Consider the following 144179-nt stretch of genomic DNA (forward strand, 5'->3'; position numbering starts at 1 on the left):
AGGCCTACTTGGACTGTATTTTCTAAGCCCACACATTTGATCTACAGTAGTGAAAAACTGGCCTCAACATAAATAGTTGCAAACCATTGAAATAAAAATACAAAATTTTTATTTTGTATTTACAAAATTTACCAAAGTACTAAAAATTAAAGTTGTCCACTTAGTAATGAAGTACATGCCAGTTTACATAGGAAATTCCACTGAATTTATTTTACAATGAGTTTTATTTTTCTAGGATTCATTATTAAGCATCCATCCATCTTTACTTTCTACATTTAAAACCAAGTAAGAGATAAAAGTATTAAACAGGTACCAATAAAATTAGGAGTTTTAGCATTGATCTATTGACGAAAAGATCAAGAACTTGGCTTACTTTAATTTTTGGCCACAATGCCCTTCCTAATAATTCCACCTGAATAAAAAACAATCACTCAAAACTTCAAGTCTGTTCTTTGCAAGGAGCAGAGTTTGCCACTGTTACCTTACATTGTGGGGCAAGAGCACACTTGATCACCTTCAAGTGTCCACCATGAACATCTGAGTGGAAAAGACATGTGTTACGTTTCTAAAGGAGACCTTAATCATGAAGTATTGAAAACACTGTATTGGACCACAGAATAAAATGTATTAATTCATATAAATAATATTGTTGGGGCACTCAATGTACCAATTACTTTTTTTGTGTGCTTGAGAAGCAGCAAACTGGACAAAATCCCTACACTCATTCAATTTATATTCTACTGACAGAAAGGTATATATTGCATACATAAAATAGAAAGCTTGAGCATAGCAAGTGTCAAAGAGAAAAAAATGAAGTTTTGTATGATGATATGTGATGTCTCCAAGGAATGACTGAAATTATTGATAGCATAGCTAAGGAAGCTCTCACTGCGAAAATTATCTTTGAGTTTAAGAATTTAAGGTAGTGAAGGAATAAGCCTTACTGATATCTGGAAATAGCAAATGCAAAGGGTCTTCCAGAGATTGGGAGGATGCAAATGTGGAAGAATAAGGTGTTAGGAGATATGTCCAAGGAAACAGTAGAACTAAGCAGCACCTTAAAGGACAGAATAACTGAATCTTCTCTGAATAAGAAAGGAAGCAACTAAAGTGTAAGCAGGGAAATAACAGTCTAACTTGCATTTTTATAGAATTCATAGAGTTCAACTTCTATGTTGACAATAGACCAAAGAAACATAAGGATGGAAGCATAGAGACACTGAGGAGCCGACTAAAAAGATCATGAGCGACATATTGGAGCTTGAAACCGAGAGGGAGCAATAGAGCAGTTGAAAAGTAAATTATGTTCTTTACATAAGTCCAACAGTATTAACTGCAGGACATTTTTGAGGGGAAAAGAGGGAAGAATGCAAGAAAAACAGAATTGGTTGGAAATTAATGGATTAACTGTATATTAGAAAAGGAAACTTCAGAAGCCTACTAGAAACTTGTAAAATTTTCAAGTAGTCCGTTGGGTATGTAACTCTAGAGATTCTAAGATGCCTGGCTCAGAGATATAAATTTAGGAATTATCAATACACAGATGCATGTAAAGACTGCTATCAGATGACATAATTTAGGGAATTAGCATAGACATCAATATTAAAAGGCCAAAAATAGAAGTCTGGAGAACTCCAGTGTTAAAGAATGTGTAAATAAAAGTAACTCTGCAAAGGAGACTAAGAAAATGCAACCCAAAGAAATGATGCATATTTAGAGTCCTGGAAGCCATGTGAAGAATATGTTTTGATAAGAGAAAATTATACTATTTTCATGTAGCTTGTATTTCAAGCAAGATAAGTATTGAAATTGAATGCTGTATATAATAAAAGAAGATAGTGTTAAGAGCCATTTTGGTTGCAAAAGTGATTTAAACAAGTTCAATGAGAAAAAGACCAGATGAATTTGAAGCATAATCAAAACAAGTCGTCTTCTCCCCACAAGCCTAACTGCCAAGCTAAGTTGGATAACAAAGAATACATTTAAAGGTCAATATCCTGTGCACTAAAACTATATCATTGATGAAATAAATTGAAGATGACACAGAGAAATGGAAAGATATTCCATGCACATGAACTGGAAGATTATTAAAATGTCCATATTACCCAAAGCAATATATAGACTCAATGCAACCTCTTCAAAAATTTACAGAAAGAGAACACTCTGAAAATTTATGTGGAACCACAAAAGATCCTGAATAGCCAAACCAATACTGAAAAAATACCTCAGATTTGAAGGCATTATATTCACTAATTTCAAACTATACTACAAAGCTCTAATAATCAAAGCCATATAGAACTGACATATAAAAACAGACATAGAGATCGATGGTACAGAATAGAGAGCCCAGAAATAAACACAAGCATAAATGTCAATTTATGACCCACCAAAAAGTCAAGAATCTATAATGGGGAAAGGATGGTCTCTTCACTTCCAAAGGATGGAAAATTGGACTGCTATCTTATACCATTCACACAGGTTAATTCAAAATGGATTAAAGACTTGAATGTAAAAACTGAAACCATAAAAATTTAAAAGAAAACATAGATGGTCAGCTACTTCACACTGGTCCCATCAGTGAATGTCTGGATTTCACTTTAAAAGCAAAGATAACTGGGTGCCTGGGCGGCTCAATTGGTTGAGCATACCACTTTGGCTCAGGTCATGATCTCATGGTCAGTGGGTCTGAACCCACATTGGGCTCTGTGCTGACAGCTCGGAGCCTGGAGCCTACTTCGGATTCTGTGTCTTCCTCTCTCTCTGTCCCTCCCCCACTCGTGCTCTGTCTCTGTCACAAAAATAAATGTTAATTTTTTTTTTAAAAAAAACAAAGACAAAAAGAAAAACAAGTGGGACATCAATTGAAAAGTTTCTGTACAGCAAAGAAAACCATCAACAAAATAAAAAAGCAAACCACTAAATGGAGAACTCATAAAACACAATAGCAAAAAATCTGATTTAAAAAATGGACAGAGGACCCAAATAGATATTTTTCCAAAGAAGATATTCAAATGGACACTAGGTATAAGAAAAGCTGTTGAACATCACAAATCATCAGAGAAGTGCAAATCAAAACCACATTGAGATATCACCTCAAACTTGTTAGAATGGCTGTTATAAGAAAGACAAGAAAAATTAAGTTTTGGCAGGATGTAGAGAAAAGGGAACTCTTGTGCACTATTGGTGGGAATATAAATGGTGGAGTCACTGTAGAAAAAGTATGAATTTTTCTCAAAAAATTAAAAATAGAACTGTCATATGATCCATTCATCCCACTTCTATGTACTTAGCTGGAGAAAAGTAAAACATTAATTCAAAAAGATATGGATGCCCATTGCAGCATTTATAGTAGGCAAGATAGGGAAACAACAGTGTATCAGCAGGTTAATGGATTAAAAAGTACGATACACACAAAATGGAATATTATCCAGCCATAGGAAAATGAAATTTTGCTGTTTGTGATAACATATATGGAACTTAAGGGAATTGTGCAAAGCTAAATAAGTCAAAAACAAATACCATATGATGATATTTATATGTAGAATATAAACAACAAAACAAATGAACAAAACAAAAATCATAGATACAGAGGATGGAATGGTGGTTGCCAGAAGAGAGGGGGCAAAATATGTGAAGGGGGTCAAAAAGTACTTCCAGTTATAAAATAGGACATGGGGACTACTATACAGCATGCTGACTATAGTCAATAATATTGTAAAACGTAGTAGGACGCTGCCAAGAGTAAATCCTAAAAGTTAAGGTAATATGATGGCAGATGGTAACTAGACTTACTATAGCGATTATTTTGTAATGTGTACAAATATTATGTTGCACAACCTGAAACCAGTGTTATATGTCAATTACACCTCAATTAAAAAACGTTTATAAAGAAATGCTTCAGTATTTCTGTGACAGAAGAGCACACATGTGCAAGGGAAATTTCCCAGAAGATAGAATTAGTTAATTTGAAAACAGGTCAACAGGAATACAGACTAAACCTCTCTAGAGGAGGGGGAAATGATTACAAACCTAGAAAAGAGTATACAAGAAAAGCAGGACACAATGAAAATATTTATCATGTGTACAATTAGAGCCCTAGGGGTACCTCGGGGGGTGGTTCTCAGTCGGTTGAGAGCCCTACTCTTGATTTAGGCTCAGATCATGATCCCAGGGTCATGAGATTGAGACTATGAGAGAGATTCTCTCTCTGTCTCTCTGGCCCTTTTCCCCACTTGCGCTCTAAAATAAGGAAAAATAAAATAATTGGAGTCCTATATGGATATGAGATAGGATTGAGGTGTACAATATATCAAGAAATAGAGCTAAAAATCTTCAAAACAAATAAAAGGCATCACCCTAAACAGAGAGAAAGAAAGGAAGAAAGGAAAGAAATATATGACTCAGTAAAATTGTCAAACATACACAAAAAGAAAATCTCTAAAAGCAACCAAAGAAAAATATTCAACAGTAGATCAACAAATTTTAGTGATTCATTCAATAGAATACTTATAAGTAGCAAACTCAAAAGAATCTCACAAACATAATGTTGAATCTAAGAAACCAGACAGGAAGTAGCATATACTCTCATTTCACTTACATAAAGTATAAAGACAAACTAATCCATGATTTTTGAGTTCAGAGTAGTATCTACCTCTGGATAATGTAATGATAGAATGGATCTCAAAAGGAGTTTCTGGGGTAATATTCCAGATTATATTTATTACTTTGTGGTTATATCTATGTGTTAACTTTGTGAAGCTTGATTTTGTACCATATTTATGGTTTACGTATGTATACATATATAGTTTTACCTCATAAATATTTTAAAACATTCAGTGGAGAGGGATAGAAAGTGGCAAAATTAATTTTTTTCTTCATAACTCTCCTATCCTACAATTTTTTGCCCCAGGAGTACTTGACAATCTGAGTGTACACATTTGGGATAGTATTGCAAGTGATGCAGTTAAGATGAAATTGAAAGCCTCTTTTGGAGTTTCTACTAATTTAGGTCATAGATATAACAGGTAGGGCTAGATGTATTTGGCATTCTAAGCAGGCTGAAAAAACTTTGTACAAATCAAGAAATATAGAACAGCTTCAAAGTTCAAGCAAGAAGACTAGTAGGATGGTCATCTATATTGTCAGAGACATTATGACAACTGTAGTGATGGTAAGAAATTACCTAAACTTGTATATAAAATTACAGCTTATGAGAAATAAAAATATAGATGTGGTAGATGGAATTCTAAAATGCTCCCCCAAGATTCCTGTCTCCTGGCATGTATGCTCTGTATAACCACTACCCCTTGAGTTTGGGTGGACTCTGTGAATCTGAAGCTTATTTACATCCTTGTTTATGTTACATTATTTGATAAAGGTAGTGGGATAAACACCTTTATAAATATGTTATGACATACAAGACTCTGTCATACTAGAGTTAGAAGGAATTATTTTGTTGGTCTTTTTTTTTTTTTCAACGTTTATTTATTTTTGGGGGACAGAGAGAAAAAGAGCATGAACGGAGGAGGGGCAGAGAGAGAGGGAGACACAGAATCGGAAACAGGCTCCAGGCTCTGAGCCATCAGCCCAGAGCCCCACGCGGGGCTCGAACTCACGGACCGCGAGATCGTGACCTGGCTGAAGTCGGACACTTAACCGACTGTGCCACCCAGGCGCCCCAATGTTGGTCTTAATGATGTAAGCTACAATGTTAGGACCTGTGGTGGTGGGTGGGGGAGGGGGCATGTGGCAAAGAAAGGGTAGTGCTTTGCCAACAGTTTGCAAGAAAATACTAAATACTAAGTACTGAAACTACAAAAAAATGAATTCTACTGGCATTTAGTGAGCTTGGAAGAGGACCTAAAGTCTAAGATGAAAATGCGGCCAACTTTTTTATTTAATATTGACAAGACCCTTAGCAGAGGACCCAACTAACCAATACTCAGACTCTTGACCCACAGACAAGAGATGGGATGATAATAGTTGTTTTTATGCAACTGTGGTAATTTTTTATTCACCTAAAGAACATGAATACAATATATAGGAGTATACATTTTAGTGTGTGCATGTATATATTCTCAAGCAAATGAAGTATTTCATTAGATGTCCTATGAAAGAGTCAATATTCTAAAAACTACTAGTTTATCATTTTGCTCACTACTCACATTTGGCAATTTCCTCTTTTACAACCTGACTTTACCATATTGACTTAACAAAAACCAGTTAAAGGGACACATTAACAAATCCAGCTGTCTATAATGGCCAATGATTTATGAAGTGGGCAAGTATGAAAGCTTTATGCAACTGACAGCATTTATAATGGGTTGTTATAATCTTATCCAATTAAAAAAATGTTTCTTGGTGTGTTTGAGTATCAACTAAATGGAATAAATAAACAATTGCAGAGAGTGACACAAAATGAATGAAAAGTAAACAATAGAATCCGTGAGGAAGCAGAAGCCTTGAAGTGTAAGAGTGCAATAGAGATTAACAGAACACAAAGAAGAAAAAAAATATGATTATAGTAATAACCAGTGAAAGAACTAGGTCATGAATAGAGCAACATCCTGCTATTGGGGTATTAGACCAGCTTTCATATTCAAAGATCCTCCATAATATACCAAATAGTACATAAAATTCAAGTTTTTCACAAGTCTAGTTTGAAGTTTCATAAACATTCCTCTGTGTAGTCATTCAGTGAATCCCCTTTAACTAACAGTGTTTGTAATTTGCTTTTACAATACAATAGAACTAAACACAAAATAAACTATGGGGGGAAAGGGAAAATTAGATGAGTAAGCAATTAACACAAGCAGAAGTACATATTAGAAATTAACACAGGAAATCCAATCTTCCTTGTAAAAAATGCAAATTTAAGCAAGCATGAGAGCATTTTAAAGTTCAAATTAGCAAAGATGTAAAAATAATATAGTATTAAATTTCAGTCTGTGTGTGATAGATGGTGACCTTTATACTTCTTTCAGTGACAAATTACCAAAATAATAATTCCATATTTGACCTAGAAATTCAACACACATGAATTGACATAAAGGGCTACACACTCAAATCCTCATAGGAAGATTGGACAGTGCCCGGCCTATGACAGTGGGAATAGTGAAATGTTCATTAATGAATCCTGAGTAAAGGCATTTAAATTCAATTATAATAATATTTTTGGAATGATGTCAGTGAATATGGCAAAGTAAAGACCTCAAAAATTCTTGTCATTTGTAAAAGCAACAAGAATACTGGGAAGAAATTTGTCAGAGTCAACTTTTTCAGAACTCTAGAAATTAACGGAAGACTCGCCAGCATCTGAGGCTTGCTTATGCAAGGAGAACTGATGAATCTCATTTTCAAGGGAAAATTATGTCATTCAAAGAAACAGGATATTATTTCCCATAGGAAGCCCAGATGTTGTCTTTAATAGAAAAAAGATTTAAACCAACAATTTTAATATACAAAAAACGGAAGGAAACGGTCTAAAGACTTAAGGAGGATATTATAGTAATGTTTTAGCAAATAGAGAATATCACAGAAAATAGAAATTATAAAAAAAGAACCAAAAAAATTCTAAAGTTGAAAACTATAATAACTGGAATTTAAAATTTCATTAGACGGCACAGTAGCAGTTCTGCATAGATAGAGGAAAGAGTAAGCCAACTTGAAGAGGAGTCAATTGAAATTATTCAGTCTGAGGAACCAATTTATTTTATGAAGAAAAATTAATAAAGTCCCAGAGTCCTGTGAAAATTAAGTGTACTGATAGGTGCACAATGGGAGTTCCAGAAATAGAATATAGAAAGGGAGGAACAAAAAAAAATGAAAAAAATAGCTATGAAAATTTACAAAATTTAGTGATAAATATTAATCGATGCATCTATAGTATTCAGTGACCTATGATTTCAATAAATTCAAAGAAGTCCATAACCAGACACTTTATAATCAAACTGTCAAAAGATAAGACATAGAATCCTGAAAGCACAAAAAGAGAAGTGAGTCACCACATTCAAGGGCTCCTCAATAAGATTTACAACTAATTTCTCATCAGAAATTATGGAAGCCAGAGGCAGTGAAATGATATATTCAAAATGTTGAAAGAAAGAAAAAAAACCTGTCAACTAAGAATTCTATAGTCAAACAAATATTTTTTTTAAACAGTAAGAGAGTAATTAAGGCAATCAAGACAAAAAAAAAAAAAAAAACAAAAAACAAAACCAATCTTTAAATCTCCTGATATAATATAGGAGCTTCTTTGGGCTCAAACAAAAAGACACTAGAGAGTATCTGAAATTCATTTAAATAAAGAAAATACAAGGAACTACATAGGTTAATCAACAACAGTGATATTGATTTTTTGTTTATAAATTATTTCCCTTTTATCAGATTTAAAAGACAACTGCATAAAGCAATAATCAGAGATATGCTAATGGAAACACAATGTATAAAGACATTATATATATGAACATAAAAGTATAAAGGAAAGAAGAGGGAATTAAACTGTATTAGAATAGATTTTTGGGTGCTGTTGAAATTTAGTTACTATTAATCTAAATTAGATTATAATAATTTTAGGCAATCACTAAGAACACACAAAATATATAGTAAAAGAAATGACAACTGTGTTAAATTTGTATGCTAGAAAATAACAATTTATCAAAAAGGACAGTAATGGAGAAATAAAGAAACAGAAAAATATATAAGGCATATAAAAGCCAATAACAAAATGATGGACATAAATTCTACCTTTGTCCTGCGAATGGATTAAACAGTGTGATTAAAAGACAGTTGGCACACCATCCAGCAACAATAGAATACATATTCATTTCAAGTGCACTTGGAACATTCACCGGGATAGACATTATGTTACTCCATAAAACAAATTTCAATAAATTTAAAAGGATATAAATCATACAGAATATGTTCTCTCACCACCATGGAATGTGGTTGGAAGGAAATTTGAAAAAGTCAAAATAATGTGGAATTTAAGCAACAATTTAACTAATGCATCAAAGAATAAATCACAAGGAAAATTAGAAATAAGTGTAGATGTATGAAAACAAAAACATATCAAAATTTATAAGATGCAGTTAAACTTCTGCTTGCAGAAAAAAATACAGTTGTAAACACATATATAAGAATGCCTTCAAATAATGTAGTTTCTACATAAAGAAACTAAAAAAAAGATAAGTATTTGAACAGAAATAAATGTATCATTAGAGAACAGAAATAATAATATAGAATAGCAACAAAATCAAAATTAGCTTTCAGAAATTAAAGTCACCAGTGACAAAATTGACAACCAAGCAAAGACATGAGAAGACACAATTTCCTAAATACAAAAATTAAATAGTTACTGAAATAAAAAGGATCGTTGGAGAATACTATGAACACTCGTATGCTAACAAATTATATTACCTGGATGAAAGGGGCAAATTCTTAGAGACAAAAACTACTGAAACTGATTCAAAAGAAATAGAACACCTGAATAGGACTCCAGGAAGTACAGAAATTGAATTAGTAATCAAAATACTTCCCACAAAGAAAATCTCATGCCCCAATTGCTTCTCTAGTGAATTTCACCAAATATTTAAGAATAATTAATATTGATTCTTCACAGACTCTTTCAAAACATCAAGAAAAGAGAACTCATGGCATGAGTGGTGGCTCAATCGGTTAAGGGTCTGACTTTGGCCTACATCATGATCTCGCAATGCTTCAGATTCTGTGTCTCCCTCGCTCTCTGCCCCTCCACTGCTCATGCTAGGTCTCCCTCTGTCTCTCAAAAATAAATAAAAATGTTAAAAAAAAATGTACAAAAGAGAACTCCTACCATGGTGTAAATATCACTCTATTACTAAAACTGGATGAAGACATTATAAAGAAAACTACAGACAAATAACTCTTGTGAGTATAAACCCCCAAATCCTCAAAGTAACAAACCATATTTGAAAACACATAAAAGGGTTATGCAACATGACTTACTGGGATTTATCCCAGGAATACTAAGGTAGTCCAACACACAAAAAATAATTAATGTACTAGACCTACTAATATATTAAAGACAAAAAAAATATGATCATCTCAATTGGTATAGAAAAAACATTTAACAAAATTCAGCAATCTTTGATGATTAAGCACGCACACACACACACACACACACACACACACACACACACCAAACTAGATATATAAGGGAACGTTCTCAACAGGATAGAGGTCATCCACACACACACACACACACACACACACACACACACACACACACACAAACAAACAAAAACCCACAAAAAAAAATGCAGTTAACATCATAATGATGAAAAATTGTAGGCTTTCCCTCTAAAATTTGAAACAAGCAAAGATATCTGCTGTCTCTAACCATATTCAAAATTGTACTGAAGATTCTAGCCAGGGAAACTGGGAAGGAAAAAAAAAAAGGCATTCAAATAGAAAAGGAAAAAGTAGAACTATGTCTTTTTGCAGATTTCATGATATTGTATACTGAAATTGCTAAGAAATTCACAAACATGGAAATGTACATACATACATACATACATACACACAGAGATAGTAAACAAGCTCTGCAAAGTTGAAAGACACAAGATGTAAAGTTAATTGTGTTTCTAGGGGCACATGGGCAGCTCAGTCAGCTAAACGTCAGAGTCTTGGTTTCAGCTCTTGTCATGATCTCCAGGTTTGTGAGTTCAAGCCCCACATGAGGCTTTGCCCTGAGAGTGCAGAGCCTGCTTGGAATTCTTTCTCCCTCTCTCTGTCTGCCCTTTCCATTGCTCACTCTCTCAACATAAATAAGCTTAAAAAAATAAAAGTTAATTGTATTTCTATAAACTAGCAATGAACAATCCACTGAAAATAAAATTAATTCAATTTACCATAGCATCAAAAACAAAAAATTATTTATGAATAAATTTAACAAATGTATAACATGTATGCTGGAAACTACAAAACAGAAAAAGTTAAGATCTAAATCAGTAGAAAAATATTACATATTCATTGATTGGAAGAGTTACTACTCTTGAGAGGGCTATACTCCCAAATTGATGTATAGATTCAATGCAGTCTCTATCCGAATTTCATTTGGCCTCTGTAAAAATTGGCAGGGTGATCCAAAAGTTCATATGAAAATGCACAAAACTTAGAATAGCTAAAGAACTTGATAAAGAACAACCACGTTAGAGGACTAAAAGTTCCTTATTTCAAAACTTACTACTATAGTAAGCTATGGTAATTAAGATTTTGTTCTACTGGAATAAAGATAAACATACAGTTCAATGAAATAGAATTGAGAATCTAAAAATAAAGTTGTATACATCTATGATCATTTGATTTTCAACAAAAGTGCTGAGAAGATTCAGATTTTTTTTTTCAACAAACAAATGATGTTGGGATAACTGTATATCTGTATTCAAAAGATGTAATTTGGATGCCTACTTTACACCATATGCAAATTTTAATTAAACATTGAATGAAAGCCCTAAATCCAAGAACAAATTATACAATTCTTAGAAGAAAAAATAGGTGTAAATCTTTGTGATTTTGGATTAAGCAGTGGTTTCTCAGACATGACATAAAAAGCACAAGCCAACAAAAACAGATAAAAATGACTTTTTTGCTTCAAAGGACACTATCAAGAAGGTGAAAAGACAATCCTCAAAACGCAAGAAAATTTTGCAAATTCCTACTTCTTTTCAGCAACTGAACTTTCTGTACAGGACAGTTTTCCTTTTCTCTGACTGAATATATCATAAAGGTATAATATTTAACTCAATACTTTTATTATAAGCTCAGGAAAATTAAAGTAGCATGACTTAGTGCCAACATAATTGGCTACACAGACACATGTGCTCGTTGAGAGATTTTTTCCATTATTGATTAAAAGGTAATGACACAGATAATTTTACTTCATTTTTTTTCTTCCAGTTATATTAAAAACCACAATTTTTAATCATAGTGATATCAGAGAAAATTTCAATAATATGACTTTGGACCCCCAGTTTAAATGAATACAACTTTTAGTCATGTAGTTTTAGATATATATTTAATTAGTTATATGAACAATAAAATTGCTAAGAACATATATTTTTCTAAACCATGAAAGATTCTAATCCTGTCCAAATTTAGGAAATAAGAAAAAAGATGGAAAGAAAAAAATTGATAAATCTAGTACTAGGTATTTTGATATATTAATAAAATATTAAAATGGAGATGTTCATATAGGTAGGAAATATAAGGAGCCAATTGTTGAAACAATGGCAATATATTTTCTTGCTACATTTACTCTATTTCTAAAGCACGTGTGAATATCTCCTTTTTAATATAACAGCCAAGTGTTACCCTAATATAAATCCCCTATATTTTCTTATATCTTTATACAACAAATAACAGAGAATCGTTTCTGCTTCCATTGATTCCTCTCATCCTATACTTGAATCATCTTTCAACAACCTGAGATTTACATGTCTTTTGTCAATTTTCTATTTTCTTTCCCCCAAAATTACTAAAGTAAAATGTTAGCACTAATGAAGAATTACCAAAAGGTAGGAGTACAACAAATAAAGGACCTTTCTAGAAACAACCGTAAATCTCAATCAATTTTATAAAATGTACAGCCCTGATAGTATTCTGTAATGAAAATCACTTGCCCTAATTTATTTGTATCCTTTGTTTTATCCTGGTGGTGACACTTGGCAACACTCCCTTACCCTTCAATTCCTTACCACATGAAAAAGTAATCACATTTCTCGCTTCCTTAATGAAGGCTTCATAAAGGCCTGAGAAGATCTTTAGCATAGAACAGTAAGAGTCTGCTCAGATCTCATGGGTAAGAAGCCCTGAAAGAAATCCCAACTGATACCTAGGGGTACATTCTAATTCTGAACTAGCAACACATTTTACAACATTGAACTATGCTAAAAATTCACTTGAAATGTAAGTCAGTGCTCACAAAATATTAGCAAATCATATTGAACGATACATAAAAAGGATCACTCACTATGATGAAGTGTAATTTATTCTAGAGATACAATTTAATATCTGTAAATCAATGTGATACATCACATGAACAAAATGAAAAGTAAAAATCATATGATTATCTCAATATGTAGAAAAAACACTTGACAAAATTCAACATCCATTCCTGATAAAAACTCTCAGTGAAGGGGTATGATCCCTCTAAACCCACAACTTAATGAAGGCCATATAGAAATAACTCACAGCTAACATGATGTTCAATGGTGAAAAACTGAGAACTTTTCCTTTAAGATCAAGAACAAAACAACAATGTCCACTCTCATCACTTTCATTCAACATAGTACTGAAAGTCCTATCTATAGGAATCAGACAAGAAAAAATAAAAGGCATCCAAATTGATAAGTTAAACTGTCTCTATTGGCTGAAAGCATGCTACTATAAATAGAAAGCCCTCAAGACTCCAAGAAACCATTAGAATAAATGAAATCAGTTAAATTATAGGTCCAAAATTAACATAGCAGAAATGTGTTGTACTTCTATACACAAATAATGAAATAGCAGAAAAAGTTAAGAAAATAATTCATTTATAATTGTACCAAAAATAATAAAATGCCAAAAAATAAACTTAACCAAGGAGGTAAAAGACCTATACTGTGAAAACAATAAAACACTGATGAAAGAAATTGAAGATAACATAAACAAATGGAAAGATATTCCATGCTTATGGATTAGAAGAATATAATTAAAAGATTCATACTACCCAAAGCAATCTACAGATTCAATGCAATCCCTAGCTAAATGCCTATAGCATTTTTCATAGAACTAAAACAAAAAATCATAAAATCTGTATGGAATTACAAAAGACCCCAAATAGCCTAAACAATCGAGAGAGAACAAAACTGGAGGTATCACAATCTCAGATTTCAGCATATATTATAAAGGTATAGTAACCAAAGCAGGATGGTATTGACACAAAAATAGGCCTATAGATCAACAGAAGTAAACCCAAGTGTACATAAATAGATAACAAAGATGTGGTATATATATATATATATACATATATATATATATGTATATATATATACATATACACATATATATGTATATATATACACACACACCATATATATCATATAATATAAATATGTACATATATATTATATAATATATAATATACATAATATTATATATATAGTAATAGCACTGTAGGTTGACAGATGGTAGCTACACTTGTGAACATAATGTATAGAGATGTTAACTCACATTATATACATATATTATGTGTATATACATATATATGTGTGTATATAATGCGAGTTAACACATTATATACATATACATATATACATAATGGAATATTACCCAGCCATAAAAAATGAGAGCTTGATATTTGCAACAACATGGATAGACCTATTAGGCTAAGTGTATTATGCTAAGTGAAATAAGCCAGGGAAAGACAAACACCATATGATTTCACTGAAATGTGGAATCTAAAAACAAAACAAACAAAACAAAAAGGGAGGGGAAAAAACCCCATAAATACAGAGAACTGGTGTTGCCAGAGGGGAAGGAACTGGGGGGATGGGCAAATGGGTGAAGGGGAGTGGGAGGTACAGGCTTCCAGTCATGGCATAAATAAGTCTCAGAGATGAAAAGTATAAGCACAGGGAGTATAGTCAATGATATTACAATAACACTCTAGGCTGACAGATGGTAGCTACACTTGTGAACATAACAAAATGTATAGAGATGTCAAGTCACTGTGTTGTACACCTGAAATAAATGTAACATGTGTATCAACTGTAGTTCAATACACAATTTGGAACACCAAAACAAAATACAATTCAAGTAAGAATATAAAATAAGCACTCCTGAGCCTTTTTTAAGTAATTACTTTTTCTGTGTTATCGGTGTCATACAAATACTTTGGGAACAAACACAGTTTTTTGTATATTCTATGTGTCTCATAAGTTATGAATAAATGGTGAATTTTAAGTAAGAACAGTAAGAGCATAGTTAATATTTACAAGGTTAAAAATTAAATGATATTGTCCTGGTGATGTTGTTTCTAGCTGTCCCTTTTACAAAAATATGGGAATCTTTCTAATTTAATAGACTGAATCAAATAAGCATTATGTTGCTATCCATACAAAACATTTTCTCTATTGAGATTTTCAATTTCATTTTTCATGTGAATAGCTTTGATAGGGGTTTTCAAACATTTCTGACAACTACAATTGGTCCTTAAACTCTTGTCATCAAAGTGTCACCAATACTCAAATTTGCATATAAATTCCTATTCTCCATCATATACCATGTGAATGAAGAAAATAACTGTTTGCTTTTCAGTTGGATAAAAGCATTTCAGAGGAACTACATGTGTTATGTTGATAGCAAGATCTGGAAGACAGCTGCTGGGGATGATCACCATAAAAGCACCTCTGGGAAAGATTTAAAGACGTGTGTTTCAAGGGTGACTGTTCCACGTAGCTGAGACACCACCAGCCATGGTAAGATCCACACATTCCAGTAAACAAATTTTCTAAATCACCTCTTTACCTCATGCATCTCCCATTAGCACAGCCACCTCCTTGTCATTCACACCGATGTAATGATCACTTCTGCAGCATTTACACTCTGAGCCTGACTGGCTGGTTGCCTCTTACTCAGTGGCAAGATTATTGATTGCAGATGCTTATTAAGCAAGTATGAGGCAATAAGCCATGAAAGCTGTTGATAATTCAAGAGGCAAAGCTAGTAATTATATAGGGATCAGGAGGATTATTACATACGTGGCCTTGGTAAATATGACCGATTGCTATCGCAGTGCCATTATGACTTTTTGAATTTAAAGGTATTATTATTGATTTTTTTTGTTTTTATTGCATTTTAAATTGGCAGATTTTTATTTTTTTTAATTTTTTTTTCAACGTTTATTTATTTTTGGGACAGAGAGAGACAGAGCATGAACGGGGGAGGAGCAGAGAGAGAGGGAGACACAGAATCGGAAACAGGCTCCAGGCTCTGAGCCATCAGCCCAGAGCCCGACGCGGGGCTCGAACTCACGGACCACGAGATCGTGACCTGGCTGAAGTCAGACGCTTAACCGACTGCGCCACCCAGGCGCCCCTAAATTGACAGATTTTTAATGCAAAAGTCCATTCCATCTAACTGCCAGATCCTGCTACTGTAACTTGATGATTAATGGACACGTGCAGCAGTTAGAGTTTCTACTGCTCAGTCCAAGACAAAGTCATTATCTTTTTTCCTCCAGATGTACTTTTCTTTCATTGCTTTCTGAATGTAACACATATTGTGCAGGAGAATTTTGGGTCATTTTACTTTTTATCTATTGGCACTGTTGTGCTGCTTATAAAGATGCCACTTAAAATCATTAAATATATTACAGTGTCTTCTAGTCTGCACTCAGATAGGACTATGTCTTCCTGACTTTTTCTTTTGTAAGTTAAATTGGTCAAAGAGACACAATTTTCAAAAGGTAAAATGTGACAAAATTATGAGGAAAACTGGATAATGCCAAAAGTCTGAAATTTGAATTTAGCAAAGCAAACCCATATAGTAATTCATTATTATAAATGGTCAATATTGTGATTCTTTGAGGCATTTTAAACTGAAGAGGTAGAGAAATGTCAATTTTCTAAAATACTGATCAAATATATTGAATAGGAGGAAGTATATATTTTATTGTATGTTTATATTCAGCACAATTTTAGTTTATCTGAAATATGCACTAAAGAAGGAATTCATATTCAGAATTGTGGAAGTTTGCAAGTTCTAAAACCAGAGATTATAACATCCAACTACACCATGGAGCAGATAAATAAACAGATCCAAGAAAAAAGTAGGCTGATTTATCTCAAAGTTAAATCTGAAATAACAATATTATTACTATTCTTATGATGATCAACATTTTTTGACTATATGCCATACACAAACTTGATATTATCCTGACGCTCAAGTAACTTTATAAAGTGGGTATTATAATCTATTTGTACATAAAAGGAAACTGAGTCTAAATTAGTCATTTTCCTGAGGATAGATTACTCATAAAAGGAAGAACCAATACAATTAATGTCTAGCTACAAACTTCTTGGCTTAGTTTCAGCATTATTGGTCTATGACTCTAGTATAGTGATTTTTCTCTCAAACATGTATTAATTCATTCATACATTCATGAGATATCGAAGGACTATTATATGATAACATTCTGTAGAATATATGGAGAGGGTGATGATAAAGATGGGTAAGATCCCTTCTTCATGTCTCTCACATTATAATCAAACAGGGAAAATACATAATCTACTGGAGTATAAAATAGAATGATAGTGCTATCAAGTTTTAATGATGTAAAGAGACAAAGAATGGTAATGACAAATTTTATAAGGGAAAATTAAAGGGAACGAGTTACACATATGTAACTGTGCCTGCAAAAACAAGAGCCCGGAGTCCAGTGGATATTAAATTTAAGTTTGGGGCACCTGAGTGGCTCAGTCAGTTAAGCATAAGACTCTTGATTTTGGCTCAGGTCATGATCTTGTGGTTCATGAGATCGAGCCCCATGTAAGGCTCTGCACTGACAGCACAGAGCCTGCTTGGGATTCTCTTTCTCTCCCCCTATCTCTCTACCCCTCTCCTGCTCATGCTCTCTCAAAATTAATAAACTTAAAAAATTTAAGGCTCTTGTAATATGTCTAAAATTAGATATAAATTAGTTGGCTATATATGTCTAAAGCTGTACTGTCCAATATGGTCACCACTAACCACATATGGCTATTTAAATTTAAATTAATTTAAATACAATTAAAATTCAGTTTATCATTAAGACTAGCTAGATTTCAAGAGCTAAATAGGACATGGGACTACTGCCTACCATATTGGATGCTACAGATATGGAAGGAACATCTCTCATTGCAGAAGTTTCAATTGGACAACACTGGTTTAGAGTTCAGAGAATAGTTCATATGTGGAGACATGAATTTGGGAATCAAAAAATGACTCAATATTTTTTCTTATTTGAGCAACTTGTTAGTGATATGTGTTTCTGAGATAAGTTAGAGAAAAGGTTAGTATGTAAGTTGTGGACTGAAAGTTTTCCATCTAAGGAATATAAAATCGAATAATAGAATATTTAAAACAAGATAAAATATAACAGAATATAAGGAAATTTATAAGAATGTCAATATCAAACTTTAAATACTATTTTCCTTTGTGAAGAAACTAAATCCCTACAGCCTCCTGAATATATGTTATAATTTTTGAATATCTATTCAGGACTTTTTTTAGTATTATCTCCAATTCATATAGTTCTGTTCCTATAGATCCAAAATATCCTATGGATACTAAAATATAACCATAAACATCCTAATTCCTTTCCCAGGATACTGGTAGAGTCACCCATTCCACTTTCACATATGCACAAGAACCAACATATTTGCTGAAAATTAAGATTAGAAAAGTTTAGCTCAAACCATGCAAATAACTCCATTTTAGGACAAATGGACTGCATAACCAATATCCTTATGTATCACATATGTAGATTTTTTTTTTTAATTTTTTTTTTCAACGTTTATTTATTTTTGGGACAGAGAGAGACAGAGCATGAACGGGGGAGGGGCAGAGAGAGAGGGAGACACAGAATCGGAAACAGGCTCCAGGCTCTGAGCCATCAGCCCAGAGCCTGATGCGGGGCTCGAACTCACGGACCGCGAGATCGTGACCTGGCTGAAGTCGGAGGCTCAACCGACTGCGCCACCCAGGCGCCCCTAGATTTTCTTTGATCTTATCCATCTTTCAATATGTTTTATTCTTCCACCCAAATCTCAAATCCCTGCTGTTACCAAGTTTAAGATTCAAATTCTCAGACCTTACTATGATTTACATATGCTTCTATATTTAAATTGCATTATTAAAAATGTAAAAAGTAAATGAAAGCTGTACCCTATTCCTACCATAAAATTAATTTTAGCTTTCTTTCTCTTTTGGTTTACTTTTTTTTTTTTTTTTTTTTTGCTAATTGTATTTGGAATAGTACATCTGCTATTATTTTAACTTGTTTTAAATGTTTATTTTTGAGAGAGACAGCGCGTGAGTTGGGGAGGATCAGAGAGAGAGAGAGAGAGAGAGAGAGAGAGAGGGAGACAGAGAATCCAAAGCAGGCTCCAAGCTCTGAGCCATCAGCACAGAGCCCAACGTGGGGCTCAAACCCAGGAACTGTGAGATATGACCTGAGCCAGTCATACACTTAACAGACTAAGCCACCCAGGCACCCCCATCTGCTATTATTAGAATACTGAAAACGTTTTAAAATAGGGATGGTTTGTTTCTTTAAAGATCCTCTGAAGGTGAGAGCTACCCTGTATGTGTGTGCGATCACTAAATCACTAAAAACAGTGCAAACATATGGCAAAAAAGCAAAGGTTGTCTAGGTCAGAAAAGGACTTGACAGACTCCTATAGAAAATGAAATAAGCATGAGCAAAATCTATTTCTAAATAAAATATTTGGTAAATATTCTTTCAACTGATAAAAGTATTTTAATAATTGGATTTTTCTTTCCCAGAATAATATTCTTTATTCTTTGTAAATATTAAGATATTATAAATTTAATTCATTGTTGTAAATCATGTAGGCCACTAGCCTCTTCCATGCTAGAACATCCAATAAGTACCATTCAATTTACTGATAGATGAGAGGTATGAATAATTATTACATATTCTTTGGACTTATCAAATTCAAGGCAATTTCAATCCAACACTGAATGCAGGCATTTGTATTTAGATCAGATCAGCAATGTTAATTACTAATGAATTTTATAATTATTCTTCCTGAATATTAGTGACAAAGATAAGACATAAAACAAACAAATTTAATTGTTCTCAGATTTATTCATGAACAATTATTTTGATCAAAACAATCCAACATGCTTTTCAAAGTCACCTGGTAGAAGATTCATAATTTCTGGCTAAGTGGCTGAGCAATTATACGTGTTCTTAAGACTTCAGTACCTTTGAAAGAAATCGTGTTGCCAGTCCATGTTACACTTCACCTTTGGTTTAAGATCTAACAGAACACATAACTTTTTCATGAGTTTTAGGTATTCTGTAATATTTTTTTTAATTTATCATTGAAGGATCCAGGCTTTTCTAGATATTTTCATGTTTTGTCACTTCCACTTTCCTATTTGAATAAATCAGCCTGATAACCAAAATTATATAGATTTTATTTATCATCAGAGGAGAGGTGCAGTATATTAGGACAAAGGAGTAGAGGTTTAATTAACTTTTTTTTTTTTTTACAATTCATCTCCAGGTATTTTTGTTTTGTTTCGAATTTTCATTTAAATTCTAGTTAGTTAACATAAAGTGTAATGCTGGTTTCAGTAGAATTTAGTGATTTATCATTTAAATATAACACCTTGTGCTCATTACAAGTGTCCTCCTTAATACCCATCATACGTTTAGCCCATTCCCCATCTACCTCCCTCCATAAAGCCTTAGTTTATTCTCTATAGTTGAGTCTCTTATGGTTTGCTTTCCTCTTTTTTCCCTTCCCCAATATTCATTTCTTTCTTCAATTCCATATATAAGCGAAATAATATGGTATTTTTCTTTCTCTGACTTATTTTGCTTAGCATAATACACTCTAGCTCCATCCACATCATTGCAAATGGCAAGATTTCATTATTTTTTGATGGCTGAGTAATATTCCATTGTGTATATATACACGGACTCTTCTGTATCCAGTCATCAATGACAGACATTTAGGCTCTTCCCATAATTTGGCTATTGTCCATAATGCTGCTATGAACATCGGGGTGAATATGCCCCTTCAAATCTGCATTTTTGTATCCTTAGGATAAACACCTAGTAATACAATTGCTGGGTTTTATGGTAGTTCTGTTTTTAACTTTCTGAGAAACCTCCACACTGTTTTCCGTGAAGCTACCCCAGTTTGCATCCCCACCCACAGTGTAAGAGGGTTCCCCTTTCTCTATATCCTCGCCAACACATGTTGTTTCCTGTATTGTTAATTTTAGCCATTCTGACAGGTATGAGGGAGTATCTCATCAGTTTTTATTTGTATTTCCCTGATGATGTGATGTTGAGCATCTTTTCATGTTTCATCATCTTTTTATGATGTTGAGCATCTGGATATCTTCTTTGGAAAGATGTTCATGTCTTCTGCCCATTTCTTAACTGGATTGTTTGCTTTCTGGGTGTCAAGTTTGATAAATTCTTTATAGATTTTGGATACTAACCCTTTATCAGATATCTCATTTGCAAATACATTTTCCCATTCCAATAGATTGCCTTTTAGTTTGGTTGATTGTTTCCTTCACTGTTCAGAAGCGCTTTATCTTGATGAAGTCCCAATAATTCATTTTTGCTTTTGTTTCCCTTGTCTCTGGAGATAAGTCCTATAAGAAGTTGCTATAGCCAAGGTTAAAGAAGTTGTTCCCTGTATTCTTCTCTAGGATTTTGATGATTTCCTGTCTCACACTTAGGTCTTTCATCCACTTGAATTTATTTTTGTGTATGATGTAAGAAAGTGATCCAGTATCATTCTTTTGCATGTAGCTGTCCAGTTTTCCTGACACAATTTAAAGAGATTATGTTTCTTCCACTGGATATTCTTTCCTGATTTGCCCGAGATTAATTGGCCATATAGTTGTGGATAGGAATGAAGGTTCTAATAAGATGTCACATTTTAGGAAGGGACCCAGATACATATTATGGCCAAATGTTAAGTGTTTGAGAATTAAGGTCAATTATCTATCATTGTCATTATACCAACAGGGTAGACTGAATTGGTGGGATACTAGATACCTCTAAAATTTGAGATAGTTATTATAATTGTATTACTAAAGCTTTGGTAGACAGGTTTTTAAAAATGTCAACTTGTTGCATGGGTATAATAGTTTCTGAGCACAAGAATCTTCTAGATTCTTTTATAGTGAAGTCATTATACTTCAAGTTCATGCTATAAACAGTCAATTCATATTCATTTGCTATTGTAAAAGAGTACAAGTCTTACTTTTGGCTTCCTTTTTTCATGTAAAAGATATTGTTGAAAGGATGCTGATGACAAGTTATTACATTTATCTTCTTTAATAGCAGGTAAGATAAAGACTAGTTTTCTCTTCAGTCTTTCAATTTAAAGATTTGATGGTGGTGATGGTGGTAGCAGTGATGCTGCTGCTGCTGAAGATGTTATTTAAGTTCCTGAAGCACAAACTAAAGAGTTATGCAATGCCCAAAGAACATAAATTTGGCCATTTCTGAAGCCAACCAAGATGTTTATCCTAACCCATATTTTTGTCATATTTTTACTTACATTCACTTCTTTACATAATCACTTGTAGAAAAATATGCTGTTACACCTTAGATTTAGAAATGTGGCAGCAATGTAATTAATACTCAAAATAATGAAATAATTTCTGAAGTTTTTCTGTATCATCTTCTGGTAGAAGAACAAATCGGATTTTTTATAGCAAGCAGGAAGTAAGAATTATTTTTCCTTTTGAGGCTCAGAACTTCAACTATTTCCTTCAAGAGTTTCTGGCAAACTATTTGGTTTAATCTCAAAAAATCTCTTTACTGAAAATGTTGATAGCTATTAAGAATAACTTAGAGAATTAGTTATTGGTATAATCTTGCTATTTAGTATTGATCTCCTTACCTTACACTATAAAGATTCTTTGAGTCAAGCATCCTTTTACACATTTATTTGTTACTTCTCCATTTTTTTTTTAATTTTTTTAACGTTTATTTATTTTTGAGACAGAGAGAGAGCATGAACGGGGGAGGGTCAGAGAGAGGGAGACACAGAATCTGAAACAGGCTCCAGGCTCTGAGTGGTCAGCACAGACCCCGATGTGGGGCTTGAACTCACCTACCCGGAGATCATGACCTGAGACGAAGTCGGACGCTTAACCAACTGAGCCACCCAGGCGCCCCATTTCTCCATTTTTAAAAAATAACTTTTACTTCGTAGAAAACTTCAAAATCAGTTGAAGAAAAATGACAAGTGGCCCAGTATTTTTTGCATATGGTCTATAATTCTCTTATATTACACTATAATTCCATACTGAATATTCAATTAAAGTATATTAGGGGAATTATCCTTATCATTTCTTAACAAATTTTAATTACAACACTGTTTGTCCCATTGCTATTGAAACTCACACACATATTTTCTTCAGTGATTTTTTTCCTATAAATATTTATTCTATTGGATTCACCATGATTTTGCTGTGTTATGCCTAGACATCTTGTGGCAAGCAAGTAAAAAAAAAGCAATGATTCATCATGCTGTCAGACTTGATAGAATTCTGATGCTTTATCTAGGTCTAGATATCTGATGAATAAAGCAAAAAAATAAGACATTTAATGATTTCAGTTGCCCTTTGCTGCATAGCAACATATAATTAAAGAAAATGTTCTAGTAATGTGTTTTTTTTTTCCTTACAGTAAATTTCTGAGCCACCATAACTTTAAACAGATAGTGCAAATTCTTCTTCTACAAATGTGAAAATGGTGACAGTTTCTAGCAAATTACTTTAAATTTTTTATTTAAATTTTGAGCTTCCAAAATGACAAAATTATGAAGAAATATCTTTTTGAGCAGTTTTTAAAAATTTGTTTGAAATTTAATTAGTGAGAATAAAGTGTGTTTTGGAAAAAACACTTTTTCATATTACTGTTATTTTATGTGTGTGATTGGTATTATAAATAATATCAAGGATTTGTCAACTTATGAATATGTCAAAAAGTTAACATTCTTAAAAGATGTGAAGTTTCAAAATAGAATTTTTCTTGAAATACTTATAGCTTATGTGGAAATATGTAATTTAAAGAACTGTTCAAATGCTACTTTGACATTTTTTTATTTTTGGGAGGCAGAGAGAGTCAGAGTGTGAGCCAGGGAGGGACAGAGAGAGAGAGAGGGAGACACAGAATCCAAAGCAGGCTCCAGGCTCTGAGCTGTCAGCACAGAGCCTGACACGAACCCATGACCTGAGGTGAAGTCGGACAGTTAACCAACTGAACCACCCAGGTGCCCCAAGTGCTATTTTGATATTATAAAAGCTAATATCCCAAACAGTAAAAATTAGAGTTAGCTATATTATAATCACTGTAATCTTACTTGGCATTAGTAGTTAATCGTCAAAGAGATTTGTGGACTCAAGGATATTTTTCTAATAGAAATACGTTGTTAATAATACTGTTTTAATATTTTATCTATTTCTCTATTTTTAAAATATTTAACATTATTTATATCCAATTACATACTATATACATATTTATAAATGTGTATACAACCAATAGAAATTGAATGTGTAAAGAGTACAAAGGGATTTTTCAATATAAGTTATGTCTAGAATATAAATATGTTTTAAAATTAAGGTAATATTGGGGCACCTGGGTGGCTCAGTCAGTTAAGCCTCTGCCTTCAGCTCAGGTCATGATCTTGCACTCTTTGAGTTCGAGCCCCACGTTGGGCTCTGTGCTGACAGCTCAGAGCCTGGTGCCTGCTTCAGATTCTGTGTCTTCCTCTCTCTCTGCCCCTCTACCTCTCATGCTCTCTCTCGCTCTCTCTCAAAAATAAATAAACATTTAAAAATTAAAAAATAAAAATAAAAAAATAAAATCAAGGCAATCACTTTAACTCAAAATATTTTTTTCATAGTACTGGGATTACACTGACTAAACAGGATGTACCTTATGAGATCACTTTGTAATTGATCACACACAATAGTTCCATAAATGTGACTGACATACACACTTATATAGAATTTTAAAGGGAAAAACTAAATCTGACACAAGTGATAGATTGTATCTGAATACAAAGAACAAAGCTCAACTCTGGTATACCAATAGCTAATCAAATACTAATAATCAAGTGCAGGATGAAAACTCTTATTTTACTCAATCCTAGAGCAGGTATCTCATGCTTAAATCAGAAATCCAGTTTACTATTCTGATTCTATTGAAGATTTAGACACACACAAAATCTATTGACTGCATTACTGATTAAGCACTAAATCTGAAACTGTATATGCTTTATTGTGTAAACTTTTTATAAGTCTTAAAAATTTAGCATTATTAATTTTAGATATGAGAAAAATTGGTTACCAGACTAATCACTAGCCAACCTAGGATTGGTACACAAACCAATATGGCTGCAACATCCCTGTTATTATATCTTATTTTATAATGTCTATATTATAATTTAAGTGATGAATAAACATATGAGTAGTTAAATGTATTTATATGATAAGTTCACAAAATGTGTAATCTCTGATTCAGTGATCTAAACATGATCACTAATGCAGAGGAACTTGAAGAAGCAGATCAGAGAATACATAATATCACTTTCTCATGAGTGGTCAAAATTGCATCCCAAGTAGAAACAGCATCCTGCATGGGAGACATAACTTGTTTGTAAACTGTCAATTATTGAATCATGTTAATATGCTTGCAAATAGTCTTGTGTGTATAACCAACAGAAGACTTGAGAGGAGACATATTTTGTTATAAATAAACAAAACGTATGAAGAGAAGACAGAAAAATTTACATATAGATTCAAAGGTTAGTGGAATAGTAATACATCTAATACAGTTACATTTACAAATGTAATGACAAATGCCACTGAAAGTAAACTTTACAGACCATAGCAAACACTCACAAAAACACGTGCAGTGCAGTTTACTGAATGTAAACTGTAATACAGTTACATTTACAAATGTAATGACAAATGCCACTGAAAGTAAACTTTACAGACCATAGCAAACACTCACAAAAACACGTGCAGTGCAGTTTACTGAAAGTAAACTGTAATACAGTTACATTTACAAATGTAATGACAAATGTCACTGAAAGTAAACTTTACAGACCATAGCAAACACTCACAAAAACCTGTGCAGTGCAGGGGATTTCCCTGGAAAACACAGACCATACTCAGGATATTTTGAATACTACCATGAGCCATGAACTTTGGTTTTGGAATGAACTTTTGTCAACAAAACCTGCCTTGACTTCTAACTTTCTATTAAGAGTGCTGCTGCTAATCTAGTGATTAACATACTCAAAATTGTCACAAGGGTGCTGTCTGAAGCAAATCTGCTTTGTGAGAAAAACAAAATTCCTGGAGGTCAAGACTCAAGTATATGTATCTTTTCATAGTCTTGTCCTTATCCTAATTTACATAATATGCTTAGATCTCTACCATTAGGGTCCTCAGGATCCACAGCTGTTATCTGCTACACGTTTTATTTTTTTTCTAATTTAGGAAAATCCAGAGGCATTTATATATATTTTTATGTTTAGGTGACTCAGAATCAAGCCAAACTGATGGTAATTCCAGTTCTTATATCTCAGCCCAACTCTAACATCTGAGCTTGTTGTCTTGCCCTTATGACGAAGATTACATCTGCTACCATAACTACTGTATCCTTTTATTGGTTCTGAATCTAAATTGTAGTGATAATCTTTCCAGTATTTAGTTCCATCATAACTGGCTCCTTGTACTTATTCTCTTCTCTTCCTAAGTCTTTAATAAATTCTTATATTTTCTAGGCATACCTTTCATTGATATTTTACTTCTCATGTTACTATGAAGTATTTTATGTTATTTTACAGATAGAAAAAAGAAAATTAACAACTTATTCAGAGTTGCACTGACATTACTTGCACATGGAAACCAAATGAAAGCTGGTGTAGCTATGCTTATATCCAAAATAGACTTTAAAATGATAACTTAATTATGAAAGACACAGAAGGGCAATATAAAAGGATAAAGGAGTCAATTAAACAAGAAGATCTGTACATATATACGCACCCAACATAAGAGCACCTAAATACATAAAGAAAATATTAGAAACCAAGAGGGAAAGGTAGACAAATATAATAATAGAAGACCTTAACGCCCCGTATCAATGGATAGATAATTCAGACAGAAAATCAATAAAGAAATATAGGCCTTAAGAAAAAGAAAATTAGACCAGATGAATGTAACATATATACAGAACATTCCATCCAAAAGCAATAGAATACACAATCTTTTCAAATGTACATGGAACATTCTCCAGAATAGATCACGTTGGGCCACAAAATGAGTCTTAATAAATTTAAGGAGATTGAATTTATAGCAAGCATCTTTTCTGAATACTATAGTATAAAATCAGAAATCAATAAGAAAACTGTAAAATTCACAAATGTGTGAAAATTAATGTTACTAAATAACCAATGGATAAACAAAGATAGCAAAAGAGAAATTAAAAAAATAGATAAACAAGGATGGAAATACAATGTACCAAAATTTATGGGATACAGAAAAAAAATAGTTTTAAAAGAAAGTTTATAGAGATAATTGCCTAGCACAAGAAACAAGAAAAATCTCAACCTAACTTTGTATTTCAAGAAACAAAAAAATTAAAAAAAAAATAGAAAAAAACTCCCCTATCTCCCCCAAACACACACACACACACACACACACACACACACACACACACACACCACAAAAAAATGAAGCTCAAAATACATGGTAGAAAATAAGGATCAGAATGCAAATAAATAAAGACTAAAAAGTCAATATAAAATATCAATGAAACTAAGAGCTGGTTATTTGAAAAGACAAAATTGATAAATCTTTAGGTAGAATCATTAAGAATGAAAGAGAAAGGACTCAAAATCATAAGTGAAAGACAGTTTACAACTGATACCATAAAAATACAAGTTTTACATAAGAAACCATGAACTATATTCCAATAAATCTGAAAATCTACAAGAAATGGATGAACTACTAGAAATATATAGCCTACAAGAGTGAATCATAAATAGAAAATCTTAACAAAGCTATTATAAGTCAGAAGATTGAATCCATAATTGAAACCTCTTAACAAATAAAAGTCCAGGGCTAGATTGCTTCACTGGTAAATCTACCAAATATTCAAAGAATAATTATCAATTCTTCTCAAACTCTTTGAAAAATGGAAGAGGAAACACCTCCAATCTCATATTACAAAGCCAGCATTACTTTGATACCAAAACCAGATAAGGATACCACAAGAAAACTCCAGGTCAATATCCCTGATTAACATAGATGAAATAACCCTCAACAAAATATCAGCAAACCAAATTCAACAATACATTAAAAGGATAATACACTGTGATCAACTGGAATTTACTCCAGGGATGCAAGGATGGTTTAACATTGACAAATCAATGTGATATAACCACATTAACATAATACAAAATAAAACTCATATGATCATTTCAATATTTGTCAGAATCATCTGACACAATTCAACATCCCTTTATGGAAAAAAAAAATACTTCTCCACAAAGTGGGTATAGAAAGAACATACCTCAACATAATAAAGGCCATATATGACAAGCCCATAGCTAACATTATATTCAATGGTAGAAATATGAAAGCTTTTCTGCTAAGATAAGGAACAAAGCAAGAATGCCCAATTTTACCACTTTGATTCAAAATAGTATTGGAAGTTCTAGCCAGAGAAATTAGACAAGAAAAAGAAACGGCCTCCAAATTGGAAAGTAGAAGTAAACTGTCACAATTTGCTGATGTTACTTTTACATAACCCTAAAGACTCTCCCCAAAAAACTGTTAGAAGTAAAATAATAAATAAATTCAGTAAAATTCCAGATGGAATATCAATACAGAAATATGTTGTGTTTCTATTCACTAATAATGAACAGAAAGAATTATTTAAAAATCTCATTTATAATTGCATCAAATATAAAAACAAACAATCCTAAAAGGATTTTTAGATTTCTGTAAAACCCTAAGAGACTCCAGAAGTAGCCAAAGCAATCTTGAGAAATGAGAACAAATTGGGACATGTCATACTCCCAGATTTCAAACTTTGTTACAAATCTGTTAATCAAAACAGAATGGTACTGGCACAAAAACAGACACATTAAATATAATATTTCATATATTATAATATAATTGTATTTATTACTTTATATATGTATATATATGTATATATGTAATAATAAATATATAATGTAACATAATATATAATTTAATAATATATAATGTAATATATATTATATAATGTATACTTATATATATGTGTGTATATATATATATATATATATATATATATATATATATATATATATATAAAATCAATGAAACAAAATAGAAAGCCCAGAAATAAACCCATGCGTGTATGATCAGTTGATTTACCACAAAGGAGCCAAGAATATACAATTGGGAAAGGACGGTCTGTTTAATAAATGGTGTTGAGACAACTCAACAGACACATGCAAAAGAATAAACTGGACCACTATCTTGCACCATACACAAAAGTTAACCCAAATGGATTAAAGCCTTGAAAATAAGACCCCAAAACCTAAAACTCCTAGACCAAAACAGGGAGTAAACTCCTTGATATCAACATCATAATATTTTTGGATTTGACACCAAAACAAAGGGAATACAAGCAAAAAGTAAACAAGTGGGACTATATCAAATTAAAATTTTCTGTACAGCAAAGGAAACCACCAACAAAATGAAAAGGCAACTGACTGAATAAAAGATACTTGCAAATTGTATATCTGGATAAGGGGTTAATATCCAAAATATATAAAAAACACATATAACTCAATAGCAGAAAAACAAACAATCGGATTTAAAAATGGGCACATGATCTGTATAGCCATTTTCCCAAAGACATACATTGCCAACAGTGATATGAAAAGATGCTCAACATCAGTAATCATCAGGAGAATGAAAATCAAAACCGCAAAGAAATCACCTCACACTTGTTAGAATGTCTCTTGTCAAAAATACAAGAAATAACAAGTTTTGGTGAGACTGTAGAAAAAAGGAAAGCCTTATGGACTGTTGGTGGGGATGTAAACTGATGGATCTACTACGGAAAACAGTGTGAAGTTTCATGAAAAAATTAAAAATAGAACTACCATATCCAGAAATTCCACTGGTGGGTGTCAATTTCCAAAGAAATTGACACTATTAGCTCAAAAAGATATATGCACCCCCACGTTCATTGCAGCATCATTTATAGTAGTCAAGATATGAAAAAAAGTATGGTATATACAGTGGGTATTAATCAGCCATAAAAAGGAATTAAATTTCACCATTTGCAACAACACAGATGAACCTTAAGGGCATTATGCTAAATAAAACAAACCAAGTGGAGAAAAAAGGCTCATAGCTACAGAGAACAGATTGGTGGTTACCAGAAGCAGTGGATGGGGGTGAGGGTGTGCAAAATGGGTGAATAAATGAAGTCAAAAGGTACAAACTTCCTGTTGTAAAGTAAGTAAATTATGTGGATATAATGCATAGCATGATGACTAGTTAATAATAACTATTGCATATATAAAAGTTGCTAAGAGAGTAGATCTGAACAGTTCTCATTTCAAGACAAAATTCTATAAATATGTATGGTGATAGATGTTAATTAGACATACTGTGATGATCATTTCACAATTACACAAATATCAAATTTTTATGTTGTACACTTGAAACTAATGTAATGTATGCCAATTACCCTTTTTAAACAAAAAGAAGAAAAAAGAAATAGGCTCTGGAAAACCTGGAAAAGTAATTTTAAATGAAAAGGTATATACAATAAGTATATTTCATATTTATATAAAATGAATGAATATAGAATGGAAAATGCCAGGTCTTTAATGACCAACAAACCTCTCAATTTTATCACTATCAGTTTTAATTGCCCCTTAACTCTAACATTTGACATCTCTTCTTCCATGGAGTTCACTTTAATAAATTAGAACTTAGAATCATGGGATTAATGGGGGCGCCTGGGTGGCGCAGTCGGTTAAGCGTCCGACTTCAGCCAGGTCACGATCTCGCGGTCCGTGAGTTCGAGCCCCACGTCAGGCTCTGGGCTGATGGTTCAGAGCCTGGAGCCTGTTTCCGATTCTGTGTCTCCCTCTCTCTCTGCCCCTCCCCCGTTCATGCTGTGTCTCTCTCTGTCCCAAAAAAAATAAATAAACATTGAAAAAAAAATATTTTAGAATCATGGGATTAATGGACATAAAGTTGATTCTTGAGCTGTTAATGAGATAAGTGGAAAATTGCATATTTTAGGAGTCTAAGACCACTAATTGTGTGTTTGCATATTTCTTTAGACTCACAGTTGTCCCACGTTTCAAAGGCATAGGGTTCCGATTTTTTTATTATAGTTATAAAATTTAGGATTGAAAATCTACTAAAATGACATAGATAACTTCATCGACAACAAGAACATGGGTCAGCATATAAAATCTAATGTACTTATTGACCATACCTCTGAAATTTTATTTAAATACCCCAAAATATAAATATGGCCAGAAATGCTTTGATTCTCTTCTTTATATCTATTTTGATATGTCGAGCTATTGCAAATTTAAAGAGAACTGTACTTACTAAACATAATAGTTTCTTTAATGTTTCTTTATTCTGAAAGAGAGCGTGCACAGGCACAACTAGGGGAGAGGCAGAAAGAGAGAGAGTTGGGCAGAGAATACCAACCAGGATCCACACTGTCAGTGCAAAGCCTAAAGCTGTGTTCCATCTCAGGAACCATGTGCCAAAATCAAGAGTTGGACACTTGATTGAGCCACCCAGGTGCCCCTAAACATAATAGTTTCTAGAAATTTATTTCAGTGGGTGTTTATATTTCTGATAGTTTACGCTTACCCTATTCCTTACATTATCTAATAAAAGCCATTCTTCACACTCTACCCCTCAGGGAGAAAAACATTTCATGAACCCAAGTGCTACTTGGCTATTGTCTACACCACTAGTCTACTCCAATATCTGGCATATAAAACCAGGACACTTCATTGTAGCATTGGAGTCTTGCTCTCACTTGGCCTAAATCTATAATCCATTCATCTAATTTTTTTTTTATTTCTTCTTACAGAAACTGATCACAGCTGATTTCAACTTTATCACCAGGAACAAAATATATTCTAGATACTAAACTCCACTCCCTTAGAGACCTATCTGGAGTTTTTATAAAAGCATACACATTTATGAAAAGGTACACCTAATGTTTTCTATTTTTTCTTCCTATTGTTATTGATGCATCTCGACTTGAAAACACTCAGGGTGATGTTTTGTTTTAGAAGCACGAGTTTCCCAATTCATCAAAAACTCCCCCCTCTGAAAGACGTAAACAATAAAACCAAACATAACCCAACTATTAGCCCACCATAAAATGGATCCAGTCCCCTTACTCAGCAATTTCAAATGGCTCCAACATTCTACATGGTCACTGTTACATAAACCACTGAGTCCTTGCACCAAGAAAATGAAACTACACCTTCATTCATACTTGAATTTTTGGCACTATAAAATATAACCAAGAGTAAGTTTCTGTTTCCTAACAGTGAGTCTCTTATTAAATTACAGATTTGAAGAACTCCTAAACTTCGACAGCCACAATTCTTACATAAAATGACAACCCGTGTGCATTTGGTTAATAAGTACATAATAAGCATGAGGATGAGAACTTCCCACTAAATCTATAGCTAAGCAATGAAAGGAGATGGCACCAAACGTCTGCCGAGGCAAAACCAGGAGATATACAATATATATAAAAAATAAAAGTAAAAAGAGATGTGGCTCACAGATCTGATTCACTTTCCTTGAAATGTAGCTTTTGCTCTATTATCTCCTGAAATAATTGGCTTTATACCTTCTTGATGTTGGCTTTGCCTGATTCTTGATAACAGCTTGCTTTTTCCCTTGGTTCACTTTTTTTTTTTTTTTTTTTTCTCTTTGCAACTCCAGTGTTCTCATGACTATGTTTCAGTTTGCCTTTCCCGGCATCGTCCTCCATATGAATTTAAACCCGCTTCTTTGAATTCTTTGCTCTGCAAAATACTATCACATGGCTCTTAAGCTCTTTGTCCTAAATACTTAAACATTCCAAGTGTCAATTAATTTGAGTCAAAGCCCTACTGGCAAATACTTTCTTCTGTTCAACAATGCCAGGTTTTTGTTTTATTTTTACAAATTTAAAAATAATCAGGGAAAGTCTGTTTCGTGTCTTAGCTGTTAAACGTTTAAGAAAAGGGGCACCTGGGAGCACCTGAGTGGCTCAGTCCATTGGGCATCTGACTTTGGCTCAGGCCATGATCTCACGGTTCATGGGTTTGAGCCCCGCGTCAGGCTCTGTGCAGACAGCTCAGAGCCTGGAGCCTGCTTCAGATTCTGTCTCCCTCTCTCTGTCCACACTTCCCCTAGTCTGACCGTCTGTCTGTCTGTCTCTCTCTCAAAATAAATAAATATTAAATAATCAATAAATAAATGATTTAAGAACACATATTTGCCTTCTCAATATAGCAGAGTAACACTGAAGTAACATGCACATTGTGATTAAGCAATTGTTGATATAATGTCCAGATTCAATAATACAAGTTTGCATAAGTTTCATCAGATAGTTCCTGAAATCTTCTAGAGAGGACATGTTGAACTTCCGTAAAAAAGTGAATCATGAACATTAGTATTTAAAAGTTTATAATATGAACAATCATTAATCCTTTGGCTGAATAAATCAAATCAAAGATAGTTAATGAAAAATAATTTTAAAATTTAAAATATTTATTAGCTTATATGCCTTTGAATGCAAAGTATTAACATTTTCACAGAAAGATCTCAAAATTGCTCAATATTTTAAAGAGCACTAATAAGTGTCTTAATCTATGGAATTATTATTCTTGGAACTATTTTTATGATAGGGTTTGAGTTGCAAACATGCTATAAAAATGCAGTATTTGGCATCCATTCTTATTTTTGTAAACATATATTTGTCTCTCATTTAATTCAATCTATAGTCTCTCTGGGATCTTTCCCACTACTTCCCACTACTTTCCCACTACTGAAGATACTGAAGATACTGAAGATGATTGCTATAAAATAACATAATATTTGAATTATCTGCTTTACGCCTCTAATTAAAACCCTGAAAGTTAGCAGTTTATGAAACACTGCATTGTGTATTATGTTTATATTTTATTTCATGCTTTCAAAATGCAGAAAGACTGCTGTTAGGTGTTCCACTGACAGACGATCTGTGAGCGTCCAATTATAATTTAACACTTGAATATTTGTCAAATTTGATTGTTACTTTAGATTGTGTTAATTGAGAAGAGGATACAGTGTTCCATTTAAATAAATCAAGTTGAACTTTGGTTTTTTTCTTAAGCATTGCAGTTACTGAAAACTAGCAAAGACCTAATAGGAAAGAAATATTTCTCATGCATTCATGTTGTTGCTGACATAGAGAAATAACTGAAAATACAGGAAACTCATTGGATGATCTTGGCCAGCCATCTCTCTTAATAGAATACATTCAACCCTCTTCTACAGGTGCTCAAATGCAATTGTATGAATTAATGGTGAAACCAAGTACATGGGAAGACAGACCCAAAACTTCTTTAACAAAAACAGTTTTGCTTTTTACCTGTTTGTTAGAGGCATAATTACACATATATATTCAATGGCAAAAGATCTTTCCAGTTATAAACTAGTAAATTTCCAGTCTGTCCTCAATCCTAACACAATGAATATTTGCTTATATAACATATAGCATTCAATTTTCATAAAGGAAATACCCACAATAATATTCCACTTTTTAAAAAAAAAGTTTTACTTCAGGTATTTCATGCTATATCTACTTGATTAATTTACTATCACCTTGAATTCTATTTCCTGTCACACCCCTTCCTCCATTCAAACCCACTATTTTCATATTCATTCTTCTCTTTAATACATAGATATGTTTTTTACATTTATTTATTTTTGAGAGACAGAGACAGAGCACAAGTGGGGGAGGGGCTACAGAATCCCAAGCAGGCTCCAGGCTCCAAGCTGCCAGCACAGAGCCCAACGCAGGGCTGGAACTCATGAACCGCGAAATCATGACCCCAGCAGAAGTCAGATGCTCAACCAACTGAGCCACCCTGGTGCCCCAATACATACATATGTTTTAAGACTGGGAGATAGGATTCAAAATCATTTGTATTCTTTTTTGGGCATCTCCTAATGTTGTTTCATACTGGAACATAAAATTCATATTGAGATTGTGGGCTATCAAATAGCTATGTCCTGGTTAAGGAGATTGTAGGGAAGCATCACACTGCTTTCTGGCCCTGCTGAAAACATTTGACCTGTATCTATTTAATGTATATTTAGGGGATGGGTCCTGTTTGTGGTCATGAATTCCTTAGACCATGTTATCTATGGAATATCTTAACTTGTTCTCAATCCTGCCTTTTGGCATCTGCTCTTTTGTAGTCTTGGGAACACCTTATGCTTTACATGCTGTCTATACTTTCTTGTTGGCACATAGCCATTGACATATTGTACAGTGTTTTCTTTATAATGTGTGCCTAGTAAATACAGGAGCTTGAGAGCAGTTCAGGGAGACTTCCCTGAGCCTCCCTCTCACCTCTCTTGATTTGGGGGTCTTAAATAAACCTTTCTGTGGTCCTTGGCTTTGTTGGACAAAGCTGAAAGCCGAACCCACAATTGGTGACCTCTATGTGATGAGCCAGACCCACAATTGGCGACCCTGACTTGATAAACTGAACCTGCATGAGATTATTAATTTTGGTGATGAGGCGGCATTCTTTTCCTCTCAAATATTATGTAATAAAATCTTAGACACTATTTCAATGCAGGGCCTGCTCAGTACATGGTTGTTAAATGAACAAACACTGGAATAGGAAAACAAGACAAAAAACAGAATTCAGCTTTTCACTGAGACCTGATCATTAGTGGAAATAAATCTTGAGACTGCTTATTAATCAAATTCAAAAGGTGTAATGTTCCTGGATTAGGGGTATGTAAAAGTATTCTGAATTGTGTTATTCTGACAATATGATACACGCTTTGGGTTACCCTATAATTTAATTAGGCATTTATTCTATTTTTCTTGTTTTTATTCCTTTGGGATAACTAAGAGCTGCCACTTTTTAATTGAAAATTATTTTTTTTCTTAAACTCTGTGTTTCACTTATCTATTCCATCCATCTTGATGCTATGTAGACCTAAATTAAATACATCAAGCACAGGGAATTCATTCTACTTTAATTAGTGATCAAGCATAACCAAGGAATAGGCAGTTTTTAGAAAGCAACTGAATTAAATAAAGGGCAAGCTGATTCATGTATTCATTTGAACACTATAGTTGCTTAATATAAATACTGCCAATAAACTTTCTATGAATTTTTTCCTACTTAATATTTAAGAAATTTTAAATAGCACATGTCTTTGATCATATAAATTTAATGCAGAGACAAACTGGAAAATGTCTAGCTAAATTTCAGTAAGTTATACACATATGTATTTATAAACATATGAAACATTTTTATAACTCTATTCATTTCTTGATTTGTTATATATTTCCTATTCTTAGGATATTTGTAGAGCATACAGCCAGATGGTTTATTTTAAAAACAACATCTAAACAGCTAATGTTTTTGTGTAACTATTTATCATAATCATTGATTATGTAAAACTTTACCACTTTATCAATGAAGAGGTCATAGTTCAAATATTAAATAGAAATTTCCCTTAAAGTTCTACAAACATAATGTGACTATAATACTAGCTCCTGTGGCGCCTGGGTGGCTCAGTCAGTTAAACATCCGACTTCGGCTCAGGTCATGATCTCATGGTTCGTGGATTTGAGCCCCGCATTGGGCTCTGTGCTGACAGCTCAGAGCCCGGAGCCTGCTTCTGATCCTGTGTCTCACATTCTCTACATTCGCGTGCCCTCCCCCACTCACGCTCTGTCTCAAAAATAAACAAACATTAAAAAAAATTATAATACTAGCTCCTTACAGCATATCTATCCACAGTCTTTAGATTTTTTTATTTGATTATGTGTAAGCTAAAATGCTACCGTCAAAATTATTGATTGGCAAAGAAATCCCAAATAAAAACAAGTCAAAGTAGAATGCAGGAAGGCATGAGACGTCCTATACAACTCATTTATCAAGCTGACACATAACTATCATTATATGTGTATACATATAATACACACATGTGTATACAGTAGTATATTATTTTAAAATAAATACCATATCAATCCAGCCACTACATTAGTGTAATGTGAATGCAACTATTTGCCTTTAATCAAACTTGACAATTATTTTTTGTTGTTTGCTTCTACCTTCAAGTCATGGGAGTATCATTTTGATAGTGAAGCCTGAGAAAATAACATTAAAGCTAAAAAGAAAAGGGAGATGTACACTGAGATACCCTGGAAATAAAACATTTTTTTTTTTAACTTTGAAAACCAGTACGTGTATACATCTAGAAACCAAAACGCACTAAAATCCTAATTCACATTTCATCCTTATTTTTAAATGAAAATGAAAACACAGAAGATTTTAAAGATTCAAGTTGTTCCTAAAAGGAGCATATCAAAACATTTATTCCTCTCCATAAATTTGGCCACCAAAGTTTCTGGAGTATTGTGTATATGAGTATATTTATTCAAATACTTATGTTTTGTTGCTTATATAATTTTTATCTATCACATCATGCAAATCGCACCTCCCCCTGAACACTGACATACACATGCACATGAATTTCTTTTAAGCATTTGCTTTTTTAATATTTTAGGGACTTTAAAGAGTATCAAAATATGAAAGTGCTATTTAGTTAATGGTATCATTCTTGATATTTTGGCTAATGAGAATTTCTTTATGAGAATTAATTCAAACCCCAAGTATATGTTACTCTCTCAACTATAAGACTAGACTGTCAGGAATTTTTAGAGTAAAATGTTCAGCTGAATCAAATTTTCTGGGGTTTTTTTTGTTTGTTTGTTTGTTTTTTTAAGTTAATCATTACTTTTATCCTTTATTGCCCTGGAAAGAATGTGTCTAGCATAGGTTTCAAAATCCCACTACTTTAAAGTCTTTAGAATAATCTATTTGTCCCTGTTGCACTGTTTCAGCTCCTAAAAGTTAATGTTATTACTTGTTAATATTTCACCTGATAATTAGTATATTATCAAGAGAAGATAAAAATATGAAAAATAATGCCACCAGAATGTTTCTCATTTATATATTCTGTGCTTCTTTGTCTGTCTGATTTACCCATCTTATGAGTTCTATACCTCATAATATGATGCAATGTCTCAAAGTTTTCCTCATCAAATAGTTATTAAACTATTATTTGGCCAAATTGACTTGTGCTCCTTTTTAGCAAGATCCAGGCTTAAATTTGCTAGTTTGAGGCCTAATCAATACTGTGATAACTGTTTCATTAATCCTCTCTCACTGCTTTTCTCTCTCATCTTTCCAGAAAGCTGTTCACTGTTGTTACCTCACAGTAGACCATTGATTTCCTGAGTAATAACTTTGGAAGCTTATCACTATTTTTTTCCTTTTTCTCAACTGCAGAACCCAATCAAGTTTTGAGACATACTACTCATTTTTGATTATGTAAAATGGAATATTCTGTAGTCCAACGTAATTAACAAAGAAGCAAAAAAAAAAAAAAGCAAAAAAAGGAAATAAAGAAAAAAAAGACTTAGTCAATTATTCCAAATGGAATAATTAATAGGGTTTATAATATTTGGTTCCATGGATTGAAACAATTTGTCAATTCCCAAACACAAGCCCTCTGGAGAAATTTAAATAATTTTCTTGTTCAACAACATGGAACATGATGAAAATGTATTTAGACATCAAACATGCTCAAAATTACAGTAATAGATAAAATTTTTATAAGCTGAAGGTTATGGATTCTACATGAAAATATCAGAATTTTAAAACTCTAGCTATTGTCCAGTAGCCTAAGCCTTAGCTTTTGTTCTGACTTGAAATTCATATGTACAAAATGACAACTTATTTCTAATGCTTTTCATAGACATAGGAAGGACATGCTATTGATTGGTTTATTTTACTCATGTCTGATTTCTAATGATGTTTTACAAATTAGTTCTTTGAGATTTATCTGCTTAATCACACTCATATATATTATTTTAAGCTAATACCCCTCATATCACCTGACGTACTTTGTAATAGCAACTGCTGTGGCTTATGGATATAAAAGCTCCCAGTTATTTGACAGTTTTACAATGCCAATTCTGTCCATTGGCAGGAGAATACAAATTATGCTTTAAGGGAAAGAGTGTGAGAAGTCTGGATCCTTGAGCATATTTCACATGCTCAAATTTTAGCCCACTACTGCCAGAGGCTTGCAGGGTACTTTTGGTCTACATAGAAGGGCAAGGCAAGAAGTAAATATTAAAATTTGTCAGTTGCAGTATGACCACTGAGTAATTCCTCTTGACTATACCTTTATCAAGAGGCAGAGAAAGGAGTTTTCAGTTGGTAGTTACCTGGTTGTTTAATGAAAGAGGCAAAGGAAAAGAATGTGTAGTGGTATACTTGTAAGCTGGCATTCTGGAGGGAGAAAGTCCCAATGTATAGTGTTTGCTGATTTCTGTGGTGAAAATCCTCCCCATAATGGTCAATTTCAAACTACCAACAGTTTAGCTACTGGTTTACAAATTCTTGAAAACTTAACAATCAGATATTGTGAGCCTGTTAACAGCCAGTTCTAGCACACCCATAGGGGATCACACAATCAACATTCTTTAAAATACAAACATTAAATTTTAATTTATTTTAAATCTTATGTGTTAATAATGTAATTCGCCACAGTACTTTTTGGGTATCTGCATGTGCATGCATACATACACTTATGCACACATTCATACACATCGACAAGTTGCCTTGACTGATTCTCTTTAACTACATTGCTAAAATAGTAAATTCTAAAATTTCTGGAATGTGCTTACTCTACCCTAAAGAAAGATCAAATATATAATAACAGCCTTTACCAGTCCATCATCAAGCCATCAATCAGCTAAGTAATAAAAATATGTTTGTTGGTCTTGCTCATATGTGCATATTAGATGCTTATTAGCTGCCCTGAAGTTCCTAATTATGTAGGTCATCCTTTTTATATAGACTAAATTATTAGTAGTAATATAATAAATGATCAGACATTTTAAACTATTTAGGAAACTGGGTATATTCATGGTTATATGACTTATTGTCAACTATCACCAGTCAATATGATAAGCAATTCAATCAATAACAAACCATCTGGATAAATTTAAAAATATATTTCTTATCCTTCAGTTATTTTAAATTCTAACATTTTATTTCATATGAATAGATAATTGTTCTTGTATGCAGGACCTAGCTTTAACTCCTCAGGAGTGTTCAGGACAAAGAGTTCCTATGGAGAGAGCAAATCTGAATCGACTTCCCAATACAAACATAGATGCTTCTGCCACCACAAAATAAAGAGAAAATTGAAAAAACTATCTGTGTAACCCAATGAAAATTTTAAAAAACAACACAGCTTTTATTCCAGTCCATACCATAATACTGTCCCTTCTGCTACTCAACACTGGTGAATACAAATGCATAAATGAATTTTCCCTTCCTCCTTATGTTATAATTTTAAGTAGAATAACATAAGGATGTTAACATTTAAAGTGTGTAGAAATGTAAAACTAATGGGTCAAAATTTAACTTTAAAAAAATAGATTTGCATACATTTACACTTTATACGAATATTATGGTAGTCATTTATTTCTTGAAGGACTTAGCTGAATGGTAACAACACTTAATAATCCACTCTAAACATGGAAACTGTGTGGACTGATAGATTTTTTTTTTAATTTTAATTTGCTGATTAGGTTTTCTTTTAACTAAACCAGCCAATCTTTCAAAATTACTATATAATAAGAATGATTCCATTTTCAATGTTGCAAATCTATTTCTCTTCCAGTTCATAAGTATTTATAATCCTTCTTTCACCACTATTTTCTAAATATAATTCTAAGTAAGCTACCTTTTATATTTTGTGGATTGACACTGTAATTTCTTCTATAGGAAATAATTGAACACACTTCTGGTTTTATTTCTGACATGTAAATATCTTGGGAGTTGTTACTCCTATTTTTAAAACAAGAAAAAAATGTAATAACTTATATCAATAATGTTTTTGCATCTTTCAGACAAACAGAAGTTTTGGGGCAACTGATACTCCCCAAATCTAGGCAGTCAGACATAGATTCAAAGACATACAAAAATTACAAGGCATGTCAAAAGGCAATAATCAAACAAACAAAACAAAAAACCAAAAAGATACAGACCAAAAGAACAAAGCAGTCAGAAGAACCAGACTTAGATATGATCCCAATGTTTGAAATCATTGGCCAAGTAATTTATAATAACTCTATGTATAGAAAAAAGATAAAGTTCCTCAGGTCTGGATTATTGAAACTCTGCACATTTCCATGGCCTGCTTTATAGCTGGTCCCTGACTGGCTCCTGCCCTTGGAATATTCTGCCTGATAAGAATGCTTTTATATGTCTGAGGCATTGGGCCACGCACTACCAGGTTAAGCAGATAGTTATTATGGCAAATGCCAGTTTCTGCTTGGGAAGAATAGAGTCTAAATACCGAGATCAGTTATAGAGGTACTGCATGTTGATGTGACCAGTCCTCAATAAACAACCCTGAACACCAAACAGGGAGCTTGGGTGAGCTCCCTGGTTAGCAATAGAGACATACTTCAGATATTATGGGTTCAGTTTCAGACCACTACAATAAGGTGAATATTGCAATAAAGTGAATCAAATGAATTTTTCAGTTTCTTAGTGCATATAAGTGTTTACAGTATACTGTGGTCTATAAAGTGTGCAATAGCATTATGTCTAAAAAACACTGAATACCAAAATTTTACAATACTTCATTGGACTATGGGGAAGATAGAGTAGGAAAAGGATCATGAGCTCACCTCTTCCCATAGACACATCAAGGCGGCAACTACATATAACGAAACTCTGAAAATGACCTGAAGACTGGCTGAACAGCTCTTCCACAGCTAGAAATATAAAGAAAAAGACACTTTGAGGGGGTAGGAGGAGCAGAGTCATGGTTGGCAATCCACAAGTGGAAGAGATATAACAGGCACGGAGATCCTCCGTGAGGAGGGTTCCAAGCCCCATATTGGGCACCCCAGACCCTAGGGACCTACACTGGGAAGAGTCAGTGGGTTTCTCTGTAGGAGGGCTGGACAGCTATAGGAAACTGAAACTATGCTCTTAAAGGGCCAGTGCACTATATCACTCAGCTCAAGGCCCAAGATAAAAGCAGTTGGGAAAGCACCTAGATTATACCACAAAAAAAAAAAAAAAAAAAAAAAAAAAAAAAAATTATTGACTCATTTTAGGAAATGTACCAAGCAGCTGAGGAACAATAGGAACTTTCTCCGGGATCGGAATTACTAGCAGGCATGATTTTTTTTTTTTTTTTTAATTTTTTGCCCTCCTTTAGCCTACCTGGTCAAACACTGATGGGAGCCAGTTTTGACACTCTCCATTTGCCTTGAAACCACTGCTTGCGCAGCCCCAGCATTCCACTGCAGACCTGCCCATCTGAACCTCTCCCTTCAACAGGAGCCTCTTCAGGGAAGCTCCCAAACTGCCACACCTGGTGGGCAGCCCTGGCTAGCACTGGTGCCCCTTCAAAGCAACTCCTGCCTTCTAGAGGTGGGGGGCCAGCCCTGTCCGCCAACAAGCCCGCAACAGCTATAGCTGGGCCACTCAGCCAGCTACCCCAGAGGTTAGTCCTGCTCACTAGTGCAGCTGCAGTAGTCACAGCCTAGCCCCAACAGTAGGGTACAGGCAGCTCACACAGGGGACATATGAGGAATAAGTTTAGGAATCCCCTGAGCTTGTACCAATAGGTTAACAAAGCTTAGGACAAGAGCGTCCAGAATAGGTAAACAGGGCGAAAGTTCCCCCAGCATAGAACAAAAGCAGAAAGCTGCTTCCACAGACAAAAGCGTCCAGAATAGGTAAATAGGGCAAAAGCCCACCTCAAGAGGATAAAACTGCCTGGAGCTAATTAGCAAAAGAAAGGTGCCTTGGTGACCCGGAGGTAGCATGTTCTATCTGTCTTACCCCCTAGGCAAGTTAAGATAAACAGACACAGCTCCTGGTGCCTGCTATAACAGCTATCTGTTTAGCACCACAATTCTGTTTTGTATTGACCCAAACCCCTAGCACTGAGTATCTTTGAAACCCCCTTTCTCTCACACACTTGAATTAATGATCGTTGTTTCGTTGTCTCTTTCTGCACGTCCATCACGTTTGTAAATCTTCTGATCCTAATAAATATGGAGCAAGGACCCTTACTCAGGGCTCTTGTGTCCTTCCAGACATTAACCTCTCTTGCATTCAATTCTGCATCTGCTCTCTTGCTGGACAAGAGAGAACTCCAGACTCAAAGTCTGCAACAGGGACATACCTGGAGCGCTTGGCTCTGATGAACAGAGAGATTACACCACTGGGTCCCACAGGATGCCTTCCACATAAGGCCACTACCTTCAAGACCACGAGAAATAGCTTACCTACCTAATACTTAGAAACATTATGTCCACAGAGAGTTGGACAAAATGAGACACAGGAATATGTTCTAAATAAAAGAATAAAACATAAGCCTCAGAAAAAGAACTAAATAAAATGGACATAAAAAATCTACCTAATAAAGAGTTTGAAGTTTGTAAAGATGCTCAATGGACTTAAAAAAAATAGTAATAACCTTAGTAAGAACTTTAAGAAAGAGATAAAAAAAATATAAATAACTAATCAGTGCTGAACTTTTTAATAACTAAATGAGAAATACACTAGAGGGAATCAACGGTAGATTAGACAGCGCAGAACAAATCAGTGATTTGGAAGACAGGGTAATGGAAACCACCCAGGTTGAATAACAAAAAACAAAAGACTTAAAATATGAGGATAGGTTAAGAGACCTCTGAGACAACTAAACTTTGCATCAAAGCGGTCCCAGAAAGAGAAGAGAGGGGAAAAAAGGGAGCAGAAAACATACTTGAAAAGATAATAGTTGAAAATTTCCCTAATCAGGGATAGGAAATAGACAACCAAGTCCAGAAAGCCCTGAGAGTCTCAAACGAGATGAACTCAAGGAGATCCACAAAACACACATAATGATTAAAATGTTAGAAATTAATAATAAGGGCATAATCTTAAAAGTAGCAAGATAGGGGCGCCTGGGTGGCGCAGTCGGTTAAGCGTCTGACTTCAGCCAGGTCACGATCTCGCGGTCCGTGAGTTCGAGCCCCGCGTCAGGCTCTGGGCTGATGGCTCAGAGCCTGGAGCCTGTTTCCGATTCTGTGTCTCCCTCTCTCTCTGCCCCTCCCCCGTTCATGCTCTGTCTCTCTCTGTCCCAAAAATAAATAAACGTTGAAAAAAAAAAAAAGTAGCAAGATAAAAGTAAATAGTTACATGCCAGTGAAACCCCGTAAGACTATCATTTGAATTCACAGCAGACACTGTGCAGGCACAAGGAAGTGACATGATATATTGCAAATGCTGGGGAGGGGCACCTGGGTGGCTCAGTGGATTAAGCCTCCAATTCTTGATTTCAGCTCAGGTCATGATCTCATGTTTTGTGAGACTGAGTACCTCATCTGGCTTTCCCCTGACAGTGCAGAGCCTGCTTGGGATTCTCTCTCTCCCTCTCTCTGCCCCTTCCCTGATCACACATGCACGTTTGCATTCTCTAAATAAATAAATCAAATAAATAAATCAAGAAATAAATAAACCAAGAAATCAAGAAATCGCTGAGAAACACATAAATAAATAAACCTATAACCAATAATACTCTGCCCAGCAAGATTATCATTGAGAATTGAAAGAGAGATAAAGTTTCCCAGACAAACAAAAGTTAAAGAAGTTCATCATCACTAAACTGATTTTGTAAGTAATGTTAAAGGGACTTCTTTAAGAGGAAAAGAAATGGCCATAACTACAAATAATAAAATTATGAAAGGAAAACTATTCACTGTTAAGAACAAAAATATAATAAAGGTAGTAGCTCAATCACTTAGAAAAAAGTATAAAGGTTAAAAGATAAAAGTAGTAAAATCAATTATATCCACAAAAATTTATTAAGGATTACACAAAATAAGATGTAAAATATGATGTCATATAAATAAAATGTGGAGGGGGAGAGTAAAAATGCAGTGCTTTTAGAGTGTAAACTTAGGCATCCATCAAATTAATATAGACTTCTATATACATAAGATTTTCCATGAGTCTCATGGCATTCACAAACCATAAACCCATAAGAGAATCACAGAAAAATAAAGAGAAAGGAATCTAAACATGACACTAAATAAAGTCATCATGTCATAAGGGAAGAGAATAAGAGAATAAGAAACAGAACTATAAAAATAACCAGAAAGCAATTAACAAAGTGGCAATACGTTCATAATGATGAATATTTACTTTAAATGTAAATAGACGAAATGCTCCAATCAAAAGACATAGCATGACTGAATGGATTCAAAAATAAGACCCATCAAAAGCAAAGACAAAAACCAGACCCATCTATATGCTCCCTACAAGAGACTCACTTCAGACCTAAAGACACATACATGCTGAAAGTGAGGGATGGGGAAAAATATATCATATAAATGAGAAGAAAAAGCTGGGGTAGCAACGTTTATATCAGACAAAATGGACTTTAAAACCGACTATAAGAAGAGACAAGAGAGCTAAGTTGCATAATGATAAAGGGAGGCTTCCAATAAGAGAACAACAATTGTAAATATCTATGCACACAATGTAGGAGCACCTCAAAACATAAAGCCAATATTAACAGACATAAAATGAAAAATTTACAGTAATACTGTAATAGTAGGGAAGCTTAATACCCTACTTCAATGGATAAATCATTCAGACAGAAAATCAATAAGAAAACAGCAGCTTTGAATGACACATTACACAAAATGGAAATAATACATATATATATGTACATATATATAATATTCCACTCAAAAACAATAGGATACACATTCTTTTCAAGTGCATATAGAACATTTTCCAGAATAGATCACATGATAGGCCACAAACCAAGTCTCAATAAATTTAAAATATTAAAATGGCATCTAGCATGTTTTCAAAACACAATGATATGAAACTAGAAATCAGTATGGTATAGAAAGAGAAATTAAGAAAACAATCCCATTTACTATTGCATAAAAAAGAGTAAAATACCTAGGAATAAATTTAACCAAGGAGGTAAAAGACCTGTATGTTGAAAACTATAAGAAACTAAAAACAATACAAATAAAAGGAAAGACATACCATGATCATGTATTGGAAGAATTATTATTGTCTAAATATCCATACTACCCAAAGCAATATGCAATTCAATGCAATCCCGATCAAAATACCACTAGGTTTTTTCACAGAACTACAATAAACAATCCTAAAATTTGTATGGAGCCACAAAAGACCCCGAATAGCCAAAGCAATCTTAAGAAAAAACAGAGCTGGAGGTATCATGATCCCAGATTTAAAATTATACTTCAAAGGTATAGAAATAAAAACAGTATAGTACATAAAAAGACATGTAGATCAATAGAATAAAATATCCCAGGGCGCCTGGAAGGCTCAGTCGGTTAAATGTCTGATTTTGGCTCAGGTCATGATCTCATAGTCTGTGAGTTCGAGTCCTGCGTGGCGCTGTGTGCTGAGAGGTCGGAGCCAGGAGCCTGCTTCAGATTCTGTGTCTCCCTCTCTCTCTCTCTCTGCCCCTCCCCTGCTCACACTCTCTCTATCAAAAATAAACAAACATTAAAAAAAATATAAAAAATAAAATAGCCCAGAAATAACCTTACATTTGTATGGTCAATTAATCTATAACAAAAGATACAAGAATATACAATGGGGAAAAGACAATTTCTTTAATAAATGGTGTTGGGAAACTGGACACTACATGCAAAAGAATAAAACTGGACACTTCTATACACCATATAAAAAATAAACTCAAAGTGGATTAAAGACCTAAATGTAGGACCTGAAAGCATAAAACTAATGGAATAAAATATAGGCAGTGAACTCTTGGACATAGGCTTCAGTAATATTTTTCTGACTCTTTCTCTTTAGCCAAAGGGGAAAAAAAAGCAAAAGTAACAATTAGGAACACATTAAACTAAAAAGCTTTTGCACAGTGAAGAAAACCATCAACATAATGAAAATGTAATCTAGTTAATGGGAGAATATATGTGAAAATTATATATCCAATAAGGTGTTAATATCCAAAATATATGAAGAACTCACAAGTCAACACCAAACTATCAAATTATCTTACATACCCCAAAAATTGCACAGAAGCCTGGCAGCACAAACTCCACAACTAAAGGTAGAGAAGAGACTATATCAAAGGTAGAAACTGCAGAGACACAGGTTGGGAGAGAAATAGATGATGGCCACTGAGGTGGGTAAGGAGCCATGGTCACAGAGAAGGGAAAAAGACAGACTAACACACATGAGGAAAACAAGTCCCCATTGCAGTTGACTCAGAAAGTGAAGGGTGGGGGGATAATTTCATATGTACTTGCAACCTGCAGTGCTTAAGCCTGGGTTTTAAAAGTCAGCATTCTTGGCTGGAATAGAGCCTGCAGGGTATTGTGCTGCTCTTGGAAAGGAGACGGGCTAACAACCCATGGACATATAGTATGGAGACAGATATCTGAAGAGCACCTGGGGCACACAGTGGGGAGGTTAATTTCTCATGTTGGAACTCACAGAGAGACCCCTCCAGAAACAAAGGAACTGGCGGGTGCCATTTCCCTTCCTGGTCCCGCAGCATAAGCACAGGGCTACCTGCAGGAACCAGCACAGTGCCAACATACTAACTTGTTTATACCAACCCCCACCTTTGACTCTAGTTGAACCACCCCTCCTGGTCAAGGTTGCCTCAGGTCCAGTGCGGCAGTCTCATCCCCCAGAACACCAGCCTATACCGTACAAACACTACATCTTCTGATCTGGGAGTTTTGTAAGCCTTCGGTTCCAGTGATGGTGGTGCCAGGTCTCATTGCACAAGCAGAGCACACCTAGTTAAAATTCACCACATCCAGTCCAGGAACCAAACACTGCCCACCAGAGGCAAAGAGGCTCTGCAGATAACTGGCCTGAAGGATAAAGTGGCCAGGACACAAGAGCAGAGCACACACAGCAACGCTGGAGACACTCCCAGAAGTGTTAGGTCTTGGGGAACAGGAGACATTACACTGCTGGGTAATACAGGACCTCTTCATCATAACGCTATTACTCTCAAGAACAGGAGACAATTTGACTTTCCTAACACAGAGAAATAGGTACAGAGACTTAGACAAAGTGAGAACACAGAGTAATTTGTCCCACATGAAACAACAGGACAAGGCTATGGCCAGAGATCTAAGCAAAACATATATAAGTAACATGCCTGATAGATAATGTAATAATAATAAAGATACTCATTGGACTTGAGAAAAGAGTGGAAGGCATCAGTGAGACACAACACAAAGATAAGGAATAACATAGCAGAGATAAAGGGCTCAATAAACGAAATGAGAAATTCACTTGATGGAATGAACAGAAGGATGGAAGAAGCAGAGGAATGAATTGATTACCCAGAACACAGAATAATGGAAAGTAATCAAGCTGAACAAAAGAGAGAAAAAGTAACTACACAAAATGAGAACTGACTTAGGAAACTCAGCAGTTCTATCAAACATATTAACATTCATATTATAGGGATCCCATAAGAAAAAGAGAAAAGGGGGGCAGAAAACTTATTTGAAGAAATAAAACATCCAGATCCAGGAGGCACAGAGAACCCCCAATAAAATTCACAAAAGCAGATCCATATCAAGACTTATTGTAATTAAAATGGCAAAATGTAGTGATAAAGAAAAAAGTTTAAAGCAGTAAGACAAAAGAAGATACTTACATACAAAGGAAACCCCATAAGGCTATCAGAAAAGGCTATCTATTTTCAACAGAAACTTTGCAAGCCAGAAGAAAGTGCATAATATATTCAAAGTGTTGATTAGGAAAAATCTGCAGCCAAGAATATTCTATCCGGTAAGGCTATCATTCAGAATTGAAGAAAAAATGAAGTTTCCCAGACAAATAAAAGCTAAAGGAGTTCATGACCTCTAAACCAGCCTTGCAAGAAATGTTAAGAGGGACTCTTTCAGTGGAAAGGAAACTCAAAAGTGACAGTATAAGAATAAAAATTAATATTTCTGTAAAAATCAGTCAAGGACTCACAAAATAAAAGGATGTAAAATAGGACACCATATACCTAAAACATGGGATGGGGGGGAAGAGGAGGATTCAAACTGTCCTCTCCAAACCCATTGAAAAAAATTGGTTCAAACTTTAATGACCATCAACTTAATATAGATTGCTAAATGCAAAAGATATTATATACAAACCTAATGGTAACCACAAATCAAAAACCACTAATAAGCCCCTGTCACTGAGCCGCCCCTCATGGTAGCTACACTTATCCTGGTGAGCATTTTGTAATATACATAATTGTCAAATCACTGTGTTGTATACCTGAAATTAATATCTTATGTCCACTGTCTTATTTTTAAGGAGTACAGTTAGAAAGTTACTTTTCCAGATTATTCAGAGTAACACCTAAACACTACTTTGATCTTTCCAAAAAAAAAAGGTAGATTTTTAAAATACGAAAATTACTTTATAAATTATTTGGACAATGATGACCAAAAAAATGCTTTATTGATTTAAAAAAAAATGCTAACCTGGAGTACCTGGATGGCTCAGTCGGTTAAGCATCCAACTTTGGCTCAGGTCGTGATCTCACAGTTCGTGAGTTCAAGCCCCGCATCAGGCTCTGTGCTGACAGCTCAGAGCCTGACACCTACTTCTTGCTTCTGATTCTGTATCTCCCTTCCTCTCTGCCCTTCCCCCTGTCTCTCTCTCTCAAAAAATAAACAAACATTACCAAAAAAAAATGCTAACCTTCATCTGAGCTTTCAGCCAGTTGTAATCTTATGGCTGGTGAAGGGTCTTGCCTTGAAGTTAGGCTTCTGACTAATCAGGTGGTAGTTGCTGAAGGTTGGGATGACTGTGGAAATTTCTTAAAATGAGTCAACAATGAAGTTTGTTGCATTGATTTTTCTTTCATGAAATATTTGTCACATTGGATGCTGTTTGATTGCATTTTACCCAAAGTAGAACTTCTTTCAAAATCAGGCAATTCTATCAAACTCTGCCACTGCTTTATCAACTAAGTTTATGTAATATTTTAAGTTCTTTGCTGTTATTTCAACAACTTTCACAACAATTTCACCGGAAGTAGATGTTATCTAACCACTTTCCTTGCTCATCCATAACCAGAAACTGTTATCTACTCGAGTTTTATCATGAGATTGCAGAAATTAAGTGATAACTTCTAATTCTCTTGCTATTTCCACATCTCTGGTGATTCCCCCACTGAAGTCTTGAACTTCTCAAAGTCATCCATGAAGTTGAAACTGACTTCTTCTCAACTCTTGTTCATGTTGATCTTTTGGCCTCTTCCCATGATTCACAAACGTTCCTAATGGCATCTAGAAGGATGAATACTTTCTGGACGTTTTCAATTCACTTTGCCCAGATTCACTAGAATAATCACTATCATGGCAGCTATAGCCTCACGAAATGTATTTCTTAAATAATAAGATTTAAAAGCCAAAATTATTCCTTGATCTATGAGCTGTAAAATGAGTGTTGTGATAGCAGACAATGTTGAAAACATTAATCTCAGTGTAAATTCCCATCAGGGCTCTTGGGTGACCAGGTGCATTGTCAATGAGCAGTCATATTTCAAAAGGAATCCCTTCATTTTTTTCCTGAACACTAGTCTCAACAGTGTACTTAAAATATTCAGCAAACCATGTTGTAAACAGATGTGCTGTCATCCAGGCTTTGTTGTTCCATTTATAGAGAACAGGTAGATTTAGCACAAATCTTAAGGATCCTAGGATTTTTGGAATAGTTAATGAGCATTGGCATCAACTGGAAGTCACCAAATGCATTAGCCCCCAATAAGATTAGCCTGCTCTTTGAATCCAGGCATTGACTTCTCCTCTCTGGCTATGAAAGTCCTAGATGGAATCTTCTTCCAATAGAAGGCTATTTCATCCACATTGAAAATATGTTGTGTAGTGTATCCACTTCACTAATTACCTTAGCTAGATCTTCTTGGTAACTTGCTGCTTCACCTTGCACTTTGAGGTTAGCAAGATGGCTTATTTCCTTAAACCTTGTGGACTGACCTCTGTTAGCTTCAAAGTTTTCTTACATAGCTTCCTTACCTCTCAGCATTCACAGAATTGAACAGAGTTAGGGTCTTGCTCTGGATATGGCTTTGGCTATAAGGGAATGTTGTGGCTGGTTTGATCTTCTATCCAGACCACTCACACTTACTCCATGTTAAGCAAGAAGGCTGTTTCACTTTTAGCATTCATGTGCTCACTGTTGAAGCACTTTTAATTTCCTTTAAGAACTTTTCCTTTGTATTCACAACCTGGCTAATTGTTTGGCACAGGAGGCTCAGCTTTCAGCCTATTTCAACGTCGATGTGCCGTTTTCAGTAAGTTTAATCATTTCTACCTTTTTTATTTTTCATTTTTATTTTTTTTTTACAAAAAGGAGTTCTATTAAAAGAAAGAGAAATCTGCTTGATGGATCAAATGAGAAATAGATACACAAGAACTTTATATCCCATTTCTCAGAGGAGGAAGGACCCTTTACTGGGATGGGTCACCTGCCATCCCAGGGGCCCAGCTGGCACCCAGGGCTATTCTCAGCTCCACACATGCATACATATGCCTCCCAGAATCCTTCCCCACTCAGGCAGCCCTAGATGCCATGCCCCATGTCCTGCTGGTCCCCATCCCACAAGATGCACTGCAGAGCCTAGGGACCCCTTCCATGTGGCCAAACTGTGCTGCACAGGGCTCAGTAACATCTTTGGCACACTGTCTCCTGGGACACTATCCCTTACAAAAGTAGACTTTCTATAGTAAAACCTCTAAAAACACCTATCTCTGAAAAATTTAAAGTGAGAGTTGTGCAACTTTTCTTTTGACTTACAACTTAAAGGCCACTAAAGGTTATTCATTTGTTTAAGTTCAATATTGTTGTGTCTCAAGGTCTCAAGGTATAGGGTGGCCCAAGGAGAGGGAGAGAGATGTGGGGATGGTGGGTTGGTGAAGAAGTCTGAACACACACAATATTGGTAGATTAAGTTTGCCATTTTATATGGGCACGGTTCAAGCCACCTCAAACCAATTATAAGTGACATCAAAGTTTACTGATCATAGATCACCATGACAAATATAATAAAGCTTGAAACATCATGACAATTACGAAAATGTGAGACAGACACAAAAATGATTAAATGCTGTTGGAAAAAATGGTGCCAATAGACTTGGTCCATACAGAATTGCCACAAAACTTCAGTTTATAAAAATGCAATATCTTAAAGGCATAATAAAATGAAGTACAATAAAATAAGCTATGCCTGTCCTCTGGATGTGTTGTTCTACATTATTGCAGAAGCATCAAGCATGATTGTGCCACTCCACTGAGAGAGGATGCCTGAAAGCACGTTCCTTGTTTCTCCTGGATTTTCTCCTTTAGTTTTTATCTGTATTCTTTGAATGTAACAAGTCATGTGTGTATAAGTTTTTCTATATCTTCTATGTTCTTCTAGTCAATCACCAAGGTGAGGTAGTCTAAGGGATCCCAACACAGACTCAAATAGAAATAAGTAGGAAACATGCAAAATCAGATGGGTATAACATCAGCATAGAAAGAAAATCTACAAGTCAGAATCAAAAAGAAGAATGGCTAAAAGTGAGAAGAAAAGAGAAAAGAGAAGAAAAGAAAAAAATAGTAAGGGAAATGAGTAGTTTTGACAGGTTCATCAGTAGACTCAACACAATTGAGGGAAAATATTAGGTAACTTTATGATAGGTCAATGGCAATGTCTCAGACTGAAGCTCAAAGATGAAAAAAAAGAAATATAGAACAGTTCAGCCAAAAAATCTGGGACAATATCAAAAGTTTTAAGATTTGCATAATCAGAATACCAAGAGAGAAATATTTGACGAAATAAAGGAACGAGGTGAAATTGAACTTTCAAAGATGAAACAGACAGGAAATGCCTCCAAGTTTCTTATATTTCAGAAATAATGTTAAAAAAGGCAATAAGAGACATGGAAGGGACATACAGATAAGTGGGTATGGCTGCTTTAGATATGTGTTTGCATATATGAAATGAACTTCAACATGCACAATATATCTTTTAATGCATATAAGCTTTCTCTCTTGTGTTCTAACAAATACTACCTTTGATGCTAATTATCCTACAATTTGAAAACTTAGCAGATTTAGCTCATATTAAAATTAGGACGTGGACTATCTTGGGAATACAAAACAAAAACAGAGACTAAGTGGTTCCAACCAGACACAGTTTCTTGATTTTAAGATCTGTATCTTACAGACTTTTATATTTCAAGTGCTTGGTGCAGAGTTCACAGAGTGACTGAGAATTTCAAGTCTATTAGGAAAAATAATGAAATGTCTTTTTAAGTCAAAGATTTTAGAGGAAATAAGTGTTAGGTGTCAGAAGCATGTTTCCAGTTCATCTAATTTTCAAGTCACCTGTCTTAAGTGTGCAGATAAATTTTAGGTGTAAGTATAATACATATTGTGCCTGAATTATTTCTGATGAGAATTTGGTGACCAGAAAAAATTTGATTAGATGTTGGTAATCTGCTTCAAACAAAAATTTCCTTCTCATGTAATGTCTCTATGCATATTAGTTCAATAGAATTCAGAGGTTAAGAAGGGTGATACAAACATGGCATTAGATAACTCTTTTATCGGATCAGTGTAATAGTTCAAGTCCAAATATTATCAATGTATAGGTCACTAATTATAATGTAATATAATTATTCTTCTTTAGTTTTATGTTCTTTTGATAGATGGAATTTCTGGATCTTTCTCTATAATTCTAAACTATAACACAGTTTAAGAATGAAATGTATATGAGGGTGACTACAGTTAATACCGTAGTGAATATTTGAAAGTTGCTAAGAGGGTAGGACTTAAAAGTTCTTATCACGAGAGAAGACACTATGTATGGTGATGGGTGTTGGCACTTATTGTGGTTATTGTTTTGTACTGTATATAAATATTGAATCATTACATTATATACCTAATATGTTATACCTCAATGAAAACATTGAGAGTTTGAGTAATAGTAGACACAGAAAAGATAACTTGTTTGAAATAACTGCAGAAAGGATAAGTATTCATAAAGGAGCAAAGAGGCACGTGTAGAAGAGAAAAGAATATGGAATTGAGTGATGTAAATAAAGTTTTACTACTGATCTATGTAGGCATGGAAAATAGGATGAAGAGGTCGATACTATTTTAAGATAATACCAATACACAAATAAAGCATGAAAAGCCTACAATAATTTTCTAGATATTAGGTATTAAGATATAGTGTGGAAACACTAACAAAGCAGGCTGAAAACAGTTCTGATTTAATCTATGGGACTCGAAAATCATCACAATGTTTCATAGATTAGGATCCTAATTCTGTGTGTGTGTGTGTGTGTGTGTGTGTGTGTGTGTGTGTGTGAGAGAGAGAGAGAGAGAGAGAGAGAGAGAGAGAGAGAGAGAGAGATTTTATATAAAAATGTGTGTGTTTATGTATTGGATTTTTAAATTTTTTTTTTCAACGTTTATTTATTTTTGGGACAGAGAGAGACAGAGCATGAACGGGGGAGGGGCAGAGAGAGAGGGAGACACAGAATCGGAAACAGGCTCCAGGCTCTGAGCCATCAGCCCAGAGCCCGACGCGGGGCTCGAACTCACGGACCGCGAGATCGTGACCTGGCTGAAGTCGGACGCTTAACCGACTGCGCCACCCAGGCGCCCCTGAATTGTATTGGATTTTTAAAATAGCAATATGTATAAAGTAAAATTACCATACACAGCTTTTGTAATATTTTTTAACTTAATGCTATATTTGGTTAAAATTATTTTTTTAAATTTTTTAATGTTTATTTTTGAGACAGAGAGAGAGAGAGCAAACAGAGGGCAAGTGGGGGAGGGCAGAGAGAGAGGGAGACACAGAATCCAAAGCAGGCTCCAGGCTCCAAACGGTCAGCACAGAGCCTGACACGGGGCTCGAACTCACGGACCGTGAGATCATGACTTTAGTCAAAACTGAGCCACCCAGGTGCCCCTCATTAAAATTACTTTAAATCTTTACCTTTAAAAATTACCTTACAGTCCATCATACAGATGCATACTACAATATTGAATGATTCCTTACTTTGGAATATTGATTTAGTCTCCTTTTACCTTTTATTCATAACTGTGCAACAAACATCACTGCACATACCAATAAAACATTTTGTTTACTTTATTTTAGGAAAAAAAATCCTAGAAATAGAAATACTGGGTCAAGCATAAAGAACCATCACATTATAATGAAAAGTTGCTTTCTAAACATGGGGTGCCTGGGTGGCTTAGTTGGTTAAGCGGCCAACTTCAGCTCAGGTCATGATCTTGCGGTCTGTGAGTTCGAGACCCGTGTCGGGCTCTGTGCTGACAGCTCAGAGCCTGGAGCCTGTTTCGAATTCTGTGTCTCTCTCTCTCTGACCCTCCCCTGTTCATGCTCTGTCTCTCTCTGTCTCAAAAATAAAATAAACGTTAAAAAAAATATTAAAAAAAAAAGAAAAGTTGCTTTCTAAATGTATTGCTATTTATGGAATGGTACTTTGAAACCAAAGTAATAGGAGTTTCTAAGGAAGAGCATCATGCAATGTTTTTTAAAATAGTAGATATAGGAACCAGATAAAGGTAATGTCATGATGGAAAGTCAGTAGTTCTTTTCAGTCCATTTCATATGTGCATAAGTACAGAAGCATCCTAGAGCCTGCTATTTGGATAACAAAAACAAGAGAATGATTCTTTCCATTTTACACAATTTTGAGGTCTTGAGCTTTCTTTATAAAACTTCTCCCTAATTTACACACATTACAAATATGCACTGAATCATTTCTTGGCTCCTTACAGTGATTATAGTGTTTGCTACTTTCTTCTCTTTTTTCCCCTCTATGTATTATTTTGAACTTTTCTTCTGCTTCTTGGTAAATGCCGTTATATGTGCATTCCTTTCTGAATGGTATTGGAGAATAATTTCACTTGTTGAAAAGAATTCAAGAGAAACCTCCATTTTGGAAACAGAATATCTGTGTACAACAATTACATATGGTAAACTTTAAGTTCAGCATAAAAGGTGCTTTCTAAATTTTCAAATTGCCCTTCATTTTAGTTAAGTATTCATATTATCCAACTTTGAATAGAATTTATTAATATAAAATATGAACTTTTTGTATTGCATATACATAAAAAGACTTTACCAGAAATATTCTTTGTTCAAGAAATATTTTTTTACAGGGTGCTTCAGCATTTATTTGAATGTGTCCTCTGTTGGTAGGATACTTTCAATGGAATAGTCAAAAAAGAGGTTGCTGAATGCAAACATCTTTACTTCTCACTTTTTGTGTTCATTTTGTCCTTTTTTCAATGAATTCTCCACATTTCAGGGGGAGTAATCTTTTAAAAATTATATTTCATTATGTGATAATTCTGATTAAAACTATGGCTTTACGGAGCACCTGGGCAAAGAACAATGATGTTAACACGGTTTACAAGCCCTGGGAAATCAGGACTCTTCCTATTATCCAAGCTTCTTTTCTCTTATATTATTCTTTGTCTCTACTCACACAACTTATTCTACCACCACTACACACCATATACTACATGCTATTTTTCATCCAGACATAATTATCCATTCTTATGAGACACTGGTTTACTGGATTTCCTGTTTTGCCAAGTTATTTGTTTATAGTGCGATTTTCTTCAAGTTATTCATGTCAAGTGCCTACCCCTTTGTCTGCATTTGGATAAGTTCTACTCAACTTTTAGGATTTAACTTAGATTTCGATTCTACTGGAAAGAAAATTTGATCATACACATTTGGAATAAAACACTTTCTTATGAAGGCAAAACTATCTATTCCATCAGAGTATTGATCACATTATATTGAAATTGCAGCTTGCTGTGTATAAACCCTTAGACTAAAAACCTGTTGATGGCAGAGGAAACATCTACAACTACTCACTAGTTTACCATATGTCCAAACACTATCTGGCATATATTTGCACACTACAAATATTTCTTTAATGGACAGTAAAGCAATGAGAGAATGAATGGTTTGTATTCTATGATTTGCAAGTTTATAAGAACAGTTGAGACAGGAAAATTCAAATTATAATATGAGGAATAACACTCATTTTTCTGTAGAGTTAACATTAAGATATAAGGAGTGAAATTCTGATATAAATGATTATTTCTGACAGAGAAAATGAATAAAACCCTTAGCTTCTGCCAAGAGAATTCTATTTTTCTCAGCTCACATCTTGATTTTACTTTTATTTCCCCAAATTCTACTGATTCCTCTGGTGTTTGTTCCAACTTATTCTTGATATCTGCATATGCACATGGCTTTCCTGTATCTAAGCACTATTGATGAGGGAGTGTGGGGCAAGCTGAGGGCAAACTATAGGCTAACAGCACCACCACCACCACCACCACCAACCTGCCCCCCCCAGGGGAATGTGTGTAATATTCCTTGGACACTCCTGGCTACCCAAGAACAAATGGAAAGGGTTTAAGTGCTTGCCATGGTAATATAGGAAACTAAGGCAAATGAAAAGTTAAATTTGCTTACTGCCTATAGCCCATTGACAAGTCCTTGAAACCAGCAGACTGACCTCCCTCTAAGAAGTGCAGCTGCCTCTATGATGACACTTTGCTAGGGGCAAAGAGAATCTTAGCTTAACATTACCCAACCTCAAGTATCCTGTAAGTCTACTTCTTTTTATCTCAATTGCCCCAAGATATATGCTGGCAATCATACTCCAAGCTTATGACCCCCGATATACATCTGAAGGGTCTCATGACTGAGGTTTTACTAAACGGTAATAAATGGCATTTTCCTAGCAACAGCTAGCCCCTCAAGGTCCTGGAAACCTTGCTTCCAAAATTCCTTAGAGACTTACTCTATCCCTGACCCCTTCCAGCCTGAGGGTATATAATGAGTTACCCCTCACAACCCCAGTGCAGCTCATCCTGCCCATGGGTCCTTTTCTTACGCCTTAATAAAATCACCCTTTTGCACCAAAGATGCCTTCAAAAATTCTTGGCCATCAGCTCCAGACCCCACCACATCCCACCATCACTCTAAAACTTCATCACTACCAGATTATGTTATGAGATGAAGGTAGACATTAGGTTGGGCACAAACATGGAGACTATTCCTCTTACTGCTTCAAAAGTTAAGAGCTGTCTTCATTTGCTCATTTGAAATTGCTTTCGATAGCAATGAGAATAATAAAACTTATCGGAAGTATTTCCTGGCCAGATGACTATTTGCTCTTTGTTCTCTGTGTCAATCTTTAAGTTACTGTGCAATTCTCAATGTAGAACATATAGCAAGTGTTTGGAGCACATTGACCAAATAATATGATCAAAATTGTAGTTGGAACATTGCTTCTGGGGAAGCTCAATGTTCTGTTTCAATCCACTATTATTATGTCGATTCATAAACAAATTTATTTATTCAATAGATGTGTATTGAGCTTATCAGCATTAAATATCATAATGGGTGCTAATCTCCTTGATTCTGTCAATTGTTTTTATAGAAACCTCCAAAATATTTAGTATTGTGTAAATGCCTTGAGTGTTCTGAGGTCTGCAAATCTCTCCAACATGTTCACATAATTATTCTTCCCCTTACTCAGCATGCTCTAGCAATACTGCCCTCTTTTTTGTTTCTCAAAACAAGGCAAGATTTTCCCCTTTCTTGATGATAGACCATGCTATTTTATTTACCCAGAATAATTTGCTCCATATTTTTAAATGTTTGGCCATTTTTTACCCTTCACATTTCTACTAAAATTGTACCTCTTAAACTATCCTTGACCACTTAAACTAGAAATTTCCAACCGAACTTATTATTACCTATGCATTTTCGTCATAGCACTTATTTATACTCTATTTTACTTTTAATCTATCTCTGATCTATGTAAATTCTACAATGTCAAGATACTTCTCTGTATCTCCAGAGACTAAAACAATGATGAATAAATTAATAAATGAATAAGTAGATAATGAAGGAATTACACTAATATACAATATGCTTCTTCCCCTGAAATATCCCCAGAAATGCTTGCACTGAGACAATTCCAAACCGAAACAGATTATCGTCAGTTCCATTTCAAGGTTGTGATGTAGACCAACATCATGCCTCCCTCCAGAGCAATGTGACTAGAGTCAAGGATCTAGGTATTTATTCTAAGGAATATCACAGCCTAGGCATTCCTAAGCATCATTTGCACAATCTTATTTAAAATCCTTCCTTCACACATGCCTTTAAATATCCTAAGAAAAGAAAAACACCAAGGATACTCCTATAGCCAGAATTTTCAGGTTATGTTTTCATCTTTGTGTTTTCTTTAGGTCAGTTTTTAACTTCATAGTATGTCAAATGATTACTTCTCTGCTTCCATGAAATGATTGTGTACATTATCATTGAAAAACCAGTTGAGAAGTAGATGTTGAAGATGAGAATTTCTACTCACCAACAAATTTCCCCCTAAGAAAACCCAAATCCCAAATACCACAGTTTCTAGAGAAATCTATTTTGCTGGTGACAGGACTAGCCTTTGAGTATTCCATTCATCACTTCCTTAGCACAAAACTTCTCAGCACTATAGCCTTTTTTCTTCCACAGTGACAAAATAGATGTTGCTGGAATCTATGGAAAATTGGGTCAGTAAATCAGGAGACACTGATCTGTTTTAAACAAAGATCAAGTTTGGAGTTCTTTTAGTCCTTTTAACTCCTCAGACCAAAAAGTGTGAATCATAGTTGATGGGAAATCTGACTTTTTTCCCCTCATTTTTGATACCATTATGCCCTCCTAGATTTTTATCAAATCTATCATCTAATGAACTGTTTACTGAGACCAAAAGGAGAACTTTCCACCAAATGGTATAGTTCATTGACTGAAAGAATATTAGAGTTCTCCAGACTAACAAAATCAATAGGATCTCTTTCTCCAGTTAGATTCTATCAATAGATAGAAGAATAGAGTATATATATTCACCAAAAGCCATATAAATATATAGAAAGGGAGATATTATACAAATTGGCTCACATGATTCTGGAAGCAGAGAAGTCCCATGGTCTGCCATCAACAAGAAGACTTAGAAGAATCAATGATATAGTTATAGTCTAAGTATGAAAGTATGGGAAACAAGAGAGCTGATAGTCTAAGTTCTAGTCCAAGTCCAAAAGGTAGAAGACTGATGTCTTAGATTGAAGACAGTCAGTAAGGAAGAGAAAATTCTCCCTTCCTTCATATTTTTGCTTCATTTAGGTCTTTAACAGATTGAATGAGACCTACCCACACTGGTGAGGGCAATCTTCTTTACTCAGTCTACCAATTCACATGTCAATCTCATCCAGAATATCCTCACAGACACACTCAAATAATGTGTAATCAAGTATCTGGGTGCTCTGTGGCTCAAGCAAGATGACTCATAAAACTAATAATCACAGAAAGGATTTGAAAAATGGGTTTGTACAGAAAGACCAATTATTATATATGTCATTATCTATGTTCATAGACAATTCACAGAGTTAAGGAACAGAGATGAGGCTCTCCAGAAAAGCTTCTTGGTGTCAGAAAATTATTTGCAGTATAAACATAAAAGTATTGGGATTGTAATGGGCCAATACAGGAGAGAAAGGGTGAAGACTTTATTTTTTTAATGTTTATTTTGAGAGAAAGTGTGAGTGGGGGAGGGGCAGAGAGATAGAGGGAGAGAAAGAATTGCAAGCAGCCTCCATGAAGCTTGTCAGCATGGAGCATGAGGTGGGACTTGATCTCATGATCTTCATGAGATCATGAGATCACGACCTGAACTGAAATCAAGAGTTAGACTCTTAATGTACTGAGCCACCCAGGAGCCCCAGGGTAAAGACGTTCAATAAGAAAAGACCATGGCTGACTCCAGCAAGATTTTTAAATTTTTGCTAGCCACAGAAATAAAGTTTGTTGTCTGAGATTGAATAGATTTTCTAGTTTTATTCTGTTTATAGCCCTAAATCTTATTCTTCTCAGTGAAGCATGCATTGAGTTAACTGCTAAGTTAACTGAGACTTCAGGAAACAGGCAAAGAAATTTACATATATATGTATATATATTTAATATATAAATTCGCTCATGAAATCAACTTTTATTTAGTTACAAACCAAACATATTGTTTTTGCCTGAAGTTTTGAAATACATGTATTTTTTTTTTTCCTTTAGCTTTCTCTCTGCTGACTGAGAGCAGAGTGCAAATAGTGGCAAGAGTGATTTTTTTTTAAATGACTGTATTTGAAATTTTCTCTGGAGGCTATTACAGATTTTCCTGAAATCTCACAGGAAGCATTCTTATAAGACATCCAGGTCACACTTATAAGCAGAAGTCAACAGAGAATTTCATGGAGGTTCTTTAAGCCAAACAGTGCAGGAAATTTTTCAATTCAGCCTAATGAGTTATTTTGCAGGTTGATACATGAGTACATATTTAGGGAAACTTAGTTTCACCATATGATATCTGGCTTGATATCCTACACAATTATGTCTTTCCGAGGTCAAGGGTTCTTAACATTTTTTTTCAAACGTGGACCCTTTGACAGTTGTCAGGAAAAGCCTATGGAAATCTCAGAATAATGCATTTAAGTGTAAAAAAGCAACACACAGGGACTATAAGAAAAAATCTATTGCACTACTAGGTATTTATCCAAGGGATACAGGTATGCTGTTTTGAAGTGATATGTGAACCCCACTGTTTATAGCAGCACTATCAACAATAGCCAAAGTATGGAAAGAGCCCAAAGCCCAAATGTCCATCAATGGATGAATGGATAAAGAAGGTGGTATATACATACAATGGAGTATTACTCAGCAATCAAAAGAATGAAATCTTGCCATTTGCAACTATGTGGATGGAACTAGAAGGTATTATGCTAAGGAAAATTAGTCAGAGAAAAACAAATATCATATGACTTTACTCATATGAGGACTTGAAGACAGAATAGATGAACATAAGGGAAGGTAAGCAAACATTAATATAAAGACAGGGACGGGGACAAAACATAAGAGACTCTTAAATATGGAGAACAAACAGAGGGTTACTGGAGGGGTTCTGAGAGGGTGGATGGGCTAAATGGGTAAAGGGCAATAAGGAATCTACTCCTGAAATCATTGTTGCACTATATGCTAACTAATTTGGATGTAAATTAAAAAAATAATATTAAAAAAATTTTTAATAAATAAACATGGTTATCAAAATAGGGGGAAAACATGTGCTATATTTACTGGGGAAGCCAGTGTAATATACCACTCAGATCTCTCCATTCAGGATAGAACGTGCTGTAAGAAGCACAATGGTCTCAGTCCCCAGTTGTCTTACTTGCAGGCTCCAGTGGGCTGAACCCAGCAATGACACCATGACTAGGCACAGTAGAGTTATAAACTCCGGGCACTCCCATTCAACATGGACTTCTTTCAGCAGTGATCCTTGCACTGTGACTTCTCATGGTTCTGTCTAGGACTTTCTTGGAGATGCCTATAGTCTGAGCCTCTGCCTACCATTTCTTTTTCCTTCTCTGTTTCCTTTCCTAGGTTTTGGATCAACATCACAGTTTAACACCACATCCCTTACTTGCTCTCTCTGCTCTTCACCTTCACAGGCATTTCCTCCAATAGTATTTTTGTACTCTTAGTTCTCTTTCAATATCTGTCTCCCAGAGAGCCCAGTCTGACACATCAATTAAGCAACCATTAACTAATAACCCACTATGTAATTAACTCATTCAACAAAATAATCTAGGAGAGTATCAAATAAGTGCAAGAATTAAATGATTATGAGCCTACATTTATTTCAAAGTATCTTCAACAACTATAATATGGTGAAAAAAATCTGTAAATTTTTTGGTAAAAAATTTACCTTGGTAAAATTCCAGGTACTGTTATATTATATTCCAGGTGTATTATGTTATAGCACACACACATAATTGATGGAAATGTTAAATTTTAGCACGAGAAAAGTTAAAGGTATAGCTGACCCATCTATTTATAAAGATATGCTGAATACCATTCAGGGTGTTCAAGGATTCTAGAAAAACTATGTTAAGCAAGGTGCCTAGAATGTTGGTACAAAGTCACGGGTTAGTCTTACGTAAAGCTTATTTTACTTGACTTGTTAGACCACAAAATATTACCTACAACTACAAAAATCTATGTGTGACTTTTTCTTATTTCTTTACTCCAGTTTCTTTTCTTTTGCTTTTTTGGGGGGTATTAGATATATTTATCTACAACTATCCATAATTTTTAGCAGAACTGCTATTGTTCTTCTTTTGCAATTTATAAATTGGTTTTCTTCAAAAACTAATTTATAAATTGCATCTAAATACATACTGTTTACTAAATTTCTATTTTTGTACTTGAGTTCAACTCTGTTGCTCACTCTTCTAAGACATACATAAATGAACACACACATACTTCGTTATCTCCTTAATTTCTGGGATTATAGCCACTTTTGCCACTTTTTAGATAGGAGCCCAAAGATTAGTATATATTCAGTAATTTTCCAAAGAACAGTCACAACAATAGCAATTTCTTTTAAAAAGAATGGAGAGATTAAAAGCAGCTGTAATTTGCTTTTTGTAAGAGAAAGGATAATTAACACACATACTTACTAAAGTTTTCATATTTGATTATGTACAACTTGAGTGATGTTTGAGATGTGACCTCAGATCAAAAAAACTAGGCATTCATATGAGAAGTCAAAATTAGATTGCATGAAAAAAAATAGATTGCTTGGAACTTTTATTTGTCACTTCTACTTCATTCCTTCTATCAACTTCAGACTTACGGGTTCATTCTTATTGTTCATGTTTAATATATTAAGTTTGAATCACATCTTTCTTAGTAGAATCTACATTTTCTTTGCGGATCATTACATCACCTTAGCTACTTGACAATTTAAAAGCAATAAGCTTTACCTATTTTCATTCAGTTTTTCACAAAATTATAGCATGTATACAGTCACCATTAGTAACTGACATGTTGAAAACATCAGCTCGTGAATGGTCCCCTCTGAGTACAAAATCTTTTTTATCTTTATGCATCTCTCTGTTATGGAAACATCAAGTCATTTTCATTGTAAGCTTCAGTCGCTGGACTTTTTCCTTACTTTTTAGTCAATCTCATTCTCCTGACTTCTCTTACTATTCCAATCTACTCAAATCCTGGCTCTGTATCATTAAACTTTTTAAATGTTTCATCAGCTGGTACTAAATTGGCTTATACCATGGGACCCAAACGTGCTTCTGTACAGGTTCTATAAAAATCATGCTACCCAATATTCACAAAGAGTGTGCTGCTGGAAGTGCCTTGACTAACAAACTAAGGACATCTAAATATCATTGGCAATGATGCTTAATGGGGATCGGTAATACTTTTGAGCAGGATGAAGCTATGCTAGAAGCACTATCTTGTCATATGTACGTTAAAGTCTGAAACTGATAGAAGAGGAGTTATAGTCAAGAAAATCAATTTTGTATCTTCCATAACAGTCTAGAAATCCTGATTATTTTTATTATCATCTAGGTATAGAAAGCCATAACTTTATGCTTCTATCTTCTAGAGAAGAGGTCATTAACTGTCCTAGAAGTTTAAAATTATGGAATGTCGTGACCTTAACTCTTAGAGATCATTCACTGAGTTATATTTACAGGGACAATAAATTTGTTAGAGAGAAGGCAAAGGAGAGCCAAAAAGTCCACCCTATGTTTTACTGGAGTAGAGAGAGAAAACATAGCAGAATATCCGTTAATACTCTGAGGAGTCTGGCTTAATTTAGTAAAGATGTAAATGTTCTACTTTTCATCCCTGTTGGTAGTTCATCCCTACCAAAAATCATAACAGAAAAATCTCAATCTTAAAAGTTAAGGAATATTGAATGATGTAAAACCAGAAGTCATTTCTGTCAATAAATCTATTCCGCATTATAGATATTGAATCTTACAGTGTTTTCTGATTAAAATATTTCCATTAACACCACAATTCAGATTTCACCCCCAAGAAGATGAAGAATGGAATCATGCCTTTGTGTAGCAGACATTGAAAGAACTTTATTGAAGAGAGGAAATTTTCTAGAATCACAGCCTGACATGAATTTTTTGTACATCAGATAAATGTGGCTATAGATTTTGATATACAAATAACCAAGCTTATATTTAAAGCCTGAACTTTACGAGATCATAGCAAAAGAGTTTCTATAATTATTATAAAAACTGAGTTAATGTCCCTTCTAGCTGAGGTGGACAAGGAATATGGGGCAATGTTATTCCCTTGCAAGGGTCAGTCACAGAGAAATACAATAATATATAAAATTTCAAATATGGGACTTGGGAAAACATTTTACTTATTGAATTTATGAATGAAGCAACCCTTTGGTGAGAAGTATTAGGACTCCCTCATTTTGCTATGTACCCAACAATATTGGTTACTTTTGGAGGGCAAGCAGTATTCAACTCCTATCATACAGTTTATTATATTTCACTAATACCTATATGCATTATTACAAAAACTTCTAAAATAGGGGTCCATACAGGCTAAACACTCCAAAATAATCAAGAGTACATACATGGAGGCTGGGTTATACACACACTTTTACTGTAACATGTTTATCTTATGAATACTTCATTGCAGCTTAAGAAAACTATATGTGTATGTGTATTTGTACTTCTACTACACTTTAAAACATATACAAAACGTTTAGAATTTTACTATTTATTTCCAAAATGCTATAAATAATGACTACTCCTCATTTGGCATGCCACGTTTAAAATACTTTTGCATATCCATTCAAAGGTCACTTTAATTAAAAGAAAAAAAATGTGCCAACTAATCTTTGACAAAGCAGGGCAGAGTATCGAGTGGAAAAAAGACAGTCTTTTCAGCAAATGGTGCTGGGAGAACTGGACAGCAACATGCAGAAGAATGAAACTAGACCACTTTCTTATACCATTCACAAAAATAAACTCAAAATGGATGAAAGACCTATGTGAGACAGGAAACCATCAAAACCCTAGAGGAGAAACTAGGCAACAACCTCTTTGACCTCAGCCGCAGCAGTTTCTTGCTCAACACATCTCCAAAAGCAAGGGAGTTAAAAGCAAAAATGAACTATTGGGACCTCATCAAGATAAAAAGCTTTTGCACTGCAAAGGAAACAATCAACAAAACTAAAAGGCAACCGACAGAATGGGAAAAGATATTTGCAAATGATATATCAGATAAAGGGTTAGTATGCAAAATCTATACAGAACTTACTAAACACCTGAAAAACAAATAATCCAGTTCAAGAAATGAGCAGAATACACAAATAGACACTTTTCCAAAGAAAACATCCAGTTGGCCAACAGACACATGAAAAGATGCTCAGCATCACTCATCATCAGGGAAATACAAATCAAAACCACACTGAGATAGCACCTCACACTGGTCAGAGTGGCTAAAATGAACAAATCAGGAAATTACAGATGCTGGCGAAGAAGTAGAAGAATGGGAACCCTCTTGCACTGTTGGTGGGAATGCAAACTGGTACAGCTGCTCTGGAAAGCAGTGTGGGGATTCCTCAAAAAATTAAAAATACAACTACCCTACAACACAGCAATAGCACTACTGAGAATTTATCCAAAGGATACAGGAGTGCTGATACATAGGGGCACATGTACCCCAATGTTTATAGCAGCACTTTCAACAATAGCCAAATTATGGAAAGAGCCTAAATGTCCATTGACTGATCAATGGATAAAGAAGATGTGGTTTATATATACAACAGAATACTACTTGGCAATGAGAAAGAATGAAATCATGCCATTTGTAGCAACATGAATGGAACTGGAAGGTATTATGCTAAGTGAAATAAGTCTATCAGAGAAAGACAGATATCATATGTTTTCACTTATATGTAGATCTTGAGAAACTTAACAAAAGACCATGAGGGAGGGGAAAGGGAAAAATTAGTTACAAACAGAGAGGGAGGGAGGGAAACCATAGACTCTTAAATACAGAGAACAAACTGAGGGTTGATGGGGGGTTTGAGGAGAGGGAAAAATGGGTGATGGGCATAGAGGAGCAACCCTCTCCTATGCTCCTCCATAGAGGAGCATCCCAACAAGGGCACTTGTTGGGATGAGCACTGGGTGTTGAATGAAGCAATGAACCGTGGAAATCTACCCCAAAAACCAAGAGCACATTTTACACACTGTATGTTAGCCAATTTGACAATAAATTACATTTAAAAAATAGCAAACTCCATAATATATAAATAATAATAATATTGCAATAACTTTGTACAGAAACAGATGGTAACTAGACTTCTCATGGGATCACTTTGTAATGTACAAAAATACTGAATCACTAAGATGTACACCTGAAACTAATAGGATACTGTATGTTAATTATACTTCAATTAAAAAGTTTATCATTGCTCATAATCAAAAAAGAATGTGTTTTGTTAATTTTAATTCCCAGTTTCTTTCCTGAAATAACAGATATCCAGATAGGAAACATCTTAATGATAAGGATGACTTTGACAGTTTCATAAAATATCTATTTCACAATAAATTACAGAAATTGTCATATTTAAAAAAAAAAAACCATTGTGATTAATGAGAGATACAGAACAATTCTAAACTTGGCTAGAAGACCATACATGTAGTATAGGGTTTTGCATTTTAAGTCATGTACAAATTTTACTTAGCAAAATAAAAATTCTAGGAGCCAACTTAATTTGGTTAGGGTCATGTTAATTACTTGGACAAAAATGACTTCAGTGGTTAAGAAAGGGATCATAATAATCCTTTCTTGTGAAGTCTTGTGTGTCGGGAACACAGTTAACATGTACTCATTAAATGACTTCCTTTAATAAATGGCACTATTAGTTTGAGATGTTTAGCATTTGACTATAAATAGTTCTAATTGCATGCAGAGAAATTCATCAACAAAGAGGTATAAGCAACTTTTGATAGTCTTGTGTCTAGTAATTAGCAGTAAAAATTTCATTGTTTATTAACAAAGTTTCTATTAGTGGTCAAGTTATCATCCTATTTAACTCACTAGGTAAATTCTAGCTACATAATAAATGCAGCTAATAATCAAGGGCCTGTTAATCCAAAGAAAGAAAAAAACCTCATTTATATGTGATTAGATGGGAAAAAAACGGTTATGATTTAGGAGTTCAATCAAGGTATGTATAATGAAATCTGAAAAATTCTCCAATCTCAGGAAAGTCTTCAACTTGGCCCAACAGAAAATAAGACTTTAATCCTACAATGTATGGAAGGAAACCACTTTAGTGTTTTTTTTTTTAAGTTTTTATTTATTTTTGAGAGAGAGACAGATGCCTAAGAGTCAGAGAGAAAGAGACAGAGAAAATATCCCAAGCAGGCTCCGCACTGTCAGCACAGAACCTGATGCGGGGCTCGAACTCATGAACCAGGAGATCATAACCTGAGCTGAAACCAAGAGTGAGATGCTTAACTGATTGAGCCACCCAGGCACCCCAGGACTTTAGTGTTTTTATCATAGTGTATCGTGACTTTTCATTCTATTTTTATTTCTTATACTCTGAGAAAATTTGATGCATTGTAGAAATATGGAATCTCTCTGGGTTTAACCTGATCATTTCTTTCCAAGGCTCTTGGAGATATGGTTGCTTTGAGGTTTGTTCCTGTCGCAAAGAGAATTAGACTAGATACCCTGAAAGAGTTTTGAATTTTATTGTTTTGGGGTTGTGAACAATGCTTAGTCACTATCCCAATTGAAGAAGAACGGTCTCAGATTTAGAAAAAAAAAATGGATGAAAGACAATGTTTTGGTTTTCGCGCTTAGGCTTCAAGAGAGGACTGTAGTTCCAATAAATTAATTTTAAAGAAATGAAGATTAAAAACACATGGGAGAGTATTTACATATGCATATCTTTAAACATCTGATTAGAGAAGAAGGCTTAAAAAAAGTGTGAAACACATGATACCCTTCCTACTTCTCCCTATGGTTTTTGTCAGCTACAGTGGCCTCATCCATTATGGAATAGTTTATACTTACTATCCTCCCTTAGTCCTGTCCTTTTTTCTCATCTGCTACTATGTTGGACAGAAGTTCCAGTGGTTTCGACACTTAGCTTTTGCATAGAATATCTAGTCAAAGAATTTCTAAACAGAAGAGAATTTGGAAAATAACCTTTATTGATTGAGAAAAAAGTAGGCAAGGGAGAAAGCTGTATAGCTGTGGTATGGCTTAGGATCTGGGGTCATGCCTAACTAACCCTTACCTAGTCTTCTAGACACATCTAATGCCACCCACCCTCCCACCCAAACATGCTCTTTCATTTGGGTGATTTATCCTTGGATTTCAGCATGAATGTCCATTTCTCAGAGAAATATCCTTGATCTTCATTAATTAGACTTCCTTTATTATTTATCATTATACAGTAGTTTTCCAGTCTTCAAATATAATCATCATTTGGAATCCAAACTATGCTAATGTTTGTTGATGTATTATTTGTTGACCATCGCTTCCAACTTGACAGAAAACTTATGGGTGAAGGAATGCACTTAGTGTTTTCCTAACATCCAGTACCTACTAAAATCTTTCTAATTGAAATATCCAGGAATGAGACACGTGTGTGTGTGTGTGTGTGTGTGTGATTTCTAACTTGAAGTAACCTTTAACCTTTTGTAGCCCAATTTAAAAAATGAGATCTAATTTAAACACTGTATCTTCTCTCTGGCCCCACAACCAGCAACAACATACATATCATTATTTTTCTCAGTCCAGTGCCAAGAGTGCTTTCCTCAATTTAACCTATTTATGTGGTTATTTGATAACAATTTGCCATGGTCAGCCGTAGCTAAACTATTCAACATCTGGCTGCAAAGTGGTCATGCTAAACATGATAGGATGATCAAACTGTCATCAAGGCATTTCTGTGGCTTCCCATATTTGACCCTTTTCTCCATTCTAGCCACCACTAACCTGTAGGTATAATTTCCAGAAAAGTGTTTTATCTTATTATTCCTGAAAACATTGTACAATGTCTGAAGCATTTTCAAAACACCTTTAGCAACTGATTCAGCTTCTCCAGAATCTGGAGTTTGTCTCAGCCCCAGTCCGAGTTTCTCTTTTACCTGTAACATTTACGTGTATTGCCTGTAATCTACACACTATTTATTATGGTCACTTGCTACATCATCAATTAATAAATTCAATAAATAGATAACACTTGGATCATGCTGGACACTTTTGCTACATGCTTGGTACAGAAAATTGATATTCTCAGTGCCCCAGTACAGTAGAGAAGGGCATATAAGTAGATAAATTATATAATCCCATCATGTCTAAGGTTCAATTAGAAACTGATGTCTAATTAAAAAGGTGAGAGGAACTCAGTGTGATGCAAGCTTAATCTGAAAAATTCAGAATTTTAATTTTTCAACAGTCAGGGGTCATGGGAATATATGTAAGGCAGAGGTTAAAAGGCACAAGGAAAAGCACGGATAGTACAAAAGTGCAGATAGATGTAATAAAGGAACTAAAGTATTACAATATGAAAATATGGGGTAAATTATGGGCAGTCGGAGATGCATCATGAAAAGACCATTGAGTGACTGAAGAATTTTACACAGGAGAATGCAAATAAACCTCTCTATTAGAAATACCCTATCAATGAAAGCACAGAGGAGAGTTTTATGTTGGGCTTGGAAAAAGACTCCAGCAAAAGAGAGAAAGACAAAGGGCTGCAATAATACTGGTGGAAATGTTAGGTTCTAAGAAATATCTGTAGGTGTGAGAATGAAGAAGATGGCATGCATTTAGAAATATAAAAGGTATTGAATCTTAAAATTTGTTGAAAATTAGACATTGAGAATGGAAGTAGGTTGATCCAGACAGAGCAGATCTGTTATCTTAAATGGAAAAGAAGGTGGGCTATAATAATGCCAATAATAAGGAGAAAAGACAAAGATTTTACTTCTACCAATATGTATGTTAATGGTTTTTTTTTCCCTTAAATATGTTAAATTTGAGGTGTCAGAAATAATCAGGTGATAAACCCAATAGCCAATTAGACCCATACATCTGTGTTCTGAGCATAAATGAGAATTCCAAGGGCAGTGGCTTCTAATAATTGGATATAAACACCCTCAAAGTTCATTCAAAGCCTGCAAATGAAATATGAAAATATGGGTGAAAATCAAGCATTCAGAAAACATACATATTAAAGGCCCAACATAGGAGAGGGACACCTACCAGAGCTAAAGGGCCCTATGATATCTGAGGACACCAGACAGAAGTTCTAGAATCCACTGGAGAAACTAATTTCTAAGAGGGAACCGTTTATTCAGGACTACAACAGAGAAGTGAGTACTTTCCAAAACTCCTCTTCATTCTTAAAATATCTAGCTCAGATTCCCTTTTTCTATAGATAGTATTCACAGACGGAGTGAAATGTTTGTTTTCCAAGCTCCAAGGGTCCAACTGTAGTATCATTGTCTTTAAAAAAAATCCATGTGTAAGAGTTTATTTTATGCTTTCCCAAATTAGGTAAGAACACTGGAAGCAGGGGTCATCTTCCTTTTTTGTATCTACAATATTGATAGCTTGTCATCATTAGTCTTTCATAAATATTTGTTCATAGGTTTTGATTTTACAAGTCCATTTGTATCAGAAACATGGAAACAAAATTGATAGCTCAATAGCTCCTTTCCTACAGTGAAACTGGGATAAATATGCATGTCTGTATACATAGAAGGTATTCCCTTTTTGTGACACTATATTCTTTACTGATTATCTTAGTGTAATAAGAAGGTATAATTTTGGACTTCTGCAACCATGTACTCCCTTAAGTGAAATGGTTCCTATGTAGAAAAATGGGTGCATATTTGTGGTCAGATGAATATGAGCAAAGGGGAAAGTCTAGTATGTAGTAATTTTCTTCATGTAGACCAAGGCCAGTCCCAAATCTGTGTCACCACCCAAACTCACATGGAGTAAATAGCAGTATAACAAGAGACCAGAGAATATCTGGAACCATGTCATAAGTGGTTTTGATGGCCAATGATAATTTCTAAACCCATGTAGGAAATGATTTAAGACATGGGTGTACAAATGATTTTCTCTTCCAAAATCTGAACACTCATGAGAGTAGGATTTCTGAGTCTTGCTTGGGGATCCTTAGAACATAGGCAAACCATCTCCAATGAAAGTAAACTGTGGTAATTTTGATCCAAGTATTGGAAACTTTGTTATTCCACCAAAAGAATAGGAAAAGGATTCTGCCACTGACCAGTGACAGAATTAAAATGAAAACCATAGAAGGGGAAAGGCAAAAGGAAAGGGCCCAGTGACTTGATAGAAGCAGTTTATCTCAATTAACCATTACATACATTTAAAACACATCCTTTAATCCTAAGATTATTTGAGATTAAAAATTTAATTAGTTTTTATCCTTAATAAGATAGTACTTAAACTTTTAATCCTAGGATCTCAAAGCCAATTAACAAATAAATCCCCAATATTCCTATGAAAGAGTGTACACATATTTGCTTCCTAATTTACAGTTTGGACCACTGTGGTACAGAGAAATTCATCCTAAATCATATTCTGAAAAATTCTTTCAAAAACACACATGGTCATTGTTTCTCATGTCAGATGTATATAAGTGCTTTATTGATTAAAATGTATTATTAAAACTCATAACATACTATGCTTATGTATTTGATTTTTGGCCAATAGTACACTGAGTTTAACTTTTAGCACTGAAAATCATGTAATATGGGATCTTTCTGGTTTTTTAACATCCTAAAACTTCTGTTCCTTCATATAAAGATAGACCTTATAATAGTATCCTCTTCAAATAATTGTTTTGAATTGAAAAAGAATTGAGATAATGAATGATAATCATTAATACACTATGATATTGAATTAGATAATATATTTAAAGGCTGAGAATCAAGCAAGAACATAGTAGGCAGTCACTAAGTATTACCTGCTATAGTATTAGTAATAAATATTAAAAGATATAACAGCTGAAAATGAAGATGAAATTTTAAATACAAGTGCTTATATATTTAAAAATAAAGTATTTCTGTATATATGTATATATCTATATCTAGATTCATGTTGGTATGTCTATAGAGGAAGGTCAATATAAATATGCAAACAGGTATGGATACAATTATACCCATTGTTAGACTTCTGCAAATGTAAACAATCTGCCAAGAATCTAAAATGAGTGAAATGGATTCCTGCCCAGTAGAAAATGTCAAAACCAACCTAAACACATTGCACATTTCTGCTGAACTCTGGGCAGCTGCATTAGACAAGGGAAGTACTAGATAAAAACGGAAGCATACTAACGTTAGAGGATCCCCCCGTAATCATGAGAGTTCAAGTTTACATAGCTGTCCACGTATGTATTTTATTAAGAAATAAACCTTCTGGGAGGACCTGAGGAAGATGGCGGCGTAGGAGGACGCTGGGCTCACCGCGCGTCCTGCTGATCACTTAGATTCCACCTACACCTGCCTAAATAACCCAGAAAACCACCAGAGGATTAGCAGAACGGAGTCGCCGGAGCCAAGCGCAGACGAGAGGCCCACGGAAGAGGGTAGGAAGGGCGGCGAGGCGGTGCGCGCTCCACGGACTGGCGGGAGGGAGCCGGGGCGGAGGGGCGGCTCGCTGGCCGAGCAGAGCCCCCGAGTCTGGCTTGCAAAAAGCGGAGGGGCCTGACGGACTGTGTTCCGACAGCAAGCGCGACTTAGCGTCTGGGAGGTCATAAGTTAACAGCTCTGCTCAGAAAGCGGGAAGGCTGGAGGACAAAGGGAAGGAGAGCTGCTGAGCCCCCGGACGACAGAGCTCAGTTTGGTGGGGAACAAAGGCGCTCGCCAGCGCCATCTCCCCCGCCCATCCCCCAGCCAAAATCCCAAAGAGAACCAGTTCCTGCCAGGGAACTTGCTCGCTCCGCACGCAAACACCCAACTCTGCGCTTCTGCGGAGCCAAACCTCCAGCAGTGGATCTGACTCCCTCCTGCTGCCACAGGGCCCCTCCTGAAGAGGATCACCTAAGGAGAAGCAAGCTAAGCCTGCCCCTCCTGCCCCTGTGCACCTTGCCTACCCACCCCAGCTAAGACGCCAGATCCCCAGCATCACAAGCCTGGCAGTGTGCAAATAGCCCAGACAGGCCACCCCACCCCACAGTGAATCCCGCCAATAGGAGAGGGGAAGAGAAGGCACGCACCAGTCTGACTGTGGCCCCAGCGGTGGGCTGGGGGCAGACATCAGGTCTGACTGCGGCTCCGCCCACCAACTCCAGTTATACACCACAGCACAGGGGAAGTGCCCTGCAGGTCCTCACCACGCCAGGGACTATCCAAAATGACCAAGCGGAAGAATTCCCCTCAGAAGAATCTCCAGGAAATAACAACAGCTAATGAGCTGATCAAAAAGGATTTAAATAATATAACAGAAAGTGAATTTAGAATAATAGTCATAAAATTAATCGCTGGGCTTGAAAACAGTATAGCGGACAGCAGAGAATCTCTTGCTACAGAGATCAAGGGACTAAGGAACAGTCACGAGGACCTGAAAAACGCTTTAAACGAAATGCATAACAAAATGGAAACCACCACGGCTCGGATTGAAGAGGCAGAGGAGAGAATAGGTGAACTAGAAGATAAAGTTATGGAAAAAGAGGAAGCTGAGAAAAAGAGGGATAAAAAAATCCAGGAATATGAGGGGAAAATTAGAGAACTAAGTGATACACTAAAAAGAAATAATATACGCATCATTGGTATCCCAGAGGAGGAAGAGAGAGGGAAAGGTGCTGAAGGGGTACTTGAAGAAATAATAGCTGAGAACTTCCCTGAACTGGGGAAGGAAAAAGGCATTGAAATCCAAGAGGCACAGAGAACTCCCTTCAGACGTAACTTGAATCGATCTTCGGCACGACATATCATAGTGAAACTGGCAAAATACAAGGATAAAGAGAAAATTCTGAAAGCAGCAAGGGGTAAACGTGCCCTCACATATAAAGGGAGACCTATAAGACTCGTGACTGATCTCTCTTTTGAAACTTGGCAGGCCAGAAAGAATTGGCACGAGATTTTCAGTGTGCTAGACAGAAAAAATATGCAGCCGAGAATCCTTTATCCAGCAAGTCTGTCATTTAGAATAGAAGGAGAGATAAAGGTCTTCCCAAACAAACAAAAACTGAAGGAATTTGTCACCACTAAACCAGCCCTACAAGAGATCCTAAGGGGGACCCTGTGAGACAAAGTACCAGAGACATCACTACAAGCATAAAACATACAGACATCACAATGACTCTAAACCCATACCTTTCTATAATAACACTGAATGTAAATGGATTAAATGCGCCAACCAAAAGACATAGGGTATCAGAATGGATAAAAAAACAAGACCCATCTATTTGCTGTCTACAAGAGACTCATTTTAGACCTGAGGACACCTTTAGATTGAGAGTGAGGGGGTGGAGATCTATTTATCATGCTACTGGAAGCCAAAAGAAAGCTGGAGTAGCCATCCTTATATCAGACAAACTAGACTTTAAATTAAAGGCTGTAACAAGAGATGAAGAAGGACATTATATAATAGTGACAGGGTCTATCCATCAGGAAGAGCTAACAATTATAAATGTCTATGCGCCGAATACCGGAGCCCCCAAATATATAAAACAATTACTCATAAACATAAGCAACCTTATTGAGAAGAATGTGGTAATTGCAGGGGACTTTAACACCCCACTTACAGAAATGGATAGATCATCTAGACACATGGTCAATAAAGAAACAAGGGCCCTGAATAAGACATTGGATCAGATGGACTTGACAGATATATTTAGAACTCTGCATCCCAAAGCAACAGAATATACTTTCTTCTCGAGTGCACATGGAACATTCTCCAAGATAGATCATATACTGGGTCACAAAACAGCCCTTCATAAGTTTACAAGAATTGAAATCATACCATGCATACTTTCAGACCACAATGCTATGAAGCTTGAAATCAACCACAGAAAAAAGTCTGGAAAACCTCCAAAAGCATGGAGGTTAAAGAACACCCTACTAACGAATGAGTGGGTCAACCAGGCAATTAGAGAAGAAATTAAAAAATATATGGAAACAAACGAAAATGAAAATACAACAATCCAAACGCTTTGGGACGCAGCGAAGGCAGTCCTGAGAGGAAAATACATTGCAATCCAGGCCTATCTCAAGAAACAAGAAAAATCCCAAATACAAAATCTAACAGCACACCTAAAGGAAATAGAAGCAGAACAGCAAAGGCAGCCTAAACCCAGCAGAAGAAGAGAAATAATAAAGATCAGAGCAGAAATAAACAATATAGAATCTAAAAAAACTGTAGAGCAGATCAACGAAACCAAGAGTTGGTTTTTTGAAAAAATAAACAAAATTGACAAACCTCTAGCCAGGCTTCTCAAAAAGAAAAGGGAGATGACCCAAATAGATAAAATCATGAATGAAAATGGAATTATTACAACCAATCCCTCAGAGATACAAACAATCATCAGGGAATACTATGAAAAATTATATGCCAACAAATTGGACAACCTGGAAGAAATGGACAAATTCCTGAACACCCACACTCTTCCAAAACTCAATCAGGAGGAAATAGAAAGCTTGAACAGACCCATAACCAGCGAAGAAATTGAATCGGTTATCAAAAATCTCCCAACAAATAAGAGTCCAGGACCAGATGGCTTCCCAGGGGAGTTCTACCAGACGTTTAAAGCAGAGATAATACCTATCCTTCTCAAGCTATTCCAAGAAATAGAAAGGAAAGGAAAACTTCCAGACTCATTCTATGAAGCCAGTATTACTTTGATTCCTAAACCAGACAGAGACCCAGTAAAAAAAGAGAACTACAGGCCAATATCCCTGATGAATATGGATGCAAAAATTCTCAATAAGATACTAGCAAATCGAATTCAACGGCATATAAAAAGAATTATTCACCATGATCAAGTGGGATTCATTCCTGGGATGCAGGGCTGGTTCAACATTCGCAAATCAATCAACGTGATACATCACATTAACAAAAAAAAAGAGAAAAACCATATGATCCTGTCAATCGATACAGAAAAGGCCTTCGACAAAATCCAGCACCCTTTCTTAATAAAAACTCTTGAGAAAGTCGGGATAGAAGGAACATACTTAAAGATCATAAAAGCCATTTATGAAAAGCCCACAGCTAACATCATCCTCAACGGGGAAAAACTGAGAGCTTTTTCCCTGAGATCAGGAACACGACAGGGATGCCCACTGTCACCGCTGTTGTTTACCATAGTGCTGGAAGTTCTAGCATCAGCAATCAGACAACAAAAGGAAATCAAAGGCATCAAAATTGGCAAAGATGAAGTCAAGCTTTCGCTCTTTGCAGATGACATGATATTCTACATGGAAAATCCGATAGACTCCACCAAAAGTCTGCTAGAACTGATACATGAATTCAGCAAAGTTGCAGGATACAAAATCAATGTACAGAAATCAGTTGCATTCTTATACACTAACAATGAAGCAACAGAAAGACAAATAAAGAAACTGATCCCATTCACAATTGCACCAAGAAGCATAAAATACCTAGGAATAAATCTAACCAAAGATGTAAAGGATCTGTATGCTGAAAACTATAGAAAGCTTATGAAGGTAATTGAAGAAGATTTAAAGAAATGGAAAGACATTCCCTGCTCATGGATTGGAAGAATAAATATTATCAAAATGTCAATACTACCCAAAGCTATCTACACATTCAATGCAATCCCAATCAAAATTGCACCAGCATTCTTCTCGAAACTAGAACAAGCAATCCTAAAATTCATATGGAACCACAAAAGGCCCCGAATAGCCAAAGTAATTTTGAAGAAGAAGACCAAAGCAGGAGGCATCACAATCCCAGACTTTAGCCTCTACTACAAAGCTGTCATCATCAAGACAGCATGGTATTGGCACAAAAACAGACACATAGACCAATGGAATAGAATAGAAACGCCAGAACTAGACCCACAAACGTATGGCCAACTCATCTTTGACAAAGCAGGAAAGAACATCCAATGGAAAAAAGACAGTCTCTTTAACAAATGGTGCTGGGAGAACTGGACAGCAACATGCAGAAGGTTGAAACTAGACCACTTTCTCACACCATTCACAAAAATAAACTCAAAATGGATAAAGGACCTGAATGTGAGACAGGAAACCATCAAAACCCTAGAGGAGAAAGCAGGAAAAGACCTCTCTGACCTCAGCCGTAGCAATCTCTTACTCGACACATCCCCAAAGGCATGGGAATTAAAAGCAAAAGTGAATTACTGGGACCTTATGAAGATAAAAAGCTTCTGCACAGCAAAGGAAACAACCAACAAAACTAAAAGGCAACCAACGGAATGGGAAAAGATATTTGCAAATGACATATCGGACAAAGGTCTAGTATCCAAAATCTATAAAGAGCTCACCAAACTCCACACCCGAAAAGCAAATAACCCAGTGAAGAAATGGGCAGAAAACATGAATAGACACTTCTCTAAAGAAGACATCCGGATGGCCAACAGGCACATGAAAAGATGTTCAGCGTCGCTCCTTATCAGGGAAATACAAATCAAAACCACACTCAGGTATCACCTCACGCCAGTCAGAGTGGCCAAAATGAACAAATCAGGAGACTATAGATGCTGGAGAGGATGTGGAGAAACGGGAACCCTCTTGCACTGTTGGTGGGAATGCAAATTGGTGCAGCCGCTCTGGAAAGCAGTGTGGAGGTTCCTCAGAAAATTAAAAATAGACCTACCCTATGACCCAGCAATAGCACTGCTAGGAATTTATCCAAGGGACACAGGAGTACTGATGCATAGGGGCACTTGTACCCCAATGTTCATAGCAGCACTCTCAACAATAGCCAAATTATGGAAAGAGCCTAAATGTCCATCAACTGATGAATGGATAAAGAAATTGTGGTTTATATACACAATGGAGTACTACGTGGCAATGAGAAAAAATGAAATATGGCCTTTTGTAGCAACGTGGATGGAACTGGAGAGTGTGATGCTAAGTGAAATAAGCCATACAGAGAAAGACAGATACCATATGGTTTCACTCTTATGTGGATCCTGAGAAACTTAAGAGAAACCCATGGGGGAGGGGAACAAAAAAAAAAAAAAGAGGTTAGAGTGGGAGAGAGCCAAAGCATAAGAGACTGTTGAGAACTGAGAACAAACTAAGGGTTGATGGGGGGTGGGAGGGAGGAGAGGGTGGGTGATGGGTACTGAGGAGGGCACCTTTTGGGATGAGCACTGGGTGTTGTATGGAAATCAATTTGACAATAAATTTCATATATAAAAAAAATAAATAAATAAAAATAAAAAAATAAAAAAAAAAAAAAGAAATAAACCTTCTGGTTTATTTTAATAAATAATAATAAACAAAAATAAAAGAAATTTTTATATTTATATCTATTTTTACTATATTTTATTTTATGTTTATCATTTTTGAATTAAGAATAAATAATAAAATTCATATTTAATTAATAAATAAACCCCACAACAAATAAATTCATCAACTATCTAAAACCTGGAACTACGTTAAGGCACAGAAAAAGTCTGAGAATTTATAATCACAACTTTTCATGGTCACATTTGCATTCTTAACCCATGTTTCCTGTGTAACTACAGAATAAATCTCAGGCTAAGGAACTGAATTTAAAGATGATTTGTGTCAGAGTCATCTTCTGGCTGCTTTCAGAAGTTACATAACTTTACTTCGAAATATGCTTCCAAGTATCGCTTCAGATAAAGTTCCAAGGACAACAAGCTTAGAGTAAAAAAAATCAGAGTAAACAGACTTGTGAAAGATTCAGATAATGGAGTTCTTTCACATAGAATAAATACCTTCCTTTAATACATGTAAAGAATGAAATTAAAATGATAAAGATGAGCAGGTAAAAAGTAAATGTGGAGAAGAAGCAAACTTATGGATATAAAAAAATATCATTGTAATCATTACAAACCCAGTGTGTAGATCAACCAGCTGATTAGACACAGTTGGAAGGGCAGATTAGTGAACCCCAACTGATATACCAGAAGTAATTATCTGATTGTTCTAAGGCCCTCATACTTCTAGGAAAATGTTGTTTATAGTCATGTTATCAGGTAAGTTACAGTGGGTTTTTCAAATCAACCAATGCCCATTTGTTTCAGTGATCAGGCATCTGAAATTTATCCAATGGCAGCCGCATAGTTTAAGGGTCAGCACATCTACTAAGGACTCAATCCAGTGAGCATGCTTTTAAGCTGATGGCAACCTACCCCAATTTTTGAAACCAACATCTTCCCCCAAATGCTTTCTAAAACCTCAACACTTTGCTTTCTTCAATGAGATTTTGCTTATTCAGCATAAGTTTCTCTAATTTAAAGAAATAATAAATTCAGTTATCTGGTTTCAGATACTCAGTGGATGTTGCTATCTTCAACAACCAGAATGCAACCCAGACAGAAGCAAAAAGAAGGCAAATGAGATAAACTACCTGGAATATGGAGAATATATATATTACTAGAATTAGGGATCTGGAAGGAGCTGAGAAAGAAGAGCAAAGTATCAATAATCAGAGATTAAAATGCATGGTTTTTCAGGACCCCAGTCTTGAGATCCAAGAATTCTAATAAATACCAAGCAAGTAGCATTTTAAAAAGTTTCACACCTAAACGGATCTAGAAGAAATCCATCAGACCAAACAGACCATAATAGAGTCAAACTGAGAGGAACAAAACAGAAAATAGTAATGGTACAGTACAGAGATGAATGGAATGATATCCTCAATATTCGAGGAGAAAATGATCTCAACATGTAATGTATGAAGCGTACATCATGTACTCATCATGTTTAAAGATAGGTTTAGGGGTCCCTGGGTGGCTCAGTCGGTTAAGCATCCGACTTCAGCTCAGGTCATGATCTCACCGTCCATGGGTTCGATCCCTGCGTCCGGCTCTGTGCTGACAGCTCAGAGCTTGGAGCCTGCGTAGGATTCTGTGTTTCCCTCTCCCTCTGCCCATCCCCCGCTCATGCTCTGACTCTGTCTTTCAATAATAAATAAACGTTAAGTGTTTGTTTTTTTTTAAGATAGGTTTATTTCTTGCAACATGTAGTTTCAAAATATATAAACAGTAATTGGTTAACAAAAATTTTTAATAAACTATTGTGGGAGATTTAAAAAACACTTTAGCTGATAGATTAAGCAGATGAAGTAAACACACAAAAGTCCTAGATAGAAGTAAAACACTGTCAATAAGCTTGATCTGATACACACAAAGAATGTAATACCAAACAAGTATGGAATCAACATTTTTTCCCAAAGCATTTATTAAACATTTAGGAAAATTGGCCATATCAGAAGATAGATTAAACATTTTAAGAAATTGCTAATATTCAGCAGACATCTGACCGCAAGTCAGTAAAGTTCATATTTGATTATAAAGGATACTTAGGAAAAACCTATACATTTGAACATCCAAAGACTACAAGATAACTAGAGCAGTAGAAAATAAAAATTTAAAAAGACTGAAAGAACTACTTAACCTAACATGCCCTATTTATGTTTACATATACAAGTCCATGTTTTCTTACTCCACCTACAGAACTTAAAAAAAGTATTGAATTATTATTTTCTTTATTCATTTTCTCTGCACTTATGTTCAACTCTCATTTGAATTATTTCTTCAGTGTGCAGATATGTTTCATCCTTCAGTACATTTACCATGCTGTTTTTGCCTTTCAAATGTTTACTTAGTAAACATAGACAATAATACATTTGTTATTCAGAAATCTTATGTTTTCAGCATTCTATGAATACCATTAAGTGCTACTTATCATCCAGTGTATCCAAAAATATAGAAAAACAATCATGTGCCTGTATTCAACAACAACAACAACAACACACACACACACACACACACACACACACACACACACACACACAAAATGGCAGCCATAATACTGCGAATATTAAAAAAAAACAAACAAACCATGATTATAGATGGTAAACAAAAAGGTAAAGCTCCTATAGAGCAAAAAAGAGAAAATAAAAATGAAACTTAGGTCAGTGCTTCACTAATTGAAGTGCATCACTAATGTACTAAACACTGGAAGACATCTATAGCATATAAGATCAATTATCCATTGAACATATTCACAAATCATGTCCTTGTTTTGAAATATCATTTTCCCCAAGAAAAGGTGATTCTATTCTCTCCAAAAGATCACTTTTGCTGATCATACAAGAACAGTTTTATCTGATGTTCCAAAGCTAAGACAAATGTTAATTCTAAAAACTGGAAGCCAGTTTTCAAATAAGCAAAGATGCTTGGCATTTATGTTAAGTACAAATCATGGTCCTAGAATATTTTTTTCTCCCTTCCTCCCTTGCCAAATTCAGATTATATGGAACATAAGATCATTTCTTAGAATGGGGAGCCTCAGTGGCTCAGTTGATTAATGTCCAACTTTGACTCAGGTCATGATCTCCCAGTTCATGCATTTGAGCTCCACGTGGGGCTCTGTGCTGACAGCTCAGAGACTGGAGTCTGCTTCAGATTCTGTCTCCCTTACTCTCTCTGCCCCTCCCCACTCACACTCTGTCTCTCTCAAAAATTTAAAAATAATTTCCTAGAAACCTCTGTATTTTAGAAGTACAGTGTACATTCAGCAGTTTTGTGAACACACCACTTCTTAAGAGAAAAATCAATTATGTGTTTGACACTTCTAATGGATGACTCAGGTGATGTTTTATCAAAAATAATGACTCTAGAAATCTTTACATTAATTAAGTTGTACAGATATGGTAAATTTCCTATCTCTTCAGTCTTCCTTTTACAGAGTTTTATCTTAACAAAAACAACATGTGAACAGTAAAGAGGCATATAAAGTAGAAAAGCAATATTTGGAATTTTCTCTAATTCAGCAGTTTAGATAATACTGTTAAAAGTGTTTCATTGTTGTGCAAAGAGAAATAAAAATGTAAGATTGTTTAAGATGCATATATATCTTTATAACTACTTTATACAGTTTCATTTCCATGCAATAACAAATGAACATCTGAAAAGCATAAACTTCCCTTAGGGCTGAGATGTATTATGAAATACATTTCATTTAAAAAGTAGCTTCTCATCTACATTTCTGTGTTCCTTTTTGATAAACATTTACTGATTTAATTCTAGAAGAAGGAATCCATACTGCTTTATACATTAGTGATAATAAGTTTTAAATAATGTCTAGAATGGTCACATATCAAACTAAGAAACCTGGGTTCAGTTTTCTCTTTCAGACAATATTCATCTAAACAAGTTTTGTAAGATGTGCGTGGTTAGTGAAAGATCATGTTATTGTTAATGTGATTTTTTTCCTATATTCTTGGCCATCTGATGACAAACTATGTGTGAGTTACTGTGTGTGTGTGTGTGTGTGTGTGTGTGTGTGTGTGTGTGTGTGCGCGCGCGCGCGCGCGCACGTGTGATTACTGTAACAATGAGTTAGGAAAGGATGATAATTTTTAGTTCCATTAGTACAATTAAGCAACAGTGAATCATGACATTCAAATAGTATTAATAAATCTAGGTCAGCCTGGCTTATTTTGCCTAGTAACTCTCATAGAACATGCCCCATTCTATTTCTTTTGAATGTGTTAGAAAGTGTGCTTTCAAATTATGACATGAACTGAAATATACAGTTATGAAAAAAAATCAGAATCACACATTTCTGACAGGATGAAATAAAAACTAAAATAGGATACCTGTAGAATCCCACTTTCAATTTAAAAACAGTAACACTTGGAAAAAAAAGGGGATCATCTTTCTTAACAGCTATTTATATACGCCCTCAGCCCCTCACCCCTTCCAATACCTCCACCCATCTACTTTAGATGTTTATAATTTGAATATAAATTAGCACTGTACATGTACATCATATTTGAATGTAAATTAGCAATGTACATAGCCAAAATTCTAAAAAAAAAAAAAAAAAGCTTATCCTAAGCAACAAAAATTTCTTAGTACACAAAAGTACTCATCCCATACAATCTAATGCTAATTTAAAAAAAACCATATCAATAGCAGGGTGTTCAGCTTGCTGTATTTCATAAGACAGTTGAGAGCTTGGAGCATTTCAGTAATTATACAAAAATGCACTGAGCATCTACCAGAAGGTAGGCAACATGCAATGCAGATTCTTTCACACTTACAATAAGTAAAATGAAAACATAGTTTTCGTCTTTAAAGAAAGTACATCATGGACAGGATACAGGGAAAAATAAGCAGGCTGATGTGGGATCTTGACTCCATTAATTAATTCTGTTATTACCTCATTGAATCAATATTACATTTAACTATCAAATTCACTGACGACTCCTGTGGAGAAGTTGAACCAGAGTTACCAAATGTGGAAAAGGAGTGCTATGCACAAATGAGTTATAACCATATTAAATGCAATCACTAATGGAGAAGTGCAAACGAAAGAGATGGGTGAGGAGGAATAGTAAAGTGTGTTGAAAAGCTCATGTAGACAATTACAGCAATTGGAAGTAGACCATGAAGAATGCATATCATCTTGTTACGTAGAAGCTGGATATGGGCGGTGGAAAGAACACCAGGAGGCAAAGCCCCAAGTCCTTGTAGGGGAATGGTACAGACCTTTTACGAGAATGGTGAGCTGGAGGCAAGGACAGCAATAAAACAAAACAATACACACAGAACAAAAAAAAAAAAAAAACAAAAAAACAAAACAAAACAAAACAAAAACTACACATCATAAGTCAGGGAGCTTAACATTCTGACCGGAAGACTTTGGCCTTGACAGACCAAAGAGCCACAGGTGCAGAACCTGCAAGGACAGAGGCCTCCATTCACACAACACAGACACTCCCTCATTCCTGACAAAAGGAACAACTTGTGGAAAATACAAGAAAGAAGTTGTGAGGAAAATAAGTTAGTTAATACTGGGTGTATAGTGTGGCTGTGTTAAATCAACTTAAGTCTGTGGTACTATAGGAATAGAGGTACACAAAACTAAGCTATTAATTTCTAAGTCTTAAATTTGTCAAAGGGAAATATAGGAGAAATAGATTTGTGATCATATTCTTGGACCAAACCAGGTCTTTGTTGTAATTCAGAAAAAAAAAAAATATATTGGATCAGAATCAGGAGCTAAACTTCAGGGAAACAGGATTTTCAGAAAATCATTTCCTTTAAAGGAAGGGCAGAGATTTAGAGGTTTCTGGAAATGTGATATAAAACTGAATATGAACACAATAGCTTATGATAGCTCCTCAAATTTGGTAGAACTGTTCCTACTCAGACATTGTAACCAGCACCTATATACACTTAGTTTTAATATTAAGGTGTGAAGAAGGGCACCTTAATGGCTCAGTCAGTTCAGCGTCTGACTTTGGCTCAGGTCATGATCTCATGGTTCATGAATTCAAGCCCTGCTTCGGGCCAGTGCTGTCAGCTGGGAGCCTGAAGCCTGCTTTGGATTCTGGATCTTCCTCTCTGTCTGCCCCTCCCCCCGCTCATGCTCTGTTTCTCAAAAACAAACACACACACACACACACACACACACACACACAATAGTGGACTACCTGCTTTAAAAAAATATTAAGGGGTCAAGAAAAAGACCAGTCATAATGTACTCCATCTGTTCCTGTTCTATGTACACACCCTGGCTTCCATGAAGTTTAATGTGTCCTCATAAAAATAAGTGGAGGATGCATGACTTCTAAGTGGTGCTTTCCTGCCAGCCTGTAAGCAACTTGAAAATTTGCATGGAAAGAGTCAAAAATCAATGGAAAAAATTAAAACCAATATTTGTTATTATAAAGTCTTGGGTTCAATAGAAAAAGGACTCTGAAGGGAAGACAAGAAAAGCTGATTGTATCTTCATTAATGGCAGATAGATCCTATGCATTTATATGGTCTCCATGTTTACATTGTATTATCAGGAATAAACTTGAAAGAATTTTTAAAAGGGAAAACAATGATTGGGGAATTAGTTAATATTCTAGGAGACAGTCATAAAAATGGAAAGAAATTTTTGCTACTAAGGAAAGTAGAAGTTGCTAACCATACGTGCATAGGTGTATTTATCAGAGAAAAAGATCCCAGGTTTTGCATTTGCTGTTGAGAGACACCGCTAGTAAATTGGGAATAGTCATGGCTACTTGTTGTCTTACAAAAATAACCACAATGATTTTCAGCCGCTTCCCATTAAGGGATGGAATCTATTTTCCTACCCCTTGGATCTGGGCTAGTCTTGGAAATTGCATTGTTTTAAGCTAGGCTTCGATAGATCTTGCAGCCCATATGCCTTCCCTTGGAACTCTGCAACCAGAATGTAGAGAATATCGAGAGACAAGTAACAAAGTCACCTCTGTTACCATGGCTTACTAATCTAGAGTTAAGTGACTGAGGCTGTATGGATGATCCCAACAGATGTGCTGAGTTCCCTCAGATCAAGTAAACTATGAAAACCCAACCTAAGAGTGAGCTAAATACCAAGTTTTAAGCCACTAAATTTTGAGGTGATTTGTTATATGGCAAAACCTAATGGAAACATATCAACATAAACATCTTCCTATATTTTGAAAATATTTTTGTACCTTTAAGTCTGTCTTCTCATTTCTGGAATTCCACAAGATACAATTAATCCTTATTTCATGGAATTTTTTTTCAGGTATATGATGCAAGCTAGCTATTGTACACTTAAGTTTCTTCTGATAGAGATGGTGTGAGTTTAATGAAAGGCATACCTGTAATATAATCCAACAGTGGGAAAAAAAGACAGTATGAGGAACTCAATTATTTGCACTGAAGTTTTTCTTGGATACTTTAGCATTGAATCCTGAAATAGAAGATAGGATACATTAACCTGGGTCTAATATGGAAATGCTTACAGATCAGGAAGGTAATAGAAACAAAGGTGCTTCACCAGAAACTGATAGCAGTGAACCAAAGAGACAGTTACCAATCAGGATAAGGACACTAGTGCAAATGGAAGCCTAGAATACCTAGGTTTTCTAATGCTTTGAGACAAGACAAATCTTATTGTTATGTAAAAATCAGCTAATTTTAAATGTTAGCAATTAATCCAGTTTAAAATTGTTTGGGGAGTTTCAATAATAGAATTTTGCACAGCTGAACTAAATATTTAAATATTAAGTGCATATGTATGTGCATATTAAAACAATATAGTCTGCTTTGTGATTATATAATGCTTTGGATTCTATAAAATATAAAAATGAAGAGGGCTCTTTGGTAAACATGTTCTAAAATGGAATGCATTAGGCATTATGAGTCTAGTAGATCATGCATTTAACTGCTTTTGTTTATTAGTAATGTTTCATTACCACTTTTTTGTTTCCTTTAGGAGAGAGAAAAACAACAGAAGTATATAAAATAATAAAGCCTAGGGAAAAAGCTGCTTGTTGTTTGTGTTTCTAATTTGCCAAGATGAGCAAGTAGAGGACCACTCGACAACTAATACATGTTTAATGTGGCTAGCCTAGAAATTTTATACATTAGATCTATTTTCAACTTTTTATGTATCTCAGATGATCAAATGGTATCCATTCAAAATATACATATAAATCACATCTTGATAGCTAAGGAAAAGGATTAGTAATTTTAAGAAGCAGCAGCAGGAGGAAGAAGACTAAAAAAAAAAAAAAATTTGCAAGAATGTCACTGGATATCGGAAAGAGGGCATGCACAGAAGAGTCCCGTGACTCATGAGTGCATGTAACCTAACCACAGATTCTACTTTTGAGTTTCCTTTCCTTTTCATGTGTGCAAATGGCAATAGGATTTACAGTGATATTTTGCTGTGTTCATAACTGATCTCTTTGCAATCTGTGACATAGCAGGAGATTTGATTGTTAGTTACGCTCAGGTTATTAATATTGGGGCATTAAAGGTGGAAATGGGGAAAAAGGTGCACAAAAATCAGGGGACTTAGGGGAACACTCTTAAGAGAGGCAGCCATGAGGCAGATGAATATTTGTCATATTTATAAGTATATTTACCTACCACAAACGATTCAAAAGGAGTGATTAGCTTATCAGATTACCTGGTAACTTGGCATAATATATAAACTTCTCTTTCAATTATAAATCCCAAACTAATACCTCAGAGAACAACTAGACAATGGATGGAATTATAAAACATATTTGGATTTCAGGAAAATACTAGCAAAATATCCCTAAATATATTCACAAGTAAAATCGTTTTTCCTTAAAAACAACCTAAGTAATAAAGAGCAAAATCAAATTAATAAAATAAAAATAATAAAAAACAGATCCAGGTTTAACTTTTAAGGGTGAAAGCTAACCGATTCTGTGCTACATTTTAGATGTTAAAGGTAGGAAAAATTTCAGCTAACTGAGGTCGAGGTTTGCCTGGATAGGAGGTAAGAAACCTCTATTAATTTTATCTTTCTCAAAAATCAATAATTGGAGTTTCAATCTTCTTTAAGGGAATCTGAATTCTTTTTCTTTCTGTCTTAAAAGATAAACTTCCCTTGGTCTCTGTCATATGATTTACAGGTTGTTGGCCTGAGACATTGGGGCAGCAAGTCAATAATCTCTTTTGAAAATCCTGCTGAGACTGGGGATCATCTAATACAAGGCATTCATTCAGAATCAATTCACTATTTAGGGGCAATGTTCCTTTCCCTTGCCAGAGCCACCACCTGGGATAATTTCCCTAAAGCTTCTGATAGTTTGTCATCAGCACTCACTAGAGGATAAGGAATAAAAGACTTTAAGCCTAGGGGCGCCTGGGTGGCTCAGTCGGTTAAGCGGCCGACTTCGGCTCAGGTCATGATCTCGCAGTCCGTGAGTTCGAGCCCCGCGTCGGGCTCTGGGCTGACAGCTCAGAGCCTGGAGCCTATTTCAGATTCTGTGTCTCCCTCTCTCTGACCCTCCCCCGTTCATGCTCTGTCTCTCTCTGTCTCAAAAATAAATAAATGTTAAAAAAAAATTTTTAAAAAAAAAAAAAGACTTTAAGCCTATGAGGAATGGTTGGTATGTGATGTTTCAATTCTCTTGTTTCAGCATAAAGAAACAAGAAGCATGTACCTGCGCTGGTGAGAGGGAGGCTAAGAAGAAATGGGGTGAATCTCAAATGAGTAACAAATCATGCTCTATCAGCACACTCTCATCTTTATAATCAAGGGCTTCGTTTTTAAGTTTGCCAATGTTCGTATACTTACACTTAACTAGTTTAGCACTCCCATCTCCTAAATACAGACCAGAATTGAGAAGTAACAAGCAAGCAAACTAACCTATCAAAGAAAAAAATTAGAGGTCTCTACGTTTTTGTAGGTCTTGGGTTCATTTGTAATTTACAGAAGTCTTTCCTCTAATTTTTTTAACATTATTTTAGACCTAGTTATAAGAAAATTGGTTTTCTGGTTACTTTTTGTAAGAGTATAAAAGGAACATATTAGATAGGGTATTGCTTTTGCCCTGATCACTGCAATAGCTCTTGGAAATTATGGTGTCACATAGCTCAAAATAATTGCTGGTGCTTGTGAGAATAACAGTGAATCAGAAAGAAAAAAACAAAAAACAAAAAAAAAAACCTATTTTAAAATGTTTTTATCAACATGGTGTGAAAAAAGAAAATATGCTTAAATATATAACCTCATTTTATATGGAAAGTTCAAAAATGAATTTGGGGACAAAATTAAATACAGTCAAGTATAAGTTTCGTAGTCTAAATGGCACCTTATACAATTGCAAAATATTGTTTGAATATCTAAACATTAAGCACGGACTTTTCTTTCACTGACTTTAAAAATAATCTCATGAACGCTCAAAATCCATCTATTGTGGGAATAAATGAGACATTTGATGGCACTATTCAAAGTATACAACAATATAAATACTTCAACAAGAAATCATCCCTATGCATAGAATATTTTGTTCAACCTGTAACATTTTTATTTCAGTTTTTTTATGTTTTATTTTTGAGAGAGAGAAAGAACACGATCATAGGGGGAAGAGAGAGGGGGAGAACAGAGGACACAAAGTGGACTCTGCTGACCACAGAGAGCCCAATGCAGGGCTCGAACTCATGAACCGTGAGATCATGACTTGAGCTGAAGTTGGATGCTCAACTGACTAAGCCACCCAGGCACCCCAACTTACAACATTTTTTAGATTGCAGTTGATTTTAATAATCATGCTTAAGAAAGTTTATGATTAAATATTCTAAAGAAAGAATATGTATCAAATAGACCAGGAATCTCATAGTGACTGTGAAGGTAACATTTAAAAAAATTTACATATATAATAACATAAGTTTTTGGTCAATTCAATTATCTTTCACATATAAGAGACCAATAAATATCCTGTAACACCTAAATTAAGGGCTTGACATTCAATCACCCAAACTAACTTCACACTGGAAGGTATTATTTTGTATTACAAGAGTGGGAAGGATTCCTGATTTCAGATTCCTTAAGTATGTGAATTAAAATCCTATATTTTCCATTTACTAAGCTCAGTGGTTGCCAAACATTAAGATGCATTAGTATCACGCACAGAATTTTCTGATAATTCATATTCTTGAGTCTGTGAAAGAACTTCAATCTGAAAAGAAAACCACAGATATGAAATGGAAAATCTCACACGTGCTTGCTCAGAAGAATGGAACTTAAGGACTGAGAGACTAATTTCCCATAAATGTCTGATTTGCAGAAAATTGATTTTTTTAATGTTTATTTTTGAGAGAGAAAGGGAGGGAGGGAGAGAGAGCACAAGCAGGGGAGGAGGAGGGAGGGAGGGAGGGAGGGAGGGAGGGAGGGAGGGAGAGAGAGAGAGAGAGAGAGAGAGAGAGAGAGAGAGAGAGAGAGAGAAAATCCAAAGCAGGCTCCAGGCTCTGAGCTGTCAGCACAGAGCCTGACATGGGGCTCAAAACCCACAAACCATGAGATTGTGACCTGAGCTGAAGTCAGACACTTAACTGACTGAGCCACCCAGGCACCCCAGGAAAATGCATTCTTAATCTTCTGAAAAATGAGCAACTGTCAAGAATCTCTTCCATCCTCAAGCCAATGAACTTACTGTGTGAACTCTCACTGAGCTTTCCTCTCTTCACACTCCTCTTTCCCATAAATATGGCTCCCCCTACACCCTTGCTGGACTCACTCGTAGTTTGCTATGGCTTGTGGTTCTGAATTATAATGCCTCTGCTATTCCCAAATAAACTCAATTTCAACTTCTGGTAATTTGAGTTGCCTCAGTTTACATCCTTTATGTAGGTTTACGTGTCCTACAACCCCAGAAAGTCCTAGAGAGCAGGTCAGGAATGGGTTCTTATAAATCAGCATTTTAAACTATATTCACAGGAATTCTTGAAGCAGAAGTCAATAGTTAATGAAAAGATGTCCTAGCTGTGTCACCTTGATGGAGTTAAAAAGTATGCCCTGTGTGATTATTTATCATTTATAAAATGCAAATAAAACTTAAGCCTATCTCAAGGATTATTATTAACACATGAAATGGATATAGAACAGTGCCTAGCATGAATAAAGAATTCCATCGATGTTACCTATTTTGGTTCTGGCCACAGTAACTATTTGACATGTGGTGGTAAAAGTAATACATGGCATCCCCTTCTTTCTTTTTAGAGATTATACATTTATGTGAAGGGGCTTAAGGCGAAGTTATATACCCATGGCAGAACTAGGTTTTTGTTTGGGCAAAGAGACAAAGGAAACATTATAAAACAAACAAACAAACAAACAAACAAGTTTGGGGGGGAAGGGGGCAGTTTGTTAACTTGATTGTAGAAGTTCTTAATAGCTTAATGATTCAATTAGAGGTATGGGAGAAATAGGTATATAAACTCATACAGAAAAATCATTGATAAATGTGTGATCTACCATAATTTCTCATTTTTTGGCTAATACCTTTGATTTCCTTATTTTCTTTATTTTTAATATTTATTTTGTGTGAGAGAGCACATGAGTGTGTGTGCATAAGCAGGGGAGGGGTAGAGAGAGAAAGAGAGAATCCCAAACAGGCTCCACATTGTCAGTGCAGAGCACTACGTGGGGTCAATCTCACAAACCATGAGATCATGACCTGAGCTGAAATCAAGAGTCAGACACAACTAACAGAGCCACTCAGGCACCCCCAATTTCCTTATTTTCATTCACTTTCAACCCCACCTGCAAAAATTCAATAGGAGATTAATCTGAATTTTTTTGCCATCTAAAGCTCTATATAAGCACTTGTGGAGAAAAGTCACGTAATTATTAATACTGGCACTGCTGTTAAGAGTAACTATGCAGGCATATTATTAATGTTGACCAATCATAGCCATTATCATTAGTCACACTGACTCCCCCAAAATGTTAATAAGCTTGATGGTAAAAGATGATTTATTTAAAGGATCCAAATCAGAAAGAGTTAAAAGAATCTGAGATGCTCTAGCAACCTTGTGGATTTTTTCTCTGGATGTTTTTTCATTCATTCATGTGGGAAGTATGGTCACTGACAGATATGGGGCCCATATTTAACCAGAAGCAAAAAGGAATTTCTGAGAAATATCTCCGAGAAGAAATCTGATTGTTTCAACTTATCATATAGCTATCCACATAGTGGATCAACAACTATTATAATAATAAATGAAGGCTATGCCCTTTCTAAAACTGTATTATATTCACCTATTTGTTTTTCTACATCAAATACACTATAAACTCTACCAGGAAAAGTCTCATTTACCATTACTCCTCCCATGCTTACCATGGTGTCTAACAAGTACTAAGTGTCCAATGTACCATATTACATAATGAATGTAAGAATTCAAATATTTTACAGTTATGATTCTAATAAATTCATGTTTCTGATACATTTGTATTATTTCATGAAAGTAAACAATCTGAAAGCTGACTAGTTGTGTTTTTAGTTCTTGTATTAGGTCCTCCCTAAAAATGACTTAACCATTTCTTTAAATGCCTAGATTAAAGTAGACTTACATCTGTAACTTCATCATTGACTTAAACTCTTCTCAAAAATAAGCATATGTATTGTTATAAAGAGCCACCTGTGGACCTGATGGAGCATTTGTTAAGTAAAAGGTTATATGCACATGGAAAAAAAGGACTTAAGTATAAAGCCAAAGTGGGAGCTAAACATTCTTTGACCTATGTTTTTTTAATGTTTTCCAAAGCCAGATGAGATCAAAATGTTCCATTTGACATTTCTCTTTCATTTTCTGTTAGGATTTCTTTACAAGAATCTTAGTGAAAAGTAGCACATAGGAGAAAAATTCAAGTATGTAATAAGAAAGTGTCCTTTGACAGTTGAATTATGAACCGTCTTTGATTTCTCATCATGAAGCATAATGTGGGGTTTGAGACCAGTCCTCTAATGACTTTAGAAAAGAATGAACAAATTATAATGTAAAGAGTCTTAGTTTCTAAATGAAAAATATGAATTCTGAATTCAAGCAAAAAAAACAAAGCAATTTTTTGTACTAAGGATAATAAACTAAGAAATTTTATTGAGAGTTCAACACTACCAATGATTAAGTTATATTCATACATTCAAAACAAAAACCATATCCACTGAATGTATATAGAGACATGCATTATCCTAAATATACATTTGTGTAATATAAATGTGTGTTCATGTAATATAAACATGCATTTGTATGATACAGATATGCAATTGTTTAATATATGTGAGAATTCATATTTATAAGGTAAATATAAATCATTTAAAATATTAAATGTTTAAAATATTATAAATCATTAGCATATTTAAAAAATAAAAGTTACACCTGTATGCACCTGAGTTATATTGATGCTGATCCTACTCTTAAACTTAGCCATTATTTAACATTCTTACCAAAGACCGAAAGTGAAAATTTGTAAATGTCATATTAAGAAACATTATTATTATTACTACAGCCAAGTGTAAATTGTAATTTTCTTTCTACTGTAGTGTAGGACACTAATCCATAATTATAGGCTTCACTGTGGCATAATTGTCAGTGCTGATTGAGTGGTCGTTGAAATAACTGATCTATGATAACTCTGGGTGGTCATGAATCAACCGTCTTAGTCATTTAACAGCCAAAATGTTTCAGCTTTGACACACAGGAGTGGGTTCTTATTGAGGCTTTAGTAAAACCACCCTAAATATATTTTACAGCATCCTACTTCTCCCTAGACTCAATTTAGTTCGTTCAAAGTAGGTCTATCCCTGATAGCCCAGGAAAAGTCATTGGTCTTCTGACAATTTTTGTGGGTTTGTAGAGTTTGATTAATCCTTCCACTTTGATATTCCAGAGTTAGCAATGAGTTTGATCCCTCCTAATCAATGATCTATGGCAGCCACAAAGGTGAGCAATCACATCTCCAGTGAGGGAGCCAAAGGGAGTTTAACCTGTCATTCAGTGACTGTCTAATCAAAGATACATTTTAGTCAATCTTATAAGACTGAGTTTTATTTGAGATGCTATGGAAATTCCATAGATTGTACAATTTTTCAATTCTGAATAAGGTGGTATGTTTTCATTTAAAAAGTAAAGAGTTTGAATAATGCTCTTCTTGTATATAAATGTGTATGTGCACGAATATACACATACATAAAATTATAAAATAGTTTTAATAACACTATGCTTATATGTATACACAAATGTGCATAAAACTAGATTTTTTAAAAAAATTTTAATGTTTATTTATTTTTGACAGAGAGAGAGGCAGAGAATGAGCAGGGGGGGGGGGCAGAGATAGAGAGGGAGACACAGAATCCGAAGCAGGCTCCAGGCTCTGAGTTGTCAGCACAGAGCCTGATGTGGGGCTCCAACTCACAGACTGCGAGATCATGACCCGAGCCGAAGTCGGACGCTCAACCGACTGAACCACCCAGGCGCCCTAAAACTAGATGTTAGCAAAGTATGTGTATACAAATAAAAATGTAGATAGTATAGGGGCGCCTGGGTGGCGAAGTCGGTTAAGCGTCCGACTTCAGCCAGGTCACGATCTCAGGGTCCGTGAGTTCGAGCCCCACGTCAGGCTCTGGGCTGATGGCTCGGAGCCTGGAGCCTGTTTCCGATTCTGTGTCTCCCTCTCTCTCTGCCCCTCCCCCGTTCATGCTCTGTCTCTCTCTGTCCCATAAATTAAAAAAAAAAAAAAAAAAAAAAAAAAAAAACGTTGAAAAAAAAATGTAGATAGTATAAATACAATTTATATGGAACTATAATGTCGGGCTTTAAAAACTTGATTTGGTTATGTTAAAAGTGACGTGGGAAGATCATGAGAATCCATAAAATACCCAGTTTATTTTCTTTCATATGCTGCTTTTTCTAAGCCACAGTTCTCTAAGTCATTTGTATTGTTTTTTGGTGGATGTCTGTTTGGAAGGAGAAAAGTGGTCAGAATCAGGAGAAATGTAAGAGATACAAGCAATAGGAACACGTATTGGATCCAACATGGGATGAGGGGAAAGAGGTCATGGAATCTCCTAAGTTAGTTCTGACACATTGTATAGATGGTGGAGTCTTCTGGTAGGACAGTGAACATAAGAAAATTAGGTTTAAAAGGTAAATCATGAGCTGCTTAATGGATATGTTTGTTGCCATTGAGACACTGAAATGAAGATGTTGAATAAACAAGTATAGGTTAAGTTTCTCAAGTCCATGTGTTAACATCTTTTACATTTGGATCTTAGCAAACTTTACTCTAAATTTTGGCTTATCTAAAAGGCAGAAATTATTCATGTCACAAGACCATGGAAAAGAGTAACAACTAGTTTTAAAACTGCCCTGCCATCAACTACATTGTCTTACAACATTCAACACTGCCTTGCATCATAATTCTCTAGATAAAATCTCTCGAACTATGGTAAAACAAAAACCTAGTCCAAAGTTAGTATACATGATGACAAACTTAATATTACTCTCAACAGTAATCTATTTAGTTGACAAATTTAGTTAAGAAAAACCTCTGAGAACCTCCACTTTCTCAAAGTCAGCAAATCTGTGAAGCTTTATAGGAAAGCTTTATATATCATATATCATATATCATAAATAAAAATATATGATATATAATATATAGATAAAATATATAATATATATAAATATTTAATATATATTATATATAAATAAAATAAACAGAAAACATAGGACTTCTAAGTTTATATAAATATATATATAAAGCTTTATATATTTATTATATATAATACATATATACATTATATATATTTATATATATAAAGCTTTATATATATATATTTATATAAACTTAGAAGTCCTATGTTTTCTGTTCCCCTCCATATTTCTACTCCTTCCTACAACTAAACTAAAAATGTACTGCTTCCCCTGACCCTAAAAAGCTTACAAAAAATAATGTGCTATACAGGATCTCCCAGACAGACACTTTTTTTCCTAAACCTGAAAGCATTTATTTAGATATTTTAACAAATCCCAGCACTTTCAAAAGTTTTAGAAAAGCCTCAAATGTTACATATCATATGGCCTATGAAACATTATTTTAGAAAGGTTTGGCTAAGTGCTAGTTAAGTGCTCTGCCGATTTCCTTTACTTTTCCTGAGGGTTTAGTCTTTCTTCAAAGTAACGTCACCTGAATATCATAATACATTTAATGTTTAGTACTTTTTTCCTACCAGTTCAGAAATATTCTTATTGGATTTGGAAAGGAAAGGTAGATCAAAAGCAAATGCTATCAGATTGTAACATGAATCAAATTCTAAATTTACGCTGATAAACTGTTAGTAACTTTCTAAAAATACCAGTGAATTGACTAAACTGAAAATAATTTAAGTGAGATAATAAAGCCTTACAATCATTACAGGAAAAAAATTGAAACAATACTATTTGTTGAGTTTTTACAACAGGAATATTATTTAAAACCATTTTGATTTTTTTTAATGTTTATTTTTGAGAGACAGAATGAGAGTGGGGAGGTGCAGAGAGAGAGGGAGACACAGAATTCAGAGGAGGCTCCAGGCACCAAGCCTTCAGCACAGAGCCCGACGTGGGGCTGGAACCCACGAACTGTGAGATCATGACCTGAGCTGAAGTTGGATGCTAAACCGAAAGAGCCAACCAGGCTTTAAAGCCATTTTAAATGCATTCCCAAAATCTGTATTTCATTATACCTAATTTTAAAAACATACCTTCCCTTTTTATGCAGAATAGCATTGCAAAATATATTTAGTATTACTAATCCATTACCCATAAAGCATTTATAGAAAACCTATTATGAGATAGGCATTCTGTTAATTACAGTGATATGACATTAAGCAAGATTTGTACTGCCCCTGGGTTCATAGAGCTTTTTTTTCTACAAAAGGCAGACCATTAGAGTGAAAAAAAAATAAATGTTGTTAAACTACAAATGAGGAAGTACAAAATGCTATGGGAGTTCACAAAATGAGCATCTAGTACAGTCTGGGGGGGGTTAGGGGTGCCTAGGAATAATTATAACTCCCCAGTATTTGTAGATAGTAATCCAGTTTTATATCATTCATGTAAGTTGCTTCTTTTAGTTTCAGTTGCTGTTCCTCCCCACTGTTCTAGTTCACTGATTACTGGATTATGACTCAGATAACTAGAACTTACCTCTACAGTACATGGTGGGCAGACATCTAATTGCTACTCCGTGTATTTCCTCACTCTGAGGAGGTCCTCTGGATTTTGAAGGTGTCTTATCCATCACTGTAGTGAGCCAAAAGTACAAGGAAGTCTGCATCCTGGAAAAGTAGCTCTCAACCACAAATAAACGGTGGTCTTTATACCCTCCTGACCTCCTCACTCAGGTGAGATGATTCTGAGTCAGCTGTTCTATGTTGGATGCCAGAGTTGAGTTCATCAGATTAAGCTTCTTTTATCTATGTAGCCACTTACTTGACTGTTAACACTTTATTATTTGTCTTTTCCTTCCAGTTTTATTCCCACATGGCCCTACATGTATTTCCTGGTACGCTCCCAAATAAACTCTGCATTGCAATACTTTTTGGTCTCAATGTATGTTTTTTTGTAAACTAAAAATAAAATAAACTTTAAACCAGAGGTTGTAAGATTTCACCAATTTTAACATTTCCCGTTATGATCTTCGGTTTTATGAAATGGTTACTTTGTCTACCTCTTCTCATATAGTATTCTTTATATTATCAGTTTTGATGTTTAAACATTGCCCCTGACCACTTTGTACATACTGAGTGTGCATGTCATTTAACAATGAAACAGTGGTATGCATTTTCTAGGAAGGAGGACTTACATGACTTGATTAATTTTTCTATTTCAAAAACAGTAAATATATATAGTAAAAAGGCATATATAAATATGAGAGGGTTTTTTTTTTATTCTAAGGGAAATGAAGAACTAAACTGATAGGTCAGTAAAGTTTTGCTCACTACTCAATCCCCAGCACCTGAGTCTGATACTAAATAAAAATGAATAAATATTTTGTAAGTGAATGTCCTAAGGTCAAAGATTAAATAGTCATTGAGACTGTCTCTCAAGATAGGATAGCATTGTAGGATTTGAGATTATGCTATTGGCTGTTTTGTTTCTTTAAGAAAATGTTTCGTTTATCACTGTTAATGAAAATATAACTTGAGAAACATTTAGTGTTTCAAACAGGTAAAGAACCTACTTGAATACAACACAGGGATCTCATGTTAAATGATTATCAGATTAAAGGGGATTGTGATTTATATCACCTGTAAAACACCATGAGCTCAAAGAGAAGAGATACATGCAGGGCTCATGCTGTTTCCTATGGTGCGGTAGTAGTTAGTGTAGCAAAAGGTTACTGCCATTCATTTAAACAAAATGGGCATTTTATGTACCTTCACTGTCAGACAAGATGCAGTTGAGCAATGCTTTTGTCGAATATTATAAAAGGCATGAGTGATGGGGGTGGGGGATGAGGCAAGGAGAGAGAAAAAGCTATTTCATCTATTGATAGCCAACCCCAAGAGAAAAGCTATTCTCTTTCTAGCATAGTATCAAGTGACTTTTCAAATGACCCCTGCACTTTCTCCTCAAAGAAAATCTTTCTAGGTGGGCAATTCAAACATTTATTATCGTCTCAATAGGGAACTAAAAAAAAAAAAAAAAAAAAAAAGGAAAGAAAGAAAGAAAGAAAGAAAAATATTAAGGCTTGCTTGCAATATGCTGTTTTACTCTCCAGAAAAAGGGAATTGGAATTACTATGTTTACTAAGGAACATATGGGTACCCCGTTTGGGAAGATAGCTATTTCAAGTAAGATATGAATAATACTTTGTAACTAGCCTCCTGCGGTGACCTAAAGATTTAAATGATCCAGAGCTTCTTCTCTAATGTTTTTACTTGTAATTATAAAGGGTAATGTTATTGGAAATATCTAATTGGTTTATTGATTTGAGCAATGACAATAGTTAACGATTATCATGACCTAGATGAAATTACCTTATACTAGAGCCCAAGACTTGTCAAATAGTTTGCACTTACCTAGTTTGATCCTCGCAGTTGCCTATCAAAAATGATTTCTATCCCCATTTTAAGACAAGGAAAACTAAGTCTTAGAGTGGTTACATAAATTTTCCCAAGTTAAACAACTTAGGAAATTACAATTATTACCTAATTCTGATAAGAATAACTATAAAACCAGTTAAATGACTTAATATTACCTGGACTCATAAAAATATTTTAAAATATATATTTTTAATTATTCTAAAAGATGTAAGGTACCCAACAGTGTTTGGCTAAAGTTTGGTCAGTTATGTGTAAAATCACTTCAGTTCACTCACCCGTGGACAGAAGAAATTTCAGCAACATAGCAGAGTGTGTACATCACCATCTAGAAAGACATAAAACCTTAATTTGTAAACAGTAGCTACAAGTGGGTGAAATGTTAATATTTGTACTGGCATCTAAAAGGGACAGCCAGGGGCTCCAGTAGAAAACTCAATTACCTTATTGCATGTTTTGGGTTTTGTTTGTTGTTTTGTTTGTTTTTTTAATTATGGAATGCCAACTGAAAATCTAATTTTTACAGTATCAGACCTAAACTTTCCTCACTGGGCTCATTTGAGAAACTAAAACAACTAAAATGGAACAACTATCAAGTTGAGTTTAAACAAACACTAAAAAAGAACATATTTTTCTTATATGTGCTTTACTTTGTCCCATGAATAAAAGACTATTTAGAATATTTGGTAAAAGTTTGATGAAGATACGTGGAAAATGAATTCCGGAAGAGTAATCCTGTCTCCTAGGAAATTAAAGGTAATGAGGCCAGCTGCTTCCTTTTCTGGATCTGTTTGTTAATGACAAGAATGTCCTGATTGATGATGCCCTGGCCCTGATTGCATAAATGTTTATTTTTGAATGAGATAAAATTGCAAAGGCATTTTACTGGTGTAAGGTTCTTCAGAGTCCAGGAAACCCTGGAGTGTATTTACCAATACATTTAATAATCATATTAAATAATCATGAATCTTCTCTCACAATATTTGACACATACTATAAGGTCAATATCTTCTGTTATTATTATTAATTATTATTGTTATTATTAATTTAAATAAGACATACTGATCATAGGAAAATTGAATATTACTGAAGAACGGACAAAATAATGGAAGAATGAGACTAGTGAAACAAGTGAGGGGGTGTACAACCAGGAGACTCAAAAAAGATGAAAAGAATGGTAAATAAAATAGTAATGGGTTAAGAAACGTTTGAGTTGGGGTGCCTGGGTGGCTCAGTCAGTTAAGCGTCTGACTTAGGCTCAGGTCATGATCTCACAGTTTGTGAGTTTGAGCCCCACGTTGTGTTCTGTGCTGACAGCTCAGAGCCTGGACCCTGCTTCAGATTCTGTCTCTCTCTCTCTCTCTCTCTCTCTCTCTCTCTCTCTTTCTCTCCCTCCCCCGCTCACACCCTGTCACTGTGTCTCAAAAAATAAATAAACATAAAAAATTGTTTTAATTAAAAAAAAAAAGAAATGTTTGAGTTAATTTGGAAGAAGGTACCTATTATGTAGCTTGATGTCAAATATATCCTATGGGTCTAAGCAGAGCATCTTAGATATGCTAGGCTGGACTGCACAGGCAAGGAGGGAATGACAGTATCAAGAGAAGCAAATAAGCATTGTTTCTATATCTAACATTGGCCATGAAGAAGGATGGTGAGAATCATCTGTTGAGTAGCATAGATTCAACAAGGAAAAGTTTTGAAAACGCCACAGAAATAATGTATGAACAAATACTATTACAAATTATCCTCAATAGCAATGAACTGTATGTGTCTAAAGAAACATGTAGCTATTAATGAAGCTCTCCAATAAGCTCATATGTTAAAGAGACATTAATAATTTGAAGGAAAGTTGTACAGAGAAAAGCAAACATGAGAGTTATGACATGAGCCTCTAAGAAGTGTCAACTGTATCAACTCGTCAAATGATTTGCATTAAGGAAAAATATTCAGAAAAATCAAAGGGCCGAACAGAGAACCATATTAAAGCAATGGTTTAAGAAAACCAAATTAAAAGAGGAAGAGATGATAATTCAGATGCGTCTAAGAAGAGACTCCTATCTGGATAAATTATCATTTAGGTATTCAGAAAATTTAAAGAGGAGACCATAGGGAGGGTAAATAATGTTTCACTTTCATAAAGATTTGAAAGTTGAATGGCCAAATTATAAACTGGAGATGGTTGAATAGTCAATAAACAAAACATTAAAGTATTAAGGTTGATTATATTGAGCACCACCATGAACTTTTGTTGATTTAGCTTAGAGAGAACTCAAAAAAAAAAAAAAAAAGTTAGTTAATTGGTAGTTGAAGCACAACTAGACTGTCAGTTTCAGTCATCTGGAGTAGATTTTCCATCATCCTGATCTGGGGGTTGGGGTATGTATTGAGGAACTGGGTTGTGGTTCAGATGCCACAGACTCTTACTATTCTTACCAAGTTTTGGTATATTTTGTTCAATAAATGTTCCTTATTTCATTGTATGCCCCTAGAAACATTTCCAGAGATTTTAAAGGGTTTTTAAATATAAGTTTTAACCATTTTTCTGGGATCTATGGAGTTCTTGCTGAAATGTGAGCAGTAAGTCCTTCAACTGAGAAGTAGTTCTGTAAGATAAAAATGCAATCTTCACAAAAGCACCTAATTCTTTTAATTCTTAGCCAAAAAGTAACTCTTCCTAGCCACTAGTATCATCTTCTAGACTTCCTGTATGTATGAATTTGCCTATTCTAGCTACCTTATATAAGCATAGCATACAATATTTGTTCCTTTGTGTCTTATTTCAATTAGCATAATGTTTTCAAGGTTAATTCATGATGTAACATGTATAGAATTTCATTCTTTGTTTAATCTGGAATAGTATTTCATTGTATGTTTATACCACATTTTGTTAATCCATTCATCTGTTGATGACATTTGAGTAACTTTCCAACAGTGTTGGCTGCTTTTTCCATCTGTGTTTCTGGTTCTGCAAAACAGACTAGTAAGTGAGTCCTTCAGATACCCTACAGACAGGTTAGAGGAGACATACATGATAATTTGCAAAGACTTCTACTCCCTCCAGTTGGAAGAGGAGAATGGGGAAACAGGTTGCTGTTATTTAGGAATAAGACTATCACTGCAACAGGGAGAGTCAAGGGTGAGTAAAAACACCACAAAATTTCCTACTGTTTTGAAGATAATTTTTCTTGATTGGATCTTTGCTTCATCTGCTACAAAACTTTGTTTTCTAGAGCTCCTAGAGTATTAGTTCAGACAGCTTGTGGTTCCATTTTTGATGGTTCTATAGAAGAATGAGTTCTTGGAGATTCCTAGGCTGCCCTTTTGCTGATGTTACTTACCACCCATTTATAAATTTAAATAACATTTTATATTAAATAAAAGGAAAATAAATATTAATATAATGTTAATATAATATTATAAATAATTATTATTTTTATTAATGTTAATATTAGTAATTAACATTATTATGAATAATTATTATTTTATTAATAACATTATTATAAACAATTATATTAATATAAAATAAATATTAATCTATATTAATATTAATATAATATTAATATGATATTTTATATTAAATAAAAGGAAAATAAAGTTTTAAGTATTAACATAGATTTCCTAATTTTATGTTTCTTGCCTCTAGAGAGAAGGCTATCATGGGTTCAATCATCCCTTCTCTTTGAGTATATGTGATGTTTGGTAGGGCACCATTTAATGACTCTTCCTAAACATGGATCTCCTCTGAGAGTTGTTGCTCAAAAAAGGAACTGACAGAATAGATTTAGGGTATCAGGGTGTTGTTAAAAAATAAATAAATAAATAAATAAATAAATAAATAAATAAATAAATAAAAGAATAGATGTAGGGCAATCACAGCAAGAAAAACTTAGAAGCTCAGATCTCTTCTGGATCTACTCCTTCCCAATCTTATTAACATCTTATTTTTCATTGTTTCATTTAATACTAGGAAGTGGAGCAGGGGAAAGGTGGATCGTACAACTACTATTACCTTAATTATTTGATTTTTCTTTGAGATATATTTACTTAATACTAAATTTTTTCTTTCCAGGGTAAGACATTTTGATCACCATAGTTATCTTTTATTTATATGATTTTTAGTCAAAATGTGTAAGTTGCAAACTCTGATTATTTGTGAGCATTATGGAAACAGTTTTTTTCTTTTAAGGAAAAATAAAAGCATCTTATGAGATATCCTTATGATATAGACTACTTTCTTCACTAATATCAACACCAAGGTTAAATAATTACATAATTACATTATATATATGGTATAAATTCAATGGTATTTTAAAGGCAAAGTACAAGTTAGACAAGTCAAGAATTAACATATTATGCAGGTAGAATTTCTAGAACAGAATGATACTACCATGAAGGAAATTTTTTCATGAAGGAATTGTATGCTTAAACCTACCTCTAGATATTAAATCAATTGTGCATTTTCAAATGTCATCTCATAACTAGGGTGAGATTGTACATTTAGTATGTCTCAAGATAAGAGTATAATCTTAATCAATTACTTATGAAAAATATCTTCCTAGGTATTCTGTGACATCTTTTCTCTCAAGAACATTTATTTCCAGGTTAAAAATGAAGAGAAAATTTAGAAGTTATATATTTAACCATAAAGTCTTATTTTTATACAGCATATATATGTTATAAAGTGAGCTGTGTTTCAGAAACATCTTAGCATGTAGTTCTTTTAAAACTGTCCATATTAAAATATAATCAAACTTCTTGAAGCCTTACTGAGCTCATGTTATAACAATCTCTTTTTTTCGCATATGTTTATACAAAGTTGTAGTTTAACATGAAAATTCAATTTCTTGGTTCTCCAGTTTAAACATAATATAGGATATAGACATTGTTTAAAAACTGTCAGCTTCAAAACATTGAGACAGAAACTGTTGCCAAAACCTAATAACCACAGTGTAATATTTAAGTGAATTTGATGGACTTTATAAGGCATTTAATCTCTATGCTTGTATCGACATGACACAAACCATCTGGTTGAAAAAGAAAACAAAAAAAACATTAGTCTGTTATCTGGGGAATTCATTTAAGTTTTGGATATATCCAAAACTGTGGGAAAGTTTGACTTCTATCTTTAATTTGAAATGCCTTAGATCTGTATAAGAAATAGCTATTATAAAAAATGTTCAAGAATTTCATGGGAGATAATCTCAACAATTAACTCTTTCTGCATATTATCATTTCTAACATAGGTTAACTTACTGTATTATTCTTCAATAAATACTCTTTAATTATCCTTTTTTAATTCTTAGTGTTAGGCAATATTATAAATATAGAAACGTAACATCTATCTGAGGCAGACCCTCATATTTATACTATATGTTTTCTGTAATATGCTATATTTTTCTAATATTTTTTTTATTTTTCATGTGTTTGGAGGTAGTAGTCTCTGACACTTAAAATAATTACATTTTGAAAATTAATGAGAAATCATCAAAAATAATTATTCCTACTTTAGCTGATTCTTTTCCTATGAATTATCTGAAATGTTGGCATCCTATCTTCAAAAAGATGGCATTTTAATTTATAAATAGGCACTCCAGAGGTGTCTGGGTGGCTCAGTTGGTTGAGCATCTGACTCTTGATTTGATTCAGGTCATGATCCCAGGGTCATAAGATCAAGTGCCACATTGATCTCTGGCTAAACATGGAGACTGCTTAAAGATTCTCTCTCTCTCTCTCTCTCTCTCTCTTCTTCTGCCCCTCTCCCCTGTTCATGCTCTCTCTCTCTCTAAAAACAAATACTCCAGAAATAAGACAAATAACAATCTGAGATGTCCATTTAGAATAGGAATATTAACATATGGACAAAATCTTTGTAGAAAACTGTAATTATCATCTTAAAGACTAAGATGGTGGAGATGACTATAACCTAATGCATAGAGAAAGAAAATAAGTTAGGTAAGTTATAAAGGAAATGTAGATGTTAGGGAAAATAACTAGAAATAATAATGCATTGACCTTCAAAAGTTGGAAGTAAATAATGATAGATTGGAAGGTTGGACCTAAGAAATAATGAAAATAGATGAAGTAGTATAAAAAAAAGATGAGAAAAAAATTTCTCCTTCATTTCCACATTTTTAAAAACATGAACAAATAACACTTTATAAACTGAAAATCTCATGTGGTTGTAAAAAGAGAATTACCTTTGAAGAGACACAGACCTGGGTATGCAAGTAAACTCAGAAGTTAATATGTTATGATTTTTTTTAATGAGACTTTTTTAGAGCAGTCTAAGATTAATGGTAAAATTCAGGGAAAATTACAGAGATTTCCCATATATCCTGGCTCCTACACATGAATAGCATCTCCCATCATCAACAAACATATTCCACCAGCATGGTTGATAAACCTACACTGATACAATGTAATCACCAAAAGTAAGTAATTTAAATTATGGCTCACTATTGGTATCCTATATTCTATGAGTTTGGACAAATGGAGAATGACATGAATCCATCATAATAGGATAATACGTCCTAAAGTATTTTCACCTCCTAAAAATCCTCTGCTTGGTCTATTTGACTTCCCGTCCTGTGACCCTAGTGAACCACTGATCTTTTTATTATCTCCACAGTTTTGCATTTTCTAAAATGTCATATAGTTGGAATCATACTGTGTATAGACTTCACACTGGCTTCACTTAGTAATATGCATCTAAGATTCTTCAATTTGTTCTCATGGTTTGATAACTCATTTCTTTTTAGCACTGAATAATATTCCATTGTTTGGATATATCACATTTTATTTATCCAGTCACCTAGCAAAGGATATCTTTGTTGCTTCTAAGTTTTGACAATTATGAATAAACATGCATGCTTAGATTTTCTTTGGACATAATGTTTCAGCTCCTTTGGGTAAACACCAAGGAGTGCAACTGCTGGATCATATGGTAAGAGTATATTTAGTTTGGGAAGAAACCACCAAACTCTTCCAAAATGGCTGCAGCATTTTGAATTCCCACCAGCAATAAAGAGAGTTCCTTTAGCTCCACATATCAGGAGCATTAGTGTTGTCAGTGTTCTGGATTTTGGCCATTGTAATATTCATGTAGTATCTCAATGTTTTAATTTGCATTTCCCTGATGACATACAATATAGAGCATTCTTCATATGCTTATTTGGCATTTGTATATATTCTCTGGTGAGATCTGTTAAGGTATTTGCCCATTTTTAAACTGGGCTGTTGTTTTCTTATTTTTGAGTTTTAAGAGTTCTTTGTATATTTGGATAACATTATTTTATCAGATAAGTCTTGTACAAATATTTTCTCCTAGTCTGTAGATTATCTTCTCAGTCTTTTGACATTATCTTTTGGAGGGCAGAAATTTTTTATTTTAATGAAATATAGCCTATCAATTATTTCTTCACAGATTGTGACTTCAACATTGTATCTAAAAATTCATCACCATACACAAGATCATCTATAATTTCTCCAATGATATCTCCTATGAGTTTTATAGTTTTGCACTCTACATTTAGGTCTATGATCCACTTTGAGTTAATGTTTGTGAAGGGTGTTAGGTCTGTGTGTAGATCCTTTTTTTTTTTTTTTTTTTTTTTTTTTTTTTTTTTTTTGCATGTGGATATTCAGTTGTTATAGCACTGCTTGTTGAAAAGACTATCTTTGCCCCATTGCGTTGCTTTTGCTCCTACGTCAAAGATCAGTTGATTATATTCATGTGGATCTATTTCTGGGCTCCCTATTCTGTTATGTAGCTCATATTCTCTGATTTTCACTCATACCACACTGCCTTGACTTACTGTCACTTTATTATAATTTTTGAGGTAGGGTAGTATTAGTCCTCCAACTTTGTTCTTCTCCTTAAACATTCTTTTGGCTCTTCTGGATCTTTTGCTACCTCATATACACTTTACAATCAGTTTGTCAATATATGCAAAATAACTTTTAGGGATTTTTATTGGTTTTGCACAAACTCTAAAGATCGAGTTGGGAGGGACTGATACATTGACAATATTGAGGCTTCATATCCATACTCATGAACATTAAACATTTCTATACATTTTTAATTTAGTGAAATCTTCATTCATTATTGTTTTAAATATTTTTCTGTTCCTTTATCTCTTTCTCCCTTTTAGTATTCCCATCACACACGTTACATCTTTTGTAGTTGTGCCACAGATATTCTGTTTTGTTTCTTATGGTATTTGTTCTCTTACTTTTCAGTTGAGAATTTTATTGATACATCTTGAAGCTCAGCTATATCCAGTCTACTAATAAGTCCATCAAAGGCATTCCTCATTTCTGTTACAGTAGGGTTTCTTTTTATTTATTTATTTATTTTTAATTTTTTTTTAACATTTATTTATTTTTTAAAAAAGAGAGAGACAGAGCATGAAAAGGGGAGGAGCAGAGAGAGAGAGGGAGACATAGAATCTGAAACAGGCTCCAGGCTCTGAGCTGTCAGCACAGAGCCCGACGCGGGGCTCGAACTCACAAACCGTGAGATCATGTCCTGAGCCGAAGTCAGATGCTTAACCAACCAAGCCACCCAGGCGCCCCTCTTTTTTTTAATGTTTATTTCTTTAACATTTCTTTAACAGAGAGAGAGAGAGAGTGCATATGAGTGGGAGAAGGGCAGAGAGAGAAGGAGAGAGAATTCCAAGCAGGCTTCCTTCCCAGTGCAGAACCCAATGTGGGGCTTGATCTCACAATCATGAGATCCAGACCTGAGCCAAAATCAGGAGCTGGATGCTGAACCCACTGAGCCATCTAGGTACCCCCATAAACTTTCTTTAGCCAGACATAATGGTCTTAGCACTGGTTCTCAGAGCACTTCTTCTACAGAAGGAAAGAAGGGCAAATAGGTAGAAAAATAGTTGTTAGATTTGGTAGTTCAATAACCAGGTATTTCTTACCTGATTTCTTAAATTTTCTTAACAAATATAAGTCAAAGATATTGTTGGTTACCAAGGGGATATCAGATATTTGAGGACAGAGGAGTTATGAAATGATTGCTTTGGAGAGTGAGAAAGCAATTTGCCCAGGAATGCAACCATATAGGTAGAATATATCCATTTGAGCTTCAGTTTAAAGTTGTTGTTTTTTTTAATGAAACATGAATACAATTGTGTGATCTTTCTCTTGTGACATCTACTTCTATTTTTTATGTATATTTCTTTTTGTTTTGTTTTTTCTAATATGAAATTTATTGTCAAATTGGTTTCCATACAATATCCAGTGCTCATCCCAACAGGTGCCCTCCTCAATGCCCATCACCAACCCTCCCCTTCTTCCCACCCCCCACCAACCCTCAGTTTGTTCTGTTTTTAAGAGTCTTTTATGGTTTGGCTCTACAGCCTCAACATTAAATAAGCTTATTTTGGAGGTTAACCAAGATTGGAGTTTTGGCAGATAGAGGGAAAGATGATGGTCCTAAGGATGTGAGCAAGAGTTGAATAGCTTTCTATGACACAGAAACTTAATAAAGAAAGTAAACAGGACATGCATGAATTGATAAATAGGTTAAAAATGATAAGGTTAGTAATTTGAAGTTCCTAATAAGATCAAATGATTAAACTGAGGATTCTGGAATTCGGGGTCAAAAGACATCCTGTGGGGGCACTTAGGTGGCTCATTCGGTTAAGTATCTAGCTCTTGATTTCAGCTCGATCTTGCAGTTTCAGCAGTTTGGTCCCACATTCAGCTCTGTGGTGGATGCAAGGAGCCAGTTTGGGATCTTCTCTCCCTCTCTTGCTATCCCTTCCCCATTCATCCTGTCCTTCTTTCTTTCAAAGTAAATAAATAAACTTAAAAAAAAAGAGTTCCTATGAACTAAGTAGTTAAGATTGGTTGCTAAAAAGATGTTGAAACATTAGGATATCAAGAAATTGAGAGTCTATGGATTTTGTTTGATTTCCAATGTCAGTTAGAAGGATAAAAGGTATAAAAGAATAGAGGGATAGAGTGACCAAATAAAAAGAGAAGTAAACTGGAATATGATAACTGGAAATAGTAAAGAGGTATATACAATGACATCACCTGATGAAACAAACTTCTAGATGTGGGGCTTTTAAAAATAAAAGAAGAGAAAATGAAAATTACAATGAGGAGCAAGCTAGCTCTCTTCCAAGACAAGAAAAGGCCAGAATATGGGGCACAAAAATCACTAGAGCTTTGAGGTAGACATTCTCCTAGGTGGACAGACAATTTAAAGTTGAGAAAAGAGAGAAAAAGAAAGAGATAGAGAGAGAGAGAGACTTTCAGGGTAAATTTATGGATATAGGAATTACCTGACAGTTTTCAGAGGCTGTAATAAAATGATGTAGAGAGTAGCGAGCAGGAAACAAACAAACAAACAAACAAACAAAAAACAAAACCTGAGCTAGATGGGTGCATGTATACAGAAGTTTGAGGATAGAGGTTCAGAGGAAGATGAATGAGCAAGATTTACAAGTTGAATGGACATACATTATAACAAGAAACTCTGAACCTAGTGATAGGGATACAGACATGTCTTGCCCAATCACTGAACTTTAAATATCACAAATTTCCCAGGGATGTACAAAAAAAAAGAAAAAAATATCAGACAACCTCAGATTTCAGCATGGTAAAAGTCAATCATAAGAAATAATGAAATATAACTCACAATTTTTATACCCAGCCATTATATCATTTAAGTGGAAAGGTAATACAGATTTTCAACTAAAAACCTATCTTTGGAAAATAAACAAAGCAAATTGATTGGTAAAGATTAATAAAGGAGCGCCTGGGTGGCTCAGTCAGTTAAGCACCAGACTTCGGCTCAGGTCATGATCTCACAGTTCATGGGTTCAAGCCCCATGTCAGGCTCTGTGCTGACAACTCAGAGCCTGGAGCCTGCTTCAGATTCTGTGTCTCCCTCTCTCTTTGACCCTCCCCCCTCACATTCTGTCTCTCAAAAATAAACATTAAAAAAAATTTTTTTAAGATTAATAAAAATAGAGCATATGGGTAGAGAAGCTGTGATAAAATGACTAGTATGAAAGTATGGTTTTAGAAATGAATACTAGTGCTAGGTAGTAATAATATTTTGCCCAAAATCAAAAAAAGAACAAAAGAGATAGATGTCTGTGAATGCTAATAACCTGTATTTCACAGCATAGAAAAATTTGCAACTAAAATATTTTTTTTTTTTATATATGAAATTTATTGTCAAATTGGTTTCCATACAACACCCAGTGCTCATCCCAAAAGGTGCCCTCCTCAGTACCCATCACCCACCCTCTCCTCCCTCCCACCCCCCATCAACCCTTAGTTTGTTCTCAGTTCTCAACAGTCTCTTATGCTTTGGCTCTCTCCCACTCTAACCTCTTTTTTTTTTTTTTTTGTTCCCCTCCCCCATGGGTTTCTCTTAAGTTTCTCAGGATCCACATAAGAGTGAAACCATATGGTATCTGTCTTTCTCTGTATGGCTTATTTCACTTAGCATCACACTCTCCAGTTCCATCCACGTTGCTACAAAAGGCCATATTTCATTTTTTCTCATTGCCACGTAGTACTCCATTGTGTATATAAACGACAATTTCTTTATCCATTCATCAGTTGATGGACATTTAGGCTCTTTCCATAATTTGGCTATTGTTGAGAGTGCTGCTATGAACATTGGGGTACAAGTGCCCCTATGCATCAGTACTCCTGTGTCCCTTGGATAAATTCCTAGCAGTGCTATTGCTGGGTCATAGGGTAGGTCTATTTTTAATTTTCTGAGGAACCTCCACACTGCTTTCCAGAGCGGCTGCACCAATTTGCATTCCCACCAACAGTGCAAGAGGGTTCCCGTTTCTCCACATCCTCTCCAGCATCTATAGTCTCCTGATTTGTTCATTTTGGCCACTCTGACTGGTGTGAGGTGATACCTGAGTGTGGTTTTGATTTGTATTTCCCTGATAAGGAGCGACGCTGAACATCTTTTCATGTGCCTGTTGGCCATCCGGATGTCTTCTTTAGAGAAGTGTCTATTCATGTTTTCTGCCCATTTCTTCACTGGGTTATTTGCTTTTCGGGTGTGGAGTTTGGTGAGCTCTTTATAGATTTTGGATACTAGCCCTTTGTCCGATATGTCATTTGCAACTATCTTTTCCCATTCCGTTGGTTGCCTTTTAGTTTTGTTGGTTGTTTCCTTTGCTGTGCAGAAGCTTTTTATCTTCATAAGGTCCCAGTAATTCATTTTTGCTTTTAATTCCCTTGCCTTTGGGGATGTGTCGAGTAAGAGATTGCTACGGCTGAGGTCAGAGAGGTCTTTTCCTGCTTTCTCCTCTAGGGTTTTGATGGTTTCCTGTCTCACATTCAGGTCCTTTATCCATTTTGAGTTTATTTTTGTGAATGGTGTGAGAAAGTGGTCTAGTTTCAACCTTCTGCATGTTGCTGTCCAGTTCTCCCAGCACCATTTGTTAAAGAGACTGTCTTTTTTCCATTGGATGTTCTTTCCTGCTTTGTCAAAGATTAGTTGGCCATACGTTTGTGGGTCTAGTTCTGGCAACTAAAATATTTTTAAAATGCAGTTTAGGGGCGCCTGGGTGGCGCAGTCGGTTAAGCGTCCAACTTCAGCCAGGTCACGATCTCGCGGTCCGTGAGTTCGAGCCCCGCGTCAGGCTCTGGGCTGATGGCTCAGAGCCTGGAGACTGTTTCCGATTCTGTGTCTCCCTCTCTCTCTGCCCCTCCCCCGTTCATGCTCTGTCTCTCTCTGTCCCAAAAATAAATAAATGTTGAAAAAAAAAAAATTAAAATAAATAAATAAATAAATAAAATGCAGTTTAATGTCTCTAAATTATTGATGTTTTAAGTTGATTTAAACCTTTGAAATTATAGGAGTTAATATCTCCTGGGTGATGAAATATATATATATACACACATACACACACACACATAAATATATACATAAACACATACATATATATGTACATATACACACACATATATATGTATATATATATATATATATATATATATATATATATATACACAAAGTATAGCAATTCTCTCCATCTCACCACAGTTTTCTTCTCTTATATTAAATGACAAACTAAAGTACAATTAGGTCTGACAGTTACATCATTTTCATTATAAGGTAGGATGTATTCTATATACTATAATATAATTAATATGTTCTTATCTCTACACACAAAAAAATGTAAGAAATAGTCAACCACTAATGCATTCAATATTTCATCTTCTTCTATCAATATGTATAATTCTCCTCCAAGTATTGTAGACAATATATACAAAAAATAGGAAATATACATTCTTTATATTTTACAGATTCAAGTGAAAATATTAAATGCCAATGTAATATGATTTATTACTAGGTGTCAACTTACTACTACTACCAATATTAATAGTAATAATAATTACCATTAATTTACTAATTTATCCATTTAGGAAACAGATATATACTCCTTCATCACCAAATTACACATCGTGGATATGGAATTTGTAAGACTTGCAAAAAATGTAAGGAAGAAAATTCCCAGATTTTCCTAATTGTATTTTTATTTTTATTATGATAATGGTAACTTAATCAGTTATGCATTGGTTGGTTTTGAGCAATTAGTTCTTGGCCTAAAACATAAAGAGATATTTTTGATAATCATAATTAAAAATTTATCTAGGAGAATACAGAAATGCAATGAAATGATAAGTTTTATTTCTTCTCTTTCCTGTCTTCCACTGTATTTACTTCAACGCAAAGCTAGCCCTCTTTGAGAAATCAAAAGTATACAAGCACCTTTGGGATCTACATATTTCTATTTTTTATATCAGTCAGTAAAAAAAAAAAAAGAAAGAGAGAGATTTCTCCTATCTGAAATGATCAGGATATATTTTTCTTCCTGGAACCATCGACGACTATTTCTTAGGTTTCTTGTACTCTGAACCAATTATCATGGCCAAAGAGATAAGAAGTACAGATCATCTTTGCTAATTTGAGATTTTTTTCTGGGTTTGAATTACATGGATTCTTAGTAGATGATGGCGTTCACCAATGCCAAATTGGGGTTTTCTCAACAATGGAAAAAAGAAAAAAAGAAAAAAAGAAATGACACAGACTGTCAAAAGTAGAAATAAAGTATAAATATATGCTTTCCTGATTCACTAAAGTCCTGGCTTATGGTTTCAATGGCACAGTACACAAGACAACTGGTTTTATGTATATAGTCATGCTCAGTAAGACTCAATAAGGCTGTCAGGTAATAATAAGTTCAAAGAAGCCATTTATTGGCCAGTGGGATGAGAAGGTGAGTCAAGAAATGAGAGTTACTTAGATGTTCAAAAAAATTAAAAAGACACATTGACTCAATAGATTTTCTTAATTTTAAGCTAGTTTAAGAGAAAAGTATATGAATAATGTTTTGTGCTTAGAATTATTATACACAGTTGACCCTTGAATAATGAGGGGACTCAGGGTCCTGACCCTCCATACTGTAAAAAATCCATGTATAACTTTTGACTCTCCAAAAACTGAACTACTAATATCCTACTGTTGACTGGAAGCCTTACTGGTAAGATGAAGAGTTTATCAACACATATTTTGTGTGTCATATGTATTATGTTATTATGTTATTATATCATATATTATATTGCATTCCTGAAATAAGGTAAGCTATAGAAAAGACAGTGTTATTAAGAAAATCAAAAGGAAGAGAAAATACATTTATAGTACTGTACTGTATTTATCTTTAAAAATCATGTATATGTGGGGGCGCCTGGGTGGCTCAGTCAGTTGGGTGTCTGACTTAGGCTGAGGTCATGATCTCACAGTTCATGAGTTCAAGCCCCACATCAGACTTTCTGCAGACAGCTCTGAGCCTGGAGCCTGCTTTGGATTCTGTGTCTCCCTCTTTCTCTCTCTGCCCTTCCCCGCTCATGCTCTCTCTCTGTCTCTCTCTCAAAAGTAAATAAACATTAAATTTAAAAAAATTAAGACAATAACAACAACAACAAAATCATGTATATGTGGATCTGCGCAGTTCAAACCTATGTTGTTCAAGGGTCCACTGTAGTTATGATATCTATAAGTATACGCATATCTATTTTTTCTATTAATTTGCATATGAAAGCCAAAAAAGACTCACTATTTATGTTATAAAGTTGGACACCTTAATGAAATTATGCTAAAATGTTAAATGGAACTTTTGAAAAGTTCCATTTGGAATGAACACCCAGAAAGTTTTATCTTATCATACTAAATCTAAACAAAAATAAATCATTCTGTGAAAGTGCTAATGTGACATTAAACATAACCTTTTAAGCAACTGATTGAAATGCAAGTTACAAAAAAAAAAGCAGTAAGCTAAATAATGTCACATCAAATACTGTATCAATTTATGTCAGTTTCTTTAGAAATGCAAAAATAAGTTTTTGGTTTAATGGATTATTAATTTAGAATATATGTTTGTATGGTCCTACATGTTTGAATTATGAGATGTCTTACTCAGCTGGGTTTTTTTATACCCATATGATTTTGATAAAAAGTAGTTAACATATTGTGATATATGTTGCCTCAGATCCTAAACATAATATCCATGTGAGACTAGAATTAAGGTGCTAGGCTAAAGCTTCAAAAATCATTGAAATGAATACATACAGAAACACAAGTCATATGTATTAACACTGGACTACCTTAGATGAGATCAAAGATAACCTTTACCATGATTATTCTGAGGAATCTGCTAAATACCCAATATCCCCAGAAAAATGTGTACACCTAATCAGCAACTGATTGTTCACCGAGAAGGGAAGAAGGCACAATAATCCGAAATAAATGTGTTGGTTATGAACTATAGAAGACGATTTGCTAAAGAATTACATTGTTGATTCAGGGAAGGTCTTCTGATGCTTTTAGGGAAGTAGAATTAGCCCCTGAATTGCTATACAGTTAACCTTAAATGGGAATTGTTCCATTCCATTCTATTCTATTAGATTGATGGTTTGTGTATCTCTGAGTAAATTACCATGCATAAACAAAATGTAAAATATTTTAGAAATTTTACTGTTTATATATTATTTCCTATACTTTGACTCCTTCATCTACTCATGGGTTAATTAGAATTTTCTTTCTCAATTTACTGTTATAAACATGAGAACACATACATGGAAAACTACATCTAAGATTTAGTGCATACTGACTTAGATATGAGAAAAATATCTCTCTCTCTCTCTCTCTCTCTCTCTATATATATATATATAGCTATATAATTTCAGGTCAGTTACCATTCTTATTTAGATTGGATCTATCAGCTGTTATTTCTTCATTCCTAGTGTTTCAACTCTGGGCTAAAGAAGGCTTACGACAGTAGTGGAAGATATGGAAGCAATTTACAGTTCAACAAGAACTCAAAATTTAAACTATATATTGGAGTTCCATAGTCACAAAATATATATTTCTTAAATATATGGCATTCCAGTCAATCACAGAAATATGCTAACACTGTCTATTTGAATTTTAAGGACAGCTTCTTAGAACATTGGACTAATACTTTATAGTTTGAAAATTACTGTATGTGCAGTAGACTGGATGATATAAAGATATCTACAACACTATTCTAGTATTGGAGAAATATTTTAAAAGTGTATATATTTTTCTATTTTAAGTAATGCTCCAATTTTTTGAATATTCTTGGTATTAAGAGGGTCATGGCCATGATATTTATTTATTTATTTATTTATTTTCAAAAAACAAACTAAACTGCTATTCTTTTTTTTAAATTGCTATTCTTAAGAAAATCCATTCCTGGTGCTACACAAATTCTCAGTAATTCCTTTCAGTATTGTCACATCACAAACTCTTTCTTCTAACCTAAGTTTATTTTACTTTTAAAAGTATCCAATTTTTATTTCTTGTATTCTTAGCATACATCAGGACCATCAGAAAAAAAAAAAAAGCCTTCCTCAAATAAATTCAGAATACTAAGGTGCTATCCAACATTCAATTTTCTTTTCAGCAATGGAATACTTTTATATCTTTTAGGTACTTTCTCATTAAGAATTAGTTTTATTTTTTCTGCTGAAGTATTTCTTTTTCACTGGTCTTTTAAGCATCTCAAAAGCAAATGATATGGTATCATATGATTTCACTCATATGTGGAATCTAATAAACAAAATAAATGAATAAGCAAACAAAAAGCAGAATCAGACTGATAAACACAGAGGACAAACTGATGGTTGCCAGAGGTAAGGGGAAGGTGAAGGGATGGGCAAAATGAGTGAAGGGGAGTGGACATACAGGTTTCTAGTTATGGGATACATAAATCATGGGAATAAAATGGACAGCACAGGGAATATAGTCAATGATATTATAAGCGTACGGTGACACATAGTACCTATACTGGTGGTGAGCATAGCATAGCATATAGAGAATTTGAATCACTGGGGTGTACACCTGAAATTAATCTAACATTGTGTGTCAACTATGCTCAATTAAAAAAAAAAAAGCAAATAAAGTCAGGTCAGATCCTAGGAACTTACTGTAACTGAATGAAGTTGTAACTCATAACTAAGTAGAAGTCGATGAGGAAGAGGTAGGTTTATGGAATACTATGGAATCTGCTCCTAATCATTTCAAATTTAGGATTTTTTTGTCTGTTTTTAAGTTTGTAACGCTCATCTGATAAGACAATATATATTTTCTGGTAAAATGTTGCTGATATGGCGACATTTTTCTCTTCTAATGTTTTTTGTAGGGATGTAATTTAGAGAAAAACAAATGGCAACAATCTAAATGGCAAAAAGAGTGAAAATAAGTATATTTAGATTCATTTATAAAAGGAGATATGCTACTACTCAAATATTTATTAAAAATTGAAATAAAAAGGGGGCGCCTGGGTGGCTCAGTCAGCTAAGCATCCAACTTCGGCTTAGGTCATGATCTCGCATCTGCAAGTTCGAGCCCCACATCAGGCTCTGTGCTGACAGCTCAGAGGAGCCTGGAACCTTCTTCAAAGTCTGTGTCTCACCCTTTCTCTGTTCCTCTCCCACTCATTCTCTCTCTCTCTCTCTCAAAAATAAAGATTTAAAAAAATGAAATAAAAAATAATTAAAAACTAAATGTAAAGCAATATGCAGCGACTCATAAATACCATGATTTTAAAATGTAAACAGGGAGTGACAGCAACAAAATGGCAAAATTAGAGTTTTTCACCAATTTCTGCCGCACCCCCCGCCAAAATAACACAAATTTTGATAACCATCTATGGATGAGAATCCCTTTGCAGAAGCCTGGAAGTCCAGTACAGAAGTTCCAACACACCCCTGGAGCCAAGAAAAGTCTGGGACAGACATGCTAGGTAAAATAATGATTTTTTTTACCCATGTCACCTTTCCACCAAGGCAGCAAAGCTCAGTGCCAAGAGAGACCTGCGTGGCTGGCAATTTCTCCCACAATGGAGAATAAGAGCATGCAGTTGAACATGTGGTTTCTCTGGCTGCACATACAGGATGCTGCCAAAGAGGCCCAATTCTTTGTCATCCTGTCCAGAGCACTAAAGTGTGCTGCATTACTGCTGTGGGGAGGGAGAGCTGGGGACTATGGCTCCTGAAGGGATTGAATGGACTCATATCTTACAAATTGTGTGATGGATTCCATCAGAAGCTAGACCAGGAAGCACTGGTATGCCTTGCCCTGGATTCCCACAGCTATAGTATGGGCACCTCCAATGCTGTGTGAATCTTACCTGCTTCCATAAGACAGCTGTCTCCCTGTGCATGTTCCTCAGGACAGTGAGTGTGAGCTTCTGCAATTGGCTAATGAGTGTGCATGGAAAACTGACCCCACTCTGGGAGAAAGCCTGCAAGTTTAAGCATGCAGCAATGTCCTATGGTAAGTAAAGAGGAGGCTGTCAGGTACTGGCCTGGCTTTGTAGGATTGAGAGGATATCCACCCACCCCAATCTTGTCAAACAATAAAAATACTTTATCGGGCAAAACTGTCTCTCAGAAATGAAAGGGAAAGAAGAATTAATACCAATCCTTCTCAAACTCTACCAAAGAATAGACAAGGAAGGAATATTTTCTAATTTATTTTACAAGGCCGGCATTACCTTGATACCGAAACCAAATAAGAATGCCACAAGAAAAGAAAATTACAAGCTGATATTCTTGATGAACATAGATTAAAAATCCTCAAAAATATTAGCAAACCAAATTCAACAATACATTAGAAAGATCATACACCTTGATCAAAGGGGATTTATTCAGGGATGCAAGAATGATTTAACATTCACAAATCAATCAATGTGATACACCCATTAAAAAATGAAGGAGAAAAATCACACGATCATCTCAATGGATGCACAAAAAGCATTTGACAAAATTCAACATTTATTTATGATAAAACTCAATAATGTGGGTTTTGAATGAACTTATCTCAACATAATATAGGTCATATATGACAAGCCTACAGCTAACATCATACTTAAAGGTGAAGAGTCGAAAGCTCTATCTCTAAAATCAAGAGCAAAGCAAGGTTGCCTAAAAAGCAAACAAACAAATAGACAAGGAAACAAACAAGATTGCCTACTCTTATCATTTCTGTCAACATACTACTGGAAGTCCAGAAGAATAGGCAAGAAAAAGAAAGAAAATGTATTCCAAATCAGAAAGGGAAAAGCAAAATTGTTTCTGCTGTTGACATGATTTTATATATAGAAAACCTTAAATACTCCATGTGTTAGAACCAATAAATGAATTCAGTAAAATCTCAGGATACAAAATCAATATGCAAAAAATCAAGTACGAAGTATCAGAAAGAAAGAAGAAACATAATTCCACTTTCAAGGGCATCAGCAACAATAAAACATTTTAGAATAAATGTAATCAAGAAGGCAAGTCACCTTTACAGTGAAAACTATAAGACATTAATGAAAGAAATTGAGGCAGACACAAATAAATGAAAAGAGATCCTGTGTTCATGAATTGGAAGAAATAATATTGTGTGTGTGTGTATATATATATATATATATATATATATATATATCCTAAAGCAATCTGCAAATTCAGTGCAATGTATTGCCTAATGTAACCTACAGATTCAATGCAATCCATATCACAATACTATGGCATTTTTCAAAGCAATATAAAATGTGATGCTAAAAGTCATATGATCCCAAAAGAGACCTCAAATAGACAAAGCAATCTTGAGAAAAAAGAAAAACCTGGAGGCATTACACTTCCTGATTTCAAACTATATTTCAAAGCTATATCACCACAGTACAGAACTGGCATAAAAACAGACACAGAAAGCAACGGAACAAACTGAGAGCCTACATATAAGTTCATGCATATATTGTCAACTAATATTTGACAAGGGAGCAAAGAACACACAATAGGAGAAAAAGAGTCTCTTCAATAAACAAAATTGGGAAAATTGAATATTCATATACAAAAGAATGAAAGTGGACCCCTAATGTACATCATTCACAAAATTTAATTCAAAATGGACTAAAGACTTACATTTGAGACCTTAAACCATAAAACTCCTAGGAGAAAACATAGGGATAAAACTTCTTGACATTGATCTTGGCAATGATTTTTTAAGATATGACACCCAAAGCAAACATAAGAAAAGCAAAAATAAACAAATGGAACTACATCAAACTAAAAAGTTTCTGCACAGCAAAGGAAGCAAGCAGGAAAATGAAAAGGCAGCCTATGGAATAGGAGAAAATATTCCAAGCCATATATCAGAGAAGGTGTTAATAGCCAAAAGATTTAAAAAAGTCACACAACTCAACATCAAAAAAAAAAAGAAAGAAAGAAAGAAAGAACCCAATTAAAAGTGGGCAGAGAACCTGAATAGACATTTTTCCAAAGAAGATATTTGAATGGTCAACAGGTACATGAAAATGTGCTCAACATCACTAAGGAACAGAGAAATGCAAATAAAAATCAAGATAAGGGCGCCTGGGTGGCGCAGTCGGTTAAGCGTCCGACTTCAGCCAGGTCACGATCTCGCGGTCTGTGAGTTCAAGCCCCGCGTCGGGCTCTGGGCTGATGGCTCGGAGCCTGGAGCCTGTTTCCGATTCTGTGTCTCCCTCTCTCTCTGCCCCTCCCCCGTTCATGCTCTGTCTCTCTCTGTCCCAAAAATAAATAAAAAACGTTGAAAAAAAATTAAAAAAAAAAATCAAGACAAAGTATCACCTCACACTTGTTAGTATAGGTTTTACCAAAAATACAACTGATAACAAGCAGCACGGAGGATGTGGAGAAAAGAGAACTTTTGTTCAAAATTGGTGGGAATGTAACTTGGTACAATCATTATTCAAAGAGCATGAAGTTTCCTCAAGCAATGAAAAATAAAACTACCATATGATTAAACAATCTCACTCCTGACTGTATATCTGAAGGAAAGGAAAGCAGTATAGCTAGGAGATATTTGTACTCCCATGTTCATTGCAGCATTTTCACAATAGCCAAGATATGGAAACAACCTAAGTGTTTGTTAGTGGATTAACAGATTAAGATGTGGTATTTATATTCAACAGAATTTTATTAAGCCATAAGGAAGAAGGAAATCCTGCCAATTGTAACAATATGGATGAATCTAGAGGGCATAATGCTAAATTAAATTAGCCAGATAGAGAAAGACAGGTACTGTATGATCTCACTTATATGTGGACTCTAAAAACATGATCTCATAGAAACAAGAGTAGTAAAGTGGTTACCAGGGGCTGTGGGGGATGGAGAGATGCTAGTCAGAGGGTATAAGCCTTCAGTTATCAGATGAATACATTCTGGGGATCTAATGCACAGCATGATGACTATAGTTATTATTATTTTTGTGTATTTTAAGTTTGTTAAGAGAGAAAACCTTAAGCATTTTCAGGACACACACACACAATCTCAAGTGATAGATGTATAAGTTAACCTGATTGTGCTAATCATTTCACAAAATATACATATATCAGATCATCATCATGTTGCACACTTAAATATATGCACAATTTTATGTGTTAATTATACCTCAATAAAGCTGAAAAATAAGAATAACAATGTAAGCAGATCAAAATATGCATGAATAAAAGGCTAGAAGAAACATAGAAATATTGACTTCTATTGGGATTATTTTCTCTCTTTGTTCTACTTTTTAATTCCCCAACTTTAGGGCAGCCCATGTGGGAGAACTGCTGCAGAAACCCTTTGGATTTTGGAGAAAAGCCCTTACATCTTGCAGATAACTTGTCTCCTTTTGAAAAACAGCTTTTGGCCTACAACTAGACGTTAGTAGAGAGTGAATACTTAACCATGGATCACCAAGTTATCAAGCAACCTGATCTATCTATCATGAACTGGATGTTGCCTGACTCACCAATCCAAAAGGTTGGGCACACATAGCAGTATTCCCTCATCAAATGAAGTGGTAAATTTGTGATTGGACTTGAACAAGACCTGAAGGCACAAGTGAGTTACATGAAGAAGTAGCCCAAATGCCCAAGGTCTCCACTTTTGGTACATTAGCTTCTCTCTCCAAACCTGCACCTACAGTCTCATGGGGAGTCTCCTCGGATTATTTGACAGAGGAAGTTTGGTTTTCAGATGGTTCTACAGACTATGCAGGCATTAACCAAAAGTGGATAGCTACAACACCATAGTCCCTTCTCAGGGATATCCTTCAAGGACTGGGGTAAAGGGAAATATTCCTGGTGGGAAGAACTCAGTTCACTTAGTAGTGCACTTTTCTTGAAAAGACATGGCCAGGTATGCAATTACATACTAATTCAAGGGCTGTGACCAATGGTTTGCCTGGATGGTCAGGTATATGGATGGCAATATAATAAAATATTGGGAGACAAGAAAACTTGGGAAAGAAGTACATGGATAGTCTTCTCAAAAACATGAAGATATTTGTGTCCATGTGACTGCTTACCGAAAAGAACTCAGCAGAGGAGGATTTTAATAATCAAATGGATAGGATGATCTGTTCTGTGGATACCAGTCAACCTCCTTCCCTTCTGTCATTGTCCAATAGGCTCACAAATAAAGTGGCAATAGTGGCAGGAATTGAGGTTATGCATGGGGTCAGCAATATGGACCTCTGCTCACCAAGCCTGACTTGGCTATAGTCATGAACAAATGTCCAATCTGTTAACAGCAGAGACCAACCCCGAGCCTCCAATGTGGTCCTATTGTCTGGAGTGAGCAGCCAGTAACCTTGTGGCAGGTTGATCATATTAGACTGATTCTATCATGAAAGGGTCAGCATTTTGTCCTGACTGCAGTAGAGACTCTGGATAAGAGTTTGCTTGTCCTGAATGCAATGCTTCTGCAAAATTATTAACTGTGGACTTAAAGAATACCTTATTCCCTGTCATGGTATTGCATATAGCATTGTGTGGACTCAAGTAACTCTCTCTTGACAGCAAATAGATCTTTTAAAATCTATTGCCATTTTTAGTGGGTTGTTTTGTTTTCTTCTTAAGTTTCTATAGTTATTTAAATTTCTGAATATAAGTGTTTTATCATATTGTTAGTTTACAAATACTTCCTCCCAGTCTGTGACTTGTGTTTTCATGCTCTTATCAGGGTCTTTGGAATGGCAGAAAATTTTAATTTTGATAAAGTTCGATTTATCAACATGTTCTTTTATGGAGTGTACTTCTAGTGCTCTATCTTAGATATTTGCCTACACCATTGTAAAAAAAAAAGTTTTTTTTCCAATATTTTCTTCTAGAAATTTTATAGTATAGCTCTTACATTTAGTTAAAAACCATTTTAGCTAATGTCAGCATATATTGTGAGAGGCTTGCAGTTTATTTTTGGCATATGAATATGCAACTGTTTCAGCATTATTTGTTGAAATTGCCTTTATACTTTGGTCAAAATTCAGCTATTCATATCTGTGTGGGTGTATTTTGGCTTGCTATTCTTTTTCATTGATTTATTTGACTGTTTTTATATCACTACCACATTGTCTTGATTAGAATAGGTTTATAATAAGTGTGGAAGTCAGAAAGTATAAACATTCTAAATTTATTCTTATTTTTCAAAGTTGTTTTGGGTATTCTAACACCTTTGAATAGCTGTATGAATTTTAGAATCAGTTTGCTACTTTTTACAAAATAGCTTAAGAATAATTTGTCTGTATAAAGGTCTTTTATATATTTTATCAAATGTATTCTTAAGTCCTTCATATTTCTTAACATTGTAAAGGGTATTTTTAAAATTTCATATTCTGATTGTTTATTGCTAGCATATAGAAATCAATTTTTTAAATATTGGTATTCCATCCTGGAAGCTTTACTAAATTTCTTTGTTAAATTTATTAATTCTAGGAGCTTTTTGTAGGTACCATTGGATATTTTATATAGGTGACCATGTGGTTGGCAAATAATAATAGTTTCACTTCTTCCTTTCTAATAATCTGAATGGGTTTTCTTTCTTTTTTTCTTACTTACTGAATAGAACCTCTAGTGGAATGTTGAGTAGAACTGGTGAGTACTGATACACTTGTATTATTCATGATCTTGGTTGAGATGGGGGTATACTTCAGAATTCCATGATTAAGTGTGCTGTAATCTATAGATTTTTCCTAAATACACTTACCAGGCTGAGGAATTTCCCCTCTATTTCTAGTTGGCTGGAAATGTTTACAGAAAATGATGTTGTATTTAGTGAACTAATGATTTTGCATTTCCAGAGGTATTCATATGAATTTCTTTTTTTTTCTTTTTTAAGAGTCTTCCTCGTTCCACCTGGGTTCCTCTTCTCCTGAATTGCAGCCTGGACACGTCTTCAAAGCAGTAAATTGAAGCAATGGTAAGGCTACCTTTGTTGTTATCTTTCAGGAACCATTTGTCTTTCAATGTCTGAAGTCTGATGTCTTAAAAACCACTGATTCTTAATTTTCTCTGTTTTTCCCCTTTGTTTTGTGGTTTTTCATTGGAAAAGTAAGTCAAATCTTGTTACTCCCTTTTGGTTGTGTGCAACAGCTTTCATTGCTTAGATATGATGATCACTATAAAGTGATACCAAATCTGGCATTGGGAAGCTGATTCTGCAAAAACTATATCTTGAAAAGATAAACTGTTGCCACATATGAGGTAGTTTAAAATAATACAATTTAGGGTTTAAGACAACCTTAAAATTAAAATTGATAGCCCAATCATTTATTTAAAAACATATTTAAAAACACTGAAAGAACTTCTGTGTGGGTGTAGAGACTCAATTATTTCAGATTAAGAAAAATACATCTGACTGTTGTACATCTGGGTTCTCCAACCAGCTGACTCTGAAACACAGTTCAACATATAAGATGTTTGCTAAAAGTGCCTTGGAACCGATACCAGTGTGTTTTGCAATGTTGGGGGAGTGAGATTGAGCAGAAGGAGAAGCTGAGCTGCAAAAAAAAGCTCTGCTAAATCTTTGGCTAGCCCGACTGGGAACTCAAAAACTAAGGTGTTGTTTTGCTTTATGGTGGAAGGACAGTGGATGCAATCCCTGCATGAGAAGTAGCTGAAGGAAATCTGCAGATGGCTCTCCAAAATGAGGATCTCCATACTCATGCTTTAACACACACACACACACACCATATTCACCACTTCAGTTGGCAATAACTGCCTTATTTTCCCATGTCAGTGCACCTTCAATCATGCATTGAAATATTATTCAGCAAATTTCTTGAATGTGAAAAAATGACACAGTCAAGCAACATAAATAACAATCCTCTAACTGTTCACTGCATAAGTAGCTTCGTGTCCAATAGAGGAGACAACAGCTATAAACATCTAGGGAGTGAATAACACTGATCTATATATCAGGGTTTCTCGGGAGCCATTTATTTTTCTACTTTGGGAAATGAGCCTTATTTAGTAATTTTCTGGATTCTAAAATATTTTAGATGAATAAGTCTAACATATTATTGGCAAAACCAAAAGGAGATGAACATTTATTGATTAATTCTATATCTTTTTATGATTGTCTGTGAATACCTAAACCTTAATATTTTGCACTTAAAATTCTGTTATTTGCTTAGATATGTAAATCTTCCCACATAATTCATCAGTCACCATCAAAATACTATATGCTTAATAAAAATGTATCTCACATAATTTTAAACAGTATATATTTCACAGGGTAAAAGTGTCAGCTTTTACAGGTAGACTGTTAACTACATAAGTTTTAGTGGAGGAAGAAGTATTTGCCTCTAAATCTTGAGTCACAGTTCTCTTCCCTAAGATAAAAAACAGGTAGAAAATCACCAATGTATTATTATTTTGTTTTGTTAATGCTTCATTTAAAAATAATTTTAACCTACAAAAATTGAAAGAGGAATAAAATAAAAGTGATTATATTCTTTAATTGGATTTACCAAATTGTTAACATTTTGCTGTATTCTCTCATTATTCTCTCTCTCATTACTTAACACCTTTGTTTTATATACACACACCCCTCCATAATAATTATTTGCTATTTGAAAGTAAGTTGCAATCATTTCTTTTTTTTTTTTAATTTTTTTTCAACGCTTATTTATTTTAGTTGCAATCATTTCAAATTAAAATATATTCACATGTAACCACTAAGAACCAATGCATTCATCCGTATAATGAATATATCATTATCATATCCAACAAATATAATATTAGTAAAATAAATGATATTTAATAGGTACAGTCCATATAAAATGTTTCCAACTGTTTGTCACTTTAAGTGACACTTTAATGTCACTTTAACTTTTCTCCTCCATAATCCAACCAAGTGTCACTCAGGGCATTTAATTGCCATGTCTCCTAAGTATGTAATGTCTTTAGTTCCCCCCTATAATAGGACAAGTGGTGGTTCCAAAAAGATATGTTATGTCCCAGAACCTATGAATATGCCCTTATTTGGGGAAAAGAAAGGTATTTTCAAATGTAATTAAATTAAGGATTTAGAGAAGAGATAATCTTGAATTATCCACGTGGGCCCTAAAACCTAAATCCTTATCAGAGATGAAGAGACACGAGGTAGAAGGCTATGTGAAGACATAGCTTGGAGTGATTCCAACACAACAAATGGATAGCTGGAACCAAAAGATGTTGTAGGTGGTGAGGAAAGATTCTCCCCTATAGCCTACACAGGAAGCAGGGCTCTGATGACACCTTGATTTTGGACTTCTGGCCTACATAACTGTGAGAGGACAAACTGCATTGTTTCAAACCACTTATGGTAATTTGTTAGAGCATCCCTAGGAAACTAATTACCCCCCACCTTCTTTAAATTCAATAGCATCATTCATGGTATTGGATTTTGTTTTCAAACCCATAACTGTTGTCTAGTAGAATGTGTCAAGTGTACCTTTACTTTATTATTAGAGGTAATTGTTATTATTTTCCTATGTGCGAGATAAGACTTTTTGGTAAGAATATTGTATAGGTGGTGATGTGTTACTGCATACATGGTAAGCTCACTGTCCTATTTATGTGCCAAGGTTTTCTTCTAACACACTTTTATTTTGGAATAATTTAGATTCATAGAAAAGTTTCAAAGACAGGTCAGAGTTTTCATATAATCTTCAACTTGATTGTACTGTTAATATCTTATATAATCATAGTATATTTATCAAAAGTATAAATTGATACTAGCTTAATGCTATTAACTAAACTACAAATTTATTCTGATTTTACCACTTTTTCTATTAAGGTTGTTTTTTTCTTTTTTTCTGTTCAAAGATACAATCCAGGATACAACATTGAATTTAGTCATTATGTCTCCTTAGTCTACTCCTTTCTGTGACAATTTTTTAGTATTTTCTTGTTTTTCATGTCCTTGACACTTCTGAAGAGATTTGGTCAGAAATTTTTTTAAAAGTCCTTCAATTCACATTTGTTTGATGCTTTCTCATGATTATACTGGGGTTATTAAGTTTTGGGATACCATACAGATAAAGAATATATGGGAAGAAGTGAATATTATATGACAGAAACATTGGTGACATTAATATTGATTGAAAATCTGACAATTTTCTCCAACTTAAAGTTACCACTTTTGGGGCTCCTGGGTGGCTCAGTCAGTTAAGCGTCCGACTTTGGCTAAGGTCGTGATCTCACAGTTTGTGACTCCCAGCACTGCATCGGGCTCTGTGCTCACAGCTCAGAGGCTGGAGGCTGCTTTGGATTCTGTCTCCTTCTCTCTCTGTCCCTCCCTACTTGTGCTCTGTCTCTCTGTCTCTCAAAAATAAATAAATGTAAAAAATATATAAGTAAATTAATTAATTAGTAATAAATAATAAAATAAATCAGGTTACCATTTTTTTACATTTTATATTCTATTCTTTGAAAGAAAATTACTAAGTCTAGTTCATACTCAAGGGGAAGAGAATTAAGCTCTCCCTCCTAGAAGAGGAGCTATCTCTCTTTTATTTGAAATTCTTGAGTAGGAATGATGCATCCCTTTTTCCTCACTTTTAAATTGTGTCAATCATGGGGCGCCTGGGTGGCGCAGTCGGTTAAGCGTCCGACTTCAGCCAGGTCACGATCTCGCGGTCCGGGAGTTCGAGCCCCGCGTCAGGCTCTGGGCTGATGGCTCGGAGCCTGGAGCCTGTTTCCGATTCTGTGTCTCCCTCTCTCTCTGCCCCTCCCCCGTTCATGCTCTGTCTCTCTCTGTCCCAAAAATAAATAAACGTTGAAAAAAAAAAAAAAAAAAATTAAAAAAAAAAAAATAAATAAAAAAAAAAATAAATTGTGTCAATCATTTGTGTCAGTATGGATGCGTGGATAGTTATTTAAATACTTAGGTAATAATCCATTACTACTACTACTCTACTACTGCTACTATTGCCTCATATTATTCCAGATTTAATTATGGGGAATTCTTTCAGGTTGGCTCCTATGTCCCTTTGTCATGTCCCTAGTGTTTTGTTTTTAAGCATCTTCTCAATTGATAGAATAATAAGATGCTCCAGACTGATTTTTTATTTTCTGTGCTAGAGTTCTAGAATCAGCCATTTCTCCAAGGAGCCTTGGCTCCTTTTTGGCATATAGAAACCTGATGTGCATATAGACACTTGATGTGCTTTTGTCATGAAAGATGATATAAATCGATAGATGATAGATATTTTTAGCTTCTATCTGAAAAAAGTACACAAACATACACATCAAAATAGTTTATACTGATACCTACAATTATAATTGCACAGAAGAGTTCATTTTAGCCTGCCCATGTTTTTATATGAAAAATTTTAACTGATTTTCAAACTGGTATTCAGAAATTGAATAACTTGACTTTGATATATTTAATTTGTTCAATCCTGTTATACAAGTAAAATGGTTTCATAATTTCTGATATGTATCCCTGTGTGTGTGTTTGGGTGCATGGTGGGGTGGGGGAAATTTACACTTTATGTTTCAGTGTTTATGCACATTTTATTTTGTCAATAGCCTTATAGAATCCAGTAGAAACATATAATTTTCCAAATTCGTATAAATCAGTGATATTGTGGGGCGCCTGGGTGGCGCAGTCGGTTAAGCGTCCGACTTCAGCCAGGTCACGATCTCGCGGTCTGTGAGTTCGAGCCCCGCGTCGGGCTCTGGGCTGATGGCTCAGAGCCTGGAGCTTGTTTCCGATTCTGTGTCTCCCTCTCTCTCTGCCCCTCCTCCGTTCATGCTCTGTCTCTCTCTGTCCCAAAAATAAATAAACGTTGGAAAAAAAATGTTTAAAAAAAATAAAAAAATAAAAAATAAATCATTGTATTCACCCTTCGGAGGCAGATAGACACCCTATCCTAGCCACAAATGGTTCCAATATTGATTGATAACACCTCATATTCACCAAGAGGGTATGAAGAGATTTATTATTCTCATAATGAGGCTTTCTGGGAAGAATGGGTTAATATCCAAGTAGGTTCAAAACCGCTGAGAGAAAGGAGGGACAACTGTGTGTCTGTGTGTATGTGTATGTACATTTAAGTGGTGGGGCCAGATTGAGAGTTCCCATATGACTATAAGCTGAAGCTTACATGGTTTGAACTTTCCACTGGTGTTAAGAAAGAGAAATTGTGGGCTTAACAAGTTGATGTGGATATAGGACAAGAGGGGAAGACAGAAGTGTAGGGCTTGAAAGTGGCAAGTAGTGTAATGTCAAAAATGAATTCGACCTTACAACCACCTCCTTTTCCTTTACCCCCCATATTGAGATTGTAACATACATTTGTAGTAGAGTTGGATTCTATCCCAGAATCCCCAACATCTTGGTTGACTTTTTACTTTTTTACATATATTATAGTTCATTCATTACTGGTTTCTCCATTTTACTTTTTATCTATCTATATCATTACATATGAAGTGGGTTTCATGTAGACAGCATAAAATTAGGTGTTTTTTTTTATCCAATTTGAAATTTCTGCCTTCTTATTTAGATAATTTTGTCATAAGAATATATATGTAAGATGAAATATAGCGTTTTATCTATTTTAAGTATATGATTTAGTTGCACTAATCACTGTGATATTGTGATTTATAAGAAATACATATTTAGTCTTTTTCTCCCTTCATGGCACAGAGCTCCTAAAACCCTTGAAATTTTTTAAGTGGTGAGAGAAGTAAAGATGTCTTTTATTATGTCAATGAGGTGACTCTTCCCTAGGTAATTTAAGGATTAAGACTGGTTGCCAGAGGAGCAAACAATGTGATTATAGGGTTAAAACTTCTAGTACCTTGCTTCCCCCCAGCATCCGGAGAAAAGAGAGGGGCTAGAGAGTGAGTTCAATTACCAGTGATCAGTGACGTAATCAGTCATACCTATGCAATGAAGCCTCCATGAAAACCCAAAAGGTTAGGGTTCAGAGAGTTTCCCAGTTGGTGAACATGTGGAGATTTGGGCAGAGTGGCATACCTTGAGGGCATGAAATCTTCTCACCCTTTCTCCATATCTTGCCCTATGCTTCTCTTCTATCTCTCTGTTCCTAAGTCCTTTCAAAATAAAATAGTAATCTAATAAGTAAAATGTTTCTGTGAGCTGCTATGGCAAATTAATCAAACCCAAAGAGGGGGGGTCATGGGAACCTCTGTTCTATAACCAGTTGGTTAGAAGCACAAGAAGCAAAGTGGACTTTCAATTGGTGTTTGAAGTTGGGCAGGGGTAGGGGAATGTCTAGTAGAACTGAGCCCTTTTATTGTAGGATATAACACTATCTCCACGTAGATAGTTTCAGAATTGAGTTGAATTGAAATACACATTTATGGTATCAGAGAATTTCTTGGTGTGGGGAAAAAACTCACACATTGAAATTGGTATCAGAATCATAATTACATTCACAATGTTGTGTAACTATTATCACTATATACAAAACTTTTTCATCACCCAAACAGGAACTCTGTGTCCATTTATTAAGTAATAACTTCCCCTCTCCCCCCAGTCTCTTACAACCTCTACTCTATTTTCTGTCTCCATAAATTTGCCAATTCAAGATATTTCACATAACATATTTCATTTAATCATACAATAGCTATCTCTTGTGCATGGCTTATTTCACTTAGCATATTTTTAAGGTTTATCCATTATAATATCTATTATAGCTTCATTCTTTCTATAACTAATATTCCATAGTGTGTGTGTGTGTGTGTGTGTGTGCGCACATATATACACACTGGATTTTATCTATTAATCTGTTGATGGATACTTAGGTTGTTTCCATCTTTTTGTTATTGTGAGTAATGCTGTTATGAACATTGGCATACCAGTATCTGTTTCAATCCCTGTTTTAAATAATTGAGACCATATACCCAGAAGTGGAATTGCTTGGTCATATAGTGATTCTATGTTTAACTTTTTGAAGAAGCACCAAACTTTTTGCCAGGGTGTCTGCTTTACTTTTAAAGTATTATTAGCATGAATAAATTTATATCAACCATTTGTTGTTTCTTTTTAAACAGTTTTCTGCCTTCTTTGAATTAATTGAGCACTTTTTTTTATTCCATTTTATGTTCTTTTGACTTGCCACTTACGTCAAATTAATTAATTAATTCATTCATTCATTCATAGTTATTCATTCAAAAACTGTTTCCTGAATACTTAATAAGTTCCAGGCACTATCTAAATGCTGGGAACAAAATGTTTAAACAAACATGCACGCACTTGTTGCCGTCATATTTGCAATCCAATGGAGGAACTGGATATGAATTAAAGAATCTTATAAATGTATAATATAAGTATATAATTTAAAAAGAGATAAGTGCCCTGAAGAAAAGGAAGAAAGTGCTGTGGCAGGATATATTAGAAGAAATTAGTGGTTAATCTTATTAACATTTAAAATTACTTCTATGGGATTTATAATATACCTTTAAAACAGGTTGACTCCATCATTAAGTAATAAACTGCTTCTCAAATAGTGTAAGAAACTTAGAAAAAGTATATTTCTAATTCCCCCTCCATCCCTTGTATCACTATTGTCAAACATTTTGCTTTGATGTACACTACAAACATACATTTATTTTTTACTTTTATTGTTTTAAGCTGTCAGAATTTTTAGAGCAATTAAACACAATAACAAATTCTACTTTATCTTAATTTATTCCACTTTAAACACTCTTCATTTCTTCTTGTAGACACAAGTTTTGACCCATAGCATAATACCTCTGTCTGGAAAACTTCCAATTTAAGCCATTAAATTTGTATGTAATTTATTATAAAGTAAAGAAAACTGAAACATCTATGGAGATGACTAAATTATTTTTATTTTTCTCTTGTTAATGTGATGTATCTATATGATCATCTCAATAGATGCAGAAAGAGCATGTAACAAAGTACACCATCCATTCATGATAAAAACTCTCAACAAGTAGGTATAAAGGGAACATATCTCAACATAATAAAGGCCATATAAAAAAACCCCACACTTAACATCACATTTACTGGTGAAAAGCTAAAAGCTTTTTCTCTAAGATCAGGAAAAAGATAAGGATGTCTACTCTCACCACTTCTATTTGATATAGTACTGGAAGCCCTAGCCACAGCAGTAAGATAAGAAAAAAATAAAAAATATAAGGTGTTGCTACAGAAGAAGTAAAACTTTTACTATTTGCAGAGGAAATGATACTATCTGCAGAAAACCCTAAAGAATCTATCAAAAACTATTGGAACTGTTTAATGAATTCAGTAAAATTACAGGATGCAAAATTAATACTCAGAAATCTATTGCATTTCTATACACTAATAGTGAAGTAGCAGAAAGGAAATTTAGAAAACAATACCATTTACATTTTTGCCAAAAATAATAAAATACCTAAGAATAGACCTAAGCAAGAAGATGAAAGACCTGTACTCCAAAAACAATAAAACATTGATGGAAGAAACTGAAAAAGACATAAACAACTGGAAAATATTCTAAGCACATAGATTGGTATAACCAATATTGTCAAAATGTTTATACCAGCCAAAGCAACCAACAGTTTTAATGCAATCCCTATCAAAATACCGGCAGTGTTTTTCAAAGAGCTACAACAAATAACACTAAAATTTGTATGAAACCACAAAAGACCCCAAAAGCCAAGCAATCTTGAGGAAGAAAAACAAAACTGAAAGTATCACAATTCCAGATTTTAAGTTATACTACAAAGCTATATTATCAAAACAGTATAGCACTGGCATGAAAACAGATACATGGATCAACAGAACATAATAGAGATCCCAGAAATAAACCCACACTTATTTTGACAATTAATCTATGATAAAGAGTTGAGAATATACCATGGGGAAAAGACAGTCTCCTCAGCAAATTGTACTGGGAATCCTGTACAGTTACATGCAAAAGAACGAAACTGGACCACTTTCTTACACCATATACAAAAATAAACTCAAAATGGACTAAAGACCTGAATGTGACATCAAACCATAAATAAAACTCCTAGAGGAAAACAAGCAGTAGTTTTTTTCCCATTGTCCACAGAAACATCTTTCTAGATATGTCCTTTCAGGCAAGGAAAACAAAAGCAAAAATAAACTGAGATAAACCAAAATAAAAAGCTTTTGCACAGTGAAGGAAACCACCAACAAAACAAAATGACAATAGGATAAGATATCTGTAGGTAATTGTAAATGATATGTCAAATAACCAAAATATTTAAAGAACTTACACAACTCACCCCCCCAAAAAACAACAAACACACACACACACACACACACACCAAAAAAAAACACAAAAGAACCCCAAAAAAACCCAAAACACTAAATATTCCAATTAAAGACATGAACAGACATTTCTCCAAAGAAGACATACAGATGGCCAACAGACATGAAAATATTGAGGCACCTGGGTGGTTCAGTCAGATGAGTGTCTGACTTTGGCTCAGGTCATTATCTTACAGTGTGAGTTCAAGCCCCACATTGGGCTCTGTACTGATTGCTTGGGATTCTACCTCAGTCCCTCTCTCCCTGCCCCTCCCCCATGCACTCCCGCCCTCAAAATAAATAAGTAAACATAAATAATATGCTTAACACCACCCATCAATAGAAAAATGCAAATCAAAACTATAATGAGATAACACCACACACCTGTCAGAATGGCTAAAATCAAAAATACAAGAAACAAGTGTTGGCAAGTCTGTGGAGAAAAAGGAACCTTCATGCAATGTTGGCAGGAACATAAACTGGTGTAGCCACTGTGGAAGACAATTTGGAAGTTCCTCAAAAAATTAAAATTAGAACTACCCTTTGATGCAGTCATCACACTACTGAGTAATTACCCAAAGACTATAAAAACACTAATTTGAAAGGATATATGCACCCCTATGTTTATTGCAGGATTATTTACAATAGCCAAATTATGGAAGCAGTCCAAATGATCCAATGATGTGAATAGATAATGAAGATGTGGTATATATATATACAATGGAATATTAGTCAGCCATTAAAAGGAATGAAATATTGCCATTTGCAAGGACATGGATGGATCTGGAGAGTATAATGTTCAATGAAATAAGCCAATTAGAGAAAGGCAAATATCATATGATTTCACGTATTGTGGAATCTTAGAAACAAAACAAATGAACAATGTGGGGGGAGGGGAGAATAAACTAAAAAACAGACTCAACTATGGAGACCAAACAAATGGTCACCAGAGGGGATATGGGTTAGAGGATGGGTAAAATGGATTAAGAGGATTAAGAATACACTTATCTTGAGGAGCAGTGAGTAATAGAGGAAATTGTTGAATCACTATATTTTGCTTCTGAAATTAAATTCACATTGTATGTTAACTACACTGGAGTTAAAATATAAATAAATAAAATAGGGGTTCCTGGGTGGCTCAGTTGGTTAAGCATCAGACTTCGGCTCACGTCATGATCTCAACGTTTGTGGATTCAAGCCCCGTGTTGAGCTCTGTGCTGACAGCTCAGGGCCTGGAGCCTGCTTCAGATTCTGTGTCTTCCTCTCTCTCTCTGCCCATCTCCCACTCATGCCCTGTCTCTCTCTCTCTCTCTCTTTCAATAAATAAAGAAATAAAGAAATAAATAAAATAGATGAATGCATAAAGAAGAGGTGGTGTGTGTATGTGTATATATATATATATATATATATATATATATATATAAAGAATGCAATCTTGCCATTTGCAACAATATGGATAAACCTAGAGGATATAATGCTAAGTGAATACATCAGATAGAGAAAGACAAATACCATATGATTTCATTCATAGGTAGAATTTAAGAAACAAAACAAAAAAGAGACAAATTCTTTTTTTTTAATGTTCATTATTTATTTTTGAAAGAGAGAAAGAGAGACAAAGCACGAGTCAGGGGAGGGTTAGAGAGAGAAGGAGACACAGAATCTAAAGCAAGCTCCAGGCTCCGAGCTGTCAGCGCAGAGCCTGATGTGGGGCTTGAACTCACAAACCAGGAGATCGTGACATGAGCTGAAGTCAGATGCTTAACCGACTGAGCCACACAGGTGCCTCCAAAGAAACAAATTCTTAAACACAGAGAACAAACTTGTGGTTGTCAGAGGGGAGGTGGTCAGGGGGATGGATGACACAGATGAGGTGATCTAAAGTTAGGGGCACCTGGGTGGCTCAGGTCATGATCTCACAGTTCGTGAGTTCAAGCCCTGCATTGGGCTCTGTGCTGACAGCTCAGAGCCTGGAGCCTGCTTCAGATTCTGTGTCTCCCTCTCTCTCTGCCCCATCCCCACTCATGCTCTGTCTCTCTCTGTCTTAAAAATAAATAAAACATTAAAAAAAATATTTAAATAAACTTACCATAATGAGCACTGAGTAATATATAGAATTGTTGAATCAGTATATTGTATGCCTGCTATAAAAATAATATTATATACCTAATATTAACACTGTAGGTTAATTACACTCCAACTAAATATAATTTACATCTTTAAAAAGACTAAAAAGGAAAAAAAAAGGAAAACAAACACCCTTATCATTAGGAGTATCGTCCTTTCCTAGCTCCCTGTTTTCCAGATCCTAACATTGTCTACATTATATCAGAATTATTATTCTACAATATCATTCTATTTCCTTCTATATCTGATCATTTCATAATATTCTGTCCCTTGGGAATTATGGCACCATGAAGTCTTTGCCATTAGAAATCACAAAGTAAAGTAAAGCATGGTTCTCTCCTTCACTGTTTATATAATTCTTTATTAAGTTCTTTGATAATAATTTCTCTTGAGGGAAAAACACATATTTGATATTAATTATGAGGACTTAATATTTGTATGCCACATTGCCTCTTTTCATCATGCAATGTGCTCCAGCCACACCAGTGTGGCTTCAAATCTTCAATTTCTCAAGCCAGTTGCGTACCATCCAACTACATAAGAAACATTTTTCTGCCATCAACAATGTTTCCACCCATCTTAAGCTCCTTCCTCTTAAGATCTAAATTTAATGCTCTTTTCCTTAAGAAACCTTCCCTGACTTCTTCCACCATTTATTTATTCTGATGTATGCTATCACAGCACTGTCTTCCTTTCTATCAGAGTACTTATCTGTTCTTAAATTCTATTTTATATGAATTTATATGAATTTTATATGAATTTATATGAATTCTATTTTATATATCTATATATATGTTCATAAGATTATTTAATTCATATCTGATTCCTCCATCGGATTGTAAACTCTATGAGAGAAGCAAATGTGTGCATGTTTGCTTGACATTATATTTTTAGCATTTAGACAGTGCCTGGAACTTACTAAGTATTCAGGAAATAATTTTTGAATGAAAAATTATAAATAAATACATGAATGAATGAATTTTCAGAAATCTTTGTATCACTCTACATAACTAAAATATAAAGCCCAAACAGCCAAGTTTGGAATTAAAGAATTTTCCACTTTCATTGCTGGTCATTTCTCCATATTCAGCCTCTGCAAAATCATATCAAAATAAATGTCCTTTCTAAAACACTGCCAACACCCACAGCACCCAATAGATTTACTCAGACACATAAACAGAGGCAGTATTTTTTTTTTTGGTCAGTGAACAGAATCACATTGAATAGATATGCATGTCATCTAGCTATAGCCAATATAATTATTCTGATAGAAATTTTACTTCTTAGCTTGTGAGCTTTTGGAAATCAGGGAACGTGTATACTTTCTTATGGGTACCCATAATCTAATCATTTGTTTGATATATAGTTGATTTTCCATATGTATTTTCTGCACTGATAAATGCCCTTACACCAAATATAAGCAAATGCACTATAGGTTTTCCATAGTCACTAAGGGGTTTATTTATTTATTTTTTTAAAAAACTGAGTTGAATCCTCAGTAGCTTTTTTTTTTTATTTATTTTTGAGACAGAGAGAGACAGAGCATGAATGGGGGAGTGGCAGAGAGAGAGGGAGACACAGAATCGGAAGCAGGCTCCAGGCTCTGAGCCATCAGCCCAGAGCCCGACACAGGGCTCGAACTCACAGAGGGCGAGATGGTGACCTGAGCTGAAGTCGGACGCTTAACCGACTGAGCCACCCAGGCGTCCCAATCACTAAGGGCTTTAAAATGAGATCATGGATTTGTGCCCAAAGAGGGACCACACACTTACAAATTCTGGCTATACTGTAAATGTTGCTCCCTTCCGGTAACCTGTGCTAATAAAATATGACTTTTATATACACTAGTGTTAAACACTTCATGGTGCTTATCAGGTAATAAAATGTGTTTTGCTGTTTTCCACTTTCATCTTGATGGATGCAAACAAAATTATACAAACTATTTTCAGACTTTCCACCCACCATTCGTGTCATATATAATAGCTTTTTATTGATGAACGTGGTTACTCCAGAGCATCTTAGGTCAGGAAATAAAGATGAATCGCATATATATTTGACAATGCAAAATGGATTTAGATTAATAAATATGTTAGCATTAGAATTTAACTAATTCTGGTAAAAATAAGTTTGTAAACATTTTTTTTACCAAGATAATCATGCTCCTCTTTCAGAATAGTTAAAAAGGATACTTATATATGATGATGATGGTGATGATGACATTTATAAGAACCCCCAGTTATTGATCATTTTAACTTTTTTTAATGTTTATTTTTGAAAGAGAGAGAGACAGAGAGTGAGCGGGGGGGGGGGGGAGCAGAGAGAGAGAGAGAGAGAGAGAGAGAGACAATGAGAATCAAAAGCAAGCTCCAGGCTCTGAGCTGTCAGCACAGAGCCTGATGTGGAACTTGAACTCACAAACCATGAGATCATGACCTGAGCTGAAGTTAGATGCTCAATCGACTGAGCCACCCAGGTGCCCCTTGATCGTTTTAAATGTGTTTAATATACTACAGACCTTAACTTATTTAACCTTGTGAAATTTGACAGAGAGCTCAAGATATTTGGGTTCAAAAATACTAGGTTATTTGGACAAGAGGGTTAAATACTTGCTTTCAATGACTGGTCAAACAGAGAGTATATAAACCCACCCCATATGACTTCATAGTTGCCATTTTAAACATCTGCAGTGCTAAGAACCAAACTAGTTTAGTGCCTTTCAGAATTTGGAAATGAATGAGCACACAGTAATACCAATACATCACAAGAATGGCAATCACTGTATAACCTTACTATATTTGAGAAAAAAAAACATTAATTTATTGAAATTAACATTCAAAGTGTCCTTGAAATATTGCATTATTTTAATTTGGACAATTAAAAAAATTTAGAGAGAGAGTGCAAGTGGGGGAGAGGGGCAGAGAGAAAGTGAAAGAGAAGCTTAAGCAGTCTCCATGCTCAGTGAAGAACCCACCGTGGGGCTTGACCCCATGACCCTGGGATCATGACGTGAGCCTAAATCAAGAGTCAGGCACTCAACCAACTGAGCCACCAGGCACCCCTAATTTGAATAATTTTTATAGAAATCCTGGAATAATTACGTAAAGGCAAACAGTGGAGTTTTTTATTTACACATATGTTCATCTCAGAGAGGCTATTTTTCACTTGCATATGACTAATCTCCTTAAATAAAGATCAGTTCCATAACTCCATTCTAATCTATCACTTAAGTTTGAATTCTAAGAATAGTCACATACAATTAATTAATATGAAATGGAGCATTTTTTTAAATTATTTGTTAAGTAGTCTCATGTTGTTTTTTTTATCTCATTCTGTGTTAGTAGTAGACCAAGTTTTCTAAACCATAGGAAAGCAGAAACTCTTTTTTTCTCAGGGAAAGCAAAAGCGACAGTAATACTGATGAAAAAAAATCATTACAGTATGTAGCCAAGAAATCAGGCTCTGTACAGTTGGTTTCTACGCAGTACATACTGCCACAAAGGCAATTTGACTGCAATAACTCAGCTCAATTCTGTGCTGGTGGTGGTTGTATGATTGAAAGAACTTTTCAGCCTGCAAGACCAACTTCACCAGCATCGTTTTTATAGTACTGCAGAATCTAGAAATGGACTGACTTCCTAACTCACCCCAGGGATTCCTTAGCCAGTTCTCAAGTTTCCATTTAGAAGAATATTTGCCTTATTTGCCTGGCATTTAAGAAATCCAAAACATGTTTCATAATTTCTCTGGTGATACGTCCTATATTTAATGCCATTCTCACAATTTCTATTTTATGGTCTCTAGTATTTGTTTACATATCAATTAACACATAACCAAAAGAGACAGGGATACAAGCTAATTATTATTCTGTATATAATGACCCTGAATACTTTTCAAGAGAATTTTCTTCATCTATCAAGCTTTGAATCTTTCTGTGCAATAAAATTATATCAACTATTGATGTTTACCATTGATTGTTTGGTTATACTTTACTCAGATAAATCAACCAGAGGTTGCTTCCTGTGAAGACTGAGTCCCTCTGTTTGACTAAAAACCACACATACGGGAAAAACAAAACAAAACAAAACAAAAACATGGATACAAGAAGGACTAAAGTCAGATGTGTATAAAGTAATGAAACATTTTCCCAGATAGACCATTTGAAAAATGACACAGTCTTTGGGTATATACGAGATAAATAAATTAAAAACAAAGGAGACAATGGCAAAACAGGTTAAGCTAAAAAACAAAACAAACAAACAAACAAACAAACAATCAGGATAGGGTGGAATGAGCCACATGGCCAAAATATTCAGTGAAGAGGAGCTAAGAGAAAATGACAACAAGCAAGGTAGGGGAGGATTCTGAACTGAATTACTGAAGTCCCAGATTTAGAGTGCCCACATTAATGGCAAACACTTGGGTTAAAATGTCCAGCAGCAACTATGGCCTTCAGTTATTTGATCTGCCGTTTTAATTATGCTACTTTTGAGTATATTCCAGGATTAATATCTAAAAAGATAAAACTTATTTATATTATCATTTTTATTTTTATTTAAATGGCAGCTCACTAAAAGAATGGAAAAAGTAAAAACATTTACTTAAGTATATGAAAAGTGCCTTTTTTTTTTTACATGAACTTCTTCAATGAACTTTAGCCTTGACATATACACCAGAATCTTGGTTTCTAATATGGTTTTGACTGACTGAAGGAAGTTATATGTTATTTGCCTGGTCAGATTAGTACATAGCCTAGATCTACTAGGTAGTAGAAAAAATGAACATCTCCTCTCTCAAAAACATATTTTCAGAATCCACGTCATGAAATAATAGCTAACATTTTTTGAATACCCAATATTTATCAGTATAATTTTACTTTAAGATCAGCATATGTCCCTAAACATGTGTTGGTTCAGAAACATTCTTTACATTTTTAATTTATGCACAATGAGTACACATTTTGTTTTGTTTTGTTTTGTTTTGTTTCCTGTATGTGTGTTGTTTTGATCAAACAGAGGGACTCAGTCTTCAACAGGAAATGGCCAAGGGTTGATTTGTTGGAGTAAACTATAATCAAAACAATTAATGGTAAGCATCAGTAGTTGGTATAATTTTATTACACAGAATGAATCAAAGATGGACAGATGAACGAAATTCCCATGAAAAATATTAAGGGTCATTATATACAGAATAACGTTTAGCTTGTATCCCTGTCTCTTTTGTTATGTATTAATTTATATAAACAAATACTAGAGAACTATGAAAGAGAATATGTGAGGATGGCATTAAATATAGGAAATGTTCCCAGAGATTATTTGAATCACAAAGGATTTCACTAGTGCTCTATTAACACTTTTAAATATCAGTGTTCTATGAATACCTTCTTTTTTTAAGGTTTCAATTCATGTTGAATTAGGTTTGATAAAAGATTCACATTCATTTTAGAATTGATTCAGTCTTCCTTTTTCACTCACATATCTTAGAAAATCATATTAGGAATCCTGAAGAGATAGCAAGGCACTTCCAACATTTCCTTTTTTTACAGCATCTAAGTTACTCAGAGTTTTATCTACAACTCTTGGGACCCAACTGTCCCAGTTCTGCTGAAGGTATATGATGGCCTGTCATGGTTCAAAGACACTATTTCTGATAAGTCACTGGTTTCTGCTTTTTCTCAGAAACTCCATACCACTGGGACTATACTGAACAGCATTTCATTGATTTAGTAGAATGTCATCTCTAACGTAACAAAACTGGAAGACTAAAATTGTGGGGCATCAGCCATAGTTAAAAAAAAGTGATATTTTAATACTATAATATGCATACAATGATATTAAAATAATTCCAGGCAAATAGGGTAGCATGATATCTCCCCCCACCAATTTTATTGATTCTAGGTTATTTTGCAAAATGTCATTTGTCTAAATACAAAACTTAACCTAGTCAAATGTAAAAACTAAAGGTTATTTAAATCACAATTAAAAGCAAATTTATCTTTTTATTGCCCCTCTCTTCCTGGGAAAAGGCCACGTACACGGTATGAAGGAGGAGAATTTGCAGCCAAGGACCTAGTGAGGCTGAAAAATTGGAGTGCCAACGAGTTAATGGTGGCAGGCAGTGGAGTGAAAGAGACAGCAACATGACCAGTGGTTGAGGCTGTGAAACAGACCGGAAATTGGTGCATCTAGGGGCAATGAGCAACTAAATAAATATACTGAAATATTAGGAGCCAGGATCTATTAAAGAAAGGATTTACAAATGTAAAAAGGGACAAGGTGTTGGATTGGATTTGATTGTATTGTTGTCAGTAGATCTCTACAGATTTACACATAGGAATAAATACATGAATATACGTATAAAAAATGTGTAGTTAGCTTTGTCATCTAGAGGGCCTGGAGTCTAGGATATCTCTATAGCAACATGGACACTAAGTGCATAGATCTTGGTCCCTAAATAACATCAACTAAAAAGAATCAAAGCTCTTCAAAAAAAATGGCTGAATGGCTGATTTCAAGCAGGGAAAGTAGAAGATGAAACTAGAATACATGTTCATGACAAAAATTAAAGTTCACAAAGATGTATGGAGACATCAAAAGAAGACATAAGTAAGTTTCATGTTCCTACTTACTAAATCTAGGGAGATTTGTGCATTAAATGTGTCAATAGTAATGGCTCACATGCCATTTGATAAAATTATAATTCATAACTTCATACAGATATAAGTAAATAGAAACCTCAGCCTTATGCTATAGTCAAAAAACATATAGGAAGAATGAGAGAAATAGAAAATAGCCTCGGGGTGTGTGGGTGGCTCAGTCAGTTAAGCGTCTGACATCAGCTCAGGTCATGATCTTGCAGTTCATGGGTTCGAGCCCTGAGTCAGGTTCTGTGCAGACAGCTCAGAGACTGGAGCCTGCTTCAGATTCTGTCTCTCTCTCTCTCTCTCTTTCTGCCCCTACCCTACTCATGCTCAGTCTCTGTCTCTCAAAAATAAATAAAATCATTAAAAACAGAAAAAGAAAATAGCCATTATAGTGGATATTGATTCAGGTAGGGAGTACCAATGTTATAAAGCTGGTGGGCAGAAGTTTTATGATAGACTATTAAGGCAGATTCACAGTAATTTACCCCCAAATATTTAGAAGTTACACATGGAAAAAGCATGACTTTTCAGAAGAGAAAATTTGTGGAGAATTTTTCAACTTAGCCAGCTGATCAGAGAGGTATAGCTTCAGTGGAGGATGAGATGTCCTGTTCCCATGACGTGATGCACTGAAAGCCAAAGCATCATTGTACAGTATTCTTCCCAAAAAGTCATGAACTGGTACTATATATGAAGAAAAATTGCACAGAACCAGATTAAGGGAAATCCTCCAGATGGAAATCCCTTAAAAGAGTCTGGGTCGTGAAAGACAGTGTAAGACTAAGGAAATGTTACAGATTGAAGAAGAATGAACAGACATGAAAGTGCATTATGTGATCCTAGATTAGATTTGGAAAGGAAAAAGTCACACTGTTGGACTACTAGCAAAATTTGAATGGAATATGTAAATAACTTGTAGGATTAATTTGATTTCCAGATTTGCATGGTTGTACTCTGGTTATGTAGGAGAATGTCTTCTTTATGTAAAGTATGCACTGTAGTATTAAAGATTGATGGGGTATCATGTTTGGAACTATTTTCCATGGTTCAAAAAGAAAGAATGATAATAGGTGGTCATAGGTAATTCTCCATGGGTCTTTGCATTTCTATGTATCTTGAGAAAGATTTTACCCTATCACATCTTTGTCAGGATGTTTGTGTGGCAAATAGTTCTGAAAAAGAGCTAATGTCTCCTTCTGCTGGGAAGAGAGGTCTGTTTTATGACGAGGATAGCAAAGTTAATGTGTCTCCCTACTGTAAAGGTTGGACAATATAGTTGCACTCTTCTTAAAAGATGAATATGTTTCAAAGTTTGCAATTACTCAGTCATAATAAAGACCCACTGTGTGCGTATCATCCATCTCAGCCTGCCTTCTCCTCACCCTCCTCCTCATCATCTCCATTGTACTGAGCAAAAAGAACCAATGAGGGACATGACACTAATGCTGCCTGCTATGTCTTGAGTAACAAGGTTTTGATGAATAATAAT

This window comes from Puma concolor, chromosome B1, assembly GCF_028749965.1.
Source record: "Puma concolor isolate L17-30 chromosome B1, mPumCon1.1.hap2, whole genome shotgun sequence".
NCBI lineage: Eukaryota > Metazoa > Chordata > Mammalia > Carnivora > Felidae > Puma > Puma concolor.